Genomic DNA, 132,205 nt, shown 5'->3' with positions numbered 1-132,205 from the left:
ATTTGTATTCAGAATTTTTTTTTCTAAAATGGTAAAAAAAATCATTATTATTCATATCCAGCATTGATCTTCTAATTATTTTTTCAACTTTTAAAGTCTGCTATGCAATTCCAAGTTTTTCAGTTTAAAAGGCAAAGCGACATTTCATTTTAAATATTCAGAACAGCAATTATTTTAAAAATTTTAATTTTAGAAGATTAGAGATATGATGAACCTGCGCTTCAAAATAAAAATACGTAATAACTATTTTTATTTTTTTTAATGATCATGATTTTGAAAACGATTTATGAAAAGTTAGAAAAATGTTCGAAGATTACAGCAACTTTTAAGCTTAATTTTCATCTGTGATGTTTTCCAAATTTGTGTATTCTTTGTATTTTCAATGCTTTAAACCAAATTTAGTTTTTTATTAGTTTTTTATTGCTCATAAACTTTCAATTAAAATTTAAAAAAAATTAATATTCATTTGAATTATTATCTGAACGAATATGATTTATTTCAAATATAAAATGCAATTAACATAAGTTCCGGAATAAACATTATTTACACTTTATTTTGATATGAGAATTGAATAAAAATAAAATTCAACTCTAACTTCGATCACTGAACACTCTAACAATAGAAAATTCTTTCTTTCCAATCTGAAATCGATTGCAAAAGTCAACAAAAATCACATTTTTCTTATGTGTAAAGAAGTTAAGAGCAAATTTTGAATAACTTCGCGGCACTGATCCCAAATAAATGTGATTTTTTCCCCAACAGCTCATGTTTTGAGATAACTTTTGGAAACTGGTAAACATTCATAAAATAAATATGTGAACATTACGATGATTTCGGAAACAAAGGCTTTGGGGGGATTTGAATTTTTTCAAAACGTTGTATGTGGGATACAGAAATATCTTGGAAAGATATTGATTATCTGAATAATAGTAAATAATTTTAAAATCTGTATTTTTTTTTGCATGCTGGTGGTTTAGTTGATCAGTTATCGAAGATGAATTTTATTGGAAACTGATCAATTTTAAATAAGATATTGCAACCAAACCTAGGAAAACATTTTTTAAGGAAAATTTTGATTTAAATTTTTTTTTTAATTTCTAATGAAACTTGTAAAAGTGTTTTGATTTTTTGTGCACAGAATTTTCTTCATTTAGTTTGAATTCTGTTTTGTACAAAATATCAATTTTAATTATAAATTCTTATTCGTTTTATGGTATTCCTGAAATATTAAAATTTAATGGCTGGCTGGCTTTAATGAATTTTTAAGCAATTTTCATTCCAAGAATAAGAAATTAAATTTTGAATAAGTTTGAATAAAATGCCAGATATAGATAAAGATTTGAAACTTTTAGTCTTTAATATTGGAAAGTATTTAGAAATACAGTCAGACAAATAATTGCTTTCGCAGCTATTTCAAAATACAGGTACTTCAATCAACTGAAAGGGGTAAGATTTTTTTAGCCTCATAGGGATTTTCTCGTCAAGGTCTTTCGAACCAAGTATCATCCGTGTACACGATGAAACCAAGTTTCATACATTTTTGCTTAGTCTCTTTTGAGCTCATTTGAAGAAATTTTTGTGTCACTTTCTTCAGTTGATGTGATAAAAAAGCTTGGTTTTCTTAAGTTTTTCAGTACACAATACAAGTCATTTTCGACTTTTAATTTTTTTTAAATTTGATCTCTACGCTTATACAACCGAAGATCGTTTAGATGCAATACCAACCATTAGACAGCCAAAAAATTATAAACTTACTGAACCAATTAATCGGTAGCATCAATTCATTGAATAAATTTAGAAAAAGAACAAAGCTATTTGATATATATATGAACGAAACTGCGTGAGTCACAGCCCCAGAAATATTGGCTGTGATTTGAGGAAAATTCAGAATATAAGGAAACTTTCAATTTCGGTGTACAGACAATTTTGAGGCATAGATTTTGGACATAGTTGATATTCAACATATCTTATGAACCAGTATATTCAAGTGTAAATGAGCTTATAAATCTCAAAAGATATCATTACTTTCACTCTAATTAAAGATATTTTAGTTTCACCATTGGGGAACATCCATAAATAACGTAGCATTTGATGGGGAGGGGGAGGGGGGTTGACTTTGTGTGACGATGTGTGACGAGAGGGGGGGTAGGGGTTAAAGTAAAGCTACGTAGCTTTAATTAAATATCGAAAAAAAAATCAAAATTGTTTTGAGTAATTGAAAAGAGGACACGAAGTGCTGGTCATCACTCCGGAGGACGATAGAAAGTGGGTGGAGGCAGCTGACATCGTAGATGCAATTATTCCAGCCGAACAGACGATGGAGGAAAGCTGCTCAACTATTTCATTGGAATCCAGAATGGAGATAGTTTGGACCGACGCAACTAATTAAATACTTAAATACTAGCTATCCTGTTTGTTGAAAGTAGAGATGTACCGAATAGTGGTATTCGGCGAACGGCCGAATACCGAATAGTGACCTTTTCAACTAGGGGAGGAGCAGGCTATATGCGCCTATTCAGAAAAATACTGATTTTCTCAAATATTGTATCGAATATGTGTACAAAAGCTATATACACATGAGCAGGCATTTGTTTTCTATACATTGGAGTAATTTTTATGTTGGAATCTCCTTCAGTTTTTGAGAAATCGTTTTTATCATAACTGTTGTCAAAATTGCCGGTCCTAAAACCGTGCGGGCAAAATGCGCCTATTTATGTTTTAGGAAAAATCTCTGTTTTTTGACAACATTTCCGTATTATTTCATTGGAAATGCTAGAAACTGATAACTTTCATATGACAAAGCTGAAATTTTATAAAAATCTATTTCTTCTATTATTTTATAGAATAAAACAGAAGTTAAAGTTGTCATATTTTGGAGGCAATTCATCCTTAAGAGAAACTTTATCAAATCTGTTTTGAGATCTTCAATTCTCTCTAAAGGTGTTAATTAGAGCTTGAATTCGAAGTTTTAATGATTAAAATCATATATTCATCCTATTCAACTTGTTATTTAAGGGTAGCGGCATGTTACAAACATGATGGGGGCATACATAAACACACTCTTATTCCACTTTCCAATCATTATGAAACCATTATAATAGCTTAAATTCGTTTTACTTCTAAGGTTCATTTGAATATGAAACACATACCACCCTACTTTTAGTTTTCAGCTTCTTTACGTATAATTTTTAAAAGTCAATATATTACATCAAAAGGTATCAAAACCTTGTATGAATTTTTTTAATTTTTTTGAGTTGGTTTAATCATAAAATACTTTCTTGCCTTATGTTAAAAGCGTTATTCGGCCGAATATTCGGTCGAATATTCTGTGGAATTTTCAATACAAAATTAAACAAAAAATTCATTTTTCTTCTATTTCTGCTATCTTAATGTCCCTCAATGCCGGCTGGTAAACGGTGGATAATGTGCAACACGAGACCCCATAGTGGTCATATCACCTCTTATTCACAACTCCTATCTCTACCTCCCCGTGGTGCCGGCTGGGATGCGAGTAACCTAAGCGGAGATCGGGTACCCAACCCCGGTGGATGCTTTGGTCGCATGCAGACTGAGAAGGTGGCCGCACGCGTCTGCTCTCCAGGTCAGGGGCGGCGTGCAACAACAACCGAGCGTCTGTTCTCCAGGTCAGGGGCGGCTCAAACAGCGTCTGTCTTGCAGCAAGCGGCTGAATTTATGAAATGCGGTTCCCGCCAGCTAAGTCCAAGATGGCAGCCCCATCGCGGGATAGGGACTTTAGGCTAACAACCTACTGCTCCCAATTTTAAAATTGTTACGGAATCCGAAAGAAATGACCGACCTGGAACTTTGGCGACGACTTTTAGCATGAAAACACGGACACGGATTGGAACTTGGAATGTTTTAACCCTTGCCCAACAAGGCAAACTGGAACAACTTGCTAGAGAGGCTAGCCGCCTCAAGCTTGAAATTCTGGGACTGAGCGAAGTCCGTTGGCCTAACACTGGAGAACACAAGACACAGTCCAGGCAAGTCCTGCTTTACTCTGGCATACGAGGTGAACATGCCGCTCGGGAACGAGGAGTTGGTTTCCAGTTAAGCCCGCAGGCCTACGCGCCCTCATTAGATGGGAACCGATAAACGAAAGAATAATCGTAGCCAGATTCAGAACACGGGTTAGAAACCTTACAATGATCCAGTGTTATGCGCCAACTGACGTTGCCGACTTGCAGGAGAAAGAGCAGTTTTACAGTCAACTGAACAGCGTGGTTGAGAGAATTCCGAAGGGTGACATTCAAATCCATTTGGGCGACTTCAACGCAAAGATTGGCTCCGATAATCAGGACCTTGAGCGCATCATGGGGCGCCATGGCCTAGGTCAGATGAGCGAAAACGGAGAGCTGTTTGTAGAATTTTGTGGCAACAACAACATGGTGATCGGCGGATCGCTCTTCCCCCATCGATCAGCACATAAAGTCACTTGGGTATCCCGAGATGGCCGAACAGAAAATCAAATTGACCACATCTGCATCAGCCGAAAATGGAGAAGGAGCCTTCTTGATGTCCGCAACAAACGAAGCGCAGACATTGCATCTGACCATCACCTCGTCCTTGGCGAGATACGACTGAGAGTTGCGCGTGTCCAACGGCGCGAGGAGAAAGTCGGGTGTCGATACGACGTCCGCCGGTTGGAGAATCCAGAGGTGAAAAGGGCATACGTTGAACAGCTAGAATCCCGAGCCTCGGAGCTGCCGACAGACGGAACAGTCGAAGAACAGTGGTGTGGAATCAAGAATGCCTTTATCACGACAAGCCATGGTACTCTCGGTAAAGTTTGTGGAAGAAGGAGTGAATGGATGTCGGATGAAACTTGGAGGATGGTTGATGATCGGAGAAAGGCGAAAGTCGGAATTGAGCAGGCATGTACCGGGTCAGCCAAAGCAGCCGCCCGCTTTCGATATGCGGAGCTGGAAAAGGCAGTTAAACGAGCTTGTAGACGAGACAAGAGAGCCTGGACAAACTCCCTAGCCGAAGAGGGAGAAAGAGCCGCCGCCAATGGAGATATCCGATCACTTTATGACATTTCTCGCCGCCTCAGTGGTGCAAGGACTAATGCAAGAATGCCACTGAAAGACCGAGCAGGTCAGTTATTGACCGATCGAACAGATCAGCTCAAACGATGGACTGAGCACTTCGAACAACTCTTCCGAGTCACGAATAGCGATGGCCAACAGAACCCGCAGCTCGAAGCGCCAACAGTAAGTCGCATTAATGGCGTCAACTCGGAAGCGCCCTCGCTGGCTGAAATAGAAGCGGCAATCAAAAACATGAAATCCAACAAAGCACCTGGGATCGATTGCATCCCTGCTGAAATGCTGAAAGCCGACCCTGCCCTATCAGCACAAATGTTGCACCGTCTTTTCGCTGACATCTGGGATACTGCAACATTCCCGGCCGACTGGATGCAGGGTATCCTCGTAAAGGTCCCGAAGAAAGGAGACCTGACAGAGTGCGGTAACTGGCGAGGCATAACGTTGATCTGTACAACCCTCAAAGTACTCTGCAAAGTGATCCTGAACAGGATCCAGGAGAAAATCGACGCTACACTCCGACGGCAACAAGCTGGATTCCGATCCGGACGATCATGTGTGGACCACATCACAACGCTACGAATAATACTGGAACAAATCAACGAATTCCAGGACTCTCTTCTGCTGGTGTTTGTTGATTTCGAAAAAGCATTCGACCGACTTAACCATGAAAACATCTGGGCGGCTCTAAGGCGACGAGGGGTCCCAGAGAAACTAGTCCATCTCATCGAAGCACAGTACGAGGCATTTTCGTGCAAGGTCTTGCACGACGGTGTCTTGTCCGAACCAATCCCGGTAACTGCTGGAGTGAGACAAGGATGTATTCTATCACCGCTACTTTTTCTAATCGTAATGGATGAGATTCTGATTGGATCGATTGACTGTGAACCGAACCGAGGATTGCCGTGGAATCCTTCAACAATGGAGCAACTGAACGACCTTGAACTGGCTGACGATATTGTTTTGCTCGCCCGAACACAACCAGATATGCAGAGCAAACTCGACGACCTCACCGAAAGTTCCGAGGCAGCAGGTCTCAAAGTCAATGTCGGAAAGACCAAGTCGATGGAGATCAACACAGGAAATCCCTCCAGTTTCATGGTAGCTGGGCAACAAGTTGAGAAAGTGGAGTGCTTCCAGTATCTTGGTAACCAGATAACGCCTGATGGTGGTACCAGAAAAGACATCGAAACCCGGATCAGAAAGGCCCGATTTGCGTTTGCGAGTCTCCGAAACATCTGGCGGTCACGCCAGATCTCTCTACCAACAAAAATCCGAATCTTCAACTCAAACGTCAAATCCGTATTGCTGTACGGGTGCGAAACTTGGTGCACATATGCGGTAACGACGCGAAAACTGCAAGTATTTGTAAACCGCTGCCTGCGGAATATCATCCGCGCTTGGTGGCCTGGCAACTGGATCTCGAATGAGGAACTACATCGCCGGTGTCATCAAAAGGCGCTAGAAATCGAGATTCGGGAACGTAAGTGGAGATGGATTGGGCACACGCTGCGAAGAGATGAAAACGAGATTTGCAGAGAGGCGCTAGATTGGAATCCAGAAGGTCATCGAAGAAGAGGCAGACCCAGAAATTCGTGGCGGCGAAGCCTAGCCGCTGAAATCCGAACTGTCGACGAGAATCTTGACTGGGACCAAGTTAAGACGCTGGCTCCGGATCGTCAACAGTGGAGGTCTTTTACCACGGCCCTATGCACCGGAGGATCGGCGCGGGATCATTAAGTAAAGTCTGCTTCATTTAATATTGGAACAAATTTTTTTACTTATTGTGGCGCTCCTAGTGGACGGATTTGGAAACTTTTTTCACCCACGTGTCGGGAAATTCATTACCTTTCACCTTGTATTTATGTCATAACACCAAACGATAGCATTTTGTAAACATCCGCCATGGAAGCCGAACGGAGAGATCAAATTGTGCACAGTTTTCTTGAAAATCCATTGTTGTCGGCATCGAAGCTAGCTAAACAGCTTTAAATGCCCAGAAATACCGTATGGCGTGTTATCAAGCAGTGCAAGGAAACATTGACGACGGCTCGGAAGCCGCATTCGAAGCGTCGGAGTGGAACTGTCGACCGGAAACTGCGTGGGAAAGTCATCAAGGCCGTCAAGAGGAATCCCAATCTTTCAGACCGCGATTTGGCCAATAAGTTCCAGGCCGCTCACAGTACGGTGCGACGAATTCGTCTCCGGGAAGGAATAAGGTCATTCCGAGCCAGCAAACAGCCAAATCGGACGCTGAAGCAGAACAATGTGGCCAGAATCCGTGCTCGAAAGCTGTACGACCAAGTGCTGACCAAGTTCGACGGATGTATTCTGATGGACGATGAGACCTACGTGAAGGCGGACTTTGGGCAAATCCCAGGTCAAAAAATTTATTTGGCGACGGCTCGGGGGGATGTACCTGCAAAATTTAAGTTCGTGTTTGCGGATGAATTCGCCCGCAAGTACATGATTTGGCAGGGGATATGCAGTTGTGGACAGAAAACCAAAGTCTTTCTCACTGACAAGACAATGACATCAGAAGTCTACAAAAAAGAGTGCCTACAGAAACGGATTCTGCCGTTTATTCGTGCCCACGACCGTCCAGTAATGTTTTGGCCGGACCTCGCAAGCTGCCATTACAGCAAAACGGTTATGGAATGGTACGCAACGAACGGGGTCAGCGTAATACCGAAGGACCTCAACCCCCCAAACTGCCCCCAGTTCCGGCCGATAGAGAAATACTGGGCAATCACGAAGCGGAGGCTTAAGGCAAAGGGAAAACTTGTTGGGAATATGACTCAAATGAAGAACTGGTGGAATCAAATCGCCAAAACGGTGGACGAAAAGGGTGTGCGCCGCCTAATGTACCGTATTACGGGAAAAGTACGAGAATTTCTTCGAAACAGCAATGAATAATTTTTTTAATTTTTTTTTATGAAAGAGTAAAGAAAATGCTACATTTGTATGAAAAACAAATTATGAATTCGTTAATAAATGACTGAACTACACGCAATTGTTTGTGTTCCAATATTAAATGAAGCAGACTTTAAGTAAGTAAGTTAATGCCCCTCATGTTTTTCAGTCGACTATTTCCAACCAGATGTATAATTCATCAGATCTTTTTTAAGTAGAGATCTCTTTGATTTTCAAAATGTCACCATTAGCTGGAAGTACATCAGAGGACTTGTAGCTTCTAGGACGTTTATCACAAAAGAGATTGGGTTCCAGTGAAATCTAGTACAAAACAAGTGTCAAGCTATTTGAATTTGCATTTTTCTATATCGAATTAGATGAATATCTAATTTTGCTAGATGTCTTAAAAATAGTTGCCAAGAAGAACGATGATCTTTAACCTTAAGCATGCAATACTTTCTACGACACGTATCCACACGGCTAGGTCTGAAAAATTCTTTGCAAAACTTGCAAAAAAAGGAAAGTCTCAACAGAAACTAGGCAATAGGCATCATTCTCAAACATACAAAAGGAAAAGAAATAATATTACTTGAAATTTAAATTTTTCATCGAATCACAACAGCAGTGTTCAAATCGTATCTTACCAATAAATTTACTCTAAACAATCCTTTTGTAATGCAAAATTTAAAAAGTTTTAAAGAGACATTTGAGTTTTTATTTGATCCCGGTCAAATTTAATTTTTCTCGAATTTCTTATTTGGTTTATGTACAAGTCTGGATATATCAAGAAGTGTAATCGACATATAAAGCTATATACCGTGAAAAATACACGGGTATACCTAAAATGTTTGACTGAAACCATAAGTTTGGTTATTTTAAAGCTTTTTCTACATTACTTTTGGATATTTTGAAAACTGTCCAACATCAGTCGAAAAATTTGAAAAGTCAGTTATTTTTAATTTTAAAAAATAAATATTCGGCCTATTCGGCCTATTCGGCCGAATACCTAGCTAAACTATTCGGTGAGCCGAATATTCGGTTTAACGGTTTTTTTGGCGGTATTCGGCGCCGAATATTCGGCCGTCCGAAAATTCGGTACATCTCTAGTTGAAAGGTAGCTTGATTTTTTTTGACTTTTTTTTCGATTATACTTGATTCGATTCGTTTTACCATTTTTATGGCATTCGCGACTTTATCAACGTTGCAGTTGGCGGATCGTTATTGAAAAACTTATCCGGTACAACTGTGTTCGATTTTTACTCTTGGGCTCGAACTCACGGACATCGGCTCAGGAGACAACAGACTTGCCAACTGAGCTATATCACATGCCCGATTTTTTTTTATTGATTGATATGCTTTTTTTAAATTCCATTTATAACTTCTTTCCTTGTTTTGTTATTTTTTGTATTATTCTTGCAAAATGCTGACACTGAAGTAAAAATTAAAAACCGATTTTTAAAAATGGGGGGGGGGGGGGGGGTTATTAAAGCTACGTTATTATCTATGAGGGGTCAATGACTTTGTGACGAAATGCTACGAGGGGGAAGGGGGGGTATAAAAACTCAAAAAAAGCTTCGTCATTTATGGATGTTCCCTTGATAGAAATAGTAACTTTAAAAAGTATTTCGGTTGCGATATGAGTAATAAGTTTTCTTCAATTTGATGTCTGTGACATTTTTTAGAGTTGATGCCAAATTACATATGCCAAATGACAAATTACATACGTACAAGAGGTGGTTCAGCGGAACGATACCGTACTATTTCAGAGAAATCAATCGCCGAATCCGCTTTGATGTTTATTCTCTTGTTTTCACATTCAAATGATAAAATTAGAAAAAAAAATATAATAAACATGTTTCACTTTGTAGGTTTTTAACGGTTTGTTGAATGAACAAACCTAGCATCACTGCAACCAACTGCATTGTCTACCTTCCGGGCGCTTAATTTAGTAGGCGTCGGAAAAGCTCAGCTGAATGCAGGTTTGCGTGAAGTTGAAATAAATTTTGAGATTAATGATGAAAATATTTCTTTACATGTTTAGTGAAAAAACAATTGAAAAAGACTGAAAACAATTAGGAAAAAGACGTAAAACATTAGTCCCTCCACATGGGAAAAATGGATTTGAAACAGAATTCTTACTTCGTCTGAGTTCATTGGGAAATATATCATGCTATATTCGGTTCAAATTACCTTAATTCTTCTGAAAGGGAAACATCGGATTATGAGAATGAAAGCTTCTGCTAGATTTGGTTTAAAATTAAAGAATTAATGATTTTTTACAACCAACAAATGACTCTGTCTCTCTCTTATTTTTTTTTATGGCTATTTAAGAGTATTTAACAACCATTAAAGGAATCCGATTACATAATTCTTTAAAAATGTGCGTAAGATCCATGCTTAAGGGATGAATAACACGAGAGCATTAAAATCCCAGAAAAATAACAAAAAACCAACAACAGCGTAAGATGCTAATTGAAAACTTTTTGAGTAGAAAAACCAACCATTCAGGAGAATAAACTATGTTATTTAAAAGCAAATAAAATGCGCATTTCAATCAAACTTGATCCATTTTAAGTTTATAATGCCAAGTAATAATTCGTATCGCAGTCTTTTGGACAAATTTAAGAATTAAAATGTTTATCTTCACCAATTTTTAAGTTCACAACACCTCCAGTACATATTTCTTGAAACAACTTGTAGCCGAAAATTATCAAATTTGGACAAATTCGAAGGATTATAGCCGTCAAACCATTATTTCGGGGTTACGGTATCGAATCCTGCCTGCGTTTTTTTTTCGTTTATTTTCATTTTCTGTCCAAATTTTATCTTCATTCTTTTTTGATTGAATGATAGCAACTAGTTTTCAAAACGTTTGAATAGTCGCACATCACGAAAACTCAGTTTTTCCTAAAGTAGCTTCTATGCTAAGAATGCCAGATTGCTCGGTTTTATCCGGGTTTGCCCGGATATTTCATACACAATTCGACAAAAGTCCGGCCCGGCCCGGTTGCCCATATTTTATTAAAAAAGGCCGAATTTTACCCGGATTTTTTCACTTTATTTGCCAACATTAACGACATAAAAAAAAATTGTGTTGTAATTTTTTTTAAATTTATGTGTCCAAAACGAAATTTTTCTCGCAAGTTTATAAAACTATTCATGAATTTTTTTTGAAAAGCCTAAAACTGCAGATGAAAAAATTTCTTTTCAAGTTTCTTTCTTCATTTTAGTTAATTCTGGGTTTTGACTAAATTTGTCCGGATATTGTCTGAATTGTTGGTCAATATTCTCGGTCAAATGCTCGGATTTGCCAGGTTTTTATATAAAATTGCCCGGATTTGTCCGGCTCGGATACGAAAAAATTCTGGCAACCTAATAGAATAAGAAAGAATGATGTGTGATATCGGGAAAATAAAAACGAAACATCGAAAATTTTCTTAGATAGTTTAAAGGTTTATTACTGTTATGCTTACGCGCTAGTACACATACATAGTTACCAACTACTTCCTACTAGATACTGTGTCAACTTACTTTACTAGTAAGCTACTCAAGGATTGCAAAGATCTGGAAATACCACTTATCAATACTTAGTTTTTAGTTCTATATACATGTCCTGTTCAATCATCTTGATCTAGGATTCACCAGACGGTTGACAGTTTTCTTATTTATGTATGTTATTCGTACGAGTTAAAGAGAATAAATAAAATTTACAGCTCATGAGGAACATATCCTGGATTTGTGTGCGTGTGTGTGTGTGTGCTTTTTTTGTTTCGTATCACAACAGTTATACGGTTCGTTTTTTTTTCAATCTTTTGACATTTTTGTAAAGCGAGTGCATAGGATTTTTGCATTATATACAAATCAAACGGGTCATCACTAAATACTAGCAAATTGTTAAAGCTTATATACTTGCGCGACTCTCCAGTGCAACTGAAGAATTATTAGGTTATCTTGTTTTTTTTTTGCTTTTTTTGTTGTTGTTGTGAAAGGAAATAAATAGTGCGGCACTTAAGGTTCTAGTTTCTATTGCGAAAATCTTACTGAGCTAAGGATACTGAGCTAAGCTAAGAAATCGAAGCGTGTTTGTTTTCATCATTGTGTTCGACAATTGTTTTTTTTTCTCGAACAGCAGATAGGTTTTTTTTTAATTTCAGTAAATGGGCGAAGATATTTTTTTTTAAATTTTAACATTTACTGTTTGATTGATATTTAGATTTTATTAATTTTATGTGTTCATTTTTTTAACGATTTTTGTCGTTTCATTAGGATTCTATATTTACTTTAACTTTAATTATAATAATTATCATTATTCATATAACTTTAAGTACGTGTCATTCGAGCTCAGGAACTCCTTAATTCATACGTGATACTCATAAAATATTTGAAAAAATAAACTTTGCAACTTAGATTTGACATTCAACATTTTGCTTCTGATAATGTTCAGGATTTCACTGGGATGTAATACATGTGTAATAGGAAATTCATTAAAACGAGAAAAAAATAACTGCAAAAATCTTAAAATCAACAGTACGCTTCTAAATTAGGAAATAAGAACTAGAACTTAATTTTGTCTCGAAATTACCATGACATTTTTTATATGTTGCATTTTGAATTATGTTTCCAAACTTGTAAGCTTGAAAATATTAAAATTGAAAAAGTAAAATTAACAAACAATAATTCAAACAACCGATCGAAGCCGGAAATTGCTTGTCGACAAATCGAATGCAAAGCGCGTTCAAATCGTAATTCGTTACGGCGGCACGTGATTTGCGCAGAAAGTTTCACTTTCATTATTGCTGATCGAACCGAATCGGTCCATTATTGGCGTACGCCACTTGGCCACACTCTGGCTGGGGCGTTAAATTCACTCATATTCCGCCCATACGGAAGCAATTAAGCCATTCTAGCTTATTGTGAAACTAATCGTATGGACACCTTGGGCGTAACTATAGGAGGTAAAGTAAGGGACGGTAGAAACAAATTAACTCCTACCATAACTATCGGTTCCCCGAAATGCTACTAATACGTGAAGTAGGAAAGAATTGCAACAACTCATCGGGATCGAAACTGACTCAGATCGACACCGAATCAGAGTTTCCGTTCTTCCATCGAGCTTGATAACGACGAGGACGATGAATACGTCAAGGCCACCGGAGCCGAGAAATCTTCTTCACTTTCGAAGGAATTACTTTGTAGTTCGACTGTGGGCCTTCTATTGTGTAGCTGATGCTGCTGCTGCTGTTGATGGTGATTGTGGGCGTTCAGGTGTCGTTTTTTGTGCGGTTTTGACAGCGATTGGTGCACCGAAGGTTGTTGCTGTTGTTGTTGATGCATCAGTTCCAGTTCCGATTCGGATTCGAATGAATTGCCCATGGAGGAAGAAGCGGAGGAAATCACCGATGACGGGGAGTTGTCAAGGTGGATGCGAAGAGATGATCCTGATCCTGTTCCCGATGCCCCCTCGAGGTAGTGGTTATGTTTCTGCCGATAGACGCGATGATGGTGGTGCGGGTGATAAGCGTGGAAGTTGCGGCGGTTGTGGTGCTGATGCTGCTGCGGGATTGTTTTGTGCATCATGATGTCTAGGCGGGGGACGCTGGAAGGAAGAAAGTTAACACATCATTGATTAGTTTGAATCGATTTTGGACAATATGATATGGGATCGGTATGATAAATTTTAACGACTTGGTGTTTCATTCAGAACATTACCAGTCTTCCAAGCAAAACATTACAACCAAATAACATAAAGTTTTTAGAAGCAACAAGACCAACAAGATTTACTTTTAGAAAAGCTTTTAAATACATTTTAGAATCTGAATCGTAAAATAGCAATATAATTATAGACTCAGACTGAAGCACTAGGCAAATCAAACAAAATCGTTGGTAAGATGAGCATAGATTTGCAAGGCTATGCTCAGATTGTTTAGAAATGGTTCTGACTCCGGTTGGAAAAGCGCAGATTGTTAAGGCTACTGCTGCTGATTGTTTGTTCCTCTGGTAAATAAGACGGTGAGATTCGAAAGCGCAGATTATTAAGACTTGGCTTAGAATGCGAAGAGTTTAAGGATTGTTGCGGCTGATTATTTGCTGTGATTTGGCCTTCTGGTGGAAAAAGACGGATTTTTTTTTAAATAGTTTATCCAGACCTATAACTTATACAAGTAAGCTTTTGTGACGACTATTTCCATGTACTTATCATTTATACTAGAATAGTAGGTAGATAGGGAGCTTCAATAGGCTCTTTTTTGCTTACTCAACAGTAGGCATTACATAAAAAATGTTTTTTAATAAAACATTTCATGGTCTGAATTAGAAATAAAAGCACTTCATAGTTTTAAAATCAATTGAAATCCTGAAGTGCTAAATTCTTTATTAAAGTTCAAAAGTTGTCCACTTTTTGAAACGAGTTTTATTTCATAAATTCAGGTTAAAATTTCTTGAAATCTTATTTTTAAAATTTAATTTTGATAACAAAAACTATTTATCTTTATAGTTCATGCACTGATTAAAATTAACTCATTCTTAAAATATCATCAACCGAACTTGAAATAAGACAAACATCTCGACAATCACTGAAGCTTATATAACATTTCATATATTTACTCAATTTGTTTGATTTATATTCCAGAATGTTGTAAAATTGTTATATGAATTTATAGTTTTTGAGTTATTTTTCTAAATGTAGCATTAGGCGTAAAGTTTCGTAGTTAGTCCTGAATGTGAAATTTTAACTCCTGCTTTCGGCAAAATGTTGAAAATAGATTAAAAAACTCATTTAACAATTTCTGCGTTTCTTAAAGCAAATAATAAAACATGATTAAGATATTTAAAACAAAGGTTTTAGATCAATGATGGCGATGACCGTGAGTAATTTCGACACCTGAGAAAAAAGTGATGAAAGTTTTTGTTTTTTTTTTCATTTTTATTCCAATTCAGCAAAAAACGGAAATATTGACTAAATTTGATTTTAAATTTTTAAATAAACACAATTCTATTCTCGATATATGTATCTTAAGGCATGCGTCAAAACGTTTTGTTGGAAGAGATAAACAAAATCTTTCATATCAAATACTCAAAGAATTGTTTGAATCATGTCTTAAATAGACATTTTTTTTAAAGCATTGTATTTCTGAAACTAAAATATCTAAGCAAGACGTATGAATACTTGATTAAATGATGATTAATAGAAAGGTTTAAAATCTGTTGTTTGTACTCTTGTAGGTTTATAAGTTTACCAGTAATAAAAGAAAAATTTCAAAACTTCCATATAAAATCTGATTGAGTTGAATTAAGGAACCCAAAATCTTCCTAAATCAATTATTAATTAAAATACAGAAACCAAGATGATTTTACTTAGTAGAAACTGAATTTGAAATTCTAGTTTCGTTGTTTTTCCGTTAATATATGTATTTATATCCAGGTTAGGGTTTGACTTTTTTACTAAAACCAAAATTCTTGGTTATTGAATAAGCTTCCAGATTCTCAATACATAATATCTAATTGTGTAATTAACGTTCAGTTGCTTCGCAAGCTTCGTACTTTACTACACATTTTTGAATTTAAAGAATCCAGGAATGAGGTTGAGAAAATGTACTAAAAAAATTGAGATTCTAAATTCAGAAAAACATTCAAAATTATTTTTTAATAAGAATTATAACTTTCAATCATTGAGGGCCAAATCTCGAACATATCGCTTTCCAATTTAGACAATTACAAAAATAGCTGAAAAGTTTTAAATTTTAAATTGGAAGAATGCTCTACGGAATGCTAATGCTCAAATATGACAAACTTTTGAAATTTGGTCTTGAGGTTGTAGAGATATGTGTATAATGTTCAATGTTGATGTATTTCGATTGTATTCCGCATATGTTATTTTAATATGGATTCAAAGTTTTGGCTCAAAACTCAGTCATCCGGTTCGTTTGAAGCCAGTTAAAATCGGAATTTGGAAATAGTATACTGATTTTTAACTTCATTTATATTTGAAATCATGATTTCATATTTCATAAAATATGAATTTTGAGAGCTTCTGGATTGGATTCTTTGAATCAATTTTGGGCAATAAGGTTAACATTTTATTTATCTTTAAATCATGAATGAATAGTTTATAAAGTTTAAAGCATTTTACCACGGACTAACCTAAGCAACCAAAAGTCCCATAAAACAAGTATAAAGAAGCTTACTCAGCCCCGTCATTGATATGAAGAACGTTCTATGCTGCTGATTTTATTGATACAACAACAATTTGATAAATTTTCATAGATATATTTAAAAAAAAAATAATGCAAATATACATTTTATTGAAGATCAATGACATCCACAACTTGCACATTAAGCAAAATCTAACACAGAAAACAGAAACAGAAGTTTTAGTCTAAATACAGAAAATACAGATTTTTTCATGAGGTCGATACAGATTTTTTTAATAACCATCTGGCAACCGGGGACAACGATCTATTCTTATAAGTGCTTAACGTTTCTAAGTAAATCTCCGAGTTGAGATTCTTAAGAATCGTAAAATCCTATTTTATAGAACTCGAGTAAGCAAATTCCAAAAAATAATATTTTTACTGATTGATTTACTAAATGATAGCTGCGAGGAAACGCTATTTTGTTATTTATTCAGCTATAAGAAGATAAATGGGGTGGGTTACCCTACTTCGGAGCAAGAGCCTACTTTCAGAATTCCGAAAATTGAAAGTTATCGAGGCCCTCAGAGCCAAAGGGGTATAAGTGCAAAAATGGTCGGTTTTGAGTTGATAAAGCCAAACGATTTTCCATATTTCAAACTATATTTTATGATTTTTTCAGATTTTCAAAAACAATGAAAAATGACCAAACACAACAACTTAATAGCGTGTTTTCTCGAAATAAGCTTTTATGCACTTATACCACTTGGGCTCCAAGGCCCTCAATTGATTTTGCTGGCATCGAATTAAGATACTTTTATGAAAACATTGAACTCTTTTTCTTCCTCCATATTAATCTTGTATGAAAAAAATGTGGCTATGAGGAAAACAACATCCAAAATAGTGCAAATCATTTTATATCCTTTTTCGTTTTCAAAACTTGCAAAGTGTTATATCCATCTCAACCAGATCAATAGTAAGTAGAACAGATTCCAAGGAATATTGCATGCAAGTAGAAAGCTCAACTTTGAATATTTTGTTGTACACCACAGACAACTGGACTTACATTTCCCGATTAGACAGTTTAGCAGATTCAAAATACTTTTGGACAATTAAAACGAGAAATTTTAGTAAGTACACCATATATTGTAACACCTTTTCAAACACATAATTAATTATGTTATATTAATAGACTCCTTGAATAATACATGCCGAAACGTCGGATGAAAAAATAAAAATCGTATTAAGATTTTTTCGTGACTGAAATCGCCGAAAATCAATTTATTCAAAATAATAAACCTTTTAAAATGTCCAACCTTTGTTATTCTTTTTCTTAAGTGGTGAAACAGACAGCTCTATTAGTGGAGCGCATTTTAAGAAATCAGTGTGAATAAGATAAAATAAGATTTTTTAACTTTCCAAGCCTAAGTTTAAAAAAATCACTATCAATGTTATCATTATGAACCATACGTATTTTTTAAATAAAAAAAAATGTAAAGAGTCCAAAAATAAGACAATTTCGAGCATGATGTTACATTTTAAACATGACATCACAAAACTTCGTTTCAATACCAACCAATCTATGAAGTTGTGAATTTTCAATTGAGGCATTATTTAGAACCTATAGAGGAAAATGAGAATTCTTGATCACTGGGGATACTTAATTGCTTCGCTATATCGCGAACCCGGAAAGTCTTACAAATATCAAATGTCTTAGAAACATGTGCTAAATAGAACAAAACCACAACACCTTTAAAAAAATTTCGAGTTATTGCACATTTTTTTCTTAATTTAAAAAAAAAATTGATTTGAACATCTTTCAATTTCAATTGACGACGAAACCTATCTTGAAAATTCTCATTGAAACTTTCAGATGTGATCATTACTCATCATCATCATCATATAAACCTTCTGTCTATATACAGTATGATCCACAAAAAATACTAAAATTATTATGTGTCTGTTTTGGGTCCGTTTTGACGATTTTTGAAGATATTTTTTTATACGTGCATTAGCTCTCTCAAAGCGCCATTTGGTAACAGAACAAATTGTCGATTTCTGTCAAAGTTGAAAAAAAGCAGCTGATCGTCATGTTCTCAGGCGAGAAACTTTTCAATTTTTTCAATAAGTCTGTTGATCTGTTGTCTAATTAACCCACGGATCGGTATACTGCCCCTACAGTCCCATATGAATTTTCGTCATTTTTCATCTAACCTGACTGTTTGTCATTTTGAACATAGTGCTTCAATGTAAAACAATAAAAAAAGAGATTTTGTTCTACAAATTCGAAAAAAAATATCAACTCGTGGCTGTCCCATATGAAATATACCCGCATAACAGTCCCATATGTGAAATACCACGGATTTAGTTTCTTTTCAATGTTTCTTCCATTCATTGCTTTGAATCTTCGAAAAAAGATTCAACTCACTTGATGTCGAACTATGCACATTAGTTTTCGAAGGCGGACCACTAAGAAGGAAGGAATGCCTTCCTGAGCGAAAAACTATCAGATGCAAACAAAAATCGTAAAAAAATATTCAACTTACAATGTGAAATTCACGATATTTTTCCAAAATTATGTTTCTTTTGCTGATATCTGCATTTAGAAGTTCAAAAATGATCAAATTTAAGTCTTAGAAAGCAATTTGGTTAGCAAAAGATATTCTGTATGGGACTGTTATGAGAGTAGATTTGAGAAAGGTCTCAAATATGCTCGCATAACAGTCCCATAACGAATAAAAATTGTGCTCCCGACCTTACCAATGGCCCAATTTCGAAAAATTTCAGGTCTTACGATTTATTATGACAACCTAGAAAACATTCCATTAAAAGATTTTCGTTTATGCTGAATGATGTGGTCACAAAAAGCTAATTTCTCGATTGCTTGTTTTTGCATATGGGACTGTTATGAAAGTAGGGGCAGTATATTTCACCATTGAAAGCTAAGGATGATTTAGAGGATGTGAAATTCAAGTTTTGTACGAAGAATCCCACCAGTGTTATGTTATTTGGAGCGGTTGTTTCGAATGGTTTGAAGATGTCCCCTGTTTTCATGAAAGCTGGAGTAAAAGTTAATACTGAAGTCTACATGGTCATTTTGAAGAATGGAGTGCTTCCATGGATTCCATGCGAATTTTCGCATTTTTTTACAGGCCTTACTGTATAGAACAAATTTGTTTGAACTTTCTTAACTTAGTTGCATTTGGCAGCTCTCCAGATTCCTTGCATCAAAATACTTGTTGTAATATTTGGGTTGATTCATTGACTTGGCACGATAGAATGTGATGACATTGGTTTCTATTTGGGATACTTACTGTGACACATCGTCCATTTCATCACTGGTCCATGAGAGTGAGTTTCGGAAAAAGTTCCAGGGAAGTACGGTTGCTGTTGCTAAATGGGCGAAAGATGAAAAAAACGAAAAAAAAAAATCTCAATTAGCCAACGTCATCAACCGCAGCTCGATGGGCACTCTAGAATACAGTAAGAACACATCAATTTCCACAACTAACGATGCCGAGATGCAGATATCTATAAAACAGTCAAATAGCGTTTCCAGTACCTAAAGTGGTTGGAATTCCTGGCCGATGATGATCAGCTGCCGTCGGCCGACAGGAATGCGGGCGAGATTTTTCCAAATCACATCACGCTCTGACTAAATTGAAGCAATTACAACAACGATCAAGTAAAGCCAAAAACGCATAAAATCAAACGTGCAAGCACAACAAAATTTTCCGAAATGTTAGAAGAAATGCGGCAGCCAATTCCGGTTAGTTAGTTTGGAGCGCAATCGAAACAACGCAACAACGGTTTAAAACAGGTAATTTACAAACTGGAGCTGATTATCAAAATACACAAAACAGGGCGCAACAACTTGAAGAAAAACTAAAACTAGCAACTAAAGACGGTAATTGTAGCTTTTGATTCGGGTTTTTGCAATGTTTACCTCCAATCCGATCGGTGGTTAATAAAAATGTCTTCTGTTTTGGGGGGGGGCGCAAAGAGGCCGCTACTTATTCATGATTTCTATTTATAAAATCGAAAGAAAGACACATCGAAAATCCCACCGCCCAAGAATCATTCACCCTAAAGGTGTGACCGATATTGCAGCTGAGCTGGCAGTTTTTCGGAACACCCAATTGCAGACTGTAAGACCAGTGGGACGTTTTTATCACAAAAAAAAATTGGAATTAAAATGTGAATGAAACGTCGGTAGCGTAAATAATTTTTTTGCAGGCAGGACACAAAATGACCCAATCGTTTTTGCAGTTGAATTTGAAGAAGTGGCAAATCTACTTAGTGAAGGAACTGTGAAAACTAGCCATGAAATTTTAAGAATTTAGAAAACTTTGACAATTTTAACAATTTCAAGATTTTGTCAAATTTTACAATTTTGCCAATTTTAAAAATTTTGACGATTTTTTCAATTTTGACAATTTTGACAATTTTGACCATTTTAATAATTCTTAAAATTTTAAAAAATTTGACAATTTTGAAAATTTTGACAATTTTGAAAATTTTGAAAATTTTGACAATTTTGACAATTTTGACAATTTTGACAATTTTGACAATTTTGAAAATTTTGAAAATTTTGACAATTTTGACAATTTTGACAATTTTGACAATTTTGACAATTTTGACAATGTTGACAATGTTGACAATGTTGACAATGTTGACAATTTTGACAATTTTGACAATTTTGACAATTTTGACAATTTTGACAATTTTGACAATTTTGACAATTTTGACAATTTTGACAATTTTGACAATTTTGACAATTTTGACAATTTTGACAATTTTGACAATTTTGACAATTTTGACAATTTTGACAATTTTGACAATTTTGACAATTTTGACAATTTTGACAATTTTGACAATTTTTACAATTTTTACAATTTTTACAATTTTGACAATTTTGACAATTTTGACAATTTTGACAATTTTGACAATTTTGACAATTTTGACAATTTTGACAATTTTGACAATTTTGACAATTTTGACAATTTTGACAATTTTGACAATTTTGACAATTTTGACAATTTTGACAATTTTGACAATTTTGACAATTTTGACAATTTTGACAATTTTGACAATTTTGAAAATTTTGACAATTTTGACAATTTTGACAATTTTGACAATTTTGACAATTTTAACAATTTTGACAGTTTTCACAATTTTGACAATTTTGACTATTTTGGCTGAGAAATCCAGTCGCGTCAATATGTTAGTTTTTGCTTCTTTGGAAGATTTATACTTAAATCAGAAGTTAGGATAACAAGTCAATTTTCATTAGTCTAAAATCGGGGGGATAAATTTTTGAAACAGACGACATAATTATTTAAGAAGAAGTAAAAACTATATTGTGGAAGCGATTGAAATAAAAAATATCAGGAGCTTTTATTTGTTTTCATTTTTGCTAAAGAGTGACGACATAAAGGGTTCTCATTTTTTGTGTTTTAATGTGTTATCATTAGAATTTGACATGTTTTATAGCAAATTCGCGTACTAGGCCTTAATATTTTATTTTGAAAAGGTATAGTTGAATCAACCATGAAAAGATGAAGGTTTCATCAATCTACAAAACTTATCCATAAGCCTTGGCCTATTATGGATATCACGTATAGAAGTTCTAAATTGATTACACGTGATATAAAACTGAATCGACTTGAAGATTTCATCGACTTTGAATGTTTTGCCAAACGCCTCTGGTTGTTTTGGGCTCGCTCGCGTCTTCCGTTCGCTTCAGACCGGATGACAACTTGTATGCATCAGTCAAGTAACCAACGCGGTGCGGCAGAGCGTAGACGTTTAGTCTACGTTCTACGGCCCTAGTTAATTGCAACAAACTGCCACTTTGTGGAGACAAAATATTTGTCAATGAGAAGCGAAACCGTAAATAAAATTTTACTATCGTCCACACTTTCCGTCCACCGACAAACTGCAAACGTGGGGTTGAAACGTTGCCAAAAAAGCTGAAAACACTGCTCGTTCGGTATATCGAATGGTGGTTTTTTCAGGTTGTTTTTACCAAAATGTACAGAAATTGAAACTAGCTATCGCAATGGATATTTAATCGGGGACCCGCGCACACCTCGACTCAACCTTTTATTCCCCGAAGGCGAATTTGGCCATAATCTTGGGGTAGGGGTCCCTCAAACAGAAGGGAAAGAATCGCGATAAACAAACGTGGGAACAACGCGACTCTGGAATGTGTGTTCGGGGTTGTTGTGAATGTGCCCATTGAGTTTCTGCCTGAACCAGGCGCGCTAAAGGTGTCCGGTGTGTCTACCTACTCGTATGACCGCTATTTGAATTCGAGTCGTCGCGACGCCACCTTCCGTGTCCCCTGGACTAATTTTCCTTTACCATCTGTTGCTTCTTCACCTGTTTAGCGGGATCAAATGGCAGTGGGCACTCGCGAACGTTCAGGAAATGACCAACGATTTCCGTGGTGCGGTTTAACTTTCTTGATACCCGAAGCTGTTGCTACTAAAAAACGCGATGCCGCCCTACAACGAGGACGACTTAACGCCATGCCGCCCATACTTAAAGTGAGCTCTGGCTGGGTATCGGTTTGCGGAAGGATTTTGTTGCTACTCAAATCGTCGGCCGCAGTCGGAGTACTACAAAAATACACGCGAACTCACTAACTAGGTTGTTGTTTATCCCGATTTGTTATAACCATTAAGGCGCGCGAATAGGACTCCCTCTAAAACGCGACAAGCCCGGAAAAATGCGTCGCCCCGATCCAGTCACGTGTTATTCCTGCCCGCGTCGTAAACAACTTCTTCTACTTACATAGTACCGGTGGTGTTCTTAGACTTATTATAGTAAAAAAAAAGTTATAAACTAAAACTAGTAAAGCAGTTGAAGCTCACGGAACAGCACACACTTACCATTTGCTCTACTTGCCTCGGAGCAATCGGCCGGTTGGAAGAACCGGGCCGCTGCCAATGGGTTCTCATCTTGGTCATGAACATCAATCGCGATGCCAAAATTGCGGTTCGGTTTATCCCACAGCTTGACGGCCAGCAGCGTATCCAGGGTGATCCAACCGCGGAAGTTGCGGGTCGTAGTAATGCTGCTGCAGATTCGCTTCTTTCTCTCGGTAGATGAGTTGTCTGTTAGCACGTAGGGGAGACATAAAAAAACAGATTTTGTAAAAACTGTACTCCAATAACACAGGACACATTCTTCGAATTACCTTTACCCTTCTTGCGCCAGTAGACGGATGCGGTGACGCGGATCATCTGCTCCGACGGGTCCTTGCAGTTGTCGGACTCGCGACGCTTCCAACCCTCGGTGGTGTTGCTGGCACCGTTCATGTAGAGTCTGTCGTAGAAAATTTCGTTTAGTTTCTGTCCGATTATTAAAGATGTTACTGCATTTGATAAATTAGATTTCCTAGTATGTTAAAACAGTGTCAATACCACTTATTTACTTGCTAAACATTACAATTATTTTCAAAATGATGTTAGACATAGATACAAGTCGTTTTTTTGGACATGGGTGGATACCGATATTTGAAAAGTTAAAGCAATCACACAATTTGAACCAAACCTTTCGGCGGGGAAAAATCTAGTAAAGTTTTGTCCACAACGTAGAAAATAGTTGTTCTATTGTTTAAAGATAGGTATTTATAGAGATGAGATAAAGTACGTGTAGAAATTTTTTGTTTTAAATTTAATTACGACAAAATAAAATTACAGTTGGATTCGGCAAAACTGAAGATAAATAAAATAAAATAAATTTATTATGCAACGTTTGTTATTTTGGCATCACTAGGCAAAACAAATAAAACAAAGTGAGTCAGTCATTGATCTATACTTGTGAGCAGAGCATCAATTTTTCAAACATCATAGTTGACGTGGTTGCTGATTTTCCTTCACCATCACGTTTTAGATCTCATTTGACTACCAGTCATGCTTCAAGGGACTGGAAAAGCTTGACTATCGTCATGGATTTCTGTTCACGTGACGCATGTTATTTCTCAAACGACGGTCGTCAAGCAAGATGACGGCGTCGGTTGAGAGCATTTGTGTATGATTAAAAAAAATTCGAGTATATGGATTGCTTGTTGGACTAATTGCCAGTATCGAGGACAAATGAAATTCAGATTTAAATAATACTACTAAACATTTTGAAAGGCTAAATAAAAAGCACAAATAAAAGAAGGATCGTACAGCCGCAAGGTCGATTTGTCCTTTTTAGTCCCTACGGAGTTCTTCTCGGTCGAGATAGTTGATGTTTGGTTCGATTTTATCCCGGGCCTTGACTACCCTGAACTGATCTCCAAAAACGGAAACTTAGTTGAAAACGTTTCCATTCCATTGTATGGCTATCTGAACCGAAACCCGGTAACGGGTTTCAGTTTCATCAATGGCATGGCATTACTAATGATGAACGTGTCCTTTTCGATGTCGTCTTAGATTTTTTTTTAATCTAAACAATATCCCGTCACAGTCAAAAAGATGACGACGGGCTGACGGCGACTATGATTTTTCCGACGCTTCATTTGACTGAAGGTTGAGGCAAGTTTGTTTGCTTGGTTACTCATTTGAAGGCGTCTGTTATGAATGCGACTGCTTTAATTTTTTCACAGTCACAGTTTTATGACTGATGACGGTGAAGTTTTTACGCTCTGCTTGTGAGCGACATACGTGTCTGAGTAAATCTGAGTGAATTGAGATTCGCAAGAATCGTAAAATCACGACAACGCACAGTGGTCCAAGAGGACCTTAAATGCAACTTTTTTCCCAGTGATGTTCACAACATTCATTGAGATACTAAATACGCATATTTTGCACTATATCTTAAAACTCTACGACCTTTCCCTTCCGAAGTTATCGCAATTTCAAACATTATTTTTCCTTAATTTTGCGAATTTCTAGGGTAAAATGGGATAAGTGGATCCAAGAACTAAATATCACATTATGAAGCTTGATCCATGTACTATAAACTTAGCCAGAAAATATTTGTCTCAAAGCGCCCGTTTTTTAGTACGGTTGGTATAAATTTGCTGAATTCTTAGTTTTTAACGAGAAAATAGAGATTGATTGTTATAAATTTTGTCATATCCTGTCAAGGACTAAATTAAATGTTTAGATGTCTTCAAATGAAAGTTGTAACACCAAAAGAGCTATTGAATGGTATTTTTAAGGGAATATTTAATGAAACCGGTGGTACCTTTAAACAATTTTTGAAGCGTTTTTACGATTTTAAATAAAAAATTGATTAGTGATCATTTTTTTAAATTTTTAATTTAAAAAGCTGATAAAATTTCAATGCGTTTTGATGTACTATTTGATAATATCAGTTGAAAATTGATAAAGTTATGTGCATTTGAAACATGTTTTAATTTTAAAGATGACAATAAATGTCTGTTTTCTCGTTAAAAACTAAAAACTCATCAAATTTATGCCCACCGTATTAAGAGCCTAAAAAAATGTTGTGAACATTATTATTATGTTAATTCAAAACTCACAATAGTTATGTATAAAAAACAAATTTTAAGTTTGTTTACAACTAAAAGCTGTATAACTCTGCAGTGAATATAGATAGTGCTCTTATTATTTCAGATTTTTTTTCCTTTTGATAATACAGACCCCGTTCGTTTTTGGCAACATTCGATTTTGGCAACATTCGGTTTTTAGAAGCGAGGTTACCTTTTATGTTTCTCTATAACAGGACCAATATAATTTGTACAAACACCAAAAATACGTTTTTACGTTCAGAAATGGTGATAGAATACAACAACAAAACCAAATTTTTTTTTAAAAATATAAAGTACTCAAAAATTACAAAAAGATGAAAAATTTAAAAAATATCAAAACTAATACAAACAAAAGACTAAAAATTACAAAATCAACTTAAAAATAACGAAAAACGTCTAAAACAGTAAAAATGACAAAAGAAAACAAAGATATAAACAAAACAAAAAATGTGCAAAATTCATCAAAAATATGAGAAAAAAAATATAAAAATTCTAATAATTGTCGGAAATTGACTTTAAATAACGTTAATGATAATAAAAAGAGTTATTTTGTAAAAATAGGAGATAAAAAATTTCAGAAAAAAACCGTTCGATTTTGGCAACATTCGATTTTGGCAACACAAAATGTTCGGGCATGTTGCCAAAAACGAACGGGGTCTGTATCTACAATTTTGTAGAAAAAAAATTGTATCTATCTCCCAATTAAAAAAGTTAGTTTTTTTTTGCGGTAGTAGGCTGCTGCAACGATTGTTTATTTATGATTCGGCCACCGGCGAAAAGACGGATTGGCTCTAGCACAATTTTTTAATGCTGCTGTTACGATTCGTTATATATATGATTCGGCCACTAGTAAAATAAAGAATTGGCGAAGGGAGTACAGATTTTTAAGGGTGCTGCAACAATTTTTTGTTTATGATTTGGCCACCGGTAAAAAGGCGGATTTCGAAGGCACTAGGCAAAACAAAGTCAGCCATTGATCTATTCTGGTGAGCGACAGACGTGTCTAAATGGATCTCTGAATTGAGATTCATAAGAATCGTAAAATCACGTTGGTTTCATACTGGTTCGTTTTCTCCATTTAAATTTAAGAGGTAATAATTGTTAGGTGTTTTATTTAAACAGAAAATAAATTTCTCGATCAATTATCCTACCACTTCGAGGTCCCTGCACATCAAATAGTATGTGATAAAATGGAACTGTGAATCATTTATTTGTTGTCTACTGCTTTAAGAATCTATTGACTTAAGGTGGTTCCTTTGCAAAATATGGAAAAATAACATTTTTCAAGTGATGATCAATTCCAGCATTGCGTCACATCATTTGGAATTTTTTTATGGTTGAGTTATAACTTTTATGGTTGAGTTATAACTTAAGGAGGATCTTCTTCCACTAAGAAGGCTCGCAGATTGAGGGAATAACGGAAAAAAAAATTCAAGATTTGATAGCATATGTTTAGAGTGTCCATTTTGCGGACCTTTTTCGTTTCTGGGAATTTTACGGTTCATTTCTCGGGAATTCCGGGATCTCGGGAAATATTTTAAACATAAAAAAAATTATGATTCTAAATGTATAAGAATGTTTTGGTGTTTTGGTGTTATTAACCCATTTTTATTAAAATATATCACTCAAACAGCAAATTAGAATATAAATGGAACAGTGCCAAGGCAGTATTCATTCATTCAGCAAAAAGTTTATTGAAAAATCTGATAAACTCAGTAGAACCTATAAGAATAAAAGAAAATTCTAAAAAAAATTATTGTTAGATTTTCTGATCTTATCTTTAGAAAATTATCATAATGATCTCTAGGATAAGAACCGTTCCAAAATTATTTAGAAAAATATTGCTATTATTATCTTCAAAACATCTAAAATATGCACAATCTGGCTGTCCACTGATCGGTTTATTGTTTAGAAACTTTGGGGCTTATTCTGCGACGCGAGTGACGTGACTCACGAAATTTCACTTCTTCGTCCTGACCCCAGAAAATGCTTCAGCAAAGAAATTTCTGTATCAATGAGTTCTGAAGACCAATATCAGCTCATCCGAACGAAAATTTCGACACTAGAAAGACTTTTTAAGCCAGCAAAACGATATGAAATTTCCCCTTTGTTTTTATGACTATAGTATCGAAAACAGACCATTTGAAACCTTGTGTAATGCTCACTGTGATACAAAATACTCTAAAAATTCCAGAGGATTCCAAGTTCAACATTTTATAAAAGGATTCTCGGAAACAAAGTTGTGATTCTCGGAAAATGGTTATTCCCGAATTTTTCACATTCTTGGGAATTTCCGGTCGGGAAATCCAGGGATTGGGCACATACGTTGAAAGATACGATGTCTGTACTGCAAATTTTTATGTACGGACATACAGTACAGTAGTACAGTAAGGTGAAAATTTCAGGTTGGTTTCTATAAATAACACAAGGCAACAAAATTTACATTTTTCCGAGTTGAAAGCTTTTTTTTTCTTTGCTCTCATGTTTTCGAGATTACTTTTGAAAATTGGTAAAAAATCACTAAATGAATTTGTGAACTTTTTGGCAAAACTGTAGAACTTTACAAATATTTTGAAAATAGAGGTTTTAACTGAATGATCAACTTTCTCGAAACAGCGAGTAATTTTTACTTCTGAAAAAAAGTTATTGAAGTTTTCTTTTTGTTAATTCTTCCCAAATATGTAAAAATAAACGAAAAGTTTGACGAAATTTTAAAGAAGATGAAAAGTAAATTGAAACTTTGATATGTTTAACACCTTAAGTCCAATCGGGAAAAACACTTCCGAAATAAAAATATGATTTTGAAATTCTACAAATATTTTATAAATCAAACAGCAGGAGAAAAGTTTCATTTGTTTAACATCAACCATTCAAATGAAATGTTTTTTCAATATTTTTCAATGCATTGATTCAATTTTTTTTCGAACAGTTTTATATCTTTCAAATGTCATGTGGAGCTTTTAAAATTTTTACCCAACAGGTTTAAAATTTAACGAGCTTATTTTTTACTGATTATGAATTATGAAAAAGTTAAACTTCACATCTTAAATTAAATTTAACAAAAACGACAGTTATCCATAATTTGTTTCAAAAAAGTTCATTTTATTCTCGAAACTTTCAATATTTTTCGTGTGAAAAAGGGCAGTTGAGTGAGAGCACATTCCGAATTTGATAATTAAAGAAATTTTGTTAGTTGTATTGTGTTAGCTTCCTGCACATGAAAAAAATGCGTAGCTATTTCCGCAACCGGTTCAAGATAATTTTACCATTTTTGCTTTTTAGTATCATCAACCATGACATAGTATTATATTTGTTTAGTTAAAGAGCGCATGATATTCTGATGTTCAACGATTTTTGTTTCGATATTGTGGCACACATTCATGTAAATAAAATAGTACTTTTAAATTTTACTGTCGAGTATAATAATTTTATTATGGTTCCGTTTTATAAAAGCTTATGGCTGAAACAAATATCATTTTCTTCTTTTGTCATCCCTCCCCCCCTTCGGAATTTACAAAAAAAAAGAGGGAATAAATAAGTTTGAAGTATTTTATGTTAATTTCGAAAAAAAAACAAACATCCGAAGATTCCAAGATTAAAAACAAATTTTGGAAGATGAAAGTTATTTCACCCTTTGTATTCTTGATTTTATGGATTTTTTCAATAAAAAAAATATTTGATTCAAAGGTCCAATCCAATGATATAGTATGCGATTTTGTTGCATACAAGCTTTCGTGCAAATAATTCCGGGTGACAAAAAAAGGATTTAAAATTTGTTCCGGCCTTATTGAACTCGGTAAATATTTTTTTTTACAAATAAAAGTTATTTTAATGAATTATGTTGTTTAATATTGCAGGCGGAAATCCTGTTCTTCGAAAAACGGCAAAGTTTCAGAAAGTCCATTTTTGGTCAACATTTTTTTTGGAGTTAACACCAGATCTCAACATTTCATGCATTGCAAGTTTGCAAGTTGTTTGTCTTCAAAATTCAAATTTCAATTTTCTGGATTTCTTTTGGGGAGACTGTAATTTTTAAAATTTTGGAGTCGATTTCTGACAAAAAAAAATTCTAGACATCAGATTTTGACAATTTGGCATCATAGTTAATATTTCGATTTTTCCGATTTCTTTTAATCCTTTTAATCCCACCTTTGGTGATTTTTGGGGGTCAAAAAAAGTATTCCTTCCACAGTATTCCTTTCCACATTCACAGGGAATCGAGTAAACTACATTTGTTTGTTTAAGTTTTGGGATCTGGTCCTTCGTTTTGGTGGACAAACAGTTTTTAATTTTATTTATTGGTTTCGAAGATACAATGATATCATGTTTTCTTAATAGTTTACTGACTTTTTCGCTTAGCCCTGGGATATATAGTTTACTCGATTCCCTGTGAATGTGGAAAGGAATACTGTGGTCAAACATCGCAAACACTGGAAAAACGTATAAAAAACCATAAAACAAGTCTTAAACAAAACTCCAGGGCCACAGGATTGACACAACATGCTCTTGAACAAAACCACAAATTTGAATTTGAAAAGGCTTATATTTTAGAAAGAGTTAACCAAGAAAGAAAAAGAAAGACTGCTGAAACATTACATATAAAACTGAAAAAAGGAAATACAGTAAACATAAAACAAGACGCTATCGAGATCTCTAAAATATACAGCTCAATAATCAAAAAACTAAGAGCGACGCCACAGTTCATTTCCTTTTGTCCGATCGGGGTACGAAAAACACGTGCTTCGATCCATCCATGTATCATTGTATAGATCAATGCAAAGTCAGCCTATCGACTTTGCTTCTTCTAGACAATAATACGATGTGGGACAAATGGTCTTGTGCGGCAAGAAGTTTTCTCAAATCACGCTCTTGGCTCATTTTCAACACCTTTCATGCTTCCTAATCTAATCTATCCGTCTATAATTTTCATTACTTTCATTTGAAATTCTTCCTATTAGAATGTATAATTCACCGAAATGCCATTAATCATTAAATTAAAAGTTCTCAAGAAAGAATTCGAAAACGACGACCCCAAACACGACGACAACAACCGACTGCACGACGTCACCAAGAACGCAAAACGCAAGCTACTAGAAGCGATTCAAAATCTGACTCAAAGTAAGTTAGACAGCCGTTAGGAAAGCACACGGCGAAACAATTGTAAGTGCTTCTAGTGTAGTTAAAAGTGACGGAAAATTGTGTAAAAGTTTTATTCTTATAATTTTTTGTATTATATTCTATTTTTGAAATTTCATGAAATACAGTTTTTCTGAAGATGGCCGAAACAAAACAGTAAGCCGAAACGTAAAGAAGTTGTTTGGATTTGACTTAATTTTTACCAAAAAATATCAACCAAAATCGATAATAACAATTAGCGGTGATCGAAAATCGTCTAATTGACTTCTAGGGCTTCCACGGCCGATGGTTCGTCGAGATAAAGCATCCAACCCTTAAAAACCTACAATGGTTGGCAATCCACTCCGCTTGCTTTTTGTTATATGTTATAGGTATGTACTTGATTTACAAAAGGTGGATCTGGAGCTCGCTATTATAAGGAAAAAACTAAAACACCATCTGACTAACAGACTAGCAGAAAGCAGTATTAATGTTCAAATTTTCTATTTTTGATCTTCATTTTCAATCTCCGGTCATCTCAAAAGAGAAAAACTACCTAAATTAGACTTTTGAAATTTAACGGTTGTGTTGAACGTTGTATGTATAAAGAAATAGTTCTGAATTCTGATCATTTGGAAGATTCTTCTAGGATTATTTGTGCACAGTTTAGGTTCCTCAATTTTTCTACAATATTTGGCAGGTGTAGTTTAAATGAAATGTTTACTCTGTGTTGACTCTAGACTAAATTTGTTGTTTAAAACTTCGCACAGAGTTTGAAATAAGTCGCTTTCATCAACTACCTACCATCAAATATAGGAATTGATAAATTTTTCTTATGTTTGGCTTCCCAGATAACCAGAAATCGTAAAGTAGTGTTCATTGTATATTGTATAAGTATCCAGTTTAAATTGGAATTGTATAAACATCATGTTGTAGCTAAACCAAGTTATATTTTATCGTTTATGGTTTGTATAGTTCATTATATACGATAACATTTTGTTAATCGTATAGAAAGAACAATAAAGTTGTTTTGAATCACAGTAATTGTAAGAACATCGTATAATGGAATTTAAACAATCTATTCGTACATGTCATTCAAAGTCGCTTATTGAGATAAACTTAATCGGTAAATAATTGTTAATAATGCATTTCCTATGCTTAGTAAATAATATCGTAATCATCTTATGTCAAAAATGGAAATCCTTGACGAATTATAAACGTCTGCTGCCTTTCCTGAATAAACACGGTTGTTCCGTACTGTTTTGGCCGGATTTGGCATCTTGCCATTACGGTAAAAAGGCCATGGAGTGGTACGCCGCCAACAACGTGCAGGTGCGTGGCATTCAAGATTTTTATAACAAGGTTCATCAATTTATTCACATAAAGTTGTGTATGGTTCAATTTTATTCGCAGTAAATATAAAATTCTAATCTATTTATGGCGATCGTAATAAGGGAAAAATTTAATTGCTTTGGGATACAGTTACAATAAATTGTATTAAATGGTGAAGAAAGTTGTACAAACCTCAGGCTACCTGCAAAAGGAAACTGTAATGAAATTGTAAGGCAGGCAATAGAAAGTTGTAAGTTGTACAATCCTAAGATTTTATGCAAAGCAAAGTTGCTATCAAATTGTTGAAAACGCTATACAAAGTATTATATTTTCAAGTTTGGTCCGTATATTGCCTCCACTTTGGTACGTACAGGCTCATATAGAATATTCTATACAACTTTTCCAGATTGTACAAAAGTGTGTATATCTCAGAAACAACTGAAATATACAGACCAAAATGTTCACTGGGTTTGTATCTTTATTACTACTGAATAAAAATGGTTTAAAAAATGGTTCATGGAATCTTCATCTTTGAAAGTGTTATATACTAAGAACATTTGCGAACTTACCTCAAAATAGCCGAGCTAACCGAATTGTAAGGCTTACTGTGGGGAAGACGAAAGAACAGATTCCAGGTGTAATCGTCCTCCCAGAAGCTCTGGTTGGTGTGTTTCGGCAGGTCGCACACCGCGGAAAAGGCCATCTCGTGGGTGGCCCCCACTGGCCCCAGGGTATCGTTCCTCATCAGGTTGGACTCGATGTTGAACTTAATATTGCCGATGATGTGCTTCTCGATGCTGCGGAGGGAGAAAAGAAAAATAGCACAATTAAAATACAAATACCTACTACATCGAGACATGACAGTTGTTGGCCGACGGCAATCGGTGGCCGGCCGGTCGGGAAAAATCTGTGTCTGCAATGGAATTCGATCGGAGTTCACCAAAGAAGGATCCCCTCACTCGAAGAGGGGAGGAATGGTATTTTCTCACCTCACAATCGGCGAAACATTCCTGGTGAGTCGCTCCGCCGACAGAGACACTTGCCCTCTCCCCTGGAACCCCGACGCGGATTGTGTGGTGACACACGACCAGGTTCGGGGGCTTTTCTCTCTGCTGATACGATATTATACCTACTGGGTAGCTACTACACTTGCAAACCGGTTGCATTCGTCAGTCAATCTCCATTGATGCTTACAAACAGCTCACGACGACTGCTTGCTCCCGGCCAGACAGTGGCTAGACGACCACACGACACGCGGCCAACCCTCCTCGCGCCCCCCAATTTCGCGCTACCGTTCGGAAAATGCCACCGGATGCCGAAGGCAAGCGGCACGGGCGCTATAAATAGTGCTGCTGTTGCTGGTACGTTCTATGCTTTACATGCGGAGGCCTACATGCGAAAGATTAGGGTGGATCATATACATACAATGAGAAGTCCTAGACCGGCTGTTGAGGAGTGAATTCAGTATCTCCGGCTCACCGAAAAAAACAAAAGAGATCCAATAAAGGGTGATACGGCCAAAATTTGGTCAATATCAACTTGACGTATTTCTTTCAATTTTGCATTGAAAAACCTGAACACCCCTCATTTTGAAGGTGTGTGTGTGTGTAGAATGTTGCTCCTATTTTGATTTTGGAATTCACTCTTCAGTTGTCAAAATGCTGTCCAAGGAAGAAGAGCAGTGTATCAAAATTTTGCTCGCGCATCGCGAAAATCCGAGCTACTCGCATGCAAAGCTATCAAAATTGCTAAAAGTAAATCAACCGTTACAAGTGTAATTAAAGTGTTTGGGGAACGTTTGTCGACAGCCAGGAAGTCTGGATCGGGGGGAAATCGAAAACCGGAAGCCGCTGAGACGACAAAGAGAGTTGCCGGTAGTTTCAAGCGACATCCTAATCTCTCTCTTCGAGATGCCGCAAATAAGCTGGGTGTATCGTCTACAACCGTGCATCGAGCCAAAAAACGAGCCGGACTATCGACTTACAAGAAGGTAGTGACTCCAAATCGTGATGATAAACAAAATACGACGGCCAAAGCGCGATCCCGGAGGCAGTACACGACGATGCTGACGAAGTTTGACTGCGTGGTAATGGACGACGAAACCTACGTCAAAGCCGACTACAAGCAGCTTCCGGGACAGGAGTTTTATACGGCAAAAGGAAGGGGAAAGGTAGCAGATATTTTCAAGCACATGAAACTGTCAAAGTTTGCAAAGAAATATCTGGTTTGGCAAGCCATCTGTACCTGTGGCTTGAAAAGAAGCATTTTCATAGCTTCCGGGACTGTCAACCAAGAAATTTACGTGAAAGAGTGTTTGGATAAACTTCTGCTGCCTTTCCTGAAGAAACACGGTTGTTCCGTGCAGTTTTGGCCGGATCTGGCATCTTGCCATTACGGTAAAAAGACCATGGAGTGATACGCCGCCAACAACGTGCAGGTGGTTCCCAAGGACAAGAACCCGCCCAACACGCCAGAGCTCCGCCCAATTGAGAAATACTGGGCTATTGTCAAGCGGAACCTAAAGAAGACCAAAAAAAAAAAACTGCTAAAGACGAGCAGCAGTTCAAGGCAAACTTTTTCTTTTTGAATTTCTCGAATCCTGGGGTGTAGAAGCTTTGTTTTGGTAAAAAACTCATTCATGATTTTTGCAGATTTTTTAAAGTAACGTTTACATGGGTAAAGTTGAATTTTTAGGTTGTTTGTATGGAATTATTGAATATTTTGTACTGAAAAGTCAACATCATTTAGTTTTGAGATTTTATCATGGTCAAAAAAAAATTTCACCGCGAATATGGCGAAACCGTGAATTTGGCGAAACTAAAAATTAAAGTGGAAAAAAGTATTCTTATTGTCTTTAATCAATAATTTAAAATGTTTTCAATAGTGGAAACGTTTTGTATCAATAAATTTTGATCATAAGATGTAATTATGAAAGATTACTTAACACAAAGGATCGTTTTCAGTTCAAATTATTCTTCTGTATAGGAATTATAAGATTTTTTCTTGAAATAAATCCATGTAGAATATCCATTCGATATTCTACATCTATATCAAGTAAATTATTTAGTTTTTACGGAAATTTAACAGTTTTTATCTCTGCTTTTGAACGAGAATTAAGGTTATTTCTTGAAAAGTGTAATAAAATCGAAACTAAAACCGTGATAAAATCGGGCGTGAATTTAACGAGCATTGATTAAATCGAACAGTGATAAAATCGAAAAACTACTGTATTTAAGTATATTTTTGAAATTTATGTTCTCAGAAATTTTCATTGGACAAAAGTTATTTAGAGTGAAATTTGGAAAAAAAATCAAGAATACACGATTTTAAGTTATTGAATGTTGCTATAGATATTGGGTTTATAAAGAAAGATGACCTAAAAAAATCAGGGTGATTTATACATACAACGTCGAGTGAACCACCTTGATGTACGCAACTAGATAGTGCTATATCTCACGGTTTGAAGATTAAGTACGCTCAATGAGCATTGGAATAGTTCTAGCTAGAGCTTACCTCTTGCTGCTACTTACTAGTCGTACATCCATCTGTCCAGACAGAACTGCACCTTGTTCTTGGATGTACTCTTACAAGCTAGCCGTAAACAAAATGACTTTAATGAGGGCTTTGGGTATTTAGTTTGTTTGTCAATACAGTCCCAGAACAGTCTGAAGGATCAAATCCAGTCGAGAGTGTCTATGATGATGATGATGAAAGTCGCCTAAGTCGGCAGACATAGAATGCTATCGTCTCACATTTCCGTTCGTCTGTGCTACTGTGCTACAAAGTTATAGTTTTTTTGAACTATGTATGTATTTAGTCATATGAATGCTAAATAATGATGATGGCGGAAATGGCGAAAGAGAAAGGTGTTGTGGACTCATTTCGTACCTGACCGGTTGAAAACTTTCCTCTGTTCTAATAGACTAAGTCGATTTGGGGTCTTTTTGAATTTCTCGAACCCTGAGCTCTTAAATGCTTCGTTTTGGTTCTAAATTCATCCACGATTTTTTACAGAATGTTTAACTAACGTTTACATGAGTTAATTTGAACTTTTATGTTTGTATGTAAAAATTTTGTTTTGAAAAATCAACATAATTTTTTGTTTCTTCTGTGGAACCGAGGCTGCTAATGGGCCAATTTATAAATTCTTCAAAGGAAATATGCCGCTGAACAACATAGACGAAAGCCGTAACTTCGTATCTCATAAGGCAAAAAAGTTATTAGCGATTGAAACGAGATATGTCTTTTGGCATTGAAATTCAATCAATTCAATTGGCATCACTGCTAGTTCCTAGCGAGATGATCTAAAGCTACTTTTCAAGTATTTAATACTCCGCTAGGCACCAGCAGTGATGTCAATTGAATTGATTGTTTTTCAATGCCTAAGGACATACCCCTGTTGTTCAACGGAAAATTTCCTTCAAGAATTTATAAGTTGGCACAAAAACCATTGGCAGAATTGGTTCCAAAGAAGAAACAAAAATGAAGTTGATTTTCCGGTACAAAATATTCAATTTTTACAAACATACATAAAGGCTTTCCTGCAACCGTTGCTAATAACCAATCGCGACAATCTGAGGGAGGTATCTTTCAATGCTATGTTTATGTTTGCCTTGATACAAACTTTGAGAAACTCCGTTAAGAAATATTTTACGATATTTTTTTCATAGTAATACGGTTTCCCAGAGCGACTATAGGTTATAATTAAATCCCTTTACAATCATAAACATTTTAAGTTAAAGTTCAAATTCAGATTATTAGTGAAACGTAGTTTTTTTTTTGGCGTATATGCCGCCTAATTCCGCTTCTTTGAAAGCAGAAGCAGCCACCAGTCTTCTTTAAAGTATAGAAGGATTCATAAAAAAAAAAAATAATTCACCCGATTACGGCCGTTTCGTTTGGCTCCGACGAAGTGTTGATAACAACACCTCCGGACTCGCAGCTGGAGGCCTCCGGGGAATCTGGATCAGGCAAAGAGCAGCAGAGAAATACACTGGCTGTTGTAGATATTATGCAAGCAGAATTCTTTCCCTCCTGCATTCTGCTTCCACCACTTCCAGAAGCAATCAAAGGCCGATCGTTGCAGCCAGACGGCTGTTTCGAGAGATTTGTAAATTCGCAGACTTGTCAGTATGCGAAGCGCTGTCTGCATACGCAACGCATCAACTCTCGCGGATGCACATGTTAGATACCGCGTGCATTCTTGTTATTAGTGGCCAATCCAGATTGGAAGAATGTTTTCCGTCGATCACATTATTTGGGTGGGTTCCCACACACGGACAGCCTCAAGAATTAGAGCAAACGGGATTTGTGTTCGTTGCCTGTTTCTACTCCGAATTGTTTTGGTGGGTTTTTTTTCTCGACTGTCATATTTTTTGTCCCATGCAAATTTTTTGCCGCTTTTCGCAAACGTAATGAAGCAGTTTCGGGAACATTGTCTGGATGGCATCATATAGACGCTATATTACGGTAGATAGATGGGTTGTGCGAAATTTGTTATTTTGGATTGCTGTTTAGCTTGGGCAAGGTCGATGCGGTTTTTTTCGGGTCGGCAAATTTGGTTATTCGCGCCGAGACTGACCGGATGTTTACAAAGCACTTTTTCGGTTATCAAAATTGGTTAGTGTTTTGACGCGTGATCACTGAATGAGTTTAGAAATGGTCTATAATTAGAGCAGCAACAATGTCTGCGATGATGAATGAGTTTTTTTTCGGAAGATAATGGACGTTAGAATTGTATTTAAAATAATAACTTCGAAATTAATTCGATTATTTGCTCTGCTAATCACAATCCCTCCCTCAGATAGATGCGATTGGGTTATAACATCGGTTGCAAGAAAGCTCCGCCCATTAATTCACAAGCTTTCCATGAAACATATTGAAAAAAGGAACGTTTTCAACCGATCAAGTACGAAATGAAACCGCAACCCCTTTTTCTTTCGCTATTTCAAAAACATTATCATTTAGCATTCATTCATTGAATGAATACTTAGTTTTTGAGAATTTTTTTTCTATGTACTCGGATAGAAGAATAGACGGAATGGAAATGTGAAACTACCGTATTTTTATTTACGCTTAGGCAGGTGGCGTTCATCATCGTAAACTTCTAGACTAGATTGGAAGGAAACAGTTATCATTAAAAAATATCAGATAAGAGAGCCAAATGAGCATAAAAGTTTAAAAAAAAGATTGTGAGTTCTATAAATTCAGTAAAATCATGGAACTCAAATTTGAGGAAGAATGACCTAAGTGGGTTAAACTCCTATAAAAAACAAAAAAAAATGGAACTTAAAAATCTTAAATTTCAATTGTAGGATAAGGATGGACACGGTTAAGATTTCGGACAAAATAATTAGAATGATTTTATATTCCAAGTAACTTATGATTGATTTGATTTGATAAGTTTTCATTAGCGTGTATTAATCGATGAATAAGTTTGTTGATCGTTTTGGAGAGTTGAAAAATCGAGTAACGGAAAAATTCAGTTTACTAACGAATTTTCGAGACGATAGACGCGGATTGTGTAGTCTTCCGTAAAAAGATGAGAATCCGACATCAATGAATTAAATTTTTATAGAAAAAATGTGGAATAAGATAAGATTTTTTTTTGTTTCGATTATAGTCGTTATACCATCTTCGTGGCATTCGTGACTTTAAGTAAGATAAGATTGTTTACATAAAAAGCATGACTACTTTTCATGCAAACTTCACGAAGCTCCAGCAGTGATGCCAATTGAATTTATTGTTTATAAATGCCAAAAGACATACCTATTAAACAGCTAATAACTTTTTGTCTAATAAAATATGAAGTTACGGTCTTCAACAAAGTTGTTCAGCGGAAGATTTACTCTAGGAATTTTAAAAAAATTAGCACAAAAAACATAAGCTATCTCGGTTCCACAGAAGAAACAAAAATGATTTTAATTTTCAATACAAAATATTTGTTGTGTCAGACCATTCTAGATATGGGATTAAAAACAAGTTGTTTGAAAAACGGTTATCACTAAAGAGAGTTTTTATTTGATTCGAATTCAAAATTACAACTTTTCCCGCTATTTTGAACAATACAGGATAACATAAACGGAGTGGCAACATTATAGCGCTTAAAATAAAATGAAACATGGCTTGTCTACTTTCAGGCGTTATTCATTCCAGGGTGACCAATACATTCGAGATCGATCAATATTCAATTTTCCCATACAAACTTAAAAGTTCAAATTTACTCAAGTAAACGTAACTTAAAAATTCTGCAAAAAATCATGGATGAGTTTTGGACCAAGACGAAGATTTTTATACCTCAGGGTTTGAGAAATTCAAAAAAGACCTCAAACCGACTCAGTCTAATGATACAGCTTATTTCATGTTAATTCTAGATCGCACTGAACTGCTTTGTTTACAATAAATTTACATTTGTTCGCACTTATTGCAAATATCGATATTAAATGCCCAGATTTTTCAAGGTTTAAAAAAAAATCTCCTTATCTGCTCCGCTCGTTTAAATGCGGGAAAAAATCTGCAATGATCAGGAAACCCTTAACCTTTACTCGAGGGAAACTATCTTCTATATATAATTTTACGGGCCCTCTTTGCTGATATATTTTACGTTTTAACTCCGATTTCCATTCCTAGATTTCTAGAACTTAATATAGTATGATTGTTAGCTAACACACACATAGTATAGTAAGGACTCAGTGAAATTTCATCTTTTTTTTTAAAGAGATTTTATTTACTTAACTTTAACACGTCCGTCGCAACGCTCATTTTGGTAGTTTATTAATCGAGCCCAAAGAAATTCTCGGAGCTTGAAAGTAAAGAGAGAGGACTCGAAGATTAAAAACGCGTGGCGAAACTGAGTGGTTAACTTAAGTAAGAGAGCGTCACCCATTTTCGATTTGACGGAGCCACCCAGGAAATACATCCGTCATTCGAATATGGGTCCTATACGTGAGACTGAGATGAAGAGAGAAGATGAGTCAATGATCATACAAATTGTGCAGCCAATGATTGAACTTGTGGTAAATTGTGGCCAACTGTGCGCGAAAATGAGTAAACTTCAGTTTAAATGAGATAAACCGGTGCTCAGAGAGAGAGAGATCGTGAAGGCCGTGGCCGAGATTCGATCTCATGACCTCTGGTTTAGAAGATTGAAACGCATTCCTCTGGGTCGGCGGATTAAAGTAATGTTTAGCCATATAACCTCCCTTCCCTTCCTCTGGGCCGAGAGTTGTGAGGCAATTGCCCCCTCTTTAATCCGGCCCTGAGCACACTAAATGTTAAAGAAAATTCTATGAACATTTTATAAGCCCTTAGAAAAACACCATGGTTGGTTCGAGTCTCAAGCTCAAGGTTGCACTATGATTCAATCGATTGGTAACCGACAACCGTTTTGCCCGTAACCTTCAACAGACAGCCGCCAAAACATCCCGTAGGTATCAAATTGACATTCAACTCGCATCCCAGACAGTCCAAAACCGTTCAGAGCCATCATCATCAAAGACGAGTTTCTAAAGTGGGTCCTTGCTAGCATAACATCCACCAAAAACGACAGCTTCCAACGACAGTTTGTTATGAAAACGAAATTTGCTCCCGCGCTCAGATTTGGCTTAGGGAACCAACGTGCTTCGTGTCCTCGTTACGTTGCAGCCAGCCAATTTGGCTCTCTTTTATCGTCGTATCTGTCTCTGACTGGCTGTTGTGTATCATCGTCCTCATGTTTTCCGAGATGGGACCGAGACGACCTTGACATTGGAACTGCATCCCGAGAACGACAAGGCAGCAGCCAAATAAACAGCGACTCTTTCTCGCCTCGTTCGGTCTGAACGCCACACACGTGACAACGACTGGCTGTTGATGTCCCAGGCCAGGGGGTGGGGCACAACGATCAGTCGGGTTGGATGGAAAGGATGCCAACCGGCAAACAGCAAAACGGAGGAAGCAGGAGGTGGGAAATGTTATCGCCGTTGCTTGGTAGGTAGACATCGTCATCGTTAGAGTAGCCAGACTCCACCAGCAGCATCAGTATACATCCAACGTGTGCTGGCTCTGGTTGATGAGAAGCGCACAAACAGCAGCATGCACCCATCATCAGTGTTGGGTCTCGGATTCCTCCTTTCCTTGCCAATTCCCTTCTATCGAGCAGCACCTCATCATATCGGTTCTCTGTCTCTCTTGTTTGTATCAGCACAGCACTCAGCAGATGTTGCTGCCGTTCGGTAGTGACGCGTAGAGTATGTAGTGCGCAAGCAAAAGCCAATGCAATAGTGGAAAGAAGACCGCTAAGTATGTTAATAAAAATCACGCTGTCTAGCCGCTGTCTGGCTCGGAGGGGGGAATCTCGTGAGTCTCCACCTCCCCCATCAGTACTTTTTTCACCAGGTTTTGCGTATCGTATCGCCGGCTTCCAGCGTAGTCAATCCGGGCTCCTACCTATGGGTTTTCGCTTAGATGTCTTCATCGTTTCGTCAGGAATCTCATCCAGACAGTAGCAATTCTACACATCTACGAGTCGCGGTTTTTCTTTTTAGCACTCCAAATATCTTTTTTATTGACTCATCGTTGTTGAGTAGAGAGGAATTTCCAGCCGACTCAGATCAGATGCACCAAATGCCGAATGGCAGTTGTTCTTGCATTGGGAGGCTGAACCAAGCCGTGATGCCAAGGCGTTCTATTTGAAGGTTTTCAGTCTAAACATTAAGAACTGATTAAGTTATTTATCTATTGTTTCACGGTTTTTACTCCTGCATTTGGTTTGTAATTAATTGACTGATTTTGGAAGAACAATAATTTAAGAGAGAAATATCCTTCATTGCCGCACTAAAGGGTGATACGGTCAAAATTTGGTCAATATTAACTTGACGTATTTCTTTCAATTTTGCATTTAAAAAACCTGAACACCCCTTATTTTGAAGGTGTGTGTGTAGAATGTTGCTCCTATTTTGATATTGGAATTCACTCTTCAGTTGTCAAAATGCCGTCCAAGGAAGAAGAGCAGCGTACCAAAATTTTGCTCGCGCATCCGAGCTACTCGAACGCAAAGCTGGCAAAATCGCTAAAAGTTGCCAAATCAACCGTTACAAATGTAATTAAAGTGTTTGGGGAACGTTTGTCGACAGCCAAGAAGTCTGAATCGGGGGGAAGTCGAAAACCGGAAGCCGCTGAGACGACAAAGAGAGTTGCCGGTAGTTTCAAGCGAAACCCTAACCTCTCTCTCCGAGATGTCGCAAATAAGCTGGGTATATCGTCTACAACCGTGCATCGAGCCAAAAAACAAGCCGGACTATCGACTTACAAGAAGGTAGTGACTCCAAATCGCGATGATAAACAAAATACGACGGCCAAAGCGCGATCCCGGAAGCTGTACTGGTAATGGACGACGAAACCTACGTCAAAGCCGACTACAAGCAGCTTCCGGGACAGGAGTTTTATACGGCAAAAGGAAGGGGAAAGGTAGTAGAAACTGTCAAAGTTCGCGAAGAAATATCTGGTTTGGCAAGCCATCTATGTCTGTGGCTTGAAAAGCAGCATTTTCATAGCTTCCGGGTCTGTCAACCAAGAAATTTACGCAAAAGAGTGTTTGAATAAACGTCTGCTGCCTTTCCTGAAGAAACACGGTTGTTCCGTACTGTTTTGGCCGGATTTGGCATCTTGCCATTACGGTAAAAAGGCCATGGAGTGGTACGCCGCCAACAACGTGCAGGTGGTTCCCAAGGACAAGAACCCTCCCAACACGCCAGAGCTCCGCCCAATTGAGTAATACTGGGCTATTGTCAAGCGGATCCTAAAGATGACCAAAAAAACTGCTAAGGACGAGCAGCAGTTCAAGGTAAACTGGCTTTCTGCGGCGAAGAAGGTGGACAAGGTGGCTGTACAAAATCTGATGGCAGGGGTTAAGCGTAAGGCCCGGCAATTCGGATTTGGAGAAGCGGAAGCCTAACAGAATATTTTTCCTGAATTTTATACTAATTAAACTTGAAAAAGAAATTTAATTTAATTTTTTAAATAAACGATTTCACCGATTTACACGCGTTTTCCCTTGACCAAATTTTGACCGTATCACCCTTTATATAAAATTATACTTTAACGTGACACAACCCAAAGAGTAAGTTATTTTTGAACTAAATTTCTGAAAAGGATAGATTGAAAATCTCGTCTGACCTTATGCTTATTGAAATATCAAACGGATGCATTTTGATGACGATGGGACAACAGGGAAAAACAATTTATATAGCTGTCCTTTCTTCCTGGAGTTTAATCCTTAGGTCAAAATATCAAGGGTCAACTTAAAGTTCAAAAGAATCCCTGTGTGCAAATTTTTATCTTATTCCTACGCGTAATAACAATAATATTTTAAAAACATGAATAGGTTCACACACACCTAAAAGGTTGACCGGTCCGTTTTGATACACATGTATGCGCACTTTGCCCCAAAGAGATCGTACTTAAGAAAACCTTTCCAAGACATATAGATATTTGTGAATTAAGTGTTCCTGTTTGTGAATTTTTGGTGAAGAACAGACCCTTTTTCAAAATTAATGTCAAATTCACTAGATCTGTTTATTTTTTTTGTTTAACTTTAAATTTCGAATTTAAAAATGATAAATAATAATGATTAACATTCCAAAATTTCCAACCAACAACATGTAAAAAATGGGTGTAAATTTGTTTCTAAAAAACACAAACATAAAAATATGAATTCTTAACATCAAGCTAAATGCTAAAACCACCAGCCCACAATGATGATTTAAGTTTAACAGTGAAAGTTATTCGAAAATATTTGTAAAAACTGACTGCTCACTTCCCATGTCTTTTGCATAATTGTATTTTACTGAAATTTTCATAAAACATCAGGAATACCAATATTATAGAAAGTAGCTTTCTCAAAACGGTCTTTAGAGAAATGTACTTTAAACCTCGGTTCTTTTAAGTTTAGCTTGCCAGATTGCCCGATTTCAAACGGATTTACCCGGATGTTTAATACCAAATTTGGGAATAGTCCGGCCCGGCCCGTTTCCTGGATTTCATTGAAAGATGCCCGGATTGTGCCCGGATTTATTAATTTTTTTTGGGAAACTTAACAAAAAAAAAATACAAATTGTGTTTTTTTAATTTATGCCTCCAAAACTAAATTTGTCGATCCAGTTTTATAAAAATAACCATTCGATGTTTTCTGGAAGCCTAAAATACGACTTAGAAACTGTCGATGAGTTTTGACGAAAAAAAATTATTTTTTAATTTTTTTTCTATATTTTGTTGAGTAATTTCTGGTTTTTGACCAAATTTGCTCGGATATCGCCCAGATTAGTGGTCGTCAATGATGAATTCAAATGCCCGGATTTTGCCAGGTTTTTATATAAAAGTGTCCGAATTTGCTTGGCCTGGATAGGCAAGGAAAAAATTCTGGCAACCTTATTTTAAGTGCTTCGATTTGAAAGGGAAAAGCTTAAAAGGATGCATTTTGAAACAATCATCCACGCAGGCGCATGTGAACGATCCTCCCAGGGGGAGGTGGGGGATTTCGGTGCGAACTTCTAATTCAGCTTGAAATAATAACAATACATAACATAATTGCATAATAAATATGAAAATTGATTTCTTAAAAAGATTTGCAGCATATGACCTAATGAGCTTATGACACACAAACTCGAAAAATATTTACTAAATTAATCAGAATCAAAATTTTAAACCAATGATTTTGCTGGCAAGCCAATCATAAATTATTTAGAATGATTTTCCATACTCTGAATTAGAACCTACTTGAAAACTAATTTTAAGCAATCTTGTTTACTCATTTCAAAACATTTTTTTTCGATAGACGGGAAAATGAATTAAAATTAAAATTTGGAGTCAAACCCCCATTTAAACTTTTTATCTTAATAGAATTTATTTAAAACACATGGTTAATAATTGAATTTGATTTGATAAAAAGAAAAACATATTTAACTTGGTTTCGAGAGTGGCAGTGTTAAAAGTTAGAGATAGAATCATATTCAAATTCTTCCCTTTATTAAAATAAAAGGTTAAAAAAATTCGTTTTGAAGTTCATAGCAATAACTTCACGTATTTAAAATGTTAAATTCATCATTGAAAGTTTATTCTGACAAAGTAAAGGTTGAATAATCAATAAGAAACTAATAAAAATAAAAATAACGAATTCCAAGCGCAGGATTGATAGTTTTAAATTTCAAGCTGTAAATATTTTGTCGCTGTCATTTGAAATATTGAATCATCTAAAGTTAGCATTCCAGATTGCCGGGTTTTAACCGGGCTTGGTGGGATTTAAAAAAAAATGGGAATTACCCATTTTTACTGGTCCGGTTGCCTAGATATCGAGAAAAAAAAAATGGATTTAACCCGGTTTTTTTTTACAATTTTAGCTTAATCCATTCCTTATACTAAAATTTATTTCACGAAAATGATTTTCGCATCAATAATTTTTTTTAACTTGTTTCAACGAAATAAATTGCAGATAAGATTTGAACACTGCTAATGTGCCTTGGAAAAAAAAACATTTTTCGATTGTTCATTTTTCACCTTGTCTTTCGCTTTTTATTGGTAATTCCTTGATTTTAGCCGGATTTGCGCGGATATTCCCTGATTTTTTTATTGTTTGAAATCAAACAAAATATGAAGATGAAAAACGTAAGATTTTCAAAATTTTATTAGCAAAATTTTTCAATTTAAAATTTTTTAACTTTTTCTAACTTATTTATAAAATTTAAAATATAACTCAAGAGAATATCAGTCCTGAATTTGCTTATTCTGTTGAGTATCGTAACTATCGTGAGTAATTGTTGTTTACACACCATCAAGTCAAATAATTATTTGATGATTGAATTTTGAAATTAAAATGGTTGATTTCAAATTCTGAATTCGATTAGATAGACTTCTAAAAACATTCTAAAGAAGGGTATAGGTTTATGAGCGTCAAGATTTGTGTTCCAATACAAAAGGTTTGTGGAATTTCAATTTGGAATTTACAATAAAAAGTAGGTTCAATTTATGATCGTAATATAGTGCCGTGAAATGTCTTAGGCCTAGAAAGAGTGGTAGTTTTTTTGCACGTATCCAAGCCGGACTGTTCTGGGCTATTCTTTTGAAAAAGCTGATTTCCATTTCAACTTTTTTTTTTTGTCGAGGCACATAGGCTTCTTTTCAATTTATTTCACATCATTCTGTTTTTATATTTTTATTTTGAAGTTAACATATTTTTGATCAAATACGAGAAATCTCGTTTTTTCGCTTGAGTGAATGGGCTACGCTTAAAAGCATAACTCAAATGTTATAAATTTTATGATTAAACTATATTCCCCGAATTTTATCATAATTTGTTCCAGTGAGTTTTGCGATGAAATATACCAAATTTCGATGTCTCTCGGCTCAAATCTCTTGGCGGTTCGTAATGGATTAAACAAATTTAAAAATTTCGTTTTTGAACCAAAAATCAATACTTGCCATCACTTTATTTAAGTTTCTTGCTTAGTTTTGCAAGCAAATTCACATAAAAAATCCAAGCAATATCTAGGTAGTTTTCCACAAAAATCGGGAATTCTTTCGGGTTCTTTTGAAATTTTTACTAAATTTCCAGGGGTTAAATCGGGCACTCTGGAATGCTAAGTTATATAGGAGTAAATTCCGCCGGAGGCAAGCCAATTTTCTGACGTGTTTGTTAACAGTTATTATTGAATACCTTTTGGTATAAAGCAGTTTTCCATGACAACGGTAAATTTATTTCTTGAATTGAAAAATTTACTTGAAAAAAAAATCTCCATGGAGGGGGTGGGTCAAACTCCTGCTCCCCCCCCCCCCCCCCGGCCTTGCATCCACGTAGTAGGGACTTTTTAGTTGAATGGGTTATTGACAGGACATCTTAAAACATCAATCTTCAGAGCTGTCCATGGTAAAAATAGCGTTGATCTTACGCAACGTTTCCTACGCTCTTTAGCAGGCGTACTCTTCAAAGTCAAAGAACGCGCCCCCGCCACCCTTAAGGTAAAATCCGAATCAAACTTATTTTTGGGAAAGCATCTAAAGGCTACGGCCAATGACTGACTCGATATTTGCACGGGGAGGGATACCGCCCACATAATTTTTCATTGAAACTCGCTTCGGGAAATTAATTTTCCCGAATATTAAGACACAGTGCCATGGCAGCCGGCGCGGCGATGGTCGGTTACCCGGTAGGTACTTGGTGTGAAACGATCGTCACCTAAATTCTTCAGCTTCTGAGCAGCTGATGATCGATTGTCAGCACTTAGTAACACGGTGATTTGTGGGATCTCAAATTTATAACCCATTAACGTGACACGGGGCATTCGTGCGTTATTCACGACTTTTTTTCGGGTGGCGAGCAACACGTAAAGGTAACACCATATTTATTTATTTTCAAAGGCATTACTGTATTATTCTGGTTGGTGACAGTTAATTAATTTAACAGTTTTCTAATCACACAGAATAAAACATTTCAAACAAAAATTATAATCAATTTAGGGACAAGTGTATATCCTTCTACCCAATCAAAGCTGACAGCGGGATGAAAAATGAGGGTACATAATTTTGTTTCTCAAAAAAAAAATGCCGGCCGGCCGGCAACTGGTTTCTTCAAATTCCTCATTCATACAGACGATAGCAGTAAAGTTAACCAAACACTTTGCGACATGAATGACTGCTTAAAAAAACGCGACGATACCATACGCAAATCATATGCTTTGAGTACTAGCTCACTCCCTCTAATTTGGCCGCGTGTTCTCGATCCCAGCTGATCGTTTGAGAAGAAGGTACGAATTAAGATCAGCTACTGTCGTCATCATCAGCTGAGCTTTCTCGTAGAATGGATATAGAAATCTTCCCGAATTTTCACACGTTTTGCTCCTATCAATCGAACTAAATCGTTCAACGTTTGCCACTTTACTATATGCAACCTCAAATCAGCTCAGAACCTTCAATTAATAGATCTGCGAGTTTATTCATCACTTTAAACAACTTTGCGTAGCAAAGATTTGTGAATACTTTAAACTACAATGTATACGCGAAATTTTCCACGTCAAAGCCAAAACGTTAACGGAAGCATTGATCATTTGGAAAACCGGTGCTCGTGCGGGAAAGTGAAGCGTCCTAATGTCTGGCAGTGCCGTAAAGTTCGAGATTCAATGCCGGCTGGGTCGAGCACGTGGCCCGGCGCTAATTTTGACCGCTGCTATGGAAGTCGGTTTCGTCGGTCCCAGCTGATCGTTTTTTAAAGTTTGGTAATCACGATGAACCGATATTATTTAATTTATCAATCCACAATGATATTGTTAGCCTACGATAAATAGTTATCTAAAAATAAATAATTGAAATGTTCACAATAACAAATCGAATGATTATTACCAGGTAATGAAACTGATGGATGCATCTGGGTACATAAAAACTGCGCTAAAGTTTGAATCAAACAATCCATTTGTATACAACCGTTCGCGTTGTGGTGAATTTTAAATTAATTAATATGTAGTTACCTACTGAAGAATAAATTATGGTTTTTCATTGGTTGATTTAAATTGTTTAGATTTATTTTGTAACCGTAACCAAGAAAATTTTAAACAACTTCGATTATAATAAATTGATTCAAAAAAATTAAAAAATTATGAATCATAAAGTTTTTTTTTTAACTTTTACATCGTCTGACAAAGGTGGTGTTTCTGTTTAATCTAATAGATTATGAGCATATGGAAAGCCAAGCGGATTAAAACAATAAGCAGCAATTGCTTGCTGTTGCACAAAAGCATTAACAAAATAAATGGTGTGATTGGTGTGAAATTGTCATCAAAGGTAGGCTTAGCAGAAAAAAATATAGAAAGGTAGGACCCGTGGTTGGAAAATTCAGCAAAAGGTAGAACATCAAAGAAGGACAAAAGTATAAAGCTTGATACAGCATCAATTTGAAAAGATATCTAGGTAACTTGTGCAGAAGCTGATAATGATGTGTTTATATTCCTAAATAATGTTGGAAAGGTTCTCAAATAAGTTTTTGTTTGAATAAAAAATGTTGACACAAAAAAATCTATCGCTGCTTCATTGCTCATTTACTAGCAATCAATATGTTTGTTAGTAGAATAAAATGAAATAGATTAAGGACCAATCGGATGTCGAAAAAGTAGGACATTTGAGGTAGGACAAAGTGACAAAATGTAGGACATGTGCTACCAATGTATGACGTCTGGTAAGCCTAATCGAATATGATCAAGAAAGCGCATATGATCGATATGTTGAAATGTACTCGGGTCCTTTCTACTAAAATTATGGTTGAATGGTAGGAAAGAGAGTCGTTCATGTCAACTGTTCACGGGTATTAATCATCATTGTAAGTAAAATAAGTTATGGAATCGAAGCTCATGTCGGTCGCCGTTGTATCTTTTTTGAAAAATTCATAATATTTACGATTTATGTTCTTTCGTTCTTTGATTCCTCATGTTTCTCTAATACTTTCCATCACCTTCAAAAATTTGTCATTTTTTGAATTTCTCAAACCCTGGGGTCGAAAAAGCTTCGTATTGGTCCAAAACTCATCAATGATTTTTCGCAGAATTTCAAAGTAACGTTTACATGAGCTAATTTGAACTTTTAGGTTTGTATGGGAAAATTGATTATTTTGTACTGAAAAATCAACATCATTTTTGTTTCTTCTGTGGAACCAAACCTGCTTATGGTTTTTGTGTGAATTTATTAATTATTTAGAGGAAATTTTCCGCGGAACAACTTTGTTGAAGACCGTAACTTAGTATCTTATTAGGCAAAAAAGTTATTAGGCAAAAAAGTTATTAGGCAAAAAAGTTATTAGGCAAAAAAGTTATACAGGGGTATGTCATTTCGCTTTGATGAAAAATAATTCAATTGACATCACTGCTGGAGCCTCGCGATGTATTGCATGAAAAGTAGTTATGCAATACCCCGCTAAGCACCCAGCAGTGATGTCAGTTAAATTTATTGTTTTTCAATGCCAAAAAACACCCCTATTCAACAGCTAATGAGACAATAAGTACCGATAAAAATGTTCAACGGAAAATTTCCTTTAGGATATTTATAAATTGGCTCACAAACCATTAACAGGCTCGATTCCACAGAAGAAACAAAAATGATGTTGATTTTCAGTACAAAATATTCAATTTTCCCATACAAACCAAAAGGTTTAAATTTATTCATGTAAACGTTACTTAAAAATTTTGCAAAAAATCATGGATGAGTTTTGGACCAAGACGCAGCTGTTCAGACCCCAGGGTTTGAGAAATTCAAAAATTACCCCAAATCGGCTTAGTGTAATGTGTAAATACAATAGCAATTACACATATTGGATGAAACAGGTATAACTGTCGACATGTGATATGAGTGTTGACTCGTATTAGTTACAAAGAGAAATTTGAAAGCTTTTTGGCTACCGAAACAACAAAAACATAACAAATCTTATGATTCTGTCTTGGTACACTTCGTACCTAAAAATTATCAAATTTTAAAGGTGAAGGATGATTTTAGAGAAACATGAGGATTGATGAAATGGAAGAACATAAGCCGTAAATGTCATGAATTTCTCGAATAAGCCATAACGGCTCGCCGACAAGGCTTGAACCTTCAATCTCCGCTTAAATACAACGGAGCGTTAGCCAATTACACCACGATGAACGTGATGGAATCGCCCACCCTCCTCTCTTGTTTCTCTATCATTATCCATCGAATCGGAATTTCGACCGTGTGCCCTGCAAAAACATATTTTTACAAATATTGTACGTTATTTTCTCAAGGAGGAATCGGAAATTGTATGTGATCCGATTCTAAGTTGTTTAAGCCTTAGATTATATCCCAAAACTAGAATCCACTCTTTTAAACTTTTTTTTTAAATGTTATATCCACAGATAATCATACAGCTTATTTATCAAAAGTTTTAAGATTGACGGGACAGACTATGTCAGAAAATTTATTGGTATCTTCAGATATTTTTAATTTTCTAAACATGCGACTTTTACTCTACTCAGAAGAAGGAGCAACTTACAACAATCAAGTCAAAAATGTTTCTTCAATTTATATGCTAATTTTCTTTATATTGTGTGTCCTTTTAAGTTGATTTTTCATGGGGTGCCTCCTTCTTCAAAAAGTGAGATTTTTGAAACTATTATACAAACCCGAAAAACCCTCGAATACCAAGTTTCACTTCATTCCGACCGTCCATTTATACGTGATGGTGTTACAAAGAAATTTTATAGTTTTTGTAAAATTTGTGTTGCCATAACGCCTAAAACACCAATTGCAGTAGTTTTGGGTTTTGTTCGAATTAAATTTTATTTTGTCAAAAATGCTTTTAACAAAAAAAGCGTTAGAGTGCTGCATAGATATAGGGGTAAAAATACTATAAAATTTGAAAAATGATATCATCAAAATACATGTTTGCATGGACATAAAATTGAAGTTTAAAAAAGCGTGATGCAACCAGCAACCATATTCCAGCATATAAAAACGAGATTTACTAGGTGCCAATTTGGTTTGCATTTTGTTGCCTTTCACCTTAGACTGGTAACTGAATTATAAAAATATTTATTTAAAAAAATTTGATGACTGCTCAAGAAATATTTTTACACCAACAGTATTGTAGGTAAAGGATAACAAAAGCAATATAAAGTTTGTAGGTTGTACATATTATTAAGCCAATCCGTCATTCTGGGTTAGGATTTTTACGGCTTCGAAAAATATTAAAATTTCTCGCATGAGCTTTCATAACGTCGCATGAAACATCTTAAGAATTCACAGAAAACTGCTGCAAAAGTTATCAAATCAACGTTAAAATTTGTATTTCACATATAAAATATGTTGTCCAGGCTACGAATATTCTAAATGGAAAGAAGATGCGACTAGCTTATGTCAGTTTTTGTATTCTTTCGTAACAAATCTCTTTGTTTATATTTTGTTTCATACGACGTAATGAAAGCTCATGCGAGATTTGTAGGTATCTATTGCTCGATTTTTTTAACTTTCAATGAAAATCAAAAAATTAAAAAAACGGGCTCAAGATGTGCAAATTTATGTCATCATCATTATGTAATCATACAATGATAACTCGATTATATTATATTAAAATAAAAATTCAACAAGTGTTTTGGAATACAAATGTTGCATTCAACCCTGCTGTTGTATGATGCCACGTTTGGCGGAATTGTTTGTAATAAAAATGATACTAAGACTCTATCAGTACTAATAATAATATTTGCCGTGTGAAACCGCATAAAGTGTCTTTGAATGGTTTTCAAACTTTTTATTCTCACCGTCCCCTTCTACTAGATTTTCGAGCTCTTTGCCCCCTAGGCAATCTTTTCAAATGAAATTATTTAAATGCTGATTGGGATCGTCGCAAAAATATAAATTTTTGACATTTGCAATGAGAAACTCAAAATGAGTTCAAATTTATATCGTTTCAAACCTCTAGTAAGAACTAAAGAAAATATTACATTCCCAGAAAAAAAAGGTTAAACTTAAAAATAAATCGCTTTTATGATTTTTGTAATCAAGGTTATTTGCCAACTAAATTTATCATTGTTCGCACTGTGCGTAACGTACGTAACACATTAGCTAGGTTAGCATCTCACAACTCTATAGTTTACACCGTCTTGCATATGAATATTAGCGCTGAGGAATTTACTTTGTAGCAATTAGATATAGATTTGGTCATTATATTATTAGCAAGCAAATAGAACACATCATCATCATCCTTCCTAATAAATCGTTTGATTCCAATAAATTGTGTTTCCCCAAATGCGGAGTTTGATTTGGACATTGTGACCCAGGATCAAATCTGAAAGTGCTCATGAACCAAAGTGACGGATTATAAGAACCCAACCCAACATAAATTTGGTGCCGTGACCAGGATTTGACCTGTAACCGATTTCCTGTGGTGAACAATAGTTTGGAGCGCGCAAAAGTGTAGCCATTTCAAAAGCTCGTGTACCCTATTGACCAAACGCTATTGTGTGACCGACCCTATTGATCAGCGTTATTGTGTGACCCCATTGTGCAACACTTTTGTGCAACTTTATGTCCCCCCTCCCTTGCCCAGCTACATTGTGTGACGCTTTATTGTAACATCCCAGAAGTTGTAACCCAGGCCGGCTAAGCAGCAATTGAATATATACAAGGCATTGATTCGATATTAAGAAGGTGATTAAATTTCCAAAAAGGTTCCTGTGATTTGTGGGTGCTTTTAGATTTTGTACCTTTCCATGCTAGATACCGGTTTCCCGACGAACGTAGGAGAACCTCTTCAGTGATCCAGTATCAGCGAGTGAGCGCACTAAGTCGGTTTCGAGCCAGAATCCTGACATTAGATCCTGCGTATTATCTTTGAACGATCGCCGAGATCACATCGAGACGGTCCTGAGAAAGTCCTAGCGATTGGAACACATCCATAAGGTCACCTGCACCTTTTCGTAGTCATTCTATCACCTGGTATCCGGACTCGCATCTACTACATATCGGAACGAAACAAAGCCGAAGTAATCTCCACGGTTATATTGATTTCCAAGGCACGATTTTGCCTTGGTCAGGTGAGCACCTTTCCAAGTAATTTATTTGTAAGCCCCAGTGCTTCCTGATTATTTTCTCACCAGATTCATCGGAGACGATCATGGAAGAAAGCAGGCATATTGAGCAGCTACAGTTCCGGAGAACTACATTGCTTGCGTCCTTGTCGCGTGCAGAACAGTTCGTGCAAGGATTCGTCGAGGAACGGGACATGCTCGAGGTAAGGGTGCGGCTAGAGAACGTTGAGGAAGTATGGGAAGGACTCCAAGTAGTTCAGGCGGAGCTTGAAGACATCGAGAACGACAATGAAAGCCGGGTGAGAAATCTAGCAATAAGGGCATCCTTTGAACCAACGTTTTTTAGAATTAAAGCATTTTTGCTTTCTAAAACTTCTGTTCCTATAAATTCGAATTGCAATCCTCCTCAAGCCCCCCCACCTACTTCTGCCTGCTCTCTGAAAGGCCTAAATTTACCTACCATTTCGCTACCTACCTTCTCCGGAGATTATCAGGATTGGCTCGGTTTCCACGATACTTTTGTTGCAATGATCCATGAAAATCACGAGGTGCCAGACATCCAAAAATTCCATTACCTTAAAGCTGCTGTGAAAGGTGAGGCTGGTCAGGTCATTGAGTCTTTCGGATTAAGTGCTGTTAATTATAGATTAGCTTGGGACGCTTTAGTAAAACGCTACGCAAATGAATATTTACTAAAGAAAAGACATATACAAGCCTTGTTCGAAAGTCCAAAGATGCTTAATGAATCTGCTTCAGAATTGCACGGAGTAGTGGACGAATTTGAACGACATGTTAAGGTCCTGGGTCAACTCAAAGAACCTGTTCGCTCATGGAGCTCTTTGTTGGAATATCTCCTTTGTTCGCGATTACATGCTGACACTCTCACAGCTTGGGAGGACCATGCTTCCACTCTTGATGAACCTACTTACTCAAACTTGGTAGAGTTTTTGCAACGCAGAACGCGGGTTCTAGAATCGGTGGACGTAAATCGGCAACCAACACACCCCATTTTAGAAACTCCTTTCTATGGATCAAATTTTTCGGTAAATATGCATTCCAATGCGGCTGATTTCAGTCAGTTTAAATGCGTCGCATGTGATCAATACCATACCTTAGTGAATTGTCCACGTTTTGGCATGATGAACCCCTCGGAGAGATTGAACATTGTAAACTCTAAGCGCTTATGTCTTAATTGCTTCAGGTCTGATCATTTTGTCAGAAAATGTTTTTCAAAATTTAACTGCAGAATTTGCAAGCGACGACACCACACCCTACTTCATTCCTCATTCGCCGGACAGTTGCACACGAATAACAATTATGAACATCCACAAGTATCAAATGTTGCTTCCGTTGCTTCCAATAACTTTGAAGGAGAGATCGTCAGTACTATGGCATTCAAACAGCAAGCTAGTTCCCAATCCTTCGTACCCGTTAATGCAGCAGATAAAACCATTTTTATGCTAACGGCAATAGTCATCGTTATCGATCGCTTTGGCAAACATCATTACGCACGAGCCTTGTTAGACTCTGCTTCGCAACCAAACATTATTTCCGAACGATTGGTGCAAGTTCTGCGAATGAAAAGAAGGCGAAACAACATGACGATTCATGGCATTGGTGAATTACCTCAAAACACCAATGGCTCAGTATTTACCCAAATCAAATCAAGAACATCTAAGGTTGAGCTTAATGTTGATTTCCTGATTCTTGACAAGTTAACATCCGTCTTGCCTGCACACAACGTAAATGTTCAAAGCTGGAACCTTCCAAAAGATATCAGCCTTGCAGATCCTCATTTCAACTTAAGCTCGGAAATCGACATGATAATCGGTAGCGAACACTTCTTCGCATGCTTCGAAACAGCTGAAAGAATCCATCTCAAACCTAATCTCCCTACCTTAGTCGATAGCATATTCGGTTGGTTGGTCTGCGGTGCTGCTGCCGCAAATTTTTCTATATCACTCGATGTGAGCGCATCTTACTCGATAACTGCTGTCTCTTTGCAACCATTAGAAGAAAGTATGGAAAGGTTCTGGAAAATAGAAGAAATAACAAGTCAGTTACCACTCTCCAAAGAAGAACAGCAATGTGAAAACATGTACACCGAAACGGTCACCCGAAAACCCGATGGTCGCTATGTCGTTAAACTTCCTCGGCAAGCCAATTTTGAGGAACTAGTCGGAGATTCAGAAAAAATTGCGTGGCGTCGTTTCCATATTTTGGAGAAGAAGTTAGAGCGTGAACCTCAGCTTAAGGCCGATTACCATAAGTTCATGAGCGAGTACCTTGAACTCGGTCATATGCGTTTAGTTTCAACAGATGAAAAAACTAATTCGCATGTTTGTTTTTTACCCCACCATCCTGTTATAAAAGAATCTAGCTCCACAACAAAGTTACGCGTGGTCTTTGACGCATCCGCAAAAACGTCTACTGGGAGCTCTTTGAATGAGGCCTTGTTGGTTGGCCCTGTAGTACAGGATGATTTACTGTCCATAATTATGCGCTTTCGTACATATCCAGTTGCTGTAGTCGCGGACATTGAGAAAATGTACCGCCAGATTTGGTTACACCCAGACGACACTCCATGCCAACGAATTTTTTGGAGGTTTGATCAAAATGGTCCTTTGCGCACGTACGAGCTACAAACTGTAACATATGGGCTTGGGCCTTCTTCGTATTTAGCTACCAGGACTCTGCAACAAATTATAGATGATGAAGGGGAGCGTTTTCCTATAGCGGCATCTAAAGGCAAAATTAGTTTTTACATGGACGATTTTATTGGTGGAGCGGAAACAGTTTTCGAAGCAATCAAGTTACGCGAGGAATTGAGCGAAATGTTACTTAAAGGTGGCTTCTGTTTGAGAAAATACGCTTCTAACAGGTGCGAAGTACTAAACGGTTTAGCAGAAGATCAAATTGCCATGCGATCTTGCCTCGATTTTGATAAAGAAGAACCGATCAAAACATTGGGTATCTGCTGGGAACCTGAGAAGGACTTATTTGGATGCAATGTTGGCATACGAGATCCAGTTGAGCCGATCACCAAGCGTCAAATATTATCCGGCATTTCGCAGCTATATGATCCGCTAGGTTTGATTGCACCGATTGTTATTCGTGGTAAAATGTTGATGCAACGGTTGTGGTTGCAATCTTGCGAATGGGATGAGCCGATAAATGGAGGTTTAGCAGATCAGTGGGCACGTTATCTACGGGAATTATCAGGGCTCCAAGCATTTCGAGTAAGCAGATATGCATTTCTTCCCAAATCCGAGATTCAAATCCACGTTTTCTCCGATGCCTCTGAAAGTGCATACGGTGCATGTGTATATGCTCGATCTCTAAACAATGACGGTAAAATAAATGTTAGTTTGTTAGCTTCCAAATCCCGAGTAGCACCACTCAAGAAGGTAACTTTACCGAGGCTCGAATTGTGCGCAGCAAACGTAGCTGCCGAGCTGCATTCCAAAGTGTTGAAAGCTCTGCGTTTGTCGATTTCAGCCTCCTTTTTCTGGTCCGACTCAACAGTGACACTCCAATGGATAAATGCTCCACCCAATTGCTGGAAAACATTTGTAGCGAACCGAGTATCCAACATACAGACGCTAACAAAGGGAGCAAAATGGAACCACGTTTCTGGATTACAAAATCCTGCTGATCATGTTTCGCGAGGCATGGATGTCGATTCGTTCCTGAAAAGTACTTCTTGGAAGTCTGGGCCTGAATGGCTTTCCCAGCCAGAGGAAATGTGGCCGAAGCGAGATTTGGCAGATTATCCTGTGAATGGAAAAGAGCGGCGTAAGACAGTGGTAGCTGTTGTCAAAGTAGAGTCATCTTACAATCCGATTTTCGAGCGATATGGATCTTATGTTCGGCTTCTTCGTGTAACTGCACTCATGCTGCGATTTGCAAACAATTGCCGCCAAAAGGGTACGGAAGTTCACAAAACTACAATAGAGCTGATTCCAACCATCGATGACATAACGGTAGCCGAAACTCGTTTGGTTCAGTTGGCCCAAGCAGATGTGTTCAAACTGGAGCTTAAAGCGTTAAAAAAGAGCCTTCCTTTATCGACTTGTTCTCCGATACGATTGTTGAGTCCATACCTAGATAATGAGAAAGTAATTAGAGTGGGGGGGAGATTGCAATTATCTGATCAGCCTTACGTTACCAAGCACCCTGCCCTTTTGCCCGCTCCTCATCCTTTCACCCGGTTACTCATTATTCACTTTCATTTTAAACTGGTTCATGGTGGCGGCCGACAAACTCTTGCTTGCATCCGAGAGAGATTTTGGCCTATCAATGGCAGACGAATGGTGAGAAACGTTATCAGAACATGCTATCGCTGCACCCGAGCTTGTCCCGTTCCAGAGAAGCAGCAAATTGGACAACTACCAGCCAGCCGCATCACGCCGAGTCGACCGTTCTCGATAGTAGGGGTGGATTACGCGGGGCCAGTTTATTTGAAACCAGCGCATCGGCGAGCACAATCTACGAAAGCATACATCAGCGTCTTCATTTGCTTTGCGACCAAGGCGGTACATCTGGAGCTGGTAGGTGACCTTTCAACGCCATCCTTCTTGTGCGCACTCCGGCGTTTCATCGGTCGTCGTGGCTTTCCGTCCGATATTTATTCGGATAATGGCAAAAACTTTGTTGGTGGAAACAACGAACTACGAGCTCTCCAAAAATTTGTCATGGAAAACCAGAAGGAAATACATGGTTGCTGTGTCAACAAAGGCATCAACTGGCATTGGAGTCCTCCTAGGGCTCCGCACTTTGGAGGACTGTGGGAAGCGGCCGTGAAGGTGGCCAAAAGGCATATGTACCGGCAACTTGGTAACGTCAAATTGTCATTCGAAGATATGTGCTCCTTATTAGTTGAAATTGAAGCTGCAATGAATTCGCGACCAATGGCAGCTACCTCAGAGGACCCAAGCGATATTAGCTATCTTAGTCCAGCACATTTTCTGATAGGTTCCAGCATGCACGCTATTCCCGAACCAAATTATACTTCCGTTCCTACGAACCAACTGGACCACTATCAAGCCATGCAGCGGACATTTCAGCAATTCTGGTTCCACTGGCGGTCCGAATATTTGCAGGAATTGCAGAAAGACACTATTCTTCATAAGCCAAACAAAAACATTCGGCCCGGGCGTTTGGTGTTGATAGTAGATGAGTTCCAGCATCCAATTAAGTGGCCGCTTGCGAGAATCCTAAGTGTTCATCCAGGTGCCGATTCTTTGACCAGAGTGGTGACGTTGAGAACAACCAGAGGAATAACCAGCCGTCCAATAACCAAAATCTGCTTGCTGCCAATGGAGAACTGCGATGACGAGGATCCAAGGAAAACGAACGAAAGTGAAGATAACCAAAACATACGATCTAATGTAAACACTTAGCTAGGTTTGACAGTTGAAATGTAAACATTCAAGGTGGCGGCTATGTTCGCACTGTGCGTAACGTACGTAACACATTAGCTAGGTTAGCATCTCACAACTCTATAGTTTACACCGTCTTGCATATGAATATTAGCGCTGAGGAATTTACTTTGTAGCAATTAGATATAGATTTGGTCATTATATTATTAGCAAGCAAATAGAACACATCATCATCATCCTTCCTAATAAATCGTTTGATTCCAATAAATTGTGTTTCCCCAAATGCGGAGTTTGATTTGGACATTGTGACCCAGGATCAAATCTGAAAGTGCTCATGAACCAAAGTGACGGATTATAAGAACCCAACCCAACAATCATTATTGTAAACATAATAAAAAAACTGTTTTTTTCCAAAGCTCTCGAAGTATCCGTTCAAATTTATTTCAGGAATAATTGATCTGAAGTTTTTTCTGGAGTTCCCCTGGTCGAAATGTTGACAGATGCTGATCACATAAGATTCAATGTCAATCAAGTCGATATGCTTCACCAAGTTTTTTTTAAGTTATTTCAGAAAGAAAAGCAGATAAATTTTGTTTTTAGTAAAATTCGTTTAATTTCTGACAGCTTCACTGTATAAAACTGATTAAATTTACTTTTGAACCGTCCATCCATCGATATCTATCTCAATATCCAGAAGTTCACTTTCCCGGAACTTCCAGTGGTCTACCTTCCATGGTAATTTTACAGAACTCAATTATCTGTCTTAGTTTGTTTCAGTACACTATTCGAAAAAAAGTGTGTGCAATTGAAGGCTTCAATTTCTAGATACAATTTTTTTTTGAGAGAGAAAAGCTTATTTGAAAATTCTTGAAAAAGAATCGTCCAAAACTAGCAGAATTAACTTATAAAATGAAATTTTGGAGTGATATAATTAACGTCCTCCTGTTATATTTTCAACATTGTAAATGGGATACTTTTTAAGGAAATGATCTCGAGTAAAGTGGATATTTAAAGATTTTAATGAGTTTAAAAGATCACTTTTGGTGGCTTTTCAATGCTTTGCAAGATGTAAGTCAATGAGTAAAAGGCGCAACACTTTCTTTTGCTTGATCAAACTTCGTTTATGATTATTCAATAAAGTGTTTGTAGTCATTTTTTTTCATTGAACTAGCTCAGTTTGCTTAAATTAGGTTTCTTTTAATTCTAATTTTTTTTTTTTGGTAGGAGTAGGCGATGTCTTCTATTTCCGTCCACGATAATTTTATAAAATTTTTAATTAGGTATAGTACATAAACAGTCTGGAACTAAATAGAAATGGCTTGGAGTGAAAGCTTGGCGGAAGTGCAGAAGTGTCCACCGAGAGTTTGAAAAATTTAGAGCAGAATACGTGTTGTTTCATATGAAGAATTACAAACCGAAAGCTGAAGAAACGGAGTGTTCAAGCTTGATTTTTATTCTCGAACTGGAACTTTAGGGTTTTTAGGGAAAGCAGTTTTTGCGAGGAGTGTCTCGGAGCGCTATGTGAAAGTTTGAAAAGTAATTCTGGATCTCGAAAATCGAAAATAACATACTTAAATTGTAAAAAGGGTGGAAAGCTGTTTTGATGTGTATTATTTTGCTCTTATGCGATTTACGCGAGATTCATTCTGTACCTATCCGAATGTTTAATCGGCTCTGATTTTTCTATAATCTTTACAATGCACAGTGGTGCAGAACATCAATCTAGCTGTACGAAATTAATTGCGTCCAGGGATGAAGAGATAGACATTCAATGTCTTCAGCAACATTGTTCAGTTTTACATGGAGCATATTCTAGTATCAAAATTTTTGTCAAGGGTCCACCGATAGCGAGATAAAAATGCAAACTTTTTTGTTTTTCAAATTAGGGCTTTGATGTCTTCGACAAAGTTGTTTATCTGTTCAAAATAAATAAGTTTGTTGAATATGTCAAAGTCCTATCACATCACCCTTAGGAGTTACAGACAAGGTAAAATAAAATCTCTTGAAAAAACAGTTTTTGAACCTGACACGTTGTAGTTTGGATAAAATGTATTTGAATCAAAGTTGTAACAAGCCACGATCTACAATTGTCTCATACATTATGATGTGTGTAGAAGTTGTGAAGCTCCATAGAAAGCATTTAGTGTATTTTATTGGCAATTTTGGAAGGCTCGTCCATCGAATGCACATTTTTGCAACACTCCCCTTTTTGTGATTACTTTAGATGATAAGCGGAACCATTTCCTTTTGAAATTAGCGGAGAAGCGGGGAAAGAATATGCTTTTTTTCTTATTATAAAAACATTTTTAATAGAAAAGCCCTAACATAAACTAAACAATATCAAAACTAACTTACTACTATAATTAACAAAACTTCTTAGTTAATCTGTTAAGGTTTGAAACGAAATTCTATACATTTATTTACGTCTTTTATTTGTTTGAAGAGCCTGGAACTAGTTAAAAAAGGGTCTGAAGTAAGCATTAATTTTAGGAAAACATCTTGTATGTTTGAAATTTCATTCAATTCTGCAGCAAATTTTCAGAAAAATTTTAGTTGTTTTCGTTCAGTCAGCCCATAGTCGTTTCCAAACAAGCCTTGACGAAAACAACCCTTAATGCACGGAACCCCCTACTATTCATTTCTTTTCAATTTTACCGCCTTAAATAAAATCTGAATGTTTCCGGTTTTAGCGAATTCTGCATTGTTTTACTTTAAAACTAAATATGTGAAGCCAAAATATGCTTTTAAATATCTATTTAATAGAGATTTTCAGTTTAAACTGGTTATTCTCTTTTGGCAAAATATCATCTTTAACGTTATTCTGATGTAAACTTTATGCAACTCATAGAAATTACTAGGAAAATGACGAAAAAATGCCGATTGCTAGGCTAAACTTGATCTCGTTATAGACGGATTTGGTGATAGTAAACTAATGGTACCACGATTTGATATTGAAAGCGACCAGCAAATATTTTAATTTCCAATGTAGCGAGGTTGTTTGTTGTTTGTTTCGATTATAGTCGTTTTACCATTTTTTGGCATTCGCGACTTTATCAACGTTTCAGTTGGCGGACAGTTATTGAAAAACTTATCCGGTACAACTGTGTTCGATATTTACTCTTGGGCTCGAACTCGCAGACATCGGCTCAGGAAGCAACAGACTTGCCAACTGAGCTATATCACAAGCCCAATGTAGTTAGGTAATTTTAAAGTTTTGTTAAGTTAATTAAGTCTCCCCGAAACGACACTTTATATAAAATAGACCAGATTATACCTGAATGTTGTTTCATTATGATGGTTGCTTTGCACTTAGATTTGGGTTATTCAAAAATAAACTGAAACAATGAAGTGTTTGGACAATTTTTAAAAGTGAAAATTTTCATATGAACTGTTATGTTACTGTTATATTAAAAGTTTAACCACGAATTACAACAATTTTTAAAGTGACTTTTGCTTCAACACCTTGAGTGACGTTTTTTTTTCTAGAGAAGTTTAACAACCAGGGTCATTCTTCCCTAAAGTAGATGCGTATTGAAATAAAAACAAGCACAGTTAATTTTGAAGTCTGAGCTGCCGGTTTGCCGTCGGGTGCAGCGAGCGAGCGTTGCCTTGAATCCACAAAATTTCTCACCCAAGAGCATCCCATTGGACCAATCACACACTCCTGGTGGACCCCGGCGGATCCTCTGTTGTGGGAAGTGACAATTTTTCACAGACCACTTAGGCACCGTGCATTTTCCGAATGTTTGCTTTGGTGGCGTGTCATGCAAGTCAAGAGGAAAAACTCGACTTTTGCTTTCGCCAAACGCATTTATCATCGCCGCCGGGTGCGCATTTTCACACAGGAATTAAATGTTCACTTTGCGTGCATTTTAGTATTTTTTTTTCTTAAGGCAGCGCAGTTTGTCTAAAAATACCCGAAATATTGCAAGTGATGCGGAACAATTGCCGGTGGAGTGGATTTAAGAATTTGCAACTTCTTGGAAGAGTTAAGAAAATTTGGTACTTACACTCTTCGATTTTGCACGTGGCTGGAAATGTTGGGCTCTGCGAGGCTTTGCTTGATGGCCATCGGAGCCCCAACCCTTTGCAGATTCCGTTGGGCTGCGGCCTCTCGAAGCTTCTGCTGTTGCAATTTGATGGCCGTTATGTTGATTTGATTACGCATCAAATCGGCACGTTCACTTTCCGTTAGATTATCAAAATCGAGCACTTTAGATTCGGGAACCGCGAACTCGTCATAGCTGTTGAAGGGGGCCGCATTACTGACCCACGCGTAGCCCAACACTAGTATCAACACCGGTAGCTTCATTTTGTCCACTTAAGAGTAAAAGTTGATCTTAACAAATTCCGAGTATACGCACTTTTGAATCTGTCACTTCACTATTTTTGTTTATAATTTTTCTTGTCCTTCGAAGTATAGAATTTTCACATTATCATCGACCTCAATTGAGAGATTGTGGTCTTCCAAAAACCCACAGGTGAGCTACTGTATCAATCTCAACCAGAACTAAAAAAGGATCCGGAAAATTCAATCCAAATTGAGCGAAAAGAAAATTCTCAACCGTTTTCGTCTTGCTTGGTTGCTTGCTGGTTTTCTGGACACTTGCGTTCGTCAAGAGCTTTGTGTAAGAAATGATTTCTATCAGTGGAGGTATTTTATTTATACGGGAGCTGGCGAACCAGACGCAGACGTAAACGCACACACACGCATAAGAGAGTAGGAACATGCACGTGGTGGGTAGAACTTACTACAAGAAACACATCGTCCGGACGACGGACGTCGCGTCGCATCGCAAAGGTTTCTACAATGGCGTCGTCGATTTTCCACCGCCAATCGTTCTGGGAGGGGCTGCGAGGGGGCGAGAATCGAGCTGAGATTTTTCAATTGATCGTGAGATGTTCGGCCGTTGGGTGGCATAGACAATTTCGGGATTTGATTAGGAAACTCTGAAGGTATTTATGTTGTCAAAGGTCAAAGGAAATATTTCTGATATCTAGTAATACAAGCAACGCGTTACTCAAGCATAAACTACAGAGTGGTGTTAAAAAGTCGTAAATCAGAATCAAACTTCGAGAGCCTTACAGAGTTTTTTTTACAAGGTAAAACTAAGGTCCAATTACTTATGGAAAGATAGTTGTGGTTAAAAGTTTTTCGTAAATGTTACAGAAAAAGTCAGATTTTGAGTGATTGGCCTTAGGGTAACGGACTTATTTTGGACCGGGTACCTATTTTGGACCACCTTGCAGCTTTTTTCCCATTTTTCTCTCATAAATCATGTTGATCATGAAAATTTTGATCAAATAATTAAACCTATTTCTTACGATTCTAATCCTATTTAAGATTCCTTTTTATAAGCTGATAAGGCACGGTAAATTGAAAACAAAGTTTCGATTTTGAACGGATGGGCCAAATCAAGCCCATTTTAGGAGGACGTGTCATTATTGGAGTCAGTTTTCTGCCTAGCTGTGATGAATTTAACAACTACAAACATATTCACAGCTCTAAAAAATCACTTGAAAATTAGTTTGCAAGCTCGAAGAACCAAAAAATACTTGTTGTAAAATTGAGCGAAACGATTTAAAAAATCGTAAACAGCATTATTATTTCATTTGAACAGGATTATTGAAAAAGAAGCAAGGAGCTGGACAAATGACTTCTACTTTCCTTCAAAATATAGTTTTAGATGTTTGACAGAAAGTTTTACGTAAAAACATTCAGTAAAAGCATAGAAACATGAAACATGAGACACACACCTTACATTTAACCCTTTATTTCATGATTTTTTATTTTTCCTTAAAACTTATTTTTAACAGTTGGAAATGATGAGTACATCAAGAAAAAAATTTAAATAAAATACGATTTTTCACTTTTTCCATACATTAATTGTTGCAAATTTGTTACTTTATGAAACGAAGGGTTAAACCATTTTTAAGTGGTTCATTAAAAAAATATCAGTTTCTAGATCAAACACATTGTATGAATTTTCTCAAATTTCTTGAATAGATAAGGTTTCGTATGCAATAGAATGTTAACCCTTCATATCATATTTTTTTTATTTTTTCTCGATAAAAATCACAATAGTAGATATGCAATGACGAGTACATGAAGGGAACAGTAATGAAAAAATAATATTTTTCGAATATTTAGCCAAAATATTAATTGTTGCAAATTTGCAACAACATGAATCAGTTATACCTTTTTCTTCTTCACATAAGATATTTAGAAATTAATGCTTATTATATTGCACTAACCATAGCATAAGGACGTCGCAAATATAGTGCCTGGAAACCGTGGGAGTTGATAATTTGGCTGGGAGTATTTATGCGATAATATACCACATACAGAGGAACATATTCCTCACGGTTGCTTGAAAATGCTAAATGGAAAACTGGAACTTTTTTTCCAGTACCTCCGTTCTGAACATAACCTTAACCAAATCAACACATAAGCAAAATGGAACCAACTGGTCCGAGTCCAGAAGCGAAACAGTGTGGTTTCGGAATTCCGTATTTTATAGGCGTTCTCTTCACCGGAGATCCTGAGAGCTTTTCGACCGACAATTACTCTTGCCAAGGTCTTCTGAAGGCATATGGAGGATCGAACCGATGAAAAATTTAAAATACCTCGAGAAACTTGTGTGTCCATTTTACCCGACCTTGAGGTGTCCGTCTTACCCACCATTTCAGCTTTTTTTTTTTCAAAACGTTTGTTCTTTGAGCCTTTTGACCGAAATTTGCTGATTTTCCTCCAGATGGTTAAAAAGAAGACTAATAAACACTCTACCTTTGAAAACGGTTCACATTTTCGAAAATTTTGCTAGTTTTTAACTATTTAAGAGGAGAGAAAATTACATCAAATAATGGATCCTCAAAGTTTTTGTTTGTTTTGTTTACTATTATGAGACCTTGCTTACTAAAAATAAACAAAAGGTCCCAAAAGGGTTGATACACTTAGGCGAACATATTCCCATCATTGAATTAGTGCCAAACATTGCAGTTCTCGAAATATTGAAAGTGTCCATTTTACCCGCTGTGTCCGTCTTATCCGACTTTCCCCTACCAATAAAATAAAACCGAACGTTTCTCATATTTTCAACGCGATGTGTACAACCAAATATAATTAAAAGTTTAATTTTACTATAGACGGATTTTGTGCCAACTCGACACAGTATCTGGCATGACCCTATCAAAATTTAACGAAACTTTTTGTGTGTATAGCCCTCGCTTAGTTAATGCACTTGGCATACTGTGTTGAACTTACGATTTTCGGATCCTCCAGAAAAGGCTGTACTATTTTAAATTTTTACGATATGATATTTTTGTGGAATAAAAATAACGTAGGATAGTTCAACTTTTAAGTTTAAATCCATTTATTTCAATATTTCTGTTTTCAGCTGGATTAACAAACAAAACGTCTGATTCATCAGTATTTGGTACTGAAAATATCTTATTTCTTAATACCTAATTTCCTTTTTAATATTTCTATCCCAAAATTGAGCTGAGAACTTTTGCTAAAAAGATAGCTAAAGAATGAAAAATAAATGAGGACCCAAATGTGTAGTTAGTTTTTATTTTTGAATATACCAAAAAACAATGGATTACTATAATAGTCTGCTTCTAATTAAGTTTTATTATTATTTATCCAAAACATTTGTTTCTCGTATTTCATGAAAAGAACATAGAAAAAAATGTTTTCGTTAGAAAAACTTTTTTCTCTTAAGAGTGCTCACTTTGCGGTGTTTAGAAGAGTTGTAGACCACATAATTCCTCACCATAAAAAAAATCATCGCATTCTTAGTTGATCCCTTTTTTCAAATAGACTTTGAATATTTAGTTTGTATTTGATTTCAGTGTAGGATTTCCACTTACTTTCACTAAAGAGACTACATACAAAGAGGCGCAGTCTGATCCCTTTTGAAATAATAAGCTTGCAACCCAGCTGTGGGCTGCCTTTAAGACTGCTTGGTTTTGCTCGATTGGAATGACGCTGACAGAAAATCGAAAATTCCAATCGTGACATTTCGTCTCTTTATTTCTTTATTTACTATGGGCTTGTTTACTTTTACCATCAATTATTACAATCGAAGCTCTAATTTCTTCGAAATCAAAACAATCAATTCAACGAAGCAGTTTTTGAATTAAAGCTTGGAAATCTACTTTCACAAAAAAAAAAAATGAATAACACGATTTTCAAAAAAAAATTATGAAAAAGTTTTTGATGGAAATTTTTTTGTCCCTTTAAGGGCATCCGCAGCAATCGCGAGCAAAGTGAAAATGCTCACGGAGTTTAATCACTTCCATACCGCACCGGGGGTTAGTATGAAGGTGAGCAAAATAGGGCCGATGCCGTCGGGACCGACGAAATCACCAAATTTGCTCACTAGAAAGGGGCGAGAGCAAACATGCACTGAAAAAAATTCTACCGTTTTGAGCAGAATTAAACAAACGATGTCGCAGCGTGTAGATGTTTGTTGATATTTATTTTAAGAAAAAAAACGTATCAGATTAAAATTGTGGATGGATTTTTTTTGGAATAACCAGTTAAATTTGTTTCGGGTCGGGTCGGGTTTTTCCAAGAATTGAACGAGAAAGTGTAAATGCTGGTTCTGATGGTGAGTTATTTATTTTGTATTTTATACTGTTTTGGAATTTTTTCTACCTATGAATTTTGAAAACATTTTTTCCTTTCTCACTCAATTTCAGATAAACAAACTTGAAGCATCGTAATTTGTGAGCAAAAATGGCCACTCGGAGTTTCTCGGAGTAATAATAATCGAGACCAGTGCGCTGTGCAGGATTTTTGTATCCAACCGGCCAATATGGGTGGCATTCCAGTACTGTCCCTACCGATTCGGCTTTCGAAACGAGGTCTCTCAATAAGTTTGCAACTAATGGGACCCAGTTTTTCGGAGCAGCAACTATTTCAATCAGCACGTTGGATAGAAAAAGAAGTTGAAGATTTTTTAGAGAAGTATATGATTTTTATAAATATAATTTTAGTTGAATTGTTTAGTTTGTTGAATTTTCGGGTGTGTTAGGGTGTGTTTCGGGAATGTTAAGAAATATAAGTGCCCGGCGTTTTGAAAGCAAAATCGAACTTAATTCGAAAATATATTCTTATCTGAACTTATTTTATTCAATCAAGTCGTCCTACAATGCAATAAGTTTTTAATCACAATCCAGCAAACGGGTGACACGGAATTGGAAACACCGTAAGGGAAACTCAACGCTTTACCGAAAGGATCAATGTTGAATCGGTCTCCGAAAACAACCACCACCGGTTGAAAGCGGTGTCCTATAGATATGATGACGAGGCCAAGCGAAGCAAACATCCTGCTCGGAAGTTCTTGCTGCATCCGTCATCGGACCCGATTACTGGTGTTCAAAGTTGCTTGGCCTTGCTGCTGCTGTACGGCATGTTCAACCAGGATGTAGACTTTGACGTCACGATACGGATAGCAGCTATCCCGTCAACATTCATCAAAATTTCAGCAAAAAACTGACGACTCCGAAAATTTACTCGGTACGTATTAATTTAAGATTAAGATTTTCTTAAAAAGTTTTCTCAGTGCAATGCTAAATTTAAAAATAATTATGCTACCGCCCGGTGCATGAAAGAGTGTGTATCCCAAAACCGGTCCGCTGAAATGAGCAAAACCGGGCCGCGTATACTCACTTATTGGTGCGTTTGCTCTAATATGCACAAGTTGCAATGTGTTACGTAGTGGGTATTTTACCTCTTTTTATTTCAATAGTCTCGAATATTGTTACCAGCCCTTTACGACTGCACTTATGGATGACTTGTGTGCCTTGTTATAACCCAGTTTATAAAAAAAAGAATTATTCTGAGATGGTTTTTTTCTTAGGAAATTCAGTTTTAGTATTTGAAATGAATTTTTCTCAGTGTATAATATAGAAGAAAATATTTTTATTTTCTAAAAATTCAATTATTTTCCAAAACCCTCTCTTAAACCACACGAGTAGGAATTGGAATTTTTGAGCTAAAGATATTTATAAAATTTTTGCCTAAAAAGTTTGGCACTTTTCGAATGTTAGTCTAGATAATTTTTGGGAAAACTAAGTATGCCAAGTTGCTTTATTAGATAAGTTCTTTATGCCCACAAAGATTCATTGGATTCTGAGAGGGTCATGCCAATCTCGTGTCAATTTGACATGAAATCCGTCCATACCTATTCATCAAATACTATTTTTGATCTGAGAGTTCTGAGAATTCCAAAAAAATAAAAGTGTAGTTCTAAAAGTTTTGTTTAAAAAGTTGAATCTATGGAACTCAGCTATGGCTTCCATTCTCCGAGATTGCAAGTTGTTGTTTATTTAATCGGAAAGCTGAAAACATCTAGAATAGACTCATAAATATCCCGAAATTGTTCTATGATCCGTCTGGACCGGGACAGACGTTAGTTAAGTAATCTATCGCGGCTAGACGACTTGCGCAACTCCTACTTGTGCTATCGCCACCTAAAAGCTGATACATCGCCACCGGCATTCGTCTACAATAACAGGAAGTGGCAAATATTTCAACCTTATGAAAACCTAGACGACAATTGGACAAAATAGCTAGGTTGCCTTTTTTTTACCTTTCTTGTGTTGGAAGTCTTGGAAGTGACGAAATAATATACAAAATTTAAATCTTTTTGCCATTGTTGGCAACTACAAATTATACTTTAATCCAGGTACTTCTTGGATGCTGCTTTTGGTAACTTTTAGAATTTTACTGCAAGTTTTCCTAGAACAAAATTCATCAAACTTTAATGGGGATACGCCTCATACTGTTGGCTTCTCTTGGATTCCCACTATCCAACTGACTTACGCATAAAAAGGAAATGCCACTTAACGCACAATTTTCGTTCAATTTCGGCACGCATAATTTAAGCACAAATGATTGGATGTCTTCAATTTCGTTCAGTTGGATGATTTTGCTGAATCTTGAAACTGATTTCAACTCTCGGGACTGAGTTGAGACCTGTTTAGGATATTCGCAGCATCTTAATCAAATCAAATAAAACATAAGTCAATTCATTCAATAGGTCAATTGATTTGTTATTGCAGACAATCCTAGCGGCACCGACACGCGACAAATCATTTGCCTAGTAGTAGGAATTATCTACGTCTAGCATTTCAATTATGATACGCGTGATCCCAGTCAAAATACAGCCATGATTCAAGCTAGAAAAATCCAGCTAAATTCAGCGCACCACGAGTCTGGAGTCTACTAGAGTTAGCGAAATGGGCAAAAAAAAAATCTTCAGCCTACATTATCTTACTCCTAGACAAGCCGTTCGGATAGAGTCTGGCAATCTACATAACTTGCCCTTTAGTGCCGAAAACGTCCCGTTAGGGTTGATGGGCCAGATGTGGGGTCAAATATGTGTAGAGATTTCTTCGAAAGTTCCTTCCAAGAAAGAAGCATAAAGATCTTAGACGATTCAGATAGTTTGAGCTTAAATTTCGATGTCCTTTAGAAACAGATTTTAGTCAGCATACTTCATCCTAAAAAATTCACAAAAATTGTTCTTCTATTTCAACTCAACATCCTAGTTTGGCTAAGTATGCCAACGAATAAACTTTCAGTCACAGTTAGATGACATAGACCAATTTTCCAAAATACCTCAAACTCCCAAACGGGGGTTCAGCAACCCTAGCGCATAGAAACCCATTTCGTCAACGAAGCCGGCCGGCTTCAAGTATCTTGACCGTTGGATTTCGCAGACTCTCGTTACCAGACAGACATCCGACGTTGTTGGACTCTTTTTCAAGGTCCGCCCCAACTGTCGTTGCCAAGTTTGTCTAGTTCTAGATCGTTGCAGAGCCAGACCGCTAGCTATATGAAGCTTGATACTATGTATGCTGAATGAGGTATCTTCGTACGTCAATTCCTCCAGCAGCTTCCACGATCATGGCTGTGCATTTTGATAAGATGATAGACAATTTTTTTTTCGGGAACAAACAAATTTATAACTGTTGCCCGTTTCGGTTCATTAGATCAAGTGTGAAAAAGTGGTCGAGGGGCATTTTTCTATTAAGAGACTATCTATCGTTTGCCGGTGGCGCGGTTCTAGTGTGTTTAAGCCTGGAAGTGACTTTCTATTGGAGTCAAATTTTACTTCGAAAAAACTTATTAGAAAATGCATTTAAAAAAATTTTCTATAATCCTTGATATCGGTATGATTGAATAGGGTCAACAATCAGAAATCGAATATCGTCACAAAAATAATGCAAAATAAAACTTGAAAAGCTTGGATGAAACGAAGACTCAAGAAGAAAAAATTAAGGTAGAACAAAATAATACAAAGACTAATCTTTAAATGAAAAAAAAATCATCACACAAAACAAGTGTACGTCTCGGTGGTCGAGTTGATAGCGCGGTAGGACGATAAAAGCTGGTCCACTGATAGCATGGGTTCGATTCCCATCTCGGTACTGGGTGTTAAATGTTAATCTTAAGTTGTCCACGTCATTTATTCAGTCTGTAAAGCCTAAATCGGCTAAGACGGTGTATGTCTTTTTAAGACTATAGTTATCAAGGCAAGGTACAATAATATTAAACAAGATAAAACGAAATAAAACTAAATAAAAAATGAGTTACAACAATGCAATAGCAGATAAAACAAGATAAAATAAGAAAAAAACTATAAAAAAAACCCATTAAAACAAGATAAATCATATGAAAACAAAACTAAACAAGCTAAAGAAAGGTAAACAGGACTGAAAATGAAAAAAACAGGTGAATTAAGATAAAACAGCTTAAAACAAGATGACACCAATAAAAAATAAGAAAAAACTAAATAAACAAGATAAAACTGGGTTTTGAATTGTTGAGAATTTGTTACTTTATGGAACGAAAAGTTAATGATTAAACAAAAAGAATTTGACGTAGTTTTTTTTAGAGTAATTTTACAGTTGACAGCATTTTTTTCAGTTGGGGGCTTATTCATCTGCCACATCTATGTAATTTTATGAGAGTACGAACTTACACGTTTTTTTTTTCGTATCCAGACGTATCTTTGCCCAGTTAAAAGCACAGGGGTTGAATAGAGTTGTCGTTTACTCATTTTCGTCAGTCTAGTTTTTAAACTACAGTCTATCACATTAGCGATAGCTATTTATCACTCTCCACTTCTCACATTCCCTACCCGGGAAAGTACTTATTTCCCAATGAGAAAAATAATACTTCTACTCAAAATATCTGGCAACACTGTTGAGTTACTACACACCTAAACTGAGAAGTTTCAGTTAAGCATGTGATGATGTAAACATTTGTACCGTGTTTATCATCATCACCTGCTATCCGTAATAATCAATCCCTTCTCGCAAATTTTGAAATACCCAGAGCCCGGCGGCATTTTACTCAGACATCGCCTTTTGTATGACGCAGCTTCCGCTTGATCTTAAACGACTCAGTTTATCAGAGTGACGGCTACTCAGACGATCCGAATGTTGGCACTCTTCGAATTCGAGTGCTTGAAGGCGACAACTGAGTAAATGTTGATCAGTATGTTCAAGGCCTTCCATCACTTGTCGCTTTTGTCTACAATGAATACCGGAAAAATGAAATTCTAATAGTAAATTTCATTTTTCGATAATAATGAAGAAACAGACGGTTAAAATTTCATATCGGTGCACGATAATGGAATATGCAAAGAATGTCAGGTTAATCAAAATCTAGTTTTGCAGCCTTAAATAACACTCATGTGCTCAAACGGAAAATGGTAACATAATTCCGATGGGAAGCAGTTTTACTGGAGCAAAAAATGTGAAGAGGTTCGATGTATGGTTATAAAATTGTTAATTATTTAAAAAATAATAAATTAAGATTTTTTTAAAAATATAAATGTATTGGATGATATTTTTCCTGCTTATTGTTCTGAACAACATATCGAACTAAATTCTGATAAATTTGATTGGATTTCACTTTTACTTCCTTGAAAATGCGGCAAAAAGCCGATTCGAAATCATTACCGCATTCTGAGTAACCCCAACTCGATTGTCGCGAAAAGTGCATTGAGTCAGTTCTGAGTAATGGTCGATTAGTTAGAGCGGATTAAGCGAAACTGTAGCTGAAGGTAACTAAAATTTAGCGAGTTGTTTTCAATTGGGAATTGATGAAAACGAACAGGACTACACCAACAGGATTTTCCTTTGGAGCAGCATCTGAAAATCGTGAGTATCATCAAAGATGATAAGTTTCAAGTGAGGTATGAGAAGCTAAAATGTGAGATGTAAAATTAAGCCTTTTAAATTTTTTGAAAAACCTGACAAAAATCAATCATTTCATTTCAAATTTTCCAATTCGAATGCTTGGCAATATTCAGGCAACTCTGAGCAAAATCTGACCATTATCGCATGAAATAAAAAAAGAAATATAAAATATTATTTTTTCAAATTTGAATTTTTCTTCGGAAAAATCTAAGCCAGTAAACACAGATATTCGAAATTCTAAATCTCAAAAGCTACTGGACCAAATTCAACAAATGTTTTTGAATTACAAAAGTTGTTGTGATAAATTTTGTAGAAAAAAATATGATTGAATTTACAAGGTTTGAGTTGTGCTTCTGGGTTAAGCACATTCGCTGCTAGCGAGAAAACGTTAGATCTTTTATACGGTCCGCAATGTGTTAATGACACTAAGTAACAGCATTGCTGTTATTTCTATAACTATTTTGGAAGATTCGAATCATTTGTCAAATTTTGTCAATCAGCTCTTGTTTAAGTGATATGGCGTGTGGAAATTTCGAAATTGATCGCCTGTCCCGACTCAAACTGCAACACCATTGAATATTTTTTCAGGAAAATTTGCAAAAAGATAGTCACCCTCATTCTTGTTTACGGCGTATCTGTCGTTCGTTCGAACGGATACTTTCGATCGAATTCGAAAAACCTATTCTTGTTTTCGTTCGAACGCGATACGTTCGATGTTGGTGTTACCAGATGAACTTCGAAACTTCTAAGCACCGTTGCCACAAAAAAGTTGTTTCTATCAGTGTATTTTTTCTATTTCACTGGAACTCTTATGGGCAAAAATGAGATAACTGTCGATAAAACTGTTTTGTGGCATCGCTGCTTCAAAATGTCAGCTCTGAGCGTAAGCATTTGTATTTTTGCCGTTGTGAAAAAAAATCATCGGCCCGCGACGCTAGAAATGTATCCAGATTGCCCGATACAAACGGATCTTGGTGTGCTTGTGATCATCCAATTTTTAGAATGGTTTCCGAAGATCCTAAAAAAAACAGCAGTAGTGTCTGGAAGGTCCCGGAGTCTCGGCAACGAATCTAACATACCAATCGGTGGTCGGCCGTGGTCAGCAGCAGCAACAAACGCCGCTTAATATCAAGACTGTTTGCCATCACAAAAAGTTACGATCCGGTGATAATGAAGCCGCTGGTGCTATTTGTGCTGCTGAAACCCAATTCTGCCGAGGTGTTAGAAGGATTGAAAAAAAACGCATAGATCTGACGAGTTTGGTTTAAAAATAAAGCCCAATTTTGAATAAAATGCCTAATTTGTTTTTTATTTCAAACCACTCAATTTTGCCTTTCGTAAACTAAAAAAATGTATTTTACCTCACAACATTTCATTTGCACATTTTGAACCCAAATTATTCTCATCTTCACAAACGCGCCCTGTTCGCAGCATCAGACTCGCGTTTGTCTGGCGGTAGAACAAATACGTTCGATCGAAAACGAGAATGCATACATTCGTTCGAACGAACTATGTTCGAAAAATCGAACTGTTCTGATACGTTCGAACGAAAACAAGAATACTTTTTGGAGAAACTTTCGAACGAATGCCATTCGATCGAAAACCAGAATAAGGGTGAGTGTTGAAAACGTAGCTTTTTTTAATGTTTCGTCAGTCTGGTCATCACATTACTACACAATTCATTAGCGATTGCTATCGTCGCACTATTTACTTACTTACTTACTTACTTAATGATCCCGCGCCGATCCACCGGTGCATAGGGCCGTGGTAAAAGACCTCCACTGTTGACGATCCGGAGCCAGCGTCTTCACCTGGTCCCAGTCAAGACTCTCGTCGACAGTTCGGATTGTAGCGGCTAGGCTTCGCCGCCACGAGTTTCTGGGTCTGCCTCATCTTCGATAACCTTCTGGATTCCAATCTAGCGCCTCTCTGCAAATCTCGTTTTCATCTTCCAATCCATCTCCACTTACGTTCCCGAATCTCGATTTCTAGCGCCCTTTGATGACACCGGCGATGTAGTTCCTCATTTGAGACCCAGTTGCCAGGGCACCAAGCGCGGATGATATTCTGCAGGCAGCGGTTTACAAATACTTGCAGTTTTCGCGTCGTCACCGCATATGTGCACCAAGTTTTCGCACCCGTACAGCAATACGGATTTGACGTTTGAGTTGAAGATTCGGATTTTTGATCGTAGAGAGATCTGGCGTGACCGCCAGATGTTTCGGAGACTCGCAAACGCAAATCGGGCCTTTCTGATCCGGGTTTCGATGTCTTTCCTGATACCACCATCAGGCGTTATCTGACTACCAAGATACTGGAAGCACTACACTTTTTCAACTTGTTGCCCAGCTACCATGAAACTGGAGGGATTTGCTGTGTTGATCACCATCGAATTTGTCTTTCCGACATTGACTTTGAGACATGCTGCCTTGGAGCTTTCGGTGAGGTCGTCGACTTTGCGCTGCATATCCGGTTGTGTTTGAACGAGCAAAACAATATCGTCAGCCAGGTCAAGGTCGTTCAGTTGCTCCATTGTTGAAGAATTCCACGGCAATTCTTGGTTCGGTGCACAGTCGATCGATCCAGTCAGAATTTCATCCATTACGATTAGAAAAAGTGGCGGTGATAAAATACATCCTTGTCTCACTCCAGCATTAACCGGGATTGGTTCGGACAAGACACCGACGTGCAAGACCTTGCACGAAAATGCCTCGTATTGCGCTTCGATGAGATGGACTAGTTTCTCTGGGACCCCTCTTCGCCTAAGAGCCGCCCAGATGTTTTCATGGTTAAGTCGGTCGAATGCTTTTTCGGACCGTCGCAGTATTCACTTATCATATTCCCAATCCGGGAAAGAACTCATTTCTGATTGAGTAAATGAGAAACTACTCATTTCTGTGTGAATACTCTGAGTTGTTCACTCAGAACATCTGGCAACACTGCTGAGTTACCACGAACTCAGTTTAAGTCGTCTCGCTTAACCGTGTGATGATGTAAACATTTGTACCGCGTTTATCATCATCACCTGTCTTCAGCAATCATTGATCTATTGTCTCGATTGCGAATTGGACACAAAGCATGTGGAGAACCAAAACAAATAGTGTTTTGGTTCCACGACGTGATACATCAGAAATCTTTTGCTGATGGATTGTTCTGAACCGCGTAGGTGACCCTATTCTAGAGGATGCGAACAGTGAGTTTCAACAGATTGTTTTGAATGTATTGTTGACACTGTATTTGTTCAATTGTTGATCTTTTTGACGTTGGAATAAATGGCGTCAATAGACGACCGACGATGCAAACTTAGTGTACATACATAATTCGGATAAATTCTTAATTTTTTTCGGGTTTTTGTAAAACAACTTGAAATCGTGCAGTTAACGGCATTTTTTTTATCAAACTTTATTTGGAATTCGGAGTATTGAGACGAAGAAAAAATATAGTGAAAATAGATGTTTAATAAATGATCATGAGCACAAGCGTATGTTGATAGTGAAATTTTTATTTTTCGATCAAGGCACTATGGGGTCACTCTGTGCAAAATGGAAACCATTAAAGTTTTCCTTGGTTTTTCTAATATTTAAAGAAAATTTTATTTATTTTATGATAAAATAAAACTTAAGTATGATTTTTTTCTAACTTGCAATGTGCGCAACTTGCATTTAACCGTGATTTATTTTTTTTCTGGATTCAAAAATAAATGTTGCTGCAAAAACCTGATTTGAAAAAAATATTTATTTACTTACATGGTGTTGCGTCTCACGACATAATCTGATGAACAATATTTCTCCAACAAAATAAAATTGTTATGAAATCGTCTTATTTTTTGTAAAGTTTGTATAGTTTTAATGGTGTCAAAAAATATTGAGATAAAATCGTTGTTCTGAGCAAAGCCTAAAACGGCCGTAAAAAATTCTACTGAAGCTTTTCAAACCTGGATCTGCATTTGTGGGTCAGTAAAACTAAGCTATAGGGCAAACTTACGCTCCATTTAGACTTATTTTCGATCGTTCCACTATTCAAATAATTCCTTGGAGATATTTGGACCCAATGTGCTCACTTTTGTACCTATAGACATGAATCCTCTCAATGTCCTGAAACTTAAAACCCATTGAAAAATAATGAGTTTTTTTTAAGCAAACACTACTTAACATAAATAAAAAGTTGATTTCTGTAAAGAACAAGCTGTGGCAAAATGTGTACAAAATTTAATGAACAGTGTTAGGCTGAAAAGCGATTGTATAAATATAATATTTATTTGAATGAAGAAAATATGCCCAAACCTCACTAATTCGTTATATTTTGTTGTCTGTAAGTTTAAAAAGGACCGATCAACTAGTTTGTTTCCTGCAGCGTTTTTCCGGTGATGCCATTTAAGTCGAGACATGCCTCATCCTCCATTCAATCAAGGATTAAGATTTTACCTAGATATTATAGATTCAGAGATTTATAGCTTTAAAAAAGTTAAATTCTACAATTTTTAGAAATTCAAACAGATAACATTATAAAAATGAAAGTTTTATTGCCTCGTGTAATTGGAGTTTCTGGCTTTGTTTAAAAAATGTGTCCATTAATCAGGAAAACACCCGGAAAGTTTTCATTAAATATCTGGACAAGCCCGAGAACAACCGGGCAATCTGGAATGCTTATGTTAGCTGTTATAATATGTTACACAAGAGACGTAGAACGTGAGAAACATGAGAAAGATGAAATATGAAGTTTGCGTCGTAAAACGTAAAATTTAAGTTGTTAGAATCATTACTCATCATTATTTATATCATTACTCTTTTGCTCTATCTCTCAATAAATATAAAGGGTGTACACGATGAAATTGCCACACAAAAAATTGATTCGCAAAATTCGTGTTTTCATCCGGTTATCATCAAATTTTCAGGGATTGAAAAATAACTATTAAACTTCATTTTATCATTTTACTCGTATTTTATTTACAGTTCATATGCAAATGCCCACACCTTGGCCTTAACCCCGGCCATAAGATTTTGCACAACCTTTTAATCAACCGTTTTTAGCCTGTAATGTAAACTCATACTTTCTTCAGTTTCTCGACTGTCTGCTTCATATTCGCCCAGTACTTCTCGATGGGGCGGAGCTGGCATGAGGCCTAATCCGGCCAGAATATCGTTGAAACGTTGTGGGCCTTCAGGAGAGGAAGAAGCCGCTTCTGGAGGCACTCTTTCAGGTACACCTGTCCGTTCATCGTGACCTGGGTCACGAAAAGTGTACTCCGCTTCTCGCACGTACAGCTGGCTTGCCAAACCAGGAATTTCTTCGCAAATTTGAACATCTACGGAATACTTATTCCTTCACTTCTGGGCTTCCAATCGGTGGTCAATCGTTCCGCGAACCACTTAATAACTCGCGACACCTTGGAATTCGCGATTCCCAACGTTTAAGCGATGGGACGATGCGAGAGATCCTTGTTCTCGTGATAAATGCGCAAGATTCTATCTCGCACGAGTTGTTCTTACGACTCCATTTTCGCGAGTTTAGATCCAGTGCTGCAAATTATCTTCAGGCACGAATGATACTGACTGTGATTTTCTATCAGTGTAAAAAGCTTCATCTGAAATGAACGGAATAGAAAAGTCAACAAATATAAAAGCTTCTGATCGGCTCGGTCATCCTCGTGCCTACAGAAAGCTGTGTGAGTGTGTCTATCAGTCAGTAGAAAGCTCACTCGTAAACCCGAACTAACTTGTTTCACTCGAAAGCTACGAAAGCGTCTTTCGCTTAGGCATTTCTGTCACTCACTGTTTTTGATCAGTGACTGCAGCTTAAGCATTCAATCAGTGTCAGCGAAAGTTGCTGATAATTTCAGTAAGCATTTGTTTTGCCATTTTTGCAAATTATGAATTGGGATTCAAAAAGAAAACGCGAATTGAAAATCGCTGAGACTATACGTTTACTTGAAGGGGGACAAGAGGATGGATGTGTATAAAAAAATTGAATTTATGGTAATTAATAATGACAAAAATATGATAAAAAGAAATATTTTAAATATTTTTCCATTGTATTGTAAATTTCATTCCTATTTGTCAGATTTTTTTTGTCATAGTTTTGTCATACTTTTACCACATTTGTCATGTTTTGTCATTTTATTGCCAACTTTTTGTCATAATTTTGTCCCCCACATTCGTCTACACGCTCCCTCGCCAGCGTTCGTCTCGCCAACCCGAACACTTATTTCTAAACCTTCCCACCTCTTCACACCATTTGAAACAGACGTATTTTTTATCAGAATCCTTCAAAAATAGCGATCTCAGCAGTAATTCTGAAAATTGCGCATGTCTAGCGAGTCGAACAATCTTTGTCACCATTCAACTAAACTTAATGATAATAGAATGGAGCTTTTTTCACTTTCAGCAATGTTCGCTTGAAACTGAAAATGAAGATTCGATAACCTCATGAACCTGCAAAGAGCCTGAATGTATACTAAGCACCGATGTTGCCGATTGGTGAATGAGTGTGCAGAGAGCTTTCAGGACTGAGCTTTCTGTTCATTCTCGTATGAATCTAGTTGGAATTGAACTGACCGATACACTGCAATAAAGTCAGCTGATAATTTCTCACTGACACTGAAAATTTGCAGCACTATTTAGATCACAGGACTTTAAAATTTGCAGGATGCATGATGAATCTAGTATGGTGGTCTCACATGCCAAATCGCACGCCCAGCCATATTGAAAAAAGGTTTGACAGCTGGCTGAAGTGTTTGCGAAAAAGGGGGTCCAGGGATGCCAGGTGTTTGAGATACAAAATCAAAGAAAAAAAGTCTATGTATGTCTGTGCATGTCCTAGACCAAAGATCAAAAGATTTAAAATCAAATTGGGTTTTAGTTTATTTCCTTAATTACAATACACTCAGCATTTTTCGGATGCTCCGAAATAGCTGTGATTAACCGTGATAATAGGAGGGATCTTTTAAGGGTGCATCAAACAACCATAATCCTAAACCGGATGTTACTTGTCCAATCGATAGCATCAAGGTCGGACTCAGGGTGTTCACCATCGAAGCGGCAGTTCAAAATGGCAAAAAACTTCATCTGGTTTTCCCAAATGATACCCATCAGATCCAGATTACACGATAAGATCTTCTGGAGCAGCGATGGCAACAGACGAGGGTTCTCCTGAAGCAGCTGTTTCACCTCGATGAAGATCAGATGTTCCTGCAAGAAGGCCAGCTGCTTCTCGGACGATGGAATGTCATTCTTCGCCATGTTACTGTCGTACTCGTTTATCAAATATTCAGAAACTTCTTTAAATTTCCGTTTTTTTCACTTCTTTAATGCGCGACCGTTCTTCTCAAGTTTCGTTAACACACTTACGAATCATATGCGATCCTATTCCACCATCTATAAACGATATGACCGCTCTCATTCTTTCGAAGTGTTTCTCAATTATTCTTCGTCAAGTTCCTACACACTAAACTGGATTTGGTAATATTTTCGTAAAATATAATCACAGATTTCAGACTAATAACATTTTCTGTATATTCCCAAAATTTTATTCAATGTTTGATATTTTCCAACTATTTCCTTATATTCACTACAGTTACCATGCGATTCAATGACTTTCTGCGCTTCCAGACAGCTCTTGGAAGAAAATAGTGTTGAATAAGCATGATTCTGTTATAAGTAATGGATAATTAATGTTACTCACTGCTACCGACAAAACTGGCACCGTCGTCTATTGGTGCAACGTCTTCCAGCTTTGCTTACCAGAGAACTCAGCCGGAAGAATTTTTTCGCTTCCATGGATAATCTTTGTAAAAATCATGGCGAAATCTTGAAAAACTTACTAATTTTGCTTGAAATCTAAGGTTATTCCATCTCTGCTATAAGAAATTACTCACAAAAGAGAGTAGTGCGTTTGTTTTCGAATACAGACCTAAAGGTACTCTCTGGAGCCACCGTTGTATAAAAAATAGCGACAAATCAACTACCTTCAAAGATTCGAATGTATTTAGAGGTATCAAAAGAAAAAAATATTGTAAAGTTTTTAAGTTTAACACTTATGCGGAAATTAATCAGGCTTCAACAATGCTCGAAAAGTGATAAAGGGTATCGCTTATCCTCAAGTATGGAAGCAATTATAGAAGATTTGTTTCTGATTTATAGAAAATGATTTGAAGATTTTTCCACTCCATTGAAAAAAAAGAACAGTCAAACCGTCAAAATAAAACGGTAACAATGAACTCTGGCGATCTTTTTGACAAAACAAGTTCACTGACACCGAGTAGATAGTTATGTCGGGAGCAGCCGCGAAAAATAGTCAATCACAATAATCACTCTAGAAGCTCTCAAAAAACGCGCCTTATTTGCATAGACTATCGCCACTCATCACCACGCCACGATTGTCGCCAATCCAACGAAAAAAGAAGCTGGTTCGCCACTTAGTTGCAATAAGTAGAGTCACACACAACTAGGTATTAAGTAGGAATATTGTCTATATCAGCAGTGCGCGACTATCAGCTTCAGCCCAGTAAGTAAGTAGGTAGACTAATCAATCTGTCACAGGATTGAGAACAATTTCGTCTACACAAATAGGAGAAAATAGCCTCAGTCGAGACGCTATAATTATGATTGGCCTACCAATCAGAGATTTCTCGCAGCAGCTTCAACCTAGGTAGATGAACCCAAAATGGACGCTCATTTCCATCTGCGCGGAATTGATCCGAATAGTTATCTCACGCGTGATTTTTTCTTAATGCAGTTAGAGAGATGCGTGTCAACAGTCCTCTAATAGAGAAACGGATTGCGATGTCTGGGAAAGCTACCGAGAGGCACCCTAATTACGCACAATTGATGGCTTTGACATGGTTGTCTCGATTGGTGCGAACATTTTGCTCCATTGAACAGTTGGTAGATTGAATTAAATAGCTATCACCAATTGCAGACGAGCAATTCGTGCCAGTTATCGTAGACGTGGGTTTTACTTGATCTATAAAAATGTAAATTTTCATTGCCTTTTTTGCTCATTCTTTCAGGAATTGTATTCATTTGATTTTGATCACTACACGTTTCTATGGTTTAACCATCTAAGCAACGTACAACGAATCGTTACCATAGATTTTAACAAATTTATCGATCGTATGAGATCTTTTGAATTTGTTTACAAATAACAAACATTTTCGGTAACACTGAAATTTTTTTATTGTTGGTGAAATGAAGCGAACTTGGAGACATTTTAATACAAAACGTTTATTCTCAATATGACCAAGGTTCCAAAAACACAGAAAACTCATTAACTTTATAGATTTTGAGCGAATTTTCATCACAGAATCTGTGATACAGATCACCGAGTTTTGAAAGTTTTCAAACATTTCACAGAATTTTGTAATTCTTTTCGTGTTTTTTTTTGAACATGTACATCTTCTTGCCAATATTGATCTTGAATTTCTTATACAATTTTGTTAAAACTTATGCGTTTTGTTTGTGTTTGATATGACTTTTCAATAAAATTGATGAAAATAGAGTAACAGAACGAAAAAGTGCGGTTGATTAATTTTCAATCTTTTAAAAGACACATATTCAAAACAAGAGGCGATGAACAAAACCAAATTGTATAATTCATTTTAAACCATTTGTTATAGAACGATAAATATTTACTTTTAATGCAAATTTTGTATTTTGCATCCAAATGTTTAATTCACTTTCATATCTTTAAAACACATAGAAAAATCTTGTTCATGTAATGGGTTGAAATTAACCAAAATTAACAATGATTTATTTGTACGTTTCGGAGGTCGAATGGTTAGCGTGCTAAGACTGTAATCGACTGTAATCTTAAGTTATCCATGTCATTTATTCAGTCTGTAAAGCCTAAATCGGCTAAGGCGGTGTATGTCTTCAAACAAGAAAATATTTGAAAAAAATTAAGAAGCTTTTGTCAAAAGTTCTTTTAGATGTCACAAATGTTACCTTCAAAACCAATTATTCAGAAAAGAAATAAAATTTGATTAAGACACAGAATCATGAACCAGGAATAATGTGAGATTGAAAATAAAGAAAAAATCATGTTTAGAGCATCGCTCAATGAAATTTACAATTCAACCATGAGAGCGTTTTTTGTCAGTAATAATTTGAAAATATTTTCATTAATCATTCAAAGAAGAAAATGCTGAATTCAGGGTATTCCCTTTATTACAGGAGAATTAAAAAAAAGTACATCGAATCAAAAGTATGAAATTTGGGCGTATCCAGTTGGAAAAGTTTTAATTTGAATTTCAAATATTAGATTTGAGTAAAAACTCAAATTTGCCGTTTGATCCTATTTATTCCAATAATAATCGAAAAACTAACAATTATTTTGCTTTCTTCATACTCATATTTATGTTTATGAAGCTTTCCATATTACCTGGTTTTATTAAAATCATTTCCACCCAACCAAGGTCGAGAAAAGTTTCAATTTAAAAGGATAGTTTCTGTTTTTTTAATAATAAGAGAAAGTAATGTTTTATTTATTGTAGGGAAGGCATTCCTGATTCCCCAGATTAATTCAGACATCCCTTGTTTTCAAAGTTAAGTGGGCAAATGAACCAAACTAAGGTCTAAATTAGGCTCAATTGTTGAGTGTTTTTTTATCCAAATTGTTTTATTTTATAAGAGTTTGATAACAGATTTGAATGCTGCTGACGTGTTTCGGTTAAAAAAAAAATATTTTTTGTGGTTTTAGTCACCCTTTCGAATTATCACCGAATTTTGCTAAGATTTGTCCGGATTTTATATAGATACTAGCTGATTTCACCCGGTCTTGCTTGGGTTCTCCTAAAATATAAATCAAAATGATTGTCTTTTTCAAAGTTTTAAGCCTTTTTATCCATCATTTTAACGAATTTGACCATGTAAGTTTTGTAAGTTTTGTTAATCATTTTAAAATTTTGATTGGGAATTTAAACTAAGTTTATCGTTTCCATATTAATGAAATGTAATGAGGTTTTTTGAAATAATAGTTCTTGAATTCTCATTCATCGTGTCACGAAAAATATTTATAGATTGTAAGATATTTGACACAAAATTTGGGAAAGTTTGATTCGGCCTGGTTGCCCATATTTCGTTGAAATCTTCGCCCGAATTTTGCCCGGAATAATTCATTATTTTTGTAAAATGTAACAAAAAACATAAATTAAGTTTTTACAATTTTTAATTTTTACGTTAAATATCGAAAATTTTTATGGCAAGTTTTATTCTGATTTGTGTTTTGAAAGCTTCAAACACGATTTAACATCCGCTGATGTGGTTTGATGAAAAAAAAATTTAAAACGCTCATTTTTATATTTATTGAATAATTCCGTGGTTATGACCAAATTTGCTCGGATATTTCCTGGTATTTTAGTAAAACATTTTGAAATAAAATATCCTGATTTTTTCATACAGTTGCCCAGGTTTTTTTTCGGTTCCTATACGTCCGGAAAAAAATTCTGGCAACCTTATTTTAAACCCTTCATTTTAAAGGAAGCTTGAAGAGATTTAGTCTTTTTATTTTATCTTCAAATGATAACAAAGTATTTTTTATCTTTTCCATGTGTTATCTAATAAAATCCAATATCTCAAGCTTGTGAACATATGTAAACGACCTCTTTTGAAGATTATCTCCCTTTCAAGATCTCCCCATAGAATGCTATATTCAAGTTCTATTTCGTTTTTCGTGTTGAATAGAAACTTTGGAAAATACATCCTAAACTCTTTCAAATGATGATTAGGATTTGTATGAAGAATCCTTAAGTAACAAAATAGGAAACTTACTTTCATCGATGGTTGGAATCTCGAAATTTACATAAAAATCTGGTGGACTTAGCTTAAGATTGCCAAAAGTTCTCCCGCACGTATCCGGGCCAGGCAAATCCGGGGTATTTTATTTAAAACCTGACGAAACTCGGGCATTCTATTTCCAAATTTTCAAACCAAAACTCGGGTAATATCCGGAAAAACTTGACTTTCTGAACTTGAACATATGAGCCAAAAATCGAAACCAGTTTCAAAGTCCTCAATCATGAATCCATAATCATAATTCGGATGTTTCGGATTTAAATGTTTATTCTTTATTTAAATTATGTACTTCTTATTCGACTTGCAAATCTAAATTTCTGAATGTTGAACCTATACAGCCATTTTGAAGCTTTGTTTTGTTTGAATTTAGCAAAAATAAAGTTCATGAAATCTGAATATGAATTTGATACAAAAACTAAAAAGGTTTCTAAGTTTTTTTTCTTATTCGGAAAAATATAAACTGAATGCCAAAAATGCGTATGAGTTCCGAAAATCATTAATCAAATTTTGAACGAAATGTAAAACCAAATTTAGACGACGATTTCAAACTTTTAATGATGATTCGAACTGAAAATCAAGAATCCTAAACTGGATACATAGTCCGAAATATGAAAACACAAATACAATTTCGATTTTGATTATAAGGAACCAGAATTTTTGAAATCTTTCAAATCTTGTTTAAAATTGAGTATTCAGAATAGAATAACTATCAATGAGTGAGAAAATTTTGAAAAACTGTAGTTGAATTCTGAACCTGGGATCAGCTTTCGAGATTTTGACATCAGTTTTTAGTCAAGCATGTTAATATCGAATAACCTTACCCCATCATCAAAATTTTATTAGGAATAACAAATTCTCAGTGCAGAATGGAGAACCTCGCTTGCTCTTGATGGACTCTCATGGGGAGGGGAGGGGGGGGGGTTTAACTCCCAAATCCCCTCCGTTCCTACAGCCATGCTTTAGGGAGCCTCCTTAACTTATATTAGAGTGAAACTATTCGAGGTATCCCAAGCAACCAAAAGTTCCCTTAAGAGGTACCATAGAAGCTTAATAAGCTTCTGCAGGTGTTCCTAGAGAATGCTAATCAGCCATAAATTTAAGTTCTTAAAGAGACTTCAAAGTTCGTTTCAGTTGCTGAAGAGAATTCTATGCAGCTCTTAAGGGAATATCAGAACTTCTAGGCGATGAAAAAAAATCATGACAACCAGATGACAGATGGCTAGATTGTCGGTCTAGCCTTTTATTTCGTTGATTTTAAATGTTTACCTTTTTATTATCACAATTATAGTTTGTCTCTCTTTGAGAATTGATCCACTGCCCTGGTTGCAAAGAAACCTCCCTGTTAACCACTTGACCAAACCTGCTCATCCTCTACTCTACTGTTTAAAGTTATATTTTAATTAAACTACCAGAGAATATTCCATAGCTCGCTAGTGAATGGGTTTTCAGCATATTTCATTCATTTCGCTCTATTCTTATGAGACTTTCGGTGGGTTAAAAAATGTTAGACAAGTTTTTCATCATCAGCTTTTTTATTAAATCACATTAGGAAAATTAACAATCGTTTCTTAAACACACAAATGCCATCGGTGGGGGATCAGAATTAACTTTCTTGCCAACAACAGCCGGCTGGGCCTCCGGAAGAATGCGAGTGTAATCCGAATAGCCTCTGGCCGCGGTGATCGACTACGGAAATACTTGGGGGGCATCCATTAATTACGTAACGCTCCTACGGTGGAGGGGAGGAGGGAGTAAGTTTGAGCGTTACGAATTGTGACATAGGGGAGAGGGAAGGTATGCTCATCGTTACGTAACGATTTTTTCCTTAAAAATTTCAGTTTAATCGCAGCTTTTTTATGTCATACAATTTTTGCAGAATGATAAGCATACCAAAATCAGCTTAAAATTTGTAAGCTTCACAAGATTTTAACTGGTTTTTAAACTTTCCTCTTTGAAGATTCTGAGATAAACTCCTTAAAATGTGTATTGGATATCCGTGGAATAACCGTTGTAGAGCAGAATAATAGGTACATTTACTCCCAAGAACTCAATTCAACCTTAAGACCGAAATTTTTATTATTTTTTCTCCATTTATATAAAAAAAATGAAATTTTGGTTATTCCGTCGAATATTACAAAGTAGAGTATATTTTGCATAACAAGTTATGCTCCTTGAACAATGCTGAAAAAAGTAGATCTCCAGTTAACAAGCACAGAGCACATCGTAATAAGACATTTTATTTTATCTGAGAGTGATCATCAATGAGTACTAAGAAGCTATTTGGATGGATATTAAGTCCGTTTTGATGATCGTTAAAAAATTAATGGTAATATCTATTCTTACTTTCGAAAATCAGTATTAAAAAACATGAGAAGATGGGGGGGGGGGGGGGTAATTATCAGCGTTACGTAATTTCGTGACATTCGAAGCGTTACGATTTGTGACATACGGGGGGGAGAGGGTCGAAAAAGTGCATTTTTTGCGTTACGTAATTTATGGATGTCGCCTTGCCTCAGATTGTTCCCAGCTCGTTGCTGACATCGTATTGAGGGGCACCGGTCTTGGTCAACACTGTGCTCAATCTCTGATTACCTTCCTTCGCAGTATTTGGCGTAAAGTATGCTCCAATCAATAACTCTACAGCTTAATTTCAGTGAAGATTTCCTGAAATACATTCAACTTAACTAAAATCCCTTTCCATTTTGTCTTCTTCGGGGATTGTTATTCCTAATTCCTTACGTAAACATCACCATGAATTTTGACAGAAAAATTTGACAAGTCGCTCAAAAGTCGCAAAAGTTCTTTTAAACTCCCTAGAAGAACCATCAATGGTCCATAAGAATGTGCTGAGCAAACATAAAGGAACTTCTTGAAAGAAGTTGCGTTAAATTCGCTTAGAAGTTCCTTTTTCATTATCTTTTACCTTTCAAAAGGCCCTAAAGGTTTCTTTGCAACTTCAAAGGGACATGGGTACCTAAAAGTCTCCTAGAGCTTTTTCTCTGCCAATTGTGAACTTCTGAATGCCATGTTAAGTAAGTATGTGACTTTTGGTTGCTTGGGATTATTTCAAAGGGAACCTTTTACCTGTTTACTTAAACAATTTGATACCGATTTTCATTTTCTTCCCTAGTTTTCTAGAACTAAAAGTAGTATGATGAAAGTAACGTTTAGATTTTAATTTTCCTTGTGAGCGACCTTGAGCCGGAGCCCCGGAGCAATTGCTCCCATTCAAATTTAAAAAAAAATAACGGATAATTTTTATACATTTAAAAATCCTCATCCTCGTATAAAAAATAAGGATTTTAAAGGTCCAGGTTTTTGTCCTACTTTCCAACAAAACTTCCAGCAAATTAAATTGCTGAAAAAACAGCAAATGTTAATGCTGGTTTCCAGCAATTCAAATTGCTGGAAATCAGCAAAACAGATAGCTAAAAATCAGCAACTTCTTTCAAAACAACCTGCTCATTTAGTATCAAATTTATATTTCAATTCAAATTTAAATATTGAATACAGGCTGAGCATAAAACAATCAACAAAAAGAATTATTTTCTCCCATTTTCCAATGAGGGATGTATTTGTTTTCAGAAACATTATTTTATTTTGCAATATTCCAGTACCGGCTCTTCGGTGGCAGCTTTGTGCCAAAGTGTTGTTAATCCGCCACCTGGAAAAATAGTTTCTATTAGTTTTTTTTATGCAATATTTACTTATAGTAAAAATAATTGTATTAAAATAACCAAAATTCGTAAAAGATTGTCCTTGTTTCAGCATGCGAAAACTAACAGACTCTAATTTGACAACTCGATTGCTGATTTTCCAGCAAAAAAGACAAAGACGCGACCGAATGCTAAAAAATCCAGCAATCAGAAAACCGATTGCTGGTTTCCAGCAAGCATTTGGATTGCTGAAAGTTACCAGCAATTTTTTTTGCTGAAAATCGAATGAAAATCTATGTGTGTATATCTTGAATCTCCCAGTATCCCAGTTTGAAAAAACGATATAACCCATGCGTGATATAACACAGATTTTCATATCTGTCACAATGAAAATGCAGCCGATTCATAAGTTATCATTTTCTACATATATGCCAATAAATATTAAAAAAATTATACTTGGTATTCATTTTTCGAAAAATGGCCTAGATTATATCGTATCTGTCAACATCGCTAGTCAGTGATTTGTTTTTCCCTGATGCAAATCGAAAGCTTTCTACATACGTAAATAATACGCACTATCAAAGCGAGGACATATTTAGACTGGAATTTGCGCCTCTAGCTAAACTGTCGCAGCATCGGCAACTTGACAAATCATTATCGCCGTCTGCCGATTGCATTAAGCAAAATGTTAGAAAAAAATAAATACATAAATCTCTTCTCGCAATCGAACGATGGATGAACTAGTCAATCTTTTGGGGTACGCAAGGAAGATTGAGGATTCGGATGCTGGCGATGGCTGTTTACTTATGCTACACCTAGAGTCTCGACAGATGTCAATTTGTCTGGACTGGAAACATGAACGTATTGACGAACCATTGTTTTTATTTTGAATTATCTTTTCCTTTTCCGTACGTGAGGAGATTAATTTATGACCTTTTACAAAAGGAGGAAGGTCTCTAGCATAGGTAGCAACATTTGAAAAAAAAAACAGAGGTATGAGTCCTTTACATCCTTTTTTCATTTCTTCCAATACCATGCAGCAGCCTAAGGTTTCAGATGATAGAGAATCTAACGGCAATATCCTAAACCAAAGCCAGTCTAACCAGTCAAGGCATTTTCCGAAGAAATAGATAAAAAACAGGATTTTTTGAATATTTTTTTTCAAAAGGGCTACATGTTGTCCATTTAATTAGGTTTTAAATATTGAAAAACTGACTGGTATAAATATTCATGATTCGGTTGACAAAACATTAGACAAATTATTATGAAAGACAAAAAAAAGCACCAAATTGACCGTATCATTATGTAATCTGCATGTTTTTTCCCACATTCTGGCCGCCGTAATAACTCATTCAAATCGGCAGCTCCTAATTTACCTTTCCGGTGGAAGGCTATAATTTTCACATTTAAAATCAGCTACCGAATTTACTCTCAGTCTTCAGTGTGTTCATTATTTAGTTAGCCTCCGTTGCGTTTTGCCCCTCGGGGGATCCAAAATGGGCATCATCAGTCATCTGTTGCTTCATGTGGTTGGTTCTTCCTTCTGCCTTCGCCCGACTTCATCTCATCGAAATCCGATTTGGGCACCTTCTTCTACTTCTGTCCGGGATTATTCATCCTGTCTTCAGAGACCAACCCAACGCATCGACTGGTGGTTAGTTGCGAATCTGCCTTCCTTTTCTTGGGGCACGAGGAAGATTCCTTCTCGCCTTCAGACACTCCACCCAAACAAGGAACACTCTTATTCAGTTATCCTTTTCGTCCAGACATTCAGACGCATAAAATCATATTTATTGTTATTATTATTATCATTGTTATGGTGTTTTTGTTGTTGATGATGTTGTTGCTACCGGAATATAAACATGTTGCATTCGCTCGCACATCACCCCAGGCACCTCAGGCGGTTCCACGTGCAGAACGATGGTAGGCCGTCTGATTGCTAACCACCTCCGTCTGATGATGACCATCCAGTTTGCGCCTTGTTTCTTTTCTGCTTCCCATTCTTCCTTTCTTCCTTCCTGGCCACCAAAGAGAGACATGGTGCGAACATGCATGCGAAGAGATAGATTTTCACGCTATTGCTGTGTTGATTGAAATGGGCTGAACAAGCAAACGCAGAAGATGCGTTTTTCATGAGACGGAGTGCGTTTCATAGTATTTAATTTAAAAAAAAATCCATTGAAATTTATTTAAAAATAATTGAATGCATAGGACAGTGGTTCTGGTGGGTTGGTTATTCAACGATTTTTTTTCGTCTTTTACTATAACGCGTTATTTTTATTTTCTGTTTTCTTGGTTATTCGTCTATAAGTGATTTTTCATTTTTTCATATAGCCATACTAAAACCAGTTTATTTATAGACATTGAGCTACGAGTAGAACACGCTAACTTTTGGCAACCCCTTAAAGGCGTAAAATTGTCCCGTTATTCCTACTTACTCTGCTTCAACTCAAGGATGATATTTGCCCTTCTGCGACTTCCAGCAGAAGGTAGAAGTTTCTAAAGATCATGAGAATTGACAATGCTCTTGTCTCCTGAAATACTTATTTTTCAAGGGAAAATATACACCGTTGGAATAAAATTCTTGTTCAACTTGTCGCCAGATGAGGTATGTCAAAATTTGAAGTGCAATCAGATACATGGTTTGTCATATCATCGGTATAATCTTCAATCCTTCTCCATCTTGTTAGCCAAATAAATGATATCACATGTACCTAACTGCAGAGATTGCCAGGGCACGCCAGGCAAAATAGGTATTTTCAGTTTTGGAAAAACTATGTATTTTTTAAACATTTGTCTTAGGAACACCTTCTTTTAGAACACGTTTCTCATTTATTTTCGCATAAAATTCTTGGGTTTTCGTTTGAATAATGTGTGATTTTTCAAAAAATAAAATTCATCATCCATTGGCTGAAAAAAAAATTGAAGCAACAACTCCCTCAACTTTCTGCAATCATTTCTTTTTTTAATCGCTAGAACTCATACCTAATACTAAAAGCTTTGAAAGCTGAAATGACCAGTTTGGCAATAAAAAACCATCAGCCAAACGAAGAACATCAACTTGGGCCCATATTTACCTCGAACATCAAAAAGCCATTGGATTTGTAAGTGCTTGCAAAATTAAAATTTCCATCAGGTTGACCTGGTTCTATTGCCTTATCCAATTTATAAAATTTACATCCCACTTTAGCTAAACATCAATTAAAGAATCAAGTTTTTACTTCAATAATATGCCTAAACCACGTGTAACCTGAAAGTGATCACCATGCCCTTTGTAGCGGTCGCACCACTTAAAAATTTAAATTCTTCAGAACCGAAAGACTAGCTTTCGGTTTCGCCTTTCGGTATGCAATACATTAATTGTGGGGACAGTGAAAACTAGCCTCCCACGCAGAGCTGCTTTAGTGGCCAAAGTTGAATTGGCATTAATGTCCAATGACAGCAGCTAGGCTGATACTTCGTCGTGGGTTGGTTTCGTCACGGAGGGGTAACACCTTTCAAGAGAAATCAGCGCATGGAGGTGGAGGCTTAGCTGTTCATCACTGGGTGTTTTTGGCATGCGTAAAAGTGGGATGGGTCTACCACGAAGAGGATGTAAATAGGCCAGTAAAAACAAAAATGGCCAAAATCCGCAAACACGGAGGAATTTTAAATTTTTTCAGCAGCTACTATCGAAGAAGCAAACAACGTTCGGAAATAGCACCTGTTCCGCTGATTACTTGGGAAAAATGCTGCGTTCGCATGCGTGGCATAATTTATGGAAGCCCCTGGCTCCTACAGTCCTGAAGATAGTTCACCTGATGTACGTACCTAAAAAGCAAAAAGAAAGAATTAGTAAAGGTTCAAATGACTTACCTGTGGACCGATAGCTGTTTCCTTTGATGCACCAGAACCGGATGTTCTTCAAAACGGGTGATTTTAAACGCGGACGTCGACACTTCGGTAGCTCAGCGGTCCCATCATCGTCGCCTCTAGCTTGCTGATTTTTCCAGTTGTTGATTGCTGAAAAGAAAGAAAATAACGGGATTACTTGCCAATATTTGTTGATGAATGATGAGTTGAGGGCTGCTGTGTTGATTTTAGTTCGTTTTAGACGAAATAGCAGCGACATTTACCGTGTTTTTGATGAAAATTTGTTGGAACGTCGAACCCAGTTTCACTCGCGACAAACTTTTGTTCACGTTTGAATTTTAATGTCTCTCCTCGCTTGCTGGGATGAATTATTGGTTTCGTTGTGTTAGTGAAATGAACTCTTGGGGATTAGGGTGGTACGATATGCCGAAATAATTGATTTTTTTTCGAAAGTTTCGAAATATTAAATATCAATTGGCATTTGAGTATTATGGGAAAATAAAAAGCGGAAATGTGTCTTGGTTGCCCAAAAGCAAGTTTGGGGTGTAGAACATGGAAGCTGTGGAGTATGTTTGGAATTATATGGAGTATATGTGCTTGGAAAAAAGGCGAGCATAATGGAATGTCAGTGGATTTCGGCACGAATTATGTTTCAAACTTTCGATTGGAGTTTCGTGTACGAAGTTCACTTGTTGAATATTGGGGCTTGAAACGGAAGAAGTTTTGGGGAAATAGACTCAACATTTTTACAAATATGGATTTGAAGTTGGTTGTAGTCTATGGACCTGGTTATTCAGGGGGATTCTTCAGTTGTTGAAGACAACTTTGTGATTGGTATTTGGATGTTGAAACCAGATTCTGAATGCAAGAGGGAGATTTCAAAATTCGGATGCTCTTTTCTAGTAATTGCGAATATATGAGTTAGTGTACATTTTGTAAATAGTAGCTTTAGTTAGGTTTAGATTTATTTTTATATTTTTGTACATAGTTTTCAATTCTACAAATGATATAAATTTTTAATTAAATTCCCTTACGAAAATTTGGTTTTACTCCGAAAACGAAATTTTCGTAAAACAAGTCCGGTGTTATGTAGCGGTCGCACCACTTAAAAATTTAAATTCTCCAGAACCGAAAGACTAGCTTTCGGTTTCGCCTTTCGGTATGCAATACAGCATTGATCGGTTCGGTGTCTTCATCGATTTCGATTGAAGGAGGAAAGTCAGGCTTTTCACTTGAAGGTGGAATTGCATAATGCTTCTCGAAAGGGTTAGGAAAGTTGCAGCGAGACCCGAAGTCCAGTCGGCAAAGCGAGCGACAAACAAAAACTGCCAAAATCCCGAAGATATTCAATAGACCTCTCGGGATTAACGTATATCCGCCACGGGTCAACGCCCGAGATCATCTTCCCTGATCTGAGGCTGCACGCTGCAAGATCATTCAATCTGGACAGTAAATGTGCGTGGAAGTGCGTTTTGATTCGCGAGTCGATTTCATTCCTTTTTTCTTTGAAAGGTAATAAAGTGATGTGGTTCCAAAATTTGGAGAAACTAAATTTCTTTTTCTATATGTAGCCCCGCATCTAGGCTACATATCGCGAGCTAGGGTTAAATTGTGCGTTTGCTAGAAAAAAGAGCAGGTAAAGTCGTGCATATACCGTCGTGCTAGTGCATGTGCTAATATATGTAGGTGCCGTACAGGCAAACTCATTTCGCCACGGTGCGCCTCTGGACCGTTATTATAAAAAAAATTGTCCATCAAATCCAAGTACGGGGCTCGATTCCTTAGGTCATTCTGCACCTCTGGGTAAATTTAAAAAAAAATCCCTAGCAGAAAATCCGAGAAATCTTGATTTTAAGGTTTTTGTTGAGAAATTTCAAAATAATTCATATTCAAATTATTCAATATCATCAAAAAACCTCCAAAAACGTCAAAAAAGTGGTCCAAGTCATTTCCAACCAGTATGTATTTGTTGCCGTTGATAAAATTATGATTATTTACAACTGACTTAACTCTCCAAACATGGCTTAAGTGTATTATAAGTATGGTTTATTAGTGGTTTAAGGTTAAATAAATCTTGTAATCATCATTGGCTTGAAACTACCTACAAGCGAATGACCAGCGAAACAGTCGACCGGCACAAAAGCGGGGACACAAGTGGGCTTTGAAAAATCAAAAGGATTCATCTTCAAATTCTCAACGTCAATTTTTGTCCTCAAAATGGATGTTCACGAAAAGAACAGAAATTTGGTTTGCGTACTCTGCCTTTCTAAGACATCGTCGCTTCGACCGATAAGTGCAGGTATAAGAGTTGTTATTCGAAAATTTCTCCAAGATTTTGAATCCAGAGAAAATTTGTATCCGTCGGTCATTTGCGGAACATGTCGCGCGTCGTGTGGAGAGTTCAGCAAGGGAGGTACAAGGGTCCCCAGGATTCGAAGTTACAAGCTCGAAAATTCAATCATCACGCGATCTCAAGGAATGTGCAAATGTGAGATTTGTGTTGCTGCCGGTATACATGTGGGCAGAAGGAACCTGCCTGGTTTTGAACCCAAGAAACTCAAGCGCGGAAGACCCAGGTCCAGTCCAGACACAGAAGACATTGATGGGTGTAAAGCGGTGGTAATTTGTAAAACTTGCTACAGTGAATACGGAAGAGGAAAAAGGCACCATTGCACTCAATCCACCCGAGCGTCGAATTTGAAAATCATTTTAATTTTGAATAATGGAGAGCCCTCGTCAAGCTCAGCGGATGCGGCAGTAGCTGACTATATGCGTTCAAAGCCAGATTCACCAGGTAAAACTATATTTTAAAATAATCACCTGCAGTGATGGTTTGAATCATTTGACTTATTTTTGAATCATTTGGTTATAACTTCTTTTGAAAACATTTTTCCATGAAATGATGTTCTAAACTTTAGTAGATACAGATCTAAGCTACAACTTTCTTGTATGTCATAAATATGTATCTTCAATGTGGTATGAATTGTAGGATTTAATCCAACCCGCTAATCCAAATGATTGTGATTACGATCATTGCTCAAAAATTTAAACTTTTCGATTTCTCATTCATAAGGCATAAGAGATACAGGTTTGTGTTGGTCACAAAAGTTGCAGCTAAGATCTAGTTCTACTAAAGTTTAGAACATCATTTCTGGGAAAAATGTTTTCAAAAGAAGTTATAAGCAAATGATTCAAAATTAAGTCAAATGATTCAAACCATCACTGATCACCTGATTTAAAAAATCAAAAAAAAAAAAAAATATTTTATCCATCAAGATGGAAAATGTGTTCTGCGAAATCTTCGTGGAAGACCGTCTGTATTCGAGAAAGTTTCAACTTGTCCAGAACCTCCCAAAAAACTACGTGCAGATGATTTGTTTAAGGTCAAAGGCGAAAACAATCTAAGCATGAGGAAAACAATGGGTAATTAGTATTTTATTCATAACAATGGTTGTTTTATATAATCTATCTATTATCTAGGTGTGATTAAAAGTATTCGAGCTTCTGGAGTCGATATAGAATCTGGAGTGCGGTTGAAATTGATTGAAATGAACCGGCAGCTTAAAGACTTGTTTGATGTAGTTCAGTTGTCCAGCATCACAGGAAATGTAGCACCTTCGTCAGATCATGTTGTTGCATATTGCACTGATGTACCGGAACTCATTAACCGTATCAAACGTTCAAGACCACCTGTTGATGATTTTGTGGTGAAAATAGGAATTGATGGGGGTAGGAGCTTCTTCAAGATAACGTTATCTGTGATCTCTCCGCAAATGGAACATCTGGCTGGCTTCAAGGATGGCGGCGTGAAGAAGCTTTTCATCATTGCACTTTCACCAAATCTCGCTGAAAAGTATGACAATATTTCCCCCGTTTGGACGAAATTTCTCAAATTACACGAGCTCGAATACTTGGTTGCTGGGGACCTCAAGATTATAAATATTATAATTGGCATAATGGCCCACTCTTCGAAGAATCCATGTCCATACTGTGAGGCTTTAAAGAGCGAGCTCGGTGTAGCAAACGGAACCGCGAGAACCAAAGGAAGTATAAACGAAAATTGCACAAGAAAAAAGAAATTGAATGGAAAGAACTTCGCAAGCTGCGTGAATGCCCCGTTGGTCTCGGGTAGTGATGAAGACAAAATCGCGAACCTTTGCCCGCCTCCACCGTTACATATAACGCTTGGAATTATTAATACAATTTTTAAGTCACTTGAGAAGAAAGCACCAGACTGGGTAGACTTATGGGTGGAACAAGCACAGGTGAGACACCAACAGATGACGTACGGTTTCACCGGAAGAGCTTGCCACGCGCTATTGGATGCTACCAATTGTTTGGCAGACAACCCTGAACTTTCAGATTACGTTACGGTTGGTTGTTCTACTAAATAAACTTTACCAAGTTTTTAATAAATAATACGATTTTCAGGTTCTGAATAACTTCAAAAACGTGTATGCAAAATGCTTTTCCTTTAAACTCGAGCATGGGTTTGAGGAGGCTATTGCAGATTTTGCCAGCAGCTGGGAGAAGCTGAATCTTCCATTCACATCTAAATATCACATCACAAAGTACCATGTGGCGGATTTCTGTCGAGAAGCCGGAAGAGGACTTGGGCTTCACAATGAGCAAGCCTCCGAATCCGTACATGCTGATTTTGATGTGATTTGGCAGCGATATAAAGCTCCCAAATCATCAAAGGTTTATAACGACCGTTTGTTAAACTCTTTGATTGATTACAACAGCAACCATATGTGTTAGTTTTGAGTTTTTAATATGTTCCATTCATTATTTTTAGTTGTATTGCTGTTTTATAGTTTACTTTTACTTTTTACTATTTCACTGTTTCCTTTTCCTACTAACCAATAAAAGCACCACTGATTTGAAATTCATTTTCCCCCATAACTTCACGGAAACAATAATTTAAACTAAACTTAAACCCCTAATAAACCATACTTATAATACACTTAAGCCATGTTTGGAGAGTTAAGTCAGTTGTAAATAATCATAATTTTATCAACGGCAACAAATACATACTGGTTGGAAATGACTTGGACCACTTTTTTGACGTTTTTGGAGGTTTTTTGATGATATTGAATAATTTGAATATGAATTATTTTGAAATTTCTCAACAAAAACCTTAAAATCAAGATTTCTCGGATTTTCTGCTAGGGATTTTTTTTTTAAATTTACCCAGAGGTGCAGAATGACCTAAGGAATCGAGCCCCGTACTTGGATTTGATGGACAATTTTTTTTTATAATAACGGTCCAGAGGCGCACCGTGTTCGCCCTATAGCCGCTTCCTGTCACATTGGGCTAGCATTCCAGCCTTCACGTCCGGATTCTCGGGCCACACCGTCACCTCGAGCCCGAAATCGCCGACTGATTACCACCCGGTGAACAGCCAAACCGATTCCAGAACACCACGTGTTCCCCGGAAAAATCTCAACGATCAACTCGCACAGGTAACCTGATCAACGATATCAAGCCTCGGTCTGTGGTTGCCGATTGCAACGAAGCGGAAAAACCCACCCCCATCCCTCGGGATCGGCTTCCGTTCGGCATCGCCGACCCGACGGCAACCAGGAACACAGCATCGGAAAGATAGATCCACAGCCTCATCATCGCTCAACTTTAACATCATCACCGGTGGCTACGTCATCCCGCTCCCAGAATATTTAAGGTCGAGCAGAGCGGCACTAACGTCGTAGAAGGTTTGATAACCCACACACTCGGTGAGTCGAAATGAATATTATTCTTTTCTCCCTTTGGTTCTCCCATTAGAGCGCCGTCCACGGCTGCCGCCACAATTTCGTCGAAATATCTAAGAAAATTTCCCGTTTGATGCTGTATTGCATACCGAAAGGCGAAACCGAAAGCTAGTCTTTCGGTTCTGAAGAATTTAAATTTTTAAGTGGTGCGACCGCTACACCTTATTTTTCTTATCAAACGGTAACTTTTAAATTAAATTTCCATTCAATTATAGTACTGGAAAGGAATACTAATTTTGAATTCTCTGCTGAATTTTAATTTGTGATTTTTACTTTTCGTCAGCAAAAGCAGATAGTTTTAAAATTTAAAAAAATGTATAAATCGTAACCATCATAAAGTTAGAAGAGAACGGTAAACTGGCCAAGGAATGGCGAGAGTGGAAAGATTCGCTGGAGTTTTATTTTAACCGACCAGAAAATCAAACGGTCCAAAATGTTACATTTTGGGGGTCCTGAGTTGCAGAATATTTACAAAAGTTTGGAAGGCACAGAAGATTTTTCGCTGGTTATGGTAGAAAAGCCTTGGTATGATGTAGCAATCAGTTGTTTGGATGCGTATTTCAAACCGCGTCGCCAAGATGTTCTGGAGCGACATAACTATGAAGCAAGGTACGATTTACAGGGTGGCCACAGAACCGGGAAAACCGGGAAAAAACCGGGAATTGAAAATCGAACCGGGAAAACCGGGAAAAAACCGGGAATTCAGACCCAAAACCGGGAAAATTGACAAAAGTAAACCGAAATTCAGTTTTGGTTCCAAGATCAGGGATTCAATCCAAAATTCAAAATTCAGAATAATTATTTGAATTTCCAAGACAGAATTGAACAGTTAAAACAATGTGTAAAAGGAACTTCATAGTTTTTTAAATTTTGTCTCTTCAATTATCCCTCTAAATTGAAAAAAAAAAATCACAAATTTTACCGAAAATTAGAGTTTAAAACTGCCTCGGAGAAAGAGATGAGAAATCCAAAAAGTCTCTTAAATATTGTTCAAGTATTGCGCATCATTTATTAAAAATCAATCATGTAAAAACAAACGAATCAAAGTTAAATTTTTGTTTCAAATTTGTAAATTTAAATAAATGCTAATATTCTTATTTTCGAATGATAATGTTTAATTCGAGAGTTTAAAAAACCATCACGAGATCCAAATATTTTTTTAAGTTGTTCTTTCAAAATCACATTTTTTCTATACCTGGTCATAATTTATCCAGAAAATTTCGCATTACACTTTTTAAAGCTTGGATATGTTGAGATTCCTTTGAAAATTTGCGAAAATTGTGACAAAAATCGAAATAAAATACTCATATGAAATTTAAGTAACACTGTCCAGAATTTTCACGAGCTTTTTATGAGGGTGTGTTAATGTCGGTAATAGACACTTAGCAAATTCTTTAAAAATGTTAAAATGATTCAACTTTGCATGGTACTTCACTTAAAATATACATATTTGTGTTTCGAGAAAAGTATTTAAACAAAATAACACAATATTGCGATAAAATTTATTATTTTAACTTTTTCCTTTTCGATGGTACAAGGTGAAAAATTTTACGTTTTTCGTTTGAAGAGGGTTAAACTGCTGATTTGACTGATTTGAGGGCGCACATATCCAAATAAGCAGTTTGGTTTTTTTCTGCTAGCTCTAGTTTTTGAAATACAAGGGTGATTTTTGAAATATTTTATCAACATTTCAGAACTTTTCTAAGAAACTTAAATCGAAGGTTTCGAATCAATGATACACTTTTTCGAAGACCGCGAGTAGTTTAATCTTCTGAGAAAACTGAGTTTATTCATCACAGTATGGTAAAATATGAGAATCGAAAGATATTTTGGATTTTTTTTAATCAAAATAAATCAAATATTTTTTCTAAAGTACAAGTCAAAAAACTCGCAGTCTGCGACAAAGTTGTTAATGAAATTTGAATGAATATTTTTTCTGCTGTATTTTTAACACTTCAGGAATTTTTTTCAAGTCTTGTTTCTTTGAAACTAGAAATGCTAGTTAATATATTAATCCTCTATCAAATGAAGGATAAGAAATAGGTCTGAAATCAGTTTTTGTTTTTTAAAGAGGGTTGTCTGTTTATTAGTTATAAATGATTGATTTAGCTCGAAACTTAGTAAAACCCAATATCACTAGATTTGATAGAATCTGACAAATCAAATGACTATGTACACTGTTAAGTCTCTTTTATTTCCAAACCCTTATTCGTACACTTTTCAAATTGGTTTTTGCATAAATCCTTAGAGTTAGCCTTAGCTTAGCGTGTGGTTGCAAAAACTTACAAGATTTTTCTCCCTGACACAGGGGTTGTCTCCAATTAAACCGGAACAGTTATTTGTTCATAATTTAACCCCAAGACACTGACTCAAAATAAAAATAAATATTAAACAATTACCTGTAACTTAAGTTCACATTTTGCTACACAACAAAGCTAACCATCTACTGAGTGAACCTTAAAAACGTTGAGAATTTTTTTTTGAAACACAAATGTTTTATTTTGGGGCCGTTCAGATACCACGTGGACAAGAAAAATGAGATTTTTGACCCCCTCCGTGGACAAGCGTGGACATTTGGCAAACCCCTATGTCCGCGTGGACAAATTTGAAATTGTTTTTTTTTTTCTAAATCTAATTTGACAGTTAGAAAACACTACTTTTTGCCTTTTTGTTATTCAAATGGCTGATTTTGAAAAAAAAAAAACAAATAAGCATTTCCTGATAAAAAATAATTTCAAACATTTCAAACTTCTAAATAATCATATTTATCACTTGCTTTCGAGTGGCTACTAATTGTCTATAAACTTAAACTGGAAAGCTTTGCAATTTTAAGGTTTTGATTTAGACCTTTAGAAAATATTTTGAGTGTAAGTATGTCCACGTGGACATGACCAAAACCCCTACCCCCCTCTCTGTGGACAAGCGTGGACATTTCCACACTGTGTCTAGATACGAGTAATGGTTTTTAAAAATTTACCCTTAATTAGTCATGGGTACAGGGAATCATGCCTACAATCTTATATTTACAGATTTTTAGAAACTGTTAAACGGTTCATTCTCAAGATCGGGATGATTATTGGTACACATTTAAACATTAAAGATAAGTTTAAATAATCAAACAATGCCTAAAAACAAGTGTTCATAATTACGTCGTATTTTGAAAATATGGGGAAACTATAAACAACCCTCTGGAATCAGTGAGATAAATTTTTAGTAAAAATTTATATTAAACTTGAAGATGCATTTATTTCTAAATGTAAAATCGCTGGAAACAATATTTTAACTGAATTTACTGCGCCGAAAGAGTAACATGATTGAACGCCCTCAGAACAGTTTCGAATATTCTCAGAAACTTGGATTTTGTGAGCTGTAGTACCGCACTTGGTATCTGTAACTTATGAAAAATGATAGAATGTCACATGAAGAATGATTGATTGAAAAGTCCTGACACACCGTTATTTTATTTTTTGTAAACATGACTTTAAAACCCATAACGATTTTGTGTAGGATGTTTTTTTTTTATAATTTTAAAGAAAATGTGATGAAAACCTTAAAATAGAATCGAGTTCGTCTAAGTGTTCAATAATTTGAGTGTTATGAAACAACAAATCAATGAAATATGTTGAAAATTTTGCTATATTTTGACGAAAATGGACAATAAAAGTCTGGAAAACCTTTAATTTTTGACCGGGAAAACCGGGAAAAAACCGGGAATTTCAAAGTAAAAATATTGTGGCCACCCTGGATTTATTTCAGTCGATTTTTTTTTATTTTATCATTGCAATTCAAGATACAATCTTTTCAAACATTGCAATCAACTAGATACGAATGAGAGTTTTGCAAGAGTTTTTTTGTATCTTCGAAAATGTATAAAAATTCATATGTTTGACTTTATTTATTTTTGTAAGTAGAAGGAGAATGTGTGGCTGTAAGCATGATAGTCGCACAGGAAAGTCGATCCGAATTCAAGATGCCAAATTGTTCTAAATCAGTTTTCACGGGAGTGGATAATCGCGTTGTTCAGTTTCAGGTTCTTGTTGAAAATTGAATTATATTAGATGTGAGGAGGAACAGAAAAAATTGTGCTTTTGGAAATCATCTACACTAAACACTCGTCTGTATGGGGGCTAAGTTTTTGCTAGTTGTTCATGTTTCCATACTTCAATTGAATGTTGACTAACATTGCGGTGAGTTTTTGTTTTTGTATTTTCCATTGATGTTGGTTTCTGTATGAAACAATTAATCTTTTCTCAACAAACATGAATCAATTATGATATTCCATTGCAAACCGTCACATGAAATTGCATAATTTTGCCTCGGGAACTGAAATGCAAATTCAAGTGCAATTACACCATCTGACACTCTGTAAGTACCGACCCAAGTAAACGAAAAAGTGAGAAGTTCATCCCTTCGAGAAACGACGAAAGACTAGACATTGTCAATCATTGCCAATCAGACAGCCAAATTTTGACGGTCGGCGTAAAAATATATCGTTATCATTTTCGCTTTCGTTATCGTTCGTCCGGTTCCAAAATTCTGGGACCATCTTGAAGTCCTGCAGAGGCGTGTTGTGAATAATAACCTGGTCCGGCCGCGTTGGTTCCATGATAAATTTTCCCGAATATTGCTGGGAAGTTCTGCCAAAAGTGTCATTTGAATTGATAAGAAACAAGTTTGTGATTCGTGGTTACAAAATAACATATTTAACAGCCGTCTGGCTGGAGTTCCTCGAGGAGTCTGTCCGGGACAAGAAGGGGGCTGTCTCGAATTGAATGTAGGTCCTCAACTGGATCTTTCCCCAGACGAATGCAGCGTTTGCAGATCGTCTGGGCCGTCCTGTCTGGTTGAGTTCGATCGGGAGTGCAGAAAATATGGGACTGGTCGATTAATCATCGACTCAGTCTGGATGTCTGGCTAAGTTGCTAAGTATGTACGTAGCTGCTGTAAGCCCGTTTGTGAGCACAATGTTAGAAAAACATCATGTTGTAGGACTTCCGTTGAATAGGAACAGACTCAAGGTGCAAATTTTCCATTGCCAAATGGAAACCTGGAAGGGCAAGATGGGGTAACTCAATTTATTAGAAATGTGAGTAGAATGAACGCAGAAAATAAAGACTATTTAAAACAGACGTGAATTGTTTATCGATGATTATTACACACATCTACGAAATCTAGTTTGAAATATAAATGATTAAAAAAAATTGTTTTTCAATTTGTTCTGTTTAAGTATTGCTAGGTAATTATCAGTCTCTAATTGAGTTTGAGACATAGTCATGATTTGTTTCTATTTAGATTTCAACTACGAAGAAATGTTCAGAATTTCTTGACATTGTCAAAAATTGGACTGAGTCATTCGGTAGCTCAGCTTTCATTGAGACCATTTTTGAAAAGAAATTCCCGTTTATTTTCATAAGAATAAGTCTTATTTAACTTAGTTATCCTTTCTACTGATGACGTTGTCTCCAGAGGAACAAAAATAAATTCTCGTAGCGCAATGGGTTTCTTTTGTAACTCTTATCAAAATGCTTATTACAAATTCCCTGATTTGGAGCAAAAGGTAGGTTTGTTAAACAATGAAACATCTTTCAAAAATAAAAAAAAAACAGTACATTGCGTAGAATTTTATGAAAAGAATAGTATACTCGTTTCTCGAGTTTGAATTTCTCAGCTTCAATTTGACTCGAAAATCATTTATGATTTTTTGCGAATTTTTACGTAATGTTTACATGATAAAATTTTAACTTTTAGTTTTGTATGGTAAAATTCAATATTTCTTGGGAAAAATCAACATCATTTTTGTTTTTTTTTGTAGAACCGATTTCAGTCCCAAATTTTTTGATTCCGATTTTTGATTTTGATTTTCGTAGTCCTATTTTTGGACTATCCTAACCTATATGGATCAATCCATGTCAAGTGTGCACAGTACACTGCCAAAAATTTGTATACGAAATTTCAAACTTGAGAAATATTATGCCCTGCATCCTTAAATTGATCCTAGGCCTATTTAGTACAGGATCTCATGCCAAATTTGAGCCAGATCGCACAACGGGAAGGGGTCGCTCAACAAGCCTGCAGTTTGTATGGGATTTTGAAACATTTTGTTCAGGAGGAACATGAAAATTCAGTTTTTCATCAATAACTTTGTCTGTGATGTTTCAAAATCCCATACACACTTTAGGCTCGTTCCCCCCCTCCCCCCGACCCCTTCCTGTGATGCGATCTGGCTCAAATTTGGCGTGAGATCTAACCCGGTTTATGAGTTACGGATCATTTTCACCCCACACAAATTCATTTTTCCTGAATCCTTCAAGGTTGTCGGACTTTTGAGGCCACTTACTTGTAACGGAAATACTTAGACCATTCATAACATTCACACCCGAACGCCGGAACGGAAGCTGATTTATCTTCCTTTTTGCCCATACTGCTACCTATGCCAAACCATAATTATGCTATTCAATAGGGCGGTCAGCCCCCACTTTTAATACTACCATGAACACTAGACTGGTCAGAATCGGGCCAAATAGTATCAAACGACTTTGGGTTCCTTTTGGGCCCAATAAAAACTGTTAAATTTTTGGTGGCTCTAGGATTTGAAATGGGTTGTAGCAAAAAAATCGAAATTTGTAAGTAAATAAGTATCAACAAAGTGAATTTTTCTTTCAAAAATTCCTATAGCCTCACTGCTGCATTGTATTCAAATTTTCAAGCTGCATCTTATCGATGAAGATAAAAAAACAACTTTGCTGAAGACCGTAACTCTCTAAGACGATTTGAAAATTGAATAATTTAATTTCATTTTTTTCCACATTTGTTCAAATGGCACCCCTGCGCTGAATGTGAGATAGGAGCCATTATACGTAGGAAACTAACCGACGTGTTTTCCATTATGCAAAAGTGTTTTTGTTTCTTCGGTTTGTTCTATTGTTGTGAAAGATGTGTGTGGAAAATGACCTGTCAATAAATTCAATGGACTCCACTGCTTGTGCCTCGCGAAGTAATGCATGAAAAGTAGTCTTGCACAGTGGTGTCATATAAACAGATTTTTCTGAATTATATAGATTTTTCAACGTCAATACAGATAAGATACAGATACAGATTTTTATACAGATTTTTAAACATAAATTCAGATTTATAAAGTTTTTTTTTTAATTGATAATCAATTGCTGATAGTTTCCATGGGCTAACCGAATTAAATCTTTTTAAGCCTTTATCTTTGGTTGTGCAGTCCTTTAATTTCAACAAGTAAGCTTATCCATAACGACTATATCCATGTTTTTTTATTTATACTAGATAAGTATAAGGTTACCAGATTTGTTTCAGCACGTATCTGCAACCTTTCAATGCCTAATTGAATGTAACCTTCATGATCAAATGAGGAACGATTAATAATGACTAAATGTACGATTTCTGTAAACTTAGTATTAAGATAATCACTAAGACATCTATGTCAGATGATTTAATTTTCATAAACAATAAACAATAATGAATAATGAATAGTTAATTTAATAAGGGATTACAGAAAGGTTTATAATCTTTTGTATGAGTTCATGTAAATTTATAAATTTATCAGTTATAAAAGGAGAATTTTGAAATTTCTATATCAAATTTAAATCATTTAAATTCAGGTACACAAAATCATCCAAAATCAAATACTAAAACTAAGAAACCTAAAACTATTTTCCCTTGTGTAAGCTGAATTCGAAAATTCTTGTCTCGTTTCGGGTTTGACTTTTTATGACTTAAACCAAATTCTAGGTTATTGAATCCGATCAAAATTTACCAGTAACAATTGTGTTATAAAGAATTTTAAGAATCCAGAAAAAAGTTGAGAAAAATTACTTAAAAGAAATGAGATTCAGTATTCAAAATAACATTCAAAATTATTTTGTTTCTAAGAATTATAACATTAAATCATTGACGGGCCAAATCTCTTGCATTTCGCTTTCCGATTTAGATAAAGTCGCATCCATTCCTCCTTACTACAGAACCGATATTAAATATTGAACTCAAATTAAAGCCATAAAACTGACGATCGATGAACGCATCAGGAACGTATCTACTTCGGACGATATCACGTGTGTCCGAGTAAGTCAACGTCTTTTAAAACGATGAATTCATAAAATATGTTTATGCTACTATGCTATTTTTATTATAGATCCTAGAAGAAGAATTGATATAATTCGAAACATCGGATGAAGAACACATAAAGTGATTTAATTTTCTCTAGAAGACCGAAAGCCAACATAACCTCAAAAATCACCTCCGGTCGCATAACAAAATTTGTAAAACAATGGCAAGTTTCTATAACCAAATGGACAATAATTACGGCACGGAAGCAAAACAGTCACTGAAAACATACGCTATTCCAAACCGAAAACTGGGAAACATGACGACCAGGAAAGACTTCCTGATGAAATGCCGCCGAACAGGCATGTTCCCGATTTAGACAAATTACAAAAATAGCTTAAAAGTCTTATTTGTTTAATGGAAGAATGCTCAAAAAAACTTTTAAACTTGGGCTTAGGGTTGTGGAGAAATACAATGTTCAATTTTAAAGTATTTCGATTGAACTCTGTATATGTAAGTTTAGCATAGATTGAAAGTTTCGGCTCCACATTCAGTAGTCTAGTTCGATTAAAGCAAGTTAAAATCAGAATTTTGGAAAAAAAAATATGCTGATTTTTTATTTTATTCATATTTGAAATTACGTTTTCATATTTATTCATTATCAATTTCAGGTGATAAGGTTAAATTTTCATTACTCTTTGGTTTAGACATTCTATCTTGCATTTAAATAAAGTGACAACTAAACAATAAAATTTTTTTTTGAGATTGACGAATAATTTTCATATCGAACATACTTTCAACTAACTTTATAACTCTATTTTAAATTAATGTAATTATTTGTCAATTTTAGTATAATAAAAACGTTCAAACCATTGAAACACATACCCATCTTGCATATTTAAAAAAAACTAACACAGAAAACAGAAACAGAAGTTTTATCTATCTATATATATAAAAATGAATTTCTGTCTGTCTGTCTGTCTGTCTGTCTGTCTGTCTGTCTGTTCCCTATAGACTCGGAAACTACTGAACCGATTTGAGTGAAACTTGCCAGGGTGGGGTATTGGAGGCAGGGGAAGGTTCCTATTATGGTCTGAGACCCCTCCCTTTCTCATGAAAGGAGGGAGGGGCCTCCCGCATAAAAGACAATTTTTTGCAAAACTCGAAAACCAATCAAGCAAATGGTATCAAATTTGGCATGGGGTGGTATTTGGGAACGAGGAATATTTCCATGAATGTAAGGTACCCCTCCCTCCTCTCAGTGGGGTGATATAAAGGGGGGAGGGGGCCTACTTTACAATTTTTCAAATAACGGGAGAAATAATCAACCTAATGGAACTAAATTTAGCATGGAAGGGGAATGGAATACGAGAAATGGTTCTATGATTATTTCAGATCCCTCCCTCCTTCCAGTGGAGATACATGAAGAAGGGGGGGGGGTGCAAAACCCTTTTTTATTGCATAACTTGAAAACTATTTGAGCAAATGAATCCAAATTTGACTTGGAAGGGTATTTGGGAACGATAAATAGTTCTATGAATATTTGGTACCCCTCCCCCCATCCAGTGAGGAGATAGAAAGTGGGGAGGAGGCTTCGTTACAATTTTCAGAATTACTGGAAAACTAATCAAGCAAATTAAACCAAATTTGGCATTGGAAGGTATTTGATTACAATGAAAATTTCTATGATATTTTGAGAGCCCTCCGTTCTTCCAGTGGGAAAATCTTTAGGGAGGAGGGTGCTTCCATACAATTTTTTATGCCACTCGGGAACTTACCCAGCAAATAGAACGGAATTTGGCTTGGGAGGTATTTGAACACAAGGAATGTTTTTGTGAATATTTGAAACTACTGCCTCCTTCCAGTGGGGTGATAGGAAGGAGAGGGGGTGGCTCCTTTACAGTTTTTCGCATAATTCGAGAACCAATAGAGCTAATGGAAATAATTTTGGCATAGGTAAGCATTTGGATACGTAAAATAGTTATTTGCTTATTTCAGACTTCTTTCTCCTTCAATTGGGGATATAGTTAGGAAAGACGGGAGCTCACATACGATTGTTTGGCATAAACCAAGAATTTTTCTTACAAATGGAACGATCCACTCCTTCCAGGTAGGGGATAGGTAGGAAAAGGGGCTTTGATACAAATTTTATAGCATAACTCGACAACTAATAAAGCAAAGAAACCAATTTTCGAATGACAAAGTATCCGAGCACAAGAAATGTTTTTTCCTGTGGTTTAGCAACCTTTCCCTCCATTCAGTGGAACGATAAAAAGTGGGAAGAGGGTCTCTCATACACTTTTTTTTAAATATTTCGATAACTAATCGAAATAATGGAATCAAATTTGTATGTATGGAGTATATTTGTGTACGGGAAATGTTTCTTCGATGTGTTGAGACACCCTTCTCTTGCCAAAGGGGAGATATAAAGTGGGTGTTCGGTACGAAGAAAAACTTGACAAAGCGCGCCATCTGGTTCTGAAATCAACATAGCAGCAATTTACCGTACCCCTCGTCCGTCAACAATCGAGCTTCGAGTGAAAAGGGAAAAACGCAAATTTCGACCATTTCTGAAAAGCTTGCTGCACTTCCGCCAAAGAGAACATAAAAGGAAGACTCTGACAGCCGCGTGTTCTCTATTCTGATTGGCCGGCGAGAACAACCACATCAGCTATTTTTGTTTACATTCCTACCAGTTTAGTGCTATCAGCGAAGAAAGTTTATTTTATAAGTTAAGCTAATTTGAAGTGAATAATTAATACTATTAAGACAATAAAAGTGGACTATTAATACTTTACGAAAGTTAATAAAGTGTTATGAACTCATACTTACCGTGTTACCTGAAAAGTGAACCTGAAAGAAAAGTTAATTCTTACCTGTGACCGCACCCCGAAGAAATTTATACTTACCAGCGACTGAACCTGGAAAAGAAAGGTGAATTACTCGACGTTATCCGCTTCCTACCGCTGCTATCGACATATGGTCCTTCGAGCCGGATGAGCGTCGAACTCCGCGCATCCTAGAACACTTCTGAAGCCTTCATCTTTTCCGGAAAGGGGAATCACGTGTCCGGAACACAAGCGATACTTACCTGTTGCACGTCGGTCGCTATCCGCATCCTGAGCACGATCCTGTTGGAATTAATAAATACAAGGCATTGAAAAGCCTTGCAAAAGGTTAGTAGTATTCCAATATTCTTACTTTTACCCGTTTTGTGCTACCTGGTCGCTTTTGCAGACCACCATGTCCAACGAACGTCGGCTGAAGAATCTGAAAACCCGGCAGAAGAGTCTGCTTGCATCGTTCTTCAACATCAAGGCCTTCGTGGAGGCCTACGAAGAAGAGCAGCATGAATGCCAGGTACTCGGTCGACTCGAGCACCTGGTTAGTCTCTGGAACGACTTCAATGCGGTGCAGGCGGAACTCGAGACTCTGGATGAAGCAGAAGTCGACAATCATCTCAAGCAACGGATTGAATTTGAGTCGTCATTCTTCGAAGTGAAAGGCTTTCTGCTCTCTAAAAATAAAAGCTCTCCTTCGCCGCCCACTCCTTCCTCTTCTCATTCTACGCCACACGTCCCTGCTTGGTCATCGCACGTACGCTTACCTGACGTCAAACTTCCGGTATTTAATGGCAACATCGACAGTTGGTTGAACTTCCACGACTTGTTTGTCTCGCTGGTCCACTGCTCTCACGAACTATCTAACATCCAGAAGTTCTACTATCTTCGTTCTTCTCTATCCGGAGAAGCTTTGAAACTTATTCAAACCATCTCAATTAGCGCAAACAATTATCTTGTGGCTTGGACCTTGTTGGTTGACCACTACCAAAAACCAGCAAGATTGAAGCAATCTTACGTGGACTCACTCTTCGAATTTCCATCCCTGAATCGCGAATCTGCTATAGAGTTGCGCAATCTCGTCGAGAGATTTGAGGCGAACGTAAAGGTTCTCAAACAACTTGGCGAAAAAACCGAATTTTGGGACATACTTCTCATTCGAATGCTCAGCATCAGACTAGACCCTACAACGAGACGCGACTGGGAGGAATACTCTTCGACTCTACCTTCAATTTCCTTCCCCGATCTGACTGGTTTCATCCAGCGGCGTGCAAGCGTTCTTGAAACCATCGGAAAGAACATCGAACAGATGCCGAGCAACGTCATCAACAAAAAACCTTCGCAGCGGCCAGTCACCAGCCACGGAGCCAACCAATCCAGCTTCCGCAAATGCATATCCTGTTCTGAGCATCATCCCCTGTATTTGTGTTCTGTTTTTTCGAAGCTGAGCCTTGAAGAGAAGGAGAAGGAAGTACGTCAACATCAGCTATGCAGGAACTGTCTACGTAAAGGTCATCACGTGAAGGACTGCTCATCCACTAGCACCTGTCGGTACTGCCGAGGTCGTCATCACTCCCAGATCTGCACCAATGGAACCTCCGGAGACTGCAACACAACCAAGCCAAGACAACCATCGAAGCCCACGAACGAACAGCCCTCTGTATCGTTACCTGCCGCTCTCAAGGACACTCCATGTTTTGCTGCAGCTAAAGGCATCCGTAAAAATGTCCTCTTGGCTACAGCGGTACTAATTCTCATCGACGAAAACGGCACGGAGCACTCCGCTCGAGCACTTCTCGACTCTGGCAGTGAATCGTGCTTCATCTCTCAATCGTTCTCTCAACTCATCAAAGTTCATCGCCAGAAACTCAACTGTCCCATCATCGGAATCGGTCAATCCATCACTCAAGCTCGTTTCAAGGTTCGATCCACCATCCGCTCACGTGTGAGTCAGTACTCTGCCACGTTAGAATTCCTCGTATTGCCGAAGATAACCATTGACCTCCCTTCAACGTCCGTAAACACCTCATCCTGGAGCATTCCATCTAGTATAGAGCTTGCCGATCCATCGTTCTACAAATCAAGTCGAATTGATCTCATTCTGGGTGCCCAAATCTTTTTCGACTTAATCAAAACATCGGAAAGAATCCCGCTCGGTGATGGCCTTCCAACCTTAGTCAACTCCGTTCTCGGTTGGATCGTTACCGGCAAAAATGAGGAACCTCGCACTTCAATTCGTCCTGTCGTGGCTAACTTGGCTAGCACCAGCGATCTCAACCAGCTAATGGAACGATTTTGGTCTCTTGAAAACGACGACACATCACCCAACTACTCCGTTGAAGAAGCAGCTTGCGAAAATCATTTCCTGCAACACGTTTCTCGCACACCTGAGGGCCGCTACTGCGTCCGCCTACCGACCAAAAGGGACATCCTGGACAAACTGACCGACAACCGACGAACCGCACTTCGACGCTTTCACATGCTTGAAAGTAAACTCAACCGGAACCAGACCCTCAAACAGCAGTACGACAGCTTCATGGACGAATATGAATCGCTAGGCCATATGCAGAAGGTACTTGACCTAGACCAACCACCCACTCCATGCTATCACCTACCTCACCATGCAGTAGTCCGAGAAGAGAGCACCACAACGAAGGTCCGCGTAGTTTTCGACGCGTCATGCAAGACGCCCAACGGTCCTTCTTTAAACAGCGCCCTCATGATCGGACCCATCGTTCAGGAAGATCTACGTTCCATCATCATGCGTTCCAGACTTCGACCAGTGATGCTGATAGCCGACATCAAGCAGATGTACCGACAGATTCTTGTTCATGAAGATGACACTCCCTTGCAGCGAATCGTTTGGCGAGCCTCACCCGACGCACCGATGTGGACCTACGAGCTTAAGACCGTCACGTATGGCACTGCCAGTGCCCCGTACTTGGCGACTAGAGTATTACAACAGCTAGCAGACGACGAGTGCGACCAGTTTCCAGAGGCAGCGAGAGTACTCAAACGGGATTTCTACGTCGACGACCTTTTTTCTGGAGCTGATTCCGTCGACGAAGCCGTTCATCTTCGAAAGCAACTTCATGCGCTGCTGATCAAGGGTGGCTTTGAACTCCGAAAATGGGCATCGAACAAGCCAGCAGTTCTCGAAGACGTAACTCCAGACAATCGTGCTCTTCAAGCATCAGTGGACTTCGACAGAGACCAATGTCTGAAAACTCTCGGGTTACACTGGGAGCCCGCAACAGATCACCTGCGCTACTAAATCAACCTCCCCGAATCTGCAACCGACCAACCGTTAACTAAAAGAATCGCTCTTTCGCACATAGCTCGCCTCTTTGACCCTCTAGGATTGTTAGGTCCGGTTGTTACTTCCGCTAAGCTCTTCATGCAAGCTCTCTGGGGATTAAAAAACGACGACGGTACATCCTGGGACTGGGACCAACAACTTCCACCTACGGCCATAGACTTTTGGCAAACTTACCACTCACAGCTTGTTCTGCTCAACGACCTTCGTATAGACCGCTGCATTCTATGCTCGAATCCCTCAACAGTGCAACTGCACATCTTTTCCGACGCGTCTGAGCGTGCCTACGGCGCATGTGCCTACATCCGTTCAACAAATTCATCTGGTGTCAACGTCGCACTTCTAACAGCAAGATCCAAGGTAGCACCTCTAAACCGCCAAAGCATTCCTCGCCTCGAACTCTGCGGAGCTCAAATTGCCTCGGAGTTGTATAAGAAGATCATCACATCGCTTCAACGTCCTCTCGAAACTTTCTTCTGGGTCGACTCAACCACCGTCATCCACTGGCTCAAATCACCACCGTCCACTTGGGTAACATTCGTCGCTAATCGAGTCTCGAAAATACAACTGGCCACCGAAACCTGTTCTTGGAACCACGTCCCGGGATCGGAAAACCCAGCTGACTTGATATCACGGGGCATGCCAGCAGACGCCCTTCTTCAAGATAACCTATGGTGGAAGGGGCCAGACTGGCTGAAACACGACGCTCATCAATGGCCATCGCAACAAATTACTCCGATTCAAAACGCCGACATTCTCCGAGAAATCAGAAAAACACCAGTCACCGTAATCACCGCAGCATCTGCAGAATCATTCATCGACGAACTCACCGGTCGATTCTCCTCCTTTCGTCGGATGATTCACACCATCGCCTTTTGTAGACGGGTCAGCAGAAACCGCAGGGCCGAAATAGCAACAACATCCAGCAGCAAAGTTCTCACATGCGAGGAAATCGAAGAAGCGGAACACGTACTCATCTCGCTCGTTCAACAACAAGCCTTCAGCAGCGAATGGATCAACCTACAAAAGGGGAAATCTGTCCCGACAAGGTCTCGCATCAGATGGTTCCATCCGTTCATATCCGACGACCAAGTCATACGCATCGGTGGCAGGCTCGATCAAGCGCAACTGCCGTACAACACCAAACATCAAATTCTCCTCCCTGGCACGCATCGGTTTACCAAACTACTGGTCGACTATTACCACCGAAAACATCTCCACGCAGCTCCACAACTCCTTATCAGCATTCTTCGAACCCGGTATTGGGTATTAGGGTTAAAGTTACCAGCACTAGTAACTATGAAATAGTAAAATTTACGAATTTTCGGGAAAAACGTCAAATGCAAGGGCTTTTTGTGAGGATTATTAAAATCAATGTTAGAGAGTTTTAGTAACTAGTAAAAGTTACCAGCACTAGTAACTATGAAATAGTAAAACTTACAAATTTTTAACACATAAACATTGATTCCAATAATCCTCGCAACAAGCCTTCTCATTTGGCGTTTTTTCCCGAAAATTTCGAAATTTGACTATTTCATAGTTACCAGTGCTGGTAACTTTTACCAGTAACTAGTAATTTCTAACATCGATTTTAATAATACTCGCAACAAGCCCTTTCATTTGGCGTTTTCCCGAAAATTTCGAAATTTTACTATTTCATAGTAACTAGTGCTAGTAACTTTTTCTAGTTACTGAAACTCTATAACATTGATTTTAATAATCCTCACAACAAGCCCTTTCAGTTGGCGTTTTTACCGAAAAATTGTAAATTTTACTATTTCATAGTTACTAGTGCTGGTAACTTTTACTAGTTACTAGAACTCTCTTACACTGATTTTAATTATCCTCACAAAAAGCCCTTTCTTTTGGCGTTTTTCCCGAAAATTCGTAAATTTTACTATTTCATAGTTACTAGTGCTGGTAACTTTTACTAGTTACTAGAACTCTCTAACATTGATTTTAATTATCCTCGCAAAAAGCCCTTTCATTTGGCGTTTTTCCCGAAAAATTGTAAATTTTACTATTTCATAGTTACTAGTGCTGGTAACTTTAACTAGTAACTATAACTCTATAACATTGATTTTAATAATCCTCACAACAAGCCCTTTCTTTTGGCGTTTTTCCCGAAAAAAATGTAATTTTTACTATTTCATAGTTACTAGTGCTGGTAACTTTAACTAGTAACTAGAACTCTCTAACATTGATTTTATTAATCCTCACGAAAAGCCCTTTCATTTGGCGTTTTTCCCGAAAAATTGTAAATTTTACTATTTCATAGTTACTAGTGCTGGTAACTTTAACTAGTAACTAGAACTCTCTAACATTGATTTTATTAATCCTTGCAAAAAGCCCTTTCATTTGGCGTTTTTCCTGAAAAATTGTAAATTTTACTATTTCATAGTTACTAGTGCTGGTAACTTTTACCAGTTACAAGAAATCTTTAACATTCATTTTATTAATCCCAACAAGCCCTTCCACAGTTCCTGGTGCATAAAAAAAGCCGTTGGCTCACACAGCACCACAATAGCAAAGTCAATACACATCATTTGGCTCAAGTGTTACAATTTTGCTGAGCCAACAAGCTCAAGAAATTTCGGCTCCTTGAGCTAACAAACTCAAAGCAAAATGCAAAACCTTGTCTCCTAGAGCCAGAAGAGGTATGAGCTTAATTTGAGCATTTATTGGTGGGCTAGAATTGGCTCCAGCTTTCTTCGCTCTCGAGCTTTAAGAGCTGTGATGCTCAGCCGCTTGAGCGAGAGCATTTCAATCCCTGCTGATTTGTTTTAATTATAGTCATTCACAAAACTTTCATTATGACAAATAGTTTATCTCAAGATCCCATTTCGACAATGGTTTAGTTAAAAAGGTTTTGGAGTTTCAAAAATTAGCTGCTGATGGGTCAAATACAAAAAATACCTGAATGATCGTTAATCGACGCTAATTTTGAACGTTATAGCTGTTTTATGATAACTCTAATCGAAACGCGTTCCTCAGATGAAATATTGTCATAATCAAGACTTTAAAATACTCAAATTAAAGAAAATTTGGTTGATAAAGACCTAAATTATTGACTAAAAACGATTTTTTTTATCATGCCGAACAAAATCTACATAATTCCATACAACCTTCAGGTGCGTTGCGCAACCCCTTCCCTTTGAATAATCTGACCAAAATTTTGCATGAGACCTTGTGCTAGTACATATTAAGTTTACCATGTTCAAAGATTTTTTGAATCTCATTACATTTATTTCATGGAACTTATTTTGTTTGAACATAATGTCAGAAAGAAATAGAAGCTACTAGCGGTGTTTTTCATAATAACAAGATATATGAAGAACTAGATCTTTTGCAACATTTTTATTCAAATCACAGATAACTACCTGCTTTGTGAATCACAAATATTCTTTTATAAAATCGCTGAGGATTACATTTGTTTGATAGTTTGTTTATTCTTGAATCAAGCGTTTTTTAAGCGCTGTTTTATATGTTTTACTAGAAATGTTTAAAAACAACTAAGTTAATGCAAAAAAAAAAATAGTTTCTTTAAAAACTTGATAAAAAAATTCGTTTATTGAAGCACATTGTTGTGTTGAACTTGTATTGAAGAAATTGTGTTGAAGTAAAAAGTCTTGAACGTTTTCGAAAAAAAGTAACTAAATTTTCGTGACGTCACAACGCATTCTTTACCCGGGTGCAACTCACAACCTGCTAAACCGATTTTCAATCTAAAAATTGCATTAAATTCCACTCAAAAAGTTTGAAGAGACCTCCAATTTTCGACAATATGTGAAATTTCAGTAAATCATAAATTTTAAAACAGTAGAATCTTCGTGACGTCACAACGCTGAAAAATAGATACCTTTATCAACGATCTAGAGCGTAAACTTGCAATAACTACTATTTATCTTATATCATATTTAAAAGATGGCTTTTCTACCATCATTTTGCAGTAATTTTTTTTGACATAGCTAGATTTTTGACAAAGTTATGTTATAAATAAAGAATATTTGCAAAAATCAATTTAATTTCATATTAAATTTTTTAATTTCAACGTTAACATACTCAATTCTAAAAAAAGGTAGCTGAAAATCTTGTAATGGAAAATGACATTCAAGAAATAACCTTTCTAACGCTATGTAATTTATTTTTGGATAATCTATATATATAAAAATGGATTTCTGTCTGTCTGTCTGTCTGTCTGTCTGTCTGTCTGTCTGTCTGTATGTTCCCTATAGACTCGGAAAGTACTGAACCGATTTGCTTGCAACTTGGCAGGTGGGGGTATTGGAGGCAGGGAAAGGTTCCTATAATGGTCTGAGACCCCTCCCTCTCTCATGAAGGGGGGGAGGGGCCATCCAAATAAAAGACAATATTTTGCATAACTGGAAAACCAATCAAGCAAATGGTATCAAATTTGGCATGGGGTGGTATTTGGGAACGAGGAATATTTACATGAATATTAGGTACCTCTCCCTCCTCTCAGTAGGGTAAAAGGAAGGGGGGAGGGGGCTACCTTACATTTTTTCATATAACTCGAAAACTATTCAAGATTTTGGAACGAAATTCGGCATGAGAAGGTATTTGGATACGAAAAATATTTCTATGGTTATTTGAGACCCCTCCCTCTTTCCAGTAGAAAGGGGGAAGGGCCTCTTTCATAATTTTTTACATAACTCAAAAACTAATTAAGCAAAAAGAACCAAATTTGGCATGGGAGGGTATTTGGATACGAAAAATATTTCTATGAACATTTGAGAGCTCTTCCTTTTTTCAGGAGATATAAAGGGGGGAGGGTGCCTCTTTTATAATTTTTACATAACTCAAAAACTAATTAAGCAAATGGAACCAAATTTGGCATGGGCGGGTATTTGGGAACGTGATATGTTCTAATGATTGTTTGAGACCCCTTCCTTCTTCCAGCGGGGAGAAAGGCAAGAGGGAGGGGAGTTTCATTCAATTTTTACTGCATGACTTGAGAACTTCAACAGCAAATGGAACCAAATTTGGCATGAAACGATATTTGGGTACGAGAAATACTTCTATCAATATTTGGTATCATTCATTCCTTCAAAGAGATGGATTAAAAGGGGGAGGAAAGGTCTCCCTTACAATTTTCAGTATAACTGGAGAGCTGATCGAGAAAAAGGAACCATATTTAACATGTGAGGGTGTTTTGATACGAGAAATGTTTCTATTATAAATTGAAGCCCCACCTTTTTTTTTCAGCGGACAGATATAAATGGGGAAAGGAGGGCTTTCATACAAATTTTTTGCATAGCTCGAGAATAAATCGATCAAATGAAACCAAATTTGGCATCAAAAAGTATTTCAGTTTGAAAAATACTTTTATGAATATTAAGTCCTCTCCATTCATTCAATGGGGAGAACGGAAGGGGGGATGGCAATTCCTTTAAAGTTTATGCATAACTCAAGAATTTACTACGCAAATAAAACCAAATTTGACATGGGTAGTATTTCAGGAACTTTTCTATGTGAAACAATTCCTTTCTGGCAGTAGGCGAACAGAATTGGAGATACAGGAAGGAAAGAAAAAAGCTTATATTAAACTTTTGACGTAGAATTACGTCTTACGGCAACACTATAGGGGGGCAAATTGAAATTCGCGAACGGATCTCGCGTCACGAAAAACGCCTCTTTCAGAGACATCATATCTAAACGATTATGACGTCATCACCAACGCCTGCTTTGATGGGTTTTGGTTTTCCCTACCTACAAAAGGTATAAAACAAAGAGCCCTTTGGTCGACTCGGTTTCAGTTTCGTTTTGCCCGTCGAGGTGAACAGAGTTCGCTGCTCTTTCGATCGGTGTTTGGACCCCACCAGTGGTAATCCAACACCGATATCGACTAGCAGTTCTGTTCAATAGTGCAACAGCATGGACCAGCATGAAGCAGCCAGCAGCGGAGACGATTAGCGGCGGCTGAGCCGACTAGTTGCGGAGAGCTTCAGTGGAGGAGGGCCTCGGTGGGAGAGAGAAGCAAAGGAAGCTAAGCTTCCTGCCCACTTATAAAACCACAATGTTTTGTGATGTGAGATGTGTTCTGTAATGAATGTGCGTGTGTATTGTGATGTTTATGGTGTGTGGAGTGCGTGATCACTATTGCGTGTCATAATCAGCACACACATCACATACCACATTTCTCCCACACGCTCAAAGTTTTCACAACACATCCCTGGGAAATTTTCATGATTGAAATTATTTCCAAATGTAAGAGTAGTGATCGTCCGTTTCGATATAGATTTACCTTAAAAACAAAGCGTCTGAACTCGATAAGTTTGCTAATGAATGAACTCATTGCGGATCAAATACGAGATATCTCGCTTTTTCGCTCTCCTCAAGTTTGCTATACTTCAAAGCATCATTCAATTGTAAAAAATTTAAAAATCAAACTAATCGACAAAATACAAAACGATTGGTAACTCAATGATACTAAGATTATCCAATTTGTCCAATGGTTTCTAATATGAAGAGTTTCGAATTTTGTTGTTCCTCGGCATAAATTTCTCACGGAACTTAACATAGAGCCTTTTATGATAACTAGTTTTCCACAACTCGTTTTAGTTATTGACGTCGAATGAATGGTTCGATATACATATATTCATTTTATGCAAAATGCATGTATTTTGGCAACGTGCCTTGTGAGGTAAAATTAACATTTTCGGACGAAAATAATCTTTCTAACAAAAAGAATCTCTATTTCGCCAGAAAAAGATGATTTTTTATATGGTTGTGTTTTTTTGTGTAAATTGTTACACAATTATTTCCTGCTCAAAAAACCCCAAACTATAAAAGATATCAAGCTAACCAGACTTATTTAAAAATAAATGTGGAGTAAAACAATGAATGGACATCAATTATGTTGGGTTCGTCTCAAAATTTCATGAAATTATTTCAATTAATGCGAAAAGACTAAGCGCAAGACCATGACCATGCAAAATTTTCATGATTTCATACCGGTTAACAAGTTTTGGGAAATAATTGTTAGAAATTTTAGGGTTTTAAATTTAAAAAAATTCACTATTGTTTTCTGTTAAAAAAATCAGTATAATAAAAACCGGGAAAATCTTCACTTTTATCGAGGAAGAAAGCGGGAAAAACTTTGGAATTTCAAATCGAAAAATCGCTAGTAACACATATTCGTCCTTTACTAACATCAATACAGATTTGATACTGATTCCAACTAGAATCGTGAGAAGGAGCTTTCTTCAAAGAGCATTTTCTCTCTTCTGCACTGATTCAAGCGTTTGATCAAAGGCAGCGGCAAGTATAGAAATGTCAAACGAGCTAAAGCGGGCCACAGACTACACAACATTTGTACAAATGCGATGAAATTTTGTCGTTGTGAATACGATTTACATTGTGTATGTCACTGCTTGAATGAGCGCCCAAACGGTTGGAGTAAAATCGGTCGGGATCGAAATATGTTAGACAGGGAGCACTTTCGGAGTGGAAAGGAGAGAAACGACTTGTTTGAAGGTCAATACTGGAATGACTTTATTTGAAACCTTAACTTCTATTTATACTAATCAGTTCCCTAGAGATTCATAGGGAACCATAGTTACAATATTTGTTTATTGATAATAACACCAACATGCGTGTGTTGTTATTCATCTCATCGATTACTTCGATGAGACGAATCTCAACACTCCTCCTCAACACACGCTGTTCTCAGTTATCCAACTGCAATCTCTCCGGTGGCTCCTCCTGAAGTGGCTACTCCTCCTCGACACACACCGAACCTTATCGCCTTCAGCACGACTAGGTTTCGCTCTACGACCTTCCACTGGTTTCGCCCGACGACCATTTCCTGGCTCACTCGACGACAACCTGCCTTCGGTTCGCTCGACGACAACCTCCCGTCGGCTTGGCGCTCCTTGCAGTCCGTAGCCCATTCTCAAGGCTTTTCGCGTTCCCAGCGGCCTGACGACCCTCTTCGGATTCCCGGCTCGACCACCTCCAACGGATTCCCGGCTCGACCACCACCAACGGATTCCAGGTTCGACGCCTCCTTCCGTCTGGCCGACACCCTTCTTGCTACCGATGCCGTTTTTCACGGCTCGACGCCCTTCGCAGCGAATCGAAGCTCCTCCTGAGGCCTAACGCCTCCCAGTGGCTCCAGCCCGACGACCTCCTCCACTTGGCGTTCCAGTCCGACGCCCTTCCATGGCACCTGTTTGACGACCTTCCGTAGTTCCCGGCTCGTAAGTCCACCAGAGGTTCCTGGTCCGACGACCACCACCTGGCCTACAACTTGACCACCTTCCACGGCACCGGCCCGCCAACCTTCCATGGCTCCCGGCACGACGAACCGCCAGTGATTCCAGTCCGCTCTCAATGGCTCCGGACCAACGACCCTCCAAAGCACCTGCCCGACGACCTCCCTCCCGTGTCTCCTGGCTTGCGACCTCCAGCTGGCTTCCCGGTCCGACGACCTACCAGGCTCCTGGTCCGACAACCTCACACGGTTCTGGCTCGACGACGTTCCTTTGGATTCCCGGCGCTGGCTCGTTCTCCCATTGGCTTCTTGGCTGGTTCTACTTCCACTGATGATTCCACTCCTCCTTTCCACTAGTGCTGGGCCCATAACCTGTTAGACAGGGAGCACTTTCGGAGTGGAAAGGAGAGAAACGACTTGTTTGAAGGTCAATACTGGAATGACTTTATTTGAAACCTTAACTTCTATTTATACTAATCAGTTCCCTAGAGATTCATAGGGAACCATAGTTACAATATTTGTTTATTGATAATAACACCAACATGCGTGTGTTGTTATTCATCTCATCGATTACTTCGATGAGACGAATCTCAACAAAATATTTTGTACAAACCATCCTCTCAGCCGGGGTGGAGATGGTTTTTTTTTTGTTGCTGTTCCTGCTTTCGCCAGTAATCGTTTGTGTTCGCGTGAAATATGTTTGTATCGTGTATGGGCGAGCATAGAATCAAACAATCGTCGTGTAATCATCGAATTTGTACAGGCTAGTTGTGTTGTCTATGGCCCGCTTAACTCGCGAGCGTTTGATTTGTATGTTAAAGAAATCGTTGCCTATTCATAGGCGTATTATTTAATGCGTTTCTTTGCTACGGATGGTTTTAATTGAATGCAAGGGTTTGACTTATTTTAGCAATATTCAAATAATATTTTGTATTTAAAATTGCAAATACCTTTTACTTGAACGGCCTTTTGACTGACACTAAAGTACTGTCCAAATGAAAATTTTGTATAAGACAACATATGAAAGGAAGCGGTATCAGGTGTCGATTTATTAATATGTTTATTGGATTTTTAGATGAACAGCTGTTGTTTAAATTTTTGTACTTTTATGTATCGAGTTTTTCTAATCAATCAAAAAGAAAATTTGTAGATTAAAACTTTCTAACTTAAAGAAAATTAGGTTTATTAAATAGCAGAACTGTCGTTGCAAATTTTGATGCTTAGCGTCTGATAATGGTAGCTTATTCACATTACTTCCGCGCCAAAACATCTATAAGACATGGATAGTTTTAGTTATGCAAATGCATAGTGTTTTAGCGCCCATTTAAGACTACTTAAAATACCAACCAACTTAATTGCAAACTTTTAATTTTATTCGAAAAATACATTGGTAAGGTACAAGATAGGTTGTCGTAATTCTACGTTTGCGGTCGTGTATATACAACCTCTTCGACTTTTTTTTTAACAAATTAATTCGAGAAATGGACAAAACATAACATGGAAAATCACTTTGAGATGATTTTATGATTATCCTCCTTTCAGTGAGTAGGTACATAGGAGGGGGGATAAGCTCAATACAATTTTGATAGCATAAGTTCTCAATTCATGCTACGAATCCAACAAATGGACACAAATATGGCATGGAAAGGTATTTGGTTACGAAATATTTTCTACGATTGTTATAGACCCTCACGCTTTACAGTGTAGAGAGGGAAAGAAAAGATTTAAGTCATATTTGTGTTGCAATTCGAAACTCCAGCTCTCATTATATAACGGTTGCTTTTGAATTATGTAATAATTTGGTTTAAAATAATACTAACAAAACAATACAAAATTGAATTATTTCTAAAAATATCATTTATTTTTGAAGGGTGTAGCAAAGCACACCGGGTCAGCTAGTGGAAAATAAAAATCGGTTCTCCAGGTGAGGGGTGCTTGGAATGGGTCAAGTACATATTCGCAGACGTATAGAATGTTTCTATAGTTGGCGATATTGACTTACCTTTGTTTCTGAATTTTTCAAAATAATTCTTTGGAATATTACGGGACAAAAGGTTGTTAATTGATCCTATGAAGTATCGTACTAACAATCCTTCCTTCATTCTTCATTGACTCCTAGGACGTGGCCGGCGCCGTTATTGATCGTTTTCAAAGGGAGAGCATGAGTTTTGTGCATTGTGAATGAACTGCTAGTCCCTAGCACCATTCTTTTGATTGTTCTGCTTAGCCACGCCAGCGATCATGGAATTTAAAGTGCGTAAGATGAAAAAAGTCTTATCAAATATGTAATCTGAAGTTTTAAATGAATGTTCATATCTCAGCACTTCAAGTTCAATGATTTAAGGTGGATACAAGTAGTCAACTAAGCTAAGCTAAGCTTCACACTGTTTTCTATGGATTGCAACTTAGATATCTGTTTCGATACCATTTCAGACATAAACTCCATCTTTTCAATTTTATTCTCATTGCAAGCATCAATACGAGTGTATTACACTTATCTCGTTTCATTTTTTCGCTTCTTACAATTGGTCCTTATCGTCAGACGTAATGGCATCATAAAATTTACTTGTTTGTCTTCTCGAATTTTCAATGTCACTGTCACTGATCTCATTCCAGTTAATTAGAACTTTTATATATTCTGCTTTGTCGTGTCTGGGCCTTTTCGTTGACCAGCAGCCGTTCGTTGATTGCGCTGCAAAAATCCATTTGTCGTACTTTCCAATAACGAGATTCACCGGAAACAAACCATGACAGGAGAGCACTCCGTTTATGTAATGTTTTGCCAGTTTCTGCCCGGCCAGCAGCCGGTTTCACTTTTCTGATAATTTCTATAATGAATCTTTGCACTTGAATTGCACACAGGATGGCAGTTGTTGTTTTTCCATTTTAGGTTTTGGGGTTTGCCCTCCAATTTATTTTTCAAATGTTGGTCCGGGAGGGGAAAGAAAAAATTACCATCAAACGCGTTTTTCGACATTTATGCATGGTTGGAACCAGACAAAGTCGAGCCAGAAGATTTGGACGTCATAAAACCGAAAATTGAACTGGTCCTTGCCTAATTTGTGAATCCTTGCCAGACAGGCATCGGTTTTTGGGGTTGCATTTTGGAGCTGCCCTTGAACGGTGGACATTTTTTCAATAATGTTGATAATGAACGAGAGAATCCTTCCAGGGACGGCCCTGTCTGGAATCGTACAGACATGGTCATCATGTACAACATTCATTGGAAGACGACTCCTTAAGACTTAACCATGAATGGATGAGATGTTACCTACAATTTGGATTCATGTTCGGGATATGTTTATGTTTGTTTTATGTTGGGCACTTTAGAACGTGCAGAACGTGCTAATTATCGGGCATTGGTATGTATGGTCACAATACAAGAATAGTTGTTTGGACATTTTGGGATGGAAATGAAATTCACACAAACAAGAGTCATTCAATTAAATTGTTTAGAATAAGCATTAAGTTTTTCTAGATACATGAACAATATTCAAGTGAATGTCTTACTAATGAACGCTGAATCCGCGGTATAAAATTAGTTAAAAAAAATCCATCGTGGCCCCGCCTGCAAATCAGGTCCTGATCATCATACGATGTCTATACATCCAACAATGTTGCGGCTGACTGATCCATAATGTTTACGGAACATTTGAGGTTTCGAATAATAACATTTCCAGACGTCCAATTTGAATAGTGTCTCGTTCGCATGGGACGAATGTTTCTTGCCCAACGGCAACGGTTCAGAGCAGAGCTTTCCTGCTGAATCCGTAACAGGGACGTTGAAGCTTAATGTCAGATCAAGACGAGGTGCTGCTGCTCGCGGAAGGTGACCTGATATTCTAATCTCAGTTCGTCTGGGTCTGGACAACGCATTAAGCTAACTTAGACAAGTTTTGAATTTCGTGTGTGGAATGTGCCCAAAAGTTGTGTACAAAACAAGTTGAGTACCCCCTCCCCCCTTTCCAATTAGAATGGCAAATTGTCTGGTGTCTGTTGTTTGATGCTCAATCAACATACTGTTCCATAAATAATTGCTGAAAAATGTGTTTGACCTCTGTCCGAAAAAAGGACCCGAGCAATGACTTGACAGCATCTCAATTGCAAATCTGTCAAACGCTCACCTGAGGTTTAATATAGGCAGCAGCGTACGCACAAATGTTTCGATAAATAAGGTAAATGCGTTGTCTGTCTGGATTGCAAATGTGCTTTTTAGGAAAATAACTTGGACTTTCTTGGAAAACAACATTCCTGGAATTTTAAATTTCGATCAACATTGTTGTATTCCGTCTAAATTGATTACCAGTCTATTTCATCCGAAGACTACATATCGATAAGAGTTAAGATAAAAAAGTTATTAGGCTTCAAAAATGGGCTAACTATTTTAAGGCTGATATCCATCACTGTTAATTAGTCGGGGCGGTCGAATATATTGACGCCTAATTAAAGCTAGCCCATTTTTTAGGCCTAATAACTTTTTTATAAAAACTCCTATCGATATGCAGTCTTCGGATGAAATATTTTTCATAATTAAGGCTTTAAGAAAAACTGTTTTTGAACCAAAGTATTGATGAAAAACTGGGTTTTCATGTTTCTCCCGAACAAAATGTCTCAAAATCCTATACAAACTTCAGGCTCGTTGAGCGACCCCTTCCTGTGATCCGATCTGGCTCAAATTTGGCATGAGATCTTGTACTAGGCCTAAGATAAATTTTAGCCTGCAGCGTATAACATTTCACAGGTTTTGAATTTCCCATACATATTTGGGGCAGTCTAAGGTGTATCTATTCAGATCAATGAAAATATAAGCACTCAAACTGATTATCGTGAAATTTCTGATGATTCTGATTTTCTTGTTGTAAAACAATCAGAGATTTGTATGGATATCGTTGGAATTGATGGTCCAGGATGATATGTTCCACTAGACCAGGGGTCGGGGAACTTTTTGAATCATTGCCCCAAAACATTTTTATTTATGTTGATATTACCCCATGACGAAGAGCAAAAAAACGTATCCGTGAACACTGAGCAAGCTCTCACAGCGTGTCATTTGAATGCCTCAGGGGGAAATATTCACTTCTGCATATGCCGCTAAATTCTTTACTTTCGAAATAGAACCAACAAATTCATAAAATTGCAAATTGAAAATATATACTTTTCACTCACAAAATATTCACTGTTACCCCCAATAATTTCACTTTTACCCCATTTGGGGTAATTTACCCCGGTTCCCCGACCGCTGCACTAGACTGAGTCGATTTAGGGTCATTTTCGAATTTCTCAAACCCTGGGGTCTAAAAAGCTTTTTCTTGGTCCAAAACTCATTCATGATTTTTTGCAGAATTTTTAAGTAACGTTTACATGAGTAAATTTGAACTTTTAGGTTGTATGGGAAAATTGAATATTATGTACTGAAAAATCAACATCATTTTCGTTTCTTCTGTGGAACCGAGCCAGCTGATGGTTTTTGTGCCAATTTAAAAAAAATCCTAAAGAAAATTTCCCGCTGAACAACTTTGTCGAAGACCGTAACTTCTTATCTTATAAGGAAAAAAAGTTATTAGCTGTTTAATAGGGGTATGTCTTTTCGCATTGATAAACAATAAATTTAATTGACATCACTGCTTGAGCCTCGCGAAGTATTGCATGAAAAGTAGTCAAGCAATACCTCGCTAGGCACCCTGCAGCGATGTCAATTGAATTTATTGTTTATCTATGCGAAAAGACATACCCCTATTAAACAGCTAATAACTTCCTTTACTAATAAGATACGAGGTTAAAGTCTTCGATAAAGTCATTCAGCGGGAAGTTTCCTTACGGAATTTTATAAATTGGCACAAAAACCATCAGCTGGCTCGAATCCACAGAAAAAGCAAAAATGATGTTGATTTTTCAGTACAAAATATTCAATTTTCCCATACAAACCTAAAAGTTCGAATTTACTCATGTAAACCTTACATAAACATTCTGAAAAAAATCATGGATGAGTTTTGGACAAAGATGAAGCTTTTCAGACCCCAGGGTTTAAGAAATTCAAAAATGACCCCAAATCGACTCAGTTTAATGTTCCACAATTCATAAGCAAATTAGAAACCGTTACACGAGGCATCATGAAACAGCAGGGATAGATGCAACATTTGTATACCACAGCACTAATATAATATTAATTTTTAATCTTAACCCTCATCCGCATTAGATTTCATTACCCTAATCAGAACTAGGAGTATCAATTTGACACCACAAGCTCAAATCGTTATAACTTTTGGCGTGTTAAACCGATTCAAACAAAACTTACATCAAAAGAAACCTTGTAATGTCAGTCAAATATGTTTAGAACGTTATATACAGCTAAAGTTACAAGTTTTCGCGTTATTCAGCATGAAAGAAAAAAATCCGAAAAAACATGCCTTACGAAAACTGCTGTAGTTTATATGTTACACATCCAAAAAAATATTTGCCTTATGCATATGAAAGCTGAAATAAATGCCTACATCATGAAGACAAGAAATATTTTTTTAAATTGTTTTTAATGAAATGGTCACAAAAAGTTCAAAAAAGTAGTCTAAAAACCTACTTTTCATTCGATTGCTAGTAAATACTGTTTGAGCGATGGTAGAGTTTTAGAAAAAATATGACAACAAACTGTATTGAAATTCTAACATTTTGCTGTGTTTAGATTTTCGATGCAATAAAAATTTAAATTACTGGAATTTTTCAAAGTTCACTACTTTGCGCATTTTTTTACAAATTGAAATTTCATCTGTTTTTGTGGTCCACCGTCAGGTTGTACCCGGATTTTCAGTGCTCTAACTTTGTTTGGACCAATCATAAGTATATTCATTGGAATGCAAATTTAATCTACATTCTAGTGAGGTGCAACAATTCACGCTGTGAAATTTCACAAAAATATGAAAATTATAAACGTAAAATCATTCCTGAATTTCTAGAACCACAAGCAGCACGTCCAGCAAAACGTGTTTGTTTGCTCTCCGAGTAGGTACGGTGGGTGGTGATTTGGGAAGAGAGCCAAGCCGAGAGCCGAAATAATGCCGAAATCCAACCAAGAAACGCACGACACGCATCATCATTTCATCAACCCATCATCGCACCAATAATCGCAAACTTGATTCGAGAAATAGCATTCGAGCAGAAGGTTGTTACAGGATGCGTTTAATGCCATATTCGTTTTCATCCTGGTAGTGCACCGGTTGTGCACCAAGTGCTGTCAAAGCGTTTTTTTTATATGAAGATGACAGCAGTTGGTGCACAACCATCTTTCCACCAAATGAAAACGAATATGGCATAAGTAGCATCCCGGTCAGGCTTCCGAAAAGTACTGGCGAGCGACAGTATTCTTGCGAACGTCGCACATGCACCTCGATGAAAGCTTCCCGAATATTTCTTCCCCTACAGTTTTAAAAGGAGCAATCGTACGATGTACAGCGATGCCTCATGCGAGAGGATGTTCGTGGGTATGAAAGTTGTTTAAGCTCCGTGACAGTTTTGGGAATATCTTCGTGACAGTTTTCAATGCGTTGAATTTCGCATGACAGTTCTACTTACCCAATCACCCTCCCCTTCTCTTTTCGCCTAACCTGCACCGGCACCACACATCGCGTTACGCGCCGATCGTATGCTGCTGCTCGGTGCGAATAGATGGCAGCGCATTCGATCGGGCATGGGTACGGTATGGGCACGACAGTCACCCGTACGGTATGAGGCACGACAGTGCTCTGCGACGTAGTTCCACCTCCCCGTGGTGCAGAGTGGAAACGTGTCTGCTTTATGCAGATGTACGGCCGAGAGAACTACACCCCCCCCCCCCCCCCCCTTATGAAGACCCTCGCTAACGAATTTGGATTACGACAATGGAATTTCTATCGGAAACCGACTCCATTGGTGAAGGTGTGAAGCTAACCGTGCCGATGTACCTGGAAGGCTGGCGGGTCGTTAAGTCACGCCAGTCTCTAACGGTTGCCTGTGGGGCACCGGGACACACCCCACAGTATCCCAGTCCTTGCTGCGCTAAGCAGGTCACTGGCGCAGTGGACCGTTTGTTACCTGATTACTCGTGGGATCAAATATGCCAAAAAATCAGAAAGAAACAAAAAAGGACGGAACGGATAAAGGCGAAAGCCCGAATCCGTTCGGCGGGAGTAGCCTTAGGCGTTCACCGGTTAGGCAATCTGCCAAACCGGTGGACCCGACGGCAACGTCGGTGGAAACACCGTGCGATGAGCGAGCGGACCCGTACGAACAAGTACAAGAAGCGCTGGAAGACCTACTGAGCTCCCCGGAACTCCAATATCCAGGAGCTCCAGTAGAGTTGGTCACGGCCATGGCTGGCATCGCTGACCTTGTGGAATGTGTGAAGGGGAAGTCCAACATCCACAAGGAAATACGCGAGAAGCTAGCCAGGGTGATGCAGCTCTTCATCGCAGCCAACAAAGCTGTGGTGGAACGGCTTGCGGAGCCCGAGGCCGCCAGACCAAAAGAGCGATGGCCGGCAGAGACCCCTCTGAGGGCGGACACCATCCGCCCAAAGAAGGTCAATGCCTTTGCCCAAACAGAGGGCAGCCTTGCGTTTGCTGGCAACAGCAAGCGTAAGAGAGGGTCTCCCGGGGAACTCAGACCCGGGGACCCTTAGAAAAGAGCGGAGGATCCGTCTGTCCGGCAGGATCCTGCGGCCAGCGCTTCCAAGCGGGCGGAAGGCCCTGCCGAAAAGGCAGATGAGCCGACGAGCGCAAATACCGGATGGCGGACGGTATCGCGCAAAAGGGGAAGACCCAAAGGTACGGAGACGGGAAAAGCCAAACCCCAACCCCAACGACGCAAACGTCGCGTCAGGGAGAGGGGCGAGGCGATTGTCGTCAAAGCACCTGAGGGCACGTACGCAGATGTCTTGCGACAGATGCGTACGAACGAAGATCTCGCCGATTTAGGCGAGAAAGTTCGGAGGATCCGTCGGACACGCACCGGCGAGATGATCCTCGAACTGAAGCGTGGTGCTGGAAACTCCAGCGGGACCCTTACGGTTAAGGCAGCCGAAGCTCTTGGCGACAAGGCTGAGGTGCGTGCCCTCTGTAAGGAGGTGACCATCCGGGTTAAAAACCTGGATGAAGTCACAACGGAAGACGAACTGCGGGTGGCACTGGTCGAGCAGTGCAAAATCTGCTCTGACCAGATGACGGTTCGTCTGCGGAATGGCCCTCCCAAATCTGGTATGCAGATTGGGCTGGTCAAACTTCCGGTTGCAGCAGCAAACGCCGCACTTAGGTGTGGGTGGCTAAAGGTGGGATGGTCTATCTGTCAGATATCCATCCCCCAGCAACCGGACCGGTGCTTCAAGTGCCTGTGGAACGGTCACAAGTCGTTCGACTGCACTGGGCCAGACAGAAGTGGCATATGTTGGCGCTGCAGCGAAACCGGCCACAAGTCGGCTAACTGCAAAAAGCCTGCTAAATGCCCTGTCTGCGCTGGAGACCACGCTGTTGGCAACCCTAGGTGCCCCGCCTACACAAAGGCGCAGGCGGTACCACCCCGGGCGCCAAGAGCATAGAGGTCGTCCAACTTAACCTCAACCACTGCTACACAGCACACCAGCTGTTGCGGCAGATGACAGTTGAGGAAAAGTTGGACATCGCGCTAGTGGCAGACCCATATCGCAGAGCTGCGAATGGCATTAATTGGGCGACTGATGATGCCAAACTGGCCGCGATATGGGTTACAGGTAGTTTCCCCATACAAGAAGTTGTGGCGACGGAAAACGAAGGCATGGTGGTGGCCAAAGTTAACGGGATCTACTTCTGTAGCTGCTATGCTCCCCCAAGGTGGTCCTTGGAGAGGTTTGGCACTATGGTTGACAAGATGGTGGATGTGCTAATGGGGAAAAGCCCCATCGTTATTGCTGGCGACTTTAACGCGTGGGCCGTTGAATGGGGTAGCCGCCTCACAAACCCCAGAGGTCAAACTCTTTTAGAAGCCCTGGCGAGGCTTAATGTGGATCTGGTCAACGTAGGGAATACCAGTACCTACCAAAGTTGGAACGGGAGCGAGTCAACCATAGATGTCACCTTCGGTAGCCCGGGGTTGGTAAGCGATTGGATGGTGAGCGGGGCCTACACGAATAGCGATCACTTCGCAATTCGCTATCGGCTAGGCTCAAGTACGCGGACAGGTAGACGCGAGTCTCGTACAGGAGAACGCCTCTGGAAGACAACGCAGTTCGACCAGAACGTCTTTGTCGAAGCGTTGCACTGGGAGAGGAACCTGGACAACCTGTCCGCGGAAGAACTGACGAGGGTTCTAGCTCGCGCTTGCGATGCTGCGATGCCGAGAAGGGCCAAGCATAAAAGCACTATGCCACCCGTCTACTGGTGGACGGAGGAAATTGCGGGTCTGCGTGCCGACTGCCATAGGGCAAGGCGCAGGATGCAGAACGCAAGGACCCAAGAAGAGCGAACGGAGCGTAGGCCACTCTTCACAAGCGCGAGATCGGCCCTCCGCAGGGCCATCAACGCAAGCAAGAGGGCACGTTTCAAACAGTTATGCCGTGACGCCAACGACTGTCCATGGGGTGATGCCTATCGGATAGTCATGGGCAGAACTAAAAGTGGGGGCGCACCACCTGAAACTTGCCCCGATAAACTGAGAGTCATCATCAATGAGCTGTTCCCACAGCAGATGTTACCCGCTGGCCAACAGTCCCGTATGACTGGGACACCAGCGCCGAAGAGAGGATAACGGTGGAAGAACTTCGCGAGATCGCCAAGTCTCTCCAACCGAGGAAGGCCCCCGGACCGGACGGCATTCCGAACGTCGCGGTGAAGGCCGCGATCAGGGAATTCCCCGATATGTTCCGAACATCGTTGCAACGATACGTGACGGAACGGGTGTTTCCTGACACGTGGAAACGGCAGAAACTTGTTCTTCTGCCAAAGCCGGGTAAGCGTCCAGGAGACCCATCGGCATATCGGCCGATCTGTCTACTGGATACAGCGGGTAAGGTCCTGGAGAAGGTGATTCAGAACCGACTTCAGAGATACACGGAAAGTGAGGGCGGACTCTCGGGGAAACAGTTTGGTTTCCGTCGAGGTCGCAGCACCGTAGACGCCATCCGCTCGGTCATCGAGGTAGCGGACAGAGCCAGGCTGACCAAGAGAAGAGGGCTCCGCTTTTGCGCGGTTGTCACTCTGGATGTGAAGAACGCCTTCAACAGTGTCAGTTGGACAGCGATTGCGTCGTCGCTCATCCAAATGAGGATCCCGGCATATCTGTATAGGCTTGTGGAAAGTTACTTCCACAATCGCCAACTGCAGTATATGACCGGCGAGGGTTTGCGAACACAAGAGGTTTCGGCGGGTGTTCCACAGGGGTCAATTCTCGGCCCGGTTCTGTGGAACATCACTTACGACGAACTCCTACGAACGAGCCTCCCATCGGGAGCCGAACTCGTAGGATTTGCAGATGATGTAGTC

General features: G+C 37.5%; 3 protein-coding genes across 3 annotated transcripts; 2 read left to right on the top strand and 1 right to left on the bottom strand.

The window, feature by feature from the left end:
- Window positions 1-11,411: 11,411 nt before the first annotated feature.
- Window positions 11,412-63,596, bottom strand: LOC129756911 (protein anachronism). Its single transcript, XM_055753967.1, has 6 exons — window positions 62,988-63,596; window positions 32,618-32,845; window positions 23,313-23,440; window positions 23,005-23,229; window positions 19,423-19,501; window positions 11,412-13,575 (listed from the first exon to the last, which is right to left on the bottom strand). The coding sequence occupies exons 1-6, from the start codon at window positions 63,287-63,289 to the stop codon at window positions 13,068-13,070; spliced, it is 1,470 nt and encodes a 489-aa protein (XP_055609942.1). The 5' UTR covers window positions 63,290-63,596; the 3' UTR covers window positions 11,412-13,067.
- A 45,983-nt stretch (window positions 63,597-109,579) lies between these two features.
- LOC129752246 (uncharacterized) lies at window positions 109,580-112,450 on the top strand. Its single transcript, XM_055748030.1, has one exon. The coding sequence runs from the start codon at window positions 109,580-109,582 to the stop codon at window positions 112,448-112,450; it is 2,871 nt and encodes a 956-aa protein (XP_055604005.1).
- A 123-nt stretch (window positions 112,451-112,573) lies between these two features.
- LOC129752245 (uncharacterized) lies at window positions 112,574-118,426 on the top strand. Its single transcript, XM_055748029.1, has 2 exons — window positions 112,574-113,758; window positions 118,379-118,426. Exons 1-2 carry the CDS (start codon window positions 112,574-112,576, stop codon window positions 118,424-118,426), a joined length of 1,233 nt encoding a protein of 410 aa, XP_055604004.1.
- The last annotated feature ends 13,779 nt before the right edge of the window (window positions 118,427-132,205 follow it).

This window comes from Uranotaenia lowii, chromosome 3, assembly GCF_029784155.1.
Source record: "Uranotaenia lowii strain MFRU-FL chromosome 3, ASM2978415v1, whole genome shotgun sequence".
NCBI lineage: Eukaryota > Metazoa > Arthropoda > Insecta > Diptera > Culicidae > Uranotaenia > Uranotaenia lowii.
Note: the sequence above shows the minus strand (reverse complement) of the source record. Positions and strands in the feature narration are given on the sequence as shown.

Coding starts and splice junctions, on each gene's coding strand:
- LOC129756911 (XM_055753967.1), bottom strand. CDS start 63,289: ATGAAGCTACCGGTGTTGATACTAGTGTTGGGCTACGCGTGGGTCAGT. Junction 23,441..32,617: donor GTTAGCTCGGCTATTTTGAG/GTAAGTTCGCAA, acceptor TTTCTACGACAG/ACTCTACATGAACGGTGCCA. Junction 19,502..23,004: donor CGAGGCAAGTAGAGCAAATG/GTAAGTGTGTGC, acceptor TCGCCCATTTAG/CAACAGCAACCGTACTTCCC.
- LOC129752246 (XM_055748030.1), top strand. CDS start 109,580: ATGTCCAACGAACGTCGGCTGAAGAATCTGAAAACCCGGCAGAAGAGT.
- LOC129752245 (XM_055748029.1), top strand. CDS start 112,574: ATGCAAGCTCTCTGGGGATTAAAAAACGACGACGGTACATCCTGGGAC. Junction 113,759..118,378: donor TTCTTCGAACCCGGTATTGG/GTATTAGGGTTA, acceptor TCTGTTCAATAG/TGCAACAGCATGGACCAGCA.